Source organism: Trifolium pratense, linkage group LG2 (genome assembly GCF_020283565.1).
Source record: "Trifolium pratense cultivar HEN17-A07 linkage group LG2, ARS_RC_1.1, whole genome shotgun sequence".
Taxonomy (NCBI): Eukaryota; Viridiplantae; Streptophyta; class Magnoliopsida; order Fabales; family Fabaceae; genus Trifolium; species Trifolium pratense.
The window spans coordinates 60,238,914-60,381,151 of record NC_060060.1 but is presented as its reverse complement, the minus strand read 5'-3'; the positions used below and the strand labels follow the sequence as shown (position 1 = coordinate 60,381,151).

Genomic DNA, 142,238 nt, shown 5'->3' with positions numbered 1-142,238 from the left:
CTATCTCATCAATAACTCTACATCTTTATAAATGGGTCCCACAAATTCTATTATCTACTATGTGAGAGAGAGTGTTTATTTGAGAAGTGATACTTATTTGGTACTAAAATGTGTTGTGCTCCAATGGTAGTACATAATAAGTACCATGAATATCTAATAGGTACTACACCATTGGAGATGGTCTAAGTGTTAAAAGTTTTAACCCTAAAAGCAAAAATTTAGTTGAAATGGGAAAATTCACATTGCGTGTCTCACAAGTTCACCAATAGAGAATTTTCCACATTGTGTGCCGCGTTAACTCCCAAAAAAGATTAGTGATTGTTAAACTGCAAGTAAAAATGTCATATTAATAACATGGCAACCCAAAAAAGTGATACTAATTACATTATTTTTTCATATAAAAATTACCTATTTTAATTGCTACAATGAATCGCTATGATTTTCCATTGGTGTTGAATTAGGAACAAGAATATGATTGGGTAGATCATTATTGACTGCGAGGAGGATCGTGTCTATTTTTAACTTTATATGGACGTAAGTTAATTTCAGTACTTTTATTTAGTTAATAAGAAATTGACTCGTATTTTATAAAAAATGTGAGTTCAATTTTTGATGTTAATGTTATAACTTCGTTGATAAATAATTTTAATTAAAAAGGAAATGAAGGTAAAAGTAAAATAAGTTGATTAATTAATATATAAAGTGTTATGTTTTCACAGTCCCCATAAATATATCTCAATTGATAAAAATATTGAATTTTTAATTATTAAACTATTTGTAAAAAAAAAAGTATTTTTCAACAAATTCTTAAACCAAACTAGTTTTTTATTGAATAAACCAGACAATAAATTTAAACCTTTTAACCTTTTCAAATTCAACTATCTAGTCCAATTACATCCTTTGAAAAAAACTGCTAAATGAGGAGTGCTAGCAACACACTCCAATAACAAACACACTCTAACACACTCTCTTCTATTAGTTAAAATTTATATGGGTCCCATAAAAGTTATATGGGTTCACATTTTGTTATGGGACCCATGTGAATTTCAACCAATAAAAGAGAGTGTGTTGGAGTGTGTTTGTTAAATAGTATGTTGCTAGCATTATTCACTGCTAAATTTAAACTTGATATTCCCACCCATACCTCTTCAAAATGGGAGCCACGTCATCAATAACAAATCATTTTAGTAATGTTTTAATATGAATTATTGGTATATCTCATAATGCTTTACCAACAGAAAAGGCACTTGAATATAAATTATATATTAAAAAATAATACAGCTAAAAAATACCCCAGATTACGTGAAAAAACAAGTGACACGCAAGAAAATTGTCAATAATAGCTAATAGCACACCACACTTTATGCAAAATAAAAATAAAACTTCTAAAACTATAAGGAGAAAAAAATGCTAGGGGCTCTGAGTTGGTATCATATATTAATTAAGCAAGTTGAGAAAAAGCTTCTCAAGTTGAACCAATTTTTGCGTCCACGTGATTATTACTATATTAGCTATACTTAGAAACACTTCTCGTCACAAACATAGTGCGACACAACTGGTATTTGATTTTGGGTGTGATTCTCAACCGGTGCATATAATGAAACATTTGTTGAGAGAGATTAACTCCTTAAATGGATTTCAGTCACCTCGAAGGAATTATTCTCTGTAATTGCGCGCAGAGGATATTTTTTGTTTAAAAAAAAAGACTTAATTAGTAAAATAGTCCCTTAAAGACATTTTTGGTTTCACATTGGTCCCTTAAAGAAAAAAAATATCCGAATAGGTCCCTTAAAGAAAAAAAGGTCTGAATAGGTCCCTTAAAGACATCTCTGTTAATCAGTTTGATCCTTTCCATCCATTTTTTCGAGGACCAAACTGATTAACAGAGATGTCTTTAAAGGACCAAACTGATTAATGGAGATGTCTTTAAGGGACCTATTCGAACTTTTTTTTTTCTTTAAGGGACCTATTCAGTCTTTTTTTTCTTTAATGGATCAATGTGAAACCAAAAATATCTTTAAGGGACCATTTTACTAATTAAGAAAAAAAAAACTTCTTGTCTTCTTTGTTTTATTTTTGTTCTTAATTATTTTTTTCTCTTCAAATAAGTTCTATTTTGTTTTCTCTTTTTATTTCGTACAGTACTATTTCAAGATGGCCACTATATGTATTATTAAATACGCGTCCTAAACAGCTATAAATAGAGCATGTCTTCAATGCTCTTCATAGTGCTACAAAATATTATCATTATTTCTTCTATAAAAACAAAACAATTATCATCTCTTCTAAGCAGAGAGTAAAGAACAAATTCAAGATGTCAGATACACTTCGTTTAGCTGTTGCTGTTCTTGGTAATAATTTGTTCATTCATTTCTTATTTTTTTTTGTCTTGACGGTCGGATTTTTAGAAAAAATTCTTAATAATTCAGAGTGTGACTGGTAAATAAGAACGTCGGATCAAAGTTGTTTCAGGCTTTCAACCAGCATTAGAATTTGAATTCTTTCGAACAATTTGTTCATAACTAAAGCTCATTAACCATTTAAGTCCAAATAATTTAGTTGTTCATTCATTAATTAGCTTAAGCTTAATCATTAATCTTAGTTTGGATTAATTAATGTTTCCTTGGCTTACTTTAATTAGCACCTTACAAATGGTTCCTCTGTGTTCTTGCAGGCAATGCTGCCTCAGTTTCACTTTATGCTGCACCAATGTAAGTTACAAAAACATAATTAACTTCATTCTCTATTAACCTTTGGAGAAAATGAAGTGTTGAAAGCTTAATTATGATGATTATTTTTCAGGGTTACATTTAGAAGAGTAATAAGGAAGAAAAGCACAGAGGAATTTTCATGCATTCCTTACATAATTGGATTGTTAAACTGTCTTCTTTTCACATGGTATGGATTACCTGTTGTAAGCAACAAATGGGAAAATTTTCCTCTCGTAACGGTTAATGGCGTTGGAATTGCTCTCGAGTTATCGTATGTTCTCATTTATTTCTGGTATTCTTCCCCCAAAGGAAAGGTAAATGATTAAGCTATCTATGCTTTTCATGTGTTTATAATGTTTGCAAAATGTTGCACCCAAATTCACTTTTCATTACTTCAACTTAATTTCTTGCAGAAAAAAATGAATGAGCAGTTACAGTTTTTAAAAATATTATTTAACGAAAATGGTGACGTTGATGGATTATGAGTATCATGTCACACACGATAATTTTATTGAAGCTCTAAAGTGTAACATTTATCGAAATTATGATGACTTACTATGTTTCACTATAGCACATTGTAATTCTGTCAATTTCACTGTGAATATAAATATTGCACAAATTTTATCATCACGTGTGCAAATCATTTAATTTATTCTTAGTTATAAACAAAGTTCAAATTCATTGAATAACTGACATATTATAGATCAGATACATTATTTACGGTAACAGAAACAACAAAAATGTTGGAAAGAGAGAGACTAATGATATTTATATGATTGATTGCAATTTTTGCAGATGAAGGTAGCTATGATCACGACACCTGTTCTGGTTGTGTTCTGCATAACTGCAGCAGTATCAGCTTTTACCTTACATGATTCTCAACACCGAAAGTTACTTGTTGGTAGCATAGGTTTAGGTGTTTCTGTTGCATTGTACGGTTCTCCATTGGTTGCAATGGTGAGTCATTGTTTTTTTTCTCTCTTCCATTTAGTTAGGACCAAAACAGAGGAACATGTTTTGTGACAGAGTTTATTTTGATTTTTGCAGAAGAAAGTTATTGAAACAAAGAGTGTTGAATTCATGCCACTACCATTGTCTCTTTGTGCTTTCTCAGCTAGTGTTTTCTGGTTAGCTTATGGAATCCTCGTTCGTGATATATTTGTTGCGGTCAGTTTTTTATCTGACCTAAAGACCGACTAATCTGATGCACAATAATTTCACTTGTTAATTAATTAATGTTATTATTGTTTTAATTAATTTGTGGTACTATTGTTACAGGGTCCAAGTGTGATTGGAACTCCATTAAGCATTGTGCAGCTTGTGGTTTACTTTAAATACAGGAAAGAAAGGGTGGTGGAAGAACCAAAAATGGAGGATTTGGAAAAGGGTGGGTTAGAGTTAGAGAAGGTGGTGGTGGTGGAGGTAGATTTGGGGAAAGTGGAAAAGATTGTCACAAATTGTGAACAATGTTAGTGAGGGATTAAGGTTTAAGATTTTAGAGAGATATATTGAGATTCCTTCTTTTATGTATTTTTTTTATCCTTTGTGTATAATGTAACAAAATGTCCCCTAGGCCCTAGTGATGGGGGTGTACTGTAGTAATCAAATTAAATTCTTACTTCTCCTTAATGCTTCCTTTTCTTGATGAATGAAATTATACTGCTATGACTTTTTTTTAAAAATTTGGTATCACAAATTCGAAAATATTAATTTCACAATTTTTTCTTACCGTGAGTATCTATTTAATTTATAGTTTAGAATAGAATTTCACTTTATATGAACTAATCTAATATCAGATGGATTTGAGCTTGAGACATTGGAAAAAGTATACTCTAAAATTTCAAACTTTATGTATAGTGGTAAAAACTTTATGTATACTCTAAAATTTTGAACTTTATGTATAATTTGGTAAAAACACACAGTTTCATATTGTTTTGCATCTTAACTATTGATTATCAGATTAACGAACCAGATTAACTCATTTTACAAAATCATTAAAAATTATCTCAACTACACAATTTTAATTGGACGACCCTTATTACAGTGTCCTGCTGCAACAACAGAAAATCTTTTTTCCCTATACATAATTATACACAGTGTATCTTTGTTCTTTAATATACCGATGAGTATGCAAGAATCATATTATATGAGCCAACACAATTTTATAAAAACTGTTGTGACAACTGACAACTAGTAACAAAAGGTAATAATAACGAAAGACAAACGATGATGAACACAAGAAGTTTGATAACAGAGTTCCCCGTAAATATATCTCCGACCGTAAAATTCGTTACAACTATTTCCATTAGATGAATGAATGAATTGGTGTTTCAGTATTACAATCAGTATTTATAATAATAATAATAATAATAATAATAATAATAATAATTTGCGTCAAAAAAAAAAAAAATAATAATAATAATAATAATAATATTAAGGTCGTAAAAACCCCTGAACCATCCTGTGGGGGCTATCGCCCACACACCCCAGCACCCCCCAATTCCTAATAAAATATATACGCCATACTCAACAAAAACTATATATCTCATTGTAGTAATTTTGACAAATCTACCATAATTTACTATAATACCATGAAAATAGTTTATAATTATAATCCATGAGTTAATCAAGAGGCAGCCAAATTATACAGGAAAAACCCAGCTGCATGAGTATCTATCGAGCAACTGAGCAAGTTAACTGTTAAGTTATGATACACCATGTGTTTAGTTGTCCTTTCTCAATTTGCAAAAGTGACTGCTATTATGAACGAAGAAGGTTGGATTTTCTTAGGTTGATGTTGACATAAACAACAAAATGTTTTATTTATTTACATAGAAAAAAAAAATGTACTTATTCATTGCTATATAGAGTATAGACATATTTTTAAAATAAAAATATTTCTAGTTGATTTCATTGATCATTATCAATAGGACAAGATGATCATAAAAAAAGGATGGGGACGACACATTTTTACACTTAGATAGCTTCTCTTTCCCCCCTACCCATCTTTTTTATCGCCTCGAATTTTCTTTTTTGCCCTTCAACAAAAACTTTAAAATGCATTTTTTGAATTTTTTTTTGGATTGAATAAAAATTTCGGAATGTGTTTTCAGAACTTTTCCTGAATTTAAACTATAAAAACTTCGAAAAACTTCAAAAAATGCATACTGGATTTTTTTTCAAAGGCAAAATCGAATTTTCGGGCGAAGATTAGTTTGGTCCTCAAGGAAGGATTGCAATGTCCTAATAAAATATGTAGTGGCATGATCAAAGCCGATGATCGTAAGTTATGTCTTCCATCACAATGTCAAATGAAACTATCCATAAAATCGTGCGCCATGTGAAACGTAGATCGGATTTTGGGGGAGAAATCAGTGATGGAAAGAGAAGCTATCTTTACACTTATCATGCTTTGTCAAAAAAAATTGTAGGCCCAACCTATAGGCCCACTAACAAAGTCCAGCCCAAACTCACTAGAACCCAATCGTTGACAAGGCTCTCCTTTTTTTCCAACAAAACCGGCAATTTAATCTCCCATACCGCCACGTATCACATACACTCACAACACCAACAAACGCAACTCCATGCAACTCGCCACGTAGCAAACACAAAATTTCAACACTTTCTCTCTTCTCTCTCACAATGTCTCTCTCTGCAACAACCAAACCAACAACACAGTAACAAATTCTGTTTCAGACAATGGTGAAACTAGCTTCAGCAAGAGAATTTCGTACATACGGTTCAGGCCTAACTAAAAACCGTTACGAATATATTAACGCCGGTCTTTATCTGTTTGCAACCGTTGTTCTCTGTTCTGGTTTTGTGTCTCAGCTTTCTTCTGAAGCCCGTTCGGGTCTTGTGGTTATTCTTATTGCTCTTGCGATTATTATTATTGTTAATCTTCATGATATTCTTGCTCATTTTGCTGGGATTGATTTTCGATTATCTTTGATGTCTTTTGATCTTCAACTCTTTTTTGTTGAGTTTGCTGCTCCTGTTGTTCAGATCCTTGGAACCATTCTTCTCTTTCTAGCAATTCTATTCATATTCATTCAGGTACGTGCATGCTTAAAGAGTTATGTTTTTGTATCTTAATATATAAGGTAAGCTGATTAGTGCATTTCTTAATTTGAATGCAAGTTTGATAGATAGAATCATATGATATGACACATTGATTTTGTCAAAATTATATCCTATAGTTGTAGCTTCAATAAAATCACGATGATTTCATCAAGCTCACATTGTTTTTAAGAAGCCAAATTAGTCCACTCAAATTGGATCAAGCTCACATTTGTCTCCAAACACATCTTAGTTTCTCTTTTAGAGAACACTAGTGCTATATCTCGTGAGAGTTTTATCTCGCGAAACTCACGAATGTATAGATCTGTTCCTCTGCGCAAAACAAATCCATGAATCCAACACTTGTTACTCAATATATCTAGCTAGTCACCTACTAGCTACATATATACAATTTGCCACTTTAGCATGCACTAAATGTTTCTACAGCTTGATGTCACTGTTGCAACATCAAATTGATTACGTTTTTTATTTTAAATTTTTTAATAGATTGTTCCTATATTTTTTTTTTTTTTCACCACATTATCCGGCACTCTGGACTCTCTAATCAGTTCAGAGGTCAGTTCTGACATCAAGTGGTTTCAGTCTACTCCCGATTGTAGTTGTGAGAATCGAACTATGGTCCTCCCGATCGTAACGAAAATCATGAAGAAATCAAATATTGAGCTCTTTTTTTCTAGACATATCTGCTACAAAATCACTCAAAAATACAAGTTGTTTTAACTTTATGGACTAAAAATTGAGTGCAGAATAATTTTTTAGGGACTAAAAATTTAATAAAAATTAAGTAAAGACTATACTTAGAAGATCACCATTTTATAGGGACTAAAAATATATTTAATCTTAGACTAAAAAAACAATTTACCTATTTTTATTTTATTGCATTATTAAGATTTTTTTTTACAGCTATTAAGAAGTTGCTGAGTGACTGGACAATGATCATATGTATATGATACAATATAATAGTATAATAAGGCATGCAACTTTGTGTTAAAAAATGATAAAATAAGGGCTACAGCGCATTCGCTATATTATCACGAAAGTTTTTTCCCTTGATTTAGCATTTGCTTCAGAGAAAATAAGATACGCACTAACGGTGAAAAATTATTTTAGTTTTACGGTGTCATCTAATAGCAATTGTGTATCCCGCCAAATCATTCCACTACATTGTACTTAAATTGTATGATATGATGGAGAAATGTTTGATTTTTGTTAGATTCTTAATTTACACTAATAAAAAATATTCGTTAAACTATTTTTATTGGCAAATGTTAGTTGTTAGTTTGTTAAGGGGAGGATAAAATGTTAGCAGTCGGGTTTGAACGTTGAACCAAATCCATACTACTTCTTTGTTGGAACAAACATATGGTTAGTTTTCAAATGTGTAATCTAGTGATAATATGACTTGGGACAATATATTTTGTTTATTTTTGTTGTTGGTGTGTATGTGACAGGAAGAGAAAGGATATGGTATTTGGAAATTGGAAAAACATGCTATGAACATGTTAGTTGCTGGTCCTGTATTGTGGGTGGTAGGATCGATTCATAATTCGTGCCAAATTTATGAGAGAGCGGATGGCCATGTTCAAATTTTGCAGCAGTTTGTGTATATCCCTTTTTTGATGGGGAGTTTATCATTCATGCTTGGTGCAATTCTTAATTATCGTCAACAATCTAAAGTGTTCAACCACGGCCTCCACTTGCTTGTAAGTACTCTTCCATTCCATAAAGTCGGGGCGTAAACAGTTGTTGTGATTGTCAAAAAAAAGTAATGATTGTTGTGATTATTAAGAAATTGTGAGAATTGGGCTGTAAATGATTTTAATTCATGATTGTTGTGATTATTACGAGATTAGTGAGAATTAGGATGTACCATCATGAGGTATTTATTAGACCTCAAACTAGGACCAAATGACTTAAATCTAATGCCAACGAAGGTCTAGCCAATAGGGTGGCCATTCTGAATACTAGGCCCATCCTCCCACTGCTATGAATAAACATTATAAAAAGAGATGGCCGAAGAGGAAACACTCAGTTATCATTCGACTAAAACTCTAGACACCTGACCTTGGGCACAATGCATTGATGAGGTCAAAAAAGTTCCATCGCGAAAAAGATGTAGACAAATGGAGTTGAATAGTTAAAGTTGAGTTTGACTTGCTAAAAAAATGAATGGTTTGAGAGCTTCACTTATTTGTTTTAAGAGTACATCTAAAAGTTTGGTTTGTTAAAAGTTGATAAAGCTCAAGCTAGACTTTTTAAGGTTACTTAAAATGAATGGTTTGAGCTTCACTTATTTTTCTTAATCTAGTGCTTGGATTGTCAAATCAACGATTATTGTTATTTTAAGATTAGTGAAACAATGAATGTGTTGATTATTTATTCAGGGTGAGACTTGGATTTGGCTAGGCATATTTGGAAGCTTATTGTTCTTTATTGGTGGATTGACAAATGTAATAAAAGTGTTCAAGATGCAACAAATGAATGGAATGATGAGGTTGGAGAAACTACGAGGTGGAGCACATGAGAGGTTGGTAAGTGCAAGGGAAGGAAGGGTTCCCCTGATTTTGGATCATCATCAACCCATAATTAACCATCAACCTATAATTAACCGTCAGTTGCCCGAAGAGACTAAAGTTGATATACCCATTGCTACTCCTTATAAGGATGTCCTTATTGGTGCTGGTCGGACTAAATCATGATTAATTCACATGTAATTTGTTTTCATCTTAATCCTAGCTCATTTTCTCTTAATTTTGTTTTACTTTTGTAATAGTGTGTAGTAATTGTGTTTCCAAGTTTCATAACAAGGAGTAGAAGATACATACGGTGTTAGATTTATACAAATATAATTGTCATTATAGTGTTAAATCAAAATGTTAATTTAGACCTAATGCTAATTTGAAGTTGTAAATTTGGGATTTGTTATTTCTAAAATTTAATGTGATATTAATTCAAACATTACATAGAGATGTTCTAACAAGGTTGTGAGAAACTTTTTTTTTCTTTGTCAGGTAGCCTAGTGGTTTGAAATTTCATCTTTAAAAATGGATAAGTGGAGTGTTCGGGGTTCAAACCGCAGCTCCTGCATATAAAATGTTTACGTCCCTACCAACTGAGCTAAGCTCATTGGGACAGGTTGTGAGAACCTTTATTAGTTTCTCTTTTAACAAATAGTGTAAAGCTGGACTATATGATATTTCTACATTTTGAGAATATATCCCTTAATTCATTAATATATAACAATCATTTTCCAACCCATCTCATTTGCCATCGGAGAGCATGGATGAAACCTACCCTCCCATTTTGATATGGAGGAATTTATGGGCGCATAATAGGTAGGTACAGATAATAGGGGTATGAAACACCATAAAATTGTTAGATAATAATATTATTCGGGCTTTAAGTATTGGGCTTTATGTGTTAGTAGTCTAGTAGTCCATTATGAATTATTATAAATTCTCTTGTAATCTGTATTATGTCAAGCAACTAGTCCGTATACTCGTACGATGCACGAGACAAATTATAAATCAATGTAGAAATTTAAAAGTTCAAGATTGGTAAGTAAATACTACTTGATTGCAAAGAGCCAAATAAAAAAGTGAATAATTGTTCATAAAAATATTGATATAAATTAGGAGAATGTTAATATGTGCACGTTAAAAAAATAAATATAAAATAAATTCTTAAGTGTTTAAAAAAAATAAAATTCAACTTAAAAAAAAGAAAAGAAAAAATAGTGATCTTATCCAATTATTTATCTTAACTATCAATGCACACCCCTAAATTGAAGGTAGAATTGAAAAAAAAGCAATTAATGTTGCATTGAAAATTTAAAGTGACAATTTTTTAAAATAAATTTTTTGTTGCAGATGCAACAATTATCATGAGACAGAAAGAGTAATATTTATATTGTATTTAATTAAAAAAAATTAACATGTATTCACAAAAAAAATAAAAAAATTAACATATGACCTTCACATGTTAAAGAATAAAGAGATAAATGTCAAAACATTTTTTTAGAATTTATAAATTTAACTTTTAAATATTAACTTTTGGTGAATTCTTCGATAAATATTTATTTAAATATGTATTAGTACACTTGTTGAGTTGGACAATTGTGATAGGTTCACAAATAGTGTCTATTAATTTCTTTTATATTAAATACTATTTGTGAATCTATTAAAAAAATTTCCACCTCAACAGTATATTGGTAAATGTTTAAATAAGATTTGTATCATTCACCTTAAATTTTTCATATTATGCGAAGTTTTAATATTTAATTTAAATCTTATATGTGTATTTATAACACATGTTAGTATAATTCTATTTTGAAATTTAAAATAATTAATGAAAAGATATAGAAACATGTAGAATAATTATGAAATTAGACTTCTTTGGAATCATGTGACCAGTGGCAAAGGGAGTAAAACCATCCCACGAATAGGATTGCAAGGCCTTGGGATGAGAATGAATATAAATTGAACTTTTGGAAGATTAATAGGTTCAAATTTATGTTAGTAGCATAGACAAACAAAATGTATAAATAAGGTTTGGTTGTAAAAAAAAAAAAAGAATGAAGTTTGGGCGGCATACTTATACACTTAGGCGGGAAGTTTGTTTTTTGTCTTAATATATAATAAAAGGATGTAATTCTAATATTATTTAAACCCTAGCTATCACTTTTTGTTTCTCTCTAAACTTTAACATGGTATCAGAGTCGGGTTAAGAACTTCAATGCTGACATTTGACCCATGACCACGCTAGGCGTGAGGGTGAGTGTTGAATGTGTTAGTTTGATGTCGGAGTTTGTTTGAAGTCCCACATTGCTTAGGTTCCCGGGTGGTTAAGTGTATAAATATGTGAGGGCAACCTCACCCTTTAAGCTAGTTTTTGTGGATGAGATCCAAACATATTTAACATGGTATCGAGACCTTGTTTCGATCCGCCTTGAACTATTTGTCACTTCCGCTTTCGAATTCCCAAAATTTTGGGAATAAATTTTAGTTTCATTGTTTGAGTTCTGCTGCATTTTTTTTTTTTTTTTTGTCTCTCTTGGTGGGAGTATTTGATTTGTAGTGATGTGGTTCAAGGGAAGAGGGAGAGTCAAGGTCTGGTGGTGGGATATTGCTATTAGAATGTAAGGCACATCTTGAATTGTGTGGTTTTGCATGTTTGCCGTAATGTTTTGTTTTTGTTGGTCCACTTTTTGGTATAGCATGTCATGTGGATTCGGTTTGTTCGAGAGTTTTGGTTAAATCCATAGTCCGATGGATTTTTGTTTTTCTGGTATTGGAGATTTTCTTCGATTGGATTTTGTTCTATGTGTTCTTTTTCGTTGGTCAATTGGATTTTTGTTTGGCTTGATTTATTTTGTTATGTCGAATTTTGTTTGAATCTGTTTGGTGAGTTAAGATAGTACTCGCAATCTGTCTGTCTGGTGAGCGAAAGCTCGCAATATGTCTGTCTGTCTGGTGAGCGAAAGCTTCAATCTGTCTGGTGAGCGAAAGCTCGCAATCTGAATCCGATGAGGGAATACTCACAATCTGAAATTTGAATCCGGTGAGGGAATACTCACAATCTGAAGTCCGGTGAGGGAATGCTCACAATTTGAAGTCTAAAATCTGAAGAAGTTGAATCTGAAGCTATTAGTTAGTTTAGTTTATTTTCAGGGTTGATGTTGTGACAAGCTCAAAGCTTAGTAAACTTTAACTTGAGGGGTAGTATTAGAAATAAAATATTTAGTTTGAGTTACTATGATTTTCGTTTTTTTGTTTGTCAAACTCTCGATAATTATCTGTTAATGCATCGTGAGTTTGAGGGGAAGTGTTAATATTATTAGGACTTTAAGTATTGAGCTTTATGTGTTAGTAGTCTAGTAATCCATTAGGAATTATTATAAATTCTCTTATAATCCGTATTATGTCGAGCAATGTAATTCTAATATTATTGAAACCCTAGCTATCACTTTTTGTAATTCTACATTTTGAGAATATATCCCTTAATTCATTGACATAACAATCATTTTCCAACCCATCTCATTTGCCATTGGAGAGCATGGATGAAACCTACCCTCCCATTTTGATATGGAGGAACTTATGGGCGCATAATAGGTAGGTACGGATAATAGGGGTATGAAAACACAATAAAATAACCTCTGACCAAGAGGTGGCCACTTGAATGTCGTCGAATGATTTCTATTTGCATGGGGGGCTCATCGTCCTAAAGTATACTATTTAAAGGTTATGGTCTTCATCTCAGAATCCAGATTCACCCAAGCGCACAACACCTTGCGATTTAAATCACCAATTTAGCTTCATCTTCTAGCAAACTTGCGCATGCGAAGAGGACAATAACAAGTGCCAACATTGCTCAACAACTTCACGTAAAAATACAAGTACAAAGGCAATTGGTTCCATATATACGATATGAGGAAATTGACTTGCCGGATTATTGTGTTATTTTGAACAATTAAGTGATCAAAATGAAGTATTGTTACATATTCAAGAGCTAGTTACTTAATTTTTTTAATGAAGCTTACACTATTCCTTGATAATTTGATTTTGAGGTATTTACCTAACAACTGATGAAAACAAGCCACATAAGTAGATTTACCTCTAACACATCGGTGCCATTTTAATATTCGTATTAGTTCTCATGATCGATCAGATTGTTTGTGATATCGTCACCATTCTTTATTTGACGTTGGACTGTATGGCTCGTATGAGTCTTGATGTTTAATGTGGTTTTTTTGTAGGGGGTTGCTGGTACGTGAATCGGTATGTGTTGACGGTCAGTTCATTCGCCATTTTGGGCTATGACGGCTCACACAACACTTTTTTTGCTATCTGATTTTGCGCCCGAAAATGAGGGTTTGCTGGGTAGTACTTGTTGCGTATGTGTGTGCATTTACTCCAATTTTCATTTAGTTATATTTGGACCATTTGTATACCAGTTTAGGTTGATTATGTGATTTGTATTTTAATTTTAATTTTAATCTATCTAGGGGTTGTAGAGGGTTTCTCTTATGCTCCTCATTTACAATTTATTTTTTCTAAAAAATAAATATACTAATATTTCATCAATCTATTAGTTGATCAATATTTTAAAGTGTAGTACTTTATTAATCGATCAGATGAACTGTCTCTTCGATCTGAATATTGCGATATCACTTTCACCTTCAACGCCATCTATGACCAGACAATAAACTATTTGTCACACCGTCACGAAACAAAAAAATAATGCATAACCATGTTTATACCTTAGTATAATGAAAATATACCCACAACTGGCGTGCACATTAATGAGTTGACCTACCGTGAGGGCTTATGTCCCATAAATTTTCATATAGTTTGCATAAATGTTAGTCGTGTGCAAATTGATTCATCTCTCGCTATAATAGAGACATGCCCTACCTCGTTAATAACTATTAGAAATCCGGAAACAACTACGACAATATTTGCAATTATACGAATTGAGGGTCATCATTCACTATCATAGATCTCTTAGATCTCTGATAAAAAAGATGAATCATGTCATTTACATTTAGAATAAACAAAAAACCTCAACCTTAACATTCAAAGAATGTAAGAAATCATGTCGGACATTTACGTTTAAAGTAAGGAAAAATCTTCAACTTCAATATCTCTGAATATAACGTAAAAGATAGTTGCAAGATATGACTTACACATGTAAATCTTCCATCTTTATAAATTATGAACCCATCCAAGCCTAATTCACTAACCCTAATTCACCCAAACCTAATACCAAACCTAATAACCAATTTTTCCAAACCTTTTTCCAAACCTAATACCAAACCTAATTCTAACCCTATAATACAAAACCTAATTCTAACCCTACTGACAATATACCCCTCTTTTCTAAAAATTCTATTTATCAGAAGACCTGCAAAATTTCACTGTATCAGAAGACCTGCAAATTCCTTTCATTAATACTCAAACCCATGCAATCTTCCATGTGTCTTCTATGGAAGATTTTTCTCTGTATCTTCCATGCAACATTCCATCTGTCCAACATGCACTTCTTAAGGGTATCCATGTTTCTCTATAAATACCACCAATTTACTCATCTACCTATCATCAACAAATCAACAAATTTCTCTTGACACAAAAATGGCTATATGCAGGCCATGTTTCTCTATAAATCCTCCATAAAAAATTCATCTATATTTTCATGTATCTTCTTCACCAGAGAACAAAAATCCCTACATCTCTTCATCTCACGTTTTTTTCTCTAATATATGGTATGGAATTAAAACCTTTCTCCCTCAATCCTTGATGGATTGCAACCACACCCAAGCAATTTCTTTCCCCTCTCAGTTACATTTTTCATATTATTTTCAAAGCTATGAATTTGATTTATGGTGGAAGATGCTAAATATATGTTATAGACATTTTTGTGTTGATGGAAGTAGAGGAGTGGAAGTAGACATTTTTGTTGCATCTAAGTTGATAGGTGAGAATTTTTTGTTGCCATCTCTTCACCTTAATTTTTTTTTTTGTAATTTTTTTTTCTCTAATTTCTGGAACTCTATGTTTGTCTCATGTATTTCCTTAATCTATTTTTTCTTTTTTGGTTAATTACAAAGGAGTTTGGTACTCTCTAAACTGAAAGGTAAATCATGGTTTCAATTATGCTTTAAATCTATTTGTTTTTGTTTCTTATTCCTTTGATTATGCAGTAAAAGATGATCATTATTATTTAATTTTTTTCTTCTTTTTTCCTCATTTGTTCTCTATTTTCTCAGATTTATAATCTCTGCTGCCCACATCTTTATTTATCACAACTCAAAGGAACAAATTTTTCTCATGTTAGTTGGTAGTTGTGTATAAAACACGAGTAAAGAAGAAGTTTTTGAAGATACAGATACTTCCATCATATTCTCCATGTTTGTTTTACTTTTATGTTTTCTTTTTCATTCATCTTACGCAACTATTATGATTTTTTTTATATGGTTTCAATTATTATTATTGTCCTAATTGATTAATGAATGAAGGGCAGAGATGTTTACAACTAAGATAAATGCAGAACAACGGATGTGGAACCAAACATTCTCATCAAGCAATCTAAACCAAACAATAACAATATATATTTTGTATTTTGCTGTCTTTGTCTTTGTAGCTGGAAAAAAATTTGTTCTAAAAAAAAAAGTGTAATGCTATTTTGTAGGGATAATTATTAACAAAAATATTTTATGGAAAGCAATCAAAGTGCATGCAACTACTAGCATCAAATATCTTATGGAGACCAAAATTTTAATTATTTTTTTTCATAAAATATTTGTTGTCTTTCCAGCTAAAAAGTTTTATTATATTTATTCCCATTCAATTTAATAAAGCAACAAGTTGACATTGACACATTGTTCCTTTTGTTCTCGGGAGAAGAATTTTTGAAGATACAGGTACTTCCATCATATTTTCCATGTTTGTTTGTTTACTTTTGTGTTTTGTTTTGTTTTACGGCATTTCACGTAGAAAACTCATCTTATGCAACTATTATATATGATTTATTTATTTTTATATGGTTTCAATTATTATTATTGTCCCAATAAAACAAAACAAAACCTTAATTTGGTTTGTGTTGATTAATGAATGGCAGGGTGTTTACAACAGAGATAAATGCAGAATAAGGGATGTGGAACCAAACATTCTCATCAAGAAGCTTGCAACCTAAACCAAACAATAACAATATATTTTGTATTTTGCTGTCTTTGTAGCTAAGTAAAAAAAAACGTATTTGTAGGGATAATTATTCCTAATTTTACTAAACATTTCTATTTTTACTTTCTCTTATTTAATCCATTTATTTTCCTTCGCTCTCTCTAACTAAGAAAAAAAAAAAGAAAAGAAGTGCATTCAATGCTATTTTGTAGGAAATTATTCCTAATTTTACTCAACACTCCTATTAAACACTAATTTAGTTCTTAACTCTAATTTAATTGGGTATAATTTATTGTCGTATTTGTTGGAGGAATTTGAATTTCTAATAGTATGTCCCCATCCTAAAAAATAGTAAAAATACTCCTCTAACAAACTGATAATTCTCAAAAGAGAAAAATCTATAAGAAATTTTTTACTATGAAATATTGTTTCACCAAATAATATTTAAAATTCATAACCAAACTTATACGTAAATAATATACTCCTACATAGCACTAAAATAAAATAAAATTAGAGAGTAGTCATGTTATAAGTTTATTAATTCATGTTATAAATAAGAGAGTAGATTTTAGTGCTATAATTAGAGTGTATCACTAAACTTAAATGGGTTTATAATTATAGCTAAAGAATTTTAATAATTTTTTTACATATATTATGTTTTATTTTCCTAAATCAAATCTATTCTTTGTACCAAAAAAAAAGAATTTTGTTATTCATCTCTATCATATTTATTGCAATGAATAGTGGAAAATGAACAACTTCAACATGCAGCCAAATAATATTTAAAATCTATTTTTTTATTCCATAGTAAAAGATGATCATCATTTGTACCAAAAATAATTAATTATAAATGATCATTACTGTATTATTTAAGCTTTAATTTTTTTTCATCACATCTTTGCTGTATTTGTGGCTAAAAAACAATTGTTATATTTATTCTCTTTCAACTTAATCAAGTAATGGCCACCTATACACTAAGCCAGAAAAAACATGTAGCCAAAATGTTAAAGCAATCTTGGTGAAAATAGTTCATATTTATTGATATTTACAACTTTTAGGAATTAGATGGATCCGTAAAAAGAGGGGTGGGGGTGGGTGGGTTAGATAAATAATTAGATATATATTTATTGTTGCCTAATTTTACTCAATACTCCTATTTTTACACTTTCTTATTTAATCCATTTATTTTGCTTCCGTCTCTCAACACTCTTTTTATGTAATCCCTATTTTACTTCTGAACTCTTATACTTCTGAACTCTTAAGTATAGAAATTTTGATTAAAACAATTAAATGCATTTTTTATTGCTAATAAAAGTTTGTGCCATTTTTTATAATTGAAGGGAAATGCATTTTTTTATGGGAAGATGACCATTTTCACCTCTGATAGAAATTTTAAAATCACAATTACAAATTATTACTGATAAAAATTTATAATTATTGACGGGGAAATGCATTTTTTATGGGAAGATGACCATTTTCACCTCTGATAGAAATTTTAAAATCACAATTACAAATTATTACTGATAAAAATTTATAATTCACAAGGAGATGGTAATTTTTATCGCTAATAAATAAATTTAAATTACCTATTACAAGTTTTTTTTTAATAATACTATTACATGTAATTACTGATAAAATTTTTTAGCACTGATAAAAGTTTTAATATGATTATTATAAGTTATTACTGATAAAAATTTATAATTGACGGGGAAATGCATTTTTTATTGCTAATAAAAGTTTGTGCCATTTTTTATAATTGACGGGGAAATGCATTTTTTTTATGGGAAGATGACCATTTTCATCTCTCATAGAAATTTTAAAATCACAACTACAAATTTTAATTTCACTATCTTTTGTTAACTTTTTCTTAACTTGCTATCATCTCTACGTCACTTGAACAATTGTGTTTAGTTTTCATCTATGTTTGTAATGATAATTTTGCTTATTCCACTTAATTATGATTAAGTTATATCATTTTCTTAATTTAAATCAATAATCATGATTCGGGAGATGACCATTTTTATTGATGATAAAAAAAATTTAAAATCACAATTACAAATTATTAATGATAAAAAATTATTTTACTGATGAAAATTTATAATTTACGATATCGAAAAAAATTATAAATCACGAGGAGATGACAATTTTTATCCCTGAATTACAAATTTAAAAATCACTTTTACAAGTTATTACTAATAAAAAAAACTCTAATTCACTTGGAGATGACAATTTTTATTGCTCATAAAGATTTTAAAATTACTATTATAAATTATTACTTATAAAAATTTATAATTGACGGGGATATCATTTTTTTTATGCTAATAAATTTTTTAAAATCACTATTACAAAAACATCAAATAATAAGATGGTTGTTTAATTTACCATGATCAACAATATCCATGATTAACAACATCCATAATTGATATTTAAATGGTGTTCCGCCGAACCGTGCAACGCACGGGCCAGCGACTAGTTATTACTAGGGGTAAACCCGTGCGTTGCACGGGTTCGATTAAAATACATAATTAAAATATTTTTATAAATTAAAAATAATAATTGTGATAAGTATAATCACATATTCGATTAAAATATATTGTTAAATACTTTTTACGATACGGTTATATTTAATATTATATATGTGTAAAAACAAGAAAAAGTTGTTCAGAATTAAAATAATTTTTATTGAAATGATGTATCATATTTTATTTTAATTGTGTCATCGTATAAAATCTTAGTTTTCATTATATGAGTTGCAATTTTAGTCACAAATCACTTTGCTTTTTTATTTTTAATGTATCACTTATTTATTTATTTTCAATAAGAGTTGGAGGTCATACATACTTATACTTGGTGAAACTATTGTTCATGAGTAATGTTGAACTAAGAAGTATGGTGGTTTTGACATTTTTTATCACGTGATCTCGTATTCTGAAAATTACCTATCAAATAACAACGTTGTTGCTTACTCCTTTCTATACAATTTAAGATGCCAAATAACTTATCAACTTACCTCCCTCTCGTTCTCTTGAAGTTTCTTATCAATTATTCACTTGGTGAAATTTTATCCAGATTTTATTAGTCTCGATTTTTTTTGTCTATTGTTTGTTTTTTTTTTCTATTGGGTTTTTCTCCGCTCATTTTGCTTTCAATTTTTTTTATTTAATAATTTTTATTCGGATTTTCAATTTAATTTAGTAGTGCTTATTAGAATGCAGTACTCTTTTTTTATAGATGATTTTTTTTTCTTTCATTTCATGGGTTTGATTAAAACACACATTTAAAATACTTTTTATCAATAAAAATAATAATTATGATAAGTATAATCATATATAATTAAATGATTGTTAATATTTTAAATATAGTAACATGGTTATATTTAATATAAATCTATATTAAAAATAAGAAGGTTATTTAAAAAAAAAAGATTTTGTTTAATATTAACCTACATAGTAGATTTGTGTATATTAAGGACAACTAATATAATTTTTAGTGAATATCTGTTAATATTCATAAGTTTGAAGAGGTGAATTATATTTTATTCTAATAGTGTAATAGTATGAGAACTTAATTTTCTTTTTATGCATCGTGGTAGTATAGTCGCAACTTGCTTTGCTTTTTTACTTTTTTTTTTCTTACCGTTGTTTTTTTACTTTTGTATGTTAGAGGTAGTCATGCTTGCCTTGTGCTGATATATTGACTTTGTTGAGCTGAGTTTTATTTATTATTATTCATTATATATATATATATATATATATATATATATATATATATATATATATATATATATATATATATATATTTATATATTGTGTTTACTACAAAAGGAATCACATATTGAGTTTTTGTTAATTAGTTTTGCTCGATGTGTGTGAAAATTGGCAATATAATTGTTTGAGTTTGTTTTCTTCCAGCTTTTATCGAAAAAATAAAAAGGTGCGTAATTTTATAATATTCTTTTGAATCTTTCTTTCCATTTCTCTTATTTACTATATCACATAAATAATTTGAAACAATGATGCAAATACTCCGTATGGACATGTGAAAGTTGTTTTCTCTTGATCTGTCGGGTCTACAGCTATTTGATTGTAGAAAGAGTAGTCGTCTAAGAAGCAATAAAAGGCTTGACCAGCCAGCCTCTCTAACATTTGATCCATATAAGGTAAATGAAAGATCCTTCCTTGTTGCTTGATTCAACCTCCTGTGGTCTATGCATATGCGCCACCCAGTAACTGTAATTTACAAATTTTTTAATAATTTATTATCGTTATAAGAAACTTGATTTTCTCGTACATTTATTTTTCTTATTGTAACTAATTTACAAATGAAGGTGGATTTGTGGTTTTATTTTCACGATTACTTAAAAAGACAAATTTAATTGAATATAATAATTGCTTTATCACAAAGAATAAGTAATATCAAAATTAAAATGATGTTTTTTTTTTTTTGATAATAAATGATGTTTTTTTTGTTACAATTAAAATGATGGTTTTGTTGTTTTAATAATTTTAGTGATATTTTCCTTGAAAAAATAAGCAATATTGTTGTAGGGTAGTAAGTAAAAATATGGTATTATGAATAATAACATATATAGTGGAAATGCACTCAAAGATATATACTTACATAAATTGTCACTTTTCATAGACTTCTTGAGCATCAAAGATGCAACAATGACAAAAATAGATGTCTCTCTTTTATTCTCTTATCCTAATTCACATGAAAAAATTGTCAAATCTACGTTAAGAAATAGAAAAAATTAAGAAAAAAGTTAGAAAAGTATGCTAACAAACATTATATTATATCAATAAAAATAAGGATTTCTAAAATTTTCACACAAAGTAAGAGTAACATAATTAATAAGTTGTTATATATATATAAACTAATAAATTGTGAAAAAGATGAAGAACCTATTGAAGAGCATCTATCCAAAAGTTGGTTGGAGAAAAATGATGATGAAAACTCAAATTTGCACTACAAACATTTAGCATTTGTGCACAAAATCATATATTTATACACACAATGGTTAGGAATGGGAAAAGATGAAGGTTCAAAAGATTGAATGATAAATTTATTTGTCATAGTTAAGGAATAAGAGTTAAGGAATATGAAAGAATGGTAGTTTAAAAGTTGGTATGACAAAGTTATTTTTTTTTTAAATAATAGCATAATAATAATTAATTAATAAACAATATAACTAAAGTATTTTCTTCATAAAATTTATTTATTTTGTCAAGTATGAAAATTTTTTGAGTAGTAATTTTTTTTTATTTGGTTTATTTATTTAAAGTAAATTTTTGCAAAGTGCAAATTATATTTATGCATGCGTAGTTTATATTTTATGTTTGGTAGTGTAAAATATGAAAGAACATATATCTATTCATTTTTTCTTTTATAATTTGATTTTTTTTTTGTCTTTTTTTCATTATTACTATTATTATTTATGTTATATGTTACACTTGCTACTAATTTAAATTACTTGTCACTTGAACTTCACATGTATAATTATCAACATCAATATAGCATTTTTTTGTGTTCTTTGCAAAAAAAATATTGGGAGCCATTATTATTGTAACATATAGATAATTACTTTGGAGGATGAATGGACATACAAAATAAATTATTATGGGACAAATTTTAAATAGATATGAGAGCTCTCTAAAGCATGCCACATCATCACAATGAAGGCCTAGGAGTAATTCAACCTTCCTTTTACTAATAAAAGATTAGTCATGAATGCAAATAAATGGGGTGACGTTAGAACAAATTATCAACAAAAAATGAACTAAATTAACAAAAAAGAAAAACAAGATAAATAACATAGTAAGTTCGGTCAAAAAAACATAGTAAGTTCTAATTTAGCCCAACAACAAAAAATCATCATCTATGTTTCATATATGATTAAGGTTTAAGCCAGGTGAAGGAGGCGTGTCATATACTCCAACGGGGGGTGCCAAAACAATAAAACGGGACGTTTGATAACGGAGAAGTTCCGTTTCCCCCTTTTTCATGTTTTAGAACCCTAATTTCGTGTTCTGTCAAAACTCTAAGCTCTTTTCCTCCCAATTCTCTCTGGTAATTGATTTTTTTGCCCTAATTCTTTTCTACCTTCTGCTTTTATTCTTGTAGATCACAATAGTTATAATCACGTTCTCTCTCCGTAACAATTTGATTATCTGAAACTGCTTAAATCTGTTATGTTAGCTATTTCATTTGATTAGGTAGCTCCATTTATGTGTTTTTTATTTCTGGAATTTCAATTTCATATGCATTATATTGTTACCTCTAAACTGTGTTATTTTTCCCCTTAGCAACTGCACTTATTTAATTTGATTTCAATTTTTAAGAAAAATTAAGCTATTGCATTTGTATAATGTTATTTATAAATGAATTATGCTGGCTAAATTATGAGTGTGTGACTGTGAAGTAGTGAATGCAATCTGTTGGAAATTATTTTTGAGAAAACTGAATTATGCATTGTGCATATAGTTGTATGATGATATGATAGCTGATTTTATAATGGATATTGCAATTCAGCAGGTTTAAGGTTATTGTCTGAAATGGCATCGGTCTCTAGTCAGCAACAGTTCCGGTACACCCAACCACCATCGAAGGTGCTTCACTTGAGAAACTTGCCATGGGAATGTACGGAGGAGGAACTGATTGAACTTGGGAAGCCATTTGGGAATGTTGTGAACACAAAATGCAATGTTGGTTCGAACCGAAATCAAGCTTTTATTGAATTTGTAAGTGTTTTATTTTTATTTTTATTTTTATCTTGATATTGTTTTGTCCTTCATATGAAATAAAATTACTGATTGTTAGCTACAAATTATATGTTGTTACCATAACCTACAGGGAGATTTGAATCAAGCCATTGCAATGATATCTTACTATGCCTCATCGTCGGAGCCTGCACAAGTACGAGGGAAAACTGTATATCTGCAATATTCAAATAGGCAAGAAATAGTGCATAACAAAACTGCTGCAGATGTTGCTGGAAATGTATTGTTAGTAACGATTGAGGGTGAAGATGCACGTCTTGTCAGCATTGATGTCTTGCACTTGGTAAGCAATGACATGTGTGCATCAGTTATGTATGCTAACACGGTCATCACGAGGATGCTGGTCATTTAGTTTTGTGATTAGGCGTTCTTTGTCAGGATATGGAAAACTTGTTGACATGTATATAAATGAATCAGCAGGCCCATGTGAAGGCAATATCTTCGATGGAAGCTTAGTGCTTTGGGAGAAATAGCGCTTATGTGTTTGTCTCTTTTCTCCTTTCCTTATCACTACCTCTTCCCTATTCTCCTTCTGAACTCCTACAACTCTTGTAGTTTAGCATGTGGCCTCGTTTTTGCAACCATGCTTCATTGACTCATCATCTGCATTTTGCTTGTACATATGATAAGATTAGTCACTAGATTCTGTGCTGTTCATTTCATTTGTGTTCTTGGCGTAGCTATTTCCCCCACTTTCTGCGGTTAATGTTAGAGATTTTTAATGAGAAAATCTATGGCAATTGTTTTGATGGTTTTGAATTTTTCATTTGTTTTGCTCATTGCTTACTTGAAATGTTATATTTCTTGTGATACCACCAATGCATGCAACAAAAGCATTTCTCTTTTAGTATTTCAAAATATATATTGTTTTTCTTAAAGCCTTAAACTTGCATGGTGTTATTTATGTCCTATTGTGGTTTTCTTTTTTAATCTTTATCTTCTATGTCCATAAAATGTAGATTGGTAGTTTATGTAAATTATGATTTACCTTGCTTATATTCTGAAGTTTTAATTTACTGTATTCCCACTTTTCTATAATATAGTTTAGAAAGCACAAGCCTTTGTGCATTTCGTGTTAAAAATAAAAGTTTACCTTAGTAGATATCATCTTGAAAGTTTACCATTTGCTTGTGTAGGTCTTTTCAGCCTTTGGATTTGTCCATAAGATTACCACTTTTGAGAAGACAGCGGGATTCCAGGTTAGTAAATATTTTTCTGTTGTCCCTCTTTTAATGCTATGACTATGACCACAAGCTTATTCTATGTACTACTGTTTAGGCACTGGTTCAATTCTCAGATGCAGAGACTGCCACTTCTGCAAAGGATGCTTTGGATGGAAGAAGCATTCCCAGGTAAAAAATTATAATATTTGTTTGACAATGTTTTAGTTCAACTGCTGGGTATCATATGGTGGTAAATGTCATGGTGCATTTGTTCTCAGATGAGTCAATACCCATCTACTTGATTGTTTGTTGTACATTCACACTGTGATTGTTCTTTTTGTATACACTACATGTGTCCCTAAATATAGGACATTCTTGAGAAATTTCGTTGTTCTTTTTATAGAATACCCCTTTAAAATTTCATTTTTCATTAATTATATCTTTATAAAAAAAGGATGAAAAGTGGTTTGGACTTTGGAAGGTTAGATCAATTAGCTAGAGGAGTTAGAACTGTTAGTTAGAGGAGATTTATTAGATAAATAAATAGGGGTATATAAGGTTTGAGGATCATTTCTGATTTGTTAATTAGGAAAAACAGAGCAGTGGCTCTGTTGTAAGGAAACCCTTAGAGGAGATATCTTTCTTCTAATATCAGTCAATAAAATTGTTCATTTATTTTCAAATTTTCTATCCATTTTCCATAGATCTTCCCTAGGTTCATAACAGTACACTTTGTTAATATCATTAGCTACGGAATGCCAACTGGGCAGGATTTGACTAAATGAAAGTGCCAAGTTTGAGCTAGACTGCAACTTTGTAGTTATTAGAACATTAATCAGCCTTATTATTTCTCCAGTTTTGGTATTACAGATTGTTGATCTTTAATCCCACCCTTTATCAGGTATCTGCTCCCTGAAAATGTGGGACCATGTAACCTCAAGATCACATATTCTGGACATTCAGACTTAACAGTGAAGTTTCAAAGCCACAGGAGCAGGTATTTCTGTTTTCCCTGGTATTGTTGGCTTTCTGGAAACCAAGCTTTTTAATTTAATACTTATTGTGGATATTGGTTTGAAATTTCACAGGGACTATACCAATCCTTACCTTCCTGTTGCTCAATCAGCCATTGAGGGAGGTGGACAGGTAATGTTTTCGCTGTTTTGTGTAATTGAAAACATCCAAATCGCTTGTTTTAACCTTTCTTCATGCACATCAGTTATGTCTGCGCCGTCCGCCAATGGTTTCCCTTGCATGTGACTCTGTATATGAGGATTTTTTTTGAAGTATTCATTTATAATATTTCCAGGTCATGGTTGGTTTGGACGGGAAAAAACTGGAGACTGAGAGTAACGTTCTTCTTGCATCTATTGAGAACATGCAGTATGCTGTAACATTGGATGTCTTACATATGGTACTTTTAAGCCCGGCCAACCGTTTTTTACATTATTTCTGACAATAAAGCTTAGAGAATAATATCCTACTACTATTTTTTTTGTTTTTTGTTAGGTTTTCTCTGCTTTTGGGCCTATCCAAAAGATTGCAATGTTTGATAAGAATGGTGGTTTACAAGCTTTGATTCAATATCCAGGTTAGGTTAGATTATTTGAAGAATATAACTGATCATTATTTGGATATATTAGTATTTGTGCATAGTGCAAAACAAGTGGGTGTGGTTGTCTATTGTTTTCCATGTCACCTGAAAGAATTGCATTTGGTGAAAGTTTTCAAACGTGGTTTTTTGTTGTCCGGTTCTAAGGAAAATAAAAAACTTAGGATAGTTGATGAAACTGGCAAATGATACTGTTAGCATTTTATATGCACCTAGATAAACTCCTATGTTTGTGATCTCCCCAGGGATCCTGCCTCTCGTGATCTAATAATCATTCTAAACAAAAGTTGTCCTGCTGAGATTGATATTTATTTTGGATAGAAAATGGTAATATTTAACCAAGATACTTGAAGCTGCAAGTGCATGTTATTGTTCTCTCAATTTCGCTCTAAATAATTTATGGAGCTATGATTGTTCTCTCAGGGAATTTGGGTATTCTGCTTGCTGGGAATCTCCTCGGCAAGGCCTATACTTATCTTCTTTTTTTATTAGAATGAGGTCTAAAAGCCAGGCCTGTACTTATCTTTGATAGGTATAACAGTGATAATTCAAGTGTTATGTATGCATTTTTTAAGTCAGTGTCTCAGCATGGAAACATGGGGAATTTTAACCTTATCAATAGTTAGAGATTTATTAGATGCCTTGTTTTATTTTGTACTGTCATTACAAGTTTGAGAATTGAAACTTATATGCTATCACTTGCAGATACTCAGACAGCTGTTGTGGCCAAGGAAGCCTTGGAAGGACACTGCATATATGATGGAGGATTTTGCAAGCTTCACCTCTCGTATTCACGTCATACAGATCTTAGTATAAAGGTAAACAATCAAACCTATCTATAAACTGAGGAGTGATGTCATTTTAAATAAATGCTTGAAAAGAATAAATGAATTGATGTCTTAACATTTTGTTAACTGGCTGGTTTATTTGTCTTTGTTCATGGCTACACCTGGTTAAATATCTAGTTTTGGACCTTGATTTTCCTTTCTGTGAAAATGTTATTGGTGTGTTCTACACTGAAAATCCTTCAACTTCAAAGCTTGAAAAGTTTTCCCCTATAACCATTGAATCTCTTGACCGTATTTCAAAAATAAATGAAAATGCGATATTATAAAAATCCTGTCTCATAATTTTAGATTTGCTGTTCAGTATTATATTTTCCTTTTTAATTTTTAGAGGTGGCACTGGCAGGATCAACTGGTGTAATCATTTTAACTTGCTGCATATATTATGGCTTCAAAGTTAAGTTTAATTTCAATGATGATTTGTGTAATTACAGGTCAACAATGATAGGAGTAGAGACTATACCATTCCTCTTATACCTGTTGTGAACACTCAGCCCTCAATTTTAGGGCAACCTGTTCCCATGATGGGTCCTCCTGATCAGCAATACAATGTGTCTCAGTATACTCCAATTTCTGACCCAGCTATGATACCTCAATCTCAGGCAGGATGGGGAGCAGCTCCACCAGCAGTTGCTCAATCTATGCCACTGCAGATGCACAATAATATTTACATGCCACCTGGAAATGTGCCACCACAAATGCCACCTGGAAATGTGCCACCACAAATGCCACCTGGAAATGTGCCACCACAAATGCCACCTGGAAATGTACCACCACAAATGCCATCTGGAAACATGCCACCAGGAATGCAATTTTCAAATCCTGGTATGCTACAACCGGCAGCCACAATGCCTGCATATGGATCTGATCGCATTCAATAACATGCTCATCTCCTTTGTCTCAATTAGATCTACATTCGGTAAGAGTCAGCTGGCCTCTGTAGCAGAGATTTAAATTAGGGTTCCCATCTGGTGAAACTGGCGGTTTCCAATGTTGTTTTGAACCTCAAATAGGCAAATTTTCATTTTTCTTTGTTATTTTTATATTTCGAATTTGCTGTGCAATTGTCCAAAAACGTTTAGTTGGCTTAGTTTTGAAACAAAATGTTTTGTTCTGGTCTGTTTGGATTAGGTCTGGATATAATTAATGTGTTTGGGAAATGGTATTTTAGCAAGCATTGGATTGTAAGTACTGTTGTTTTTGACTGTTTTTATAATAAAAATAAAAAAGACGAACAATGTGTAAAAATTGATGAAAAGAATATAGCTTTATTAAACTTTCTTACCCGAGTTTTTTGCCCCACAATCTTATTTGAAAATATTGATGTGTTTCAGAATTAGTCTATATATATTTTGGCAAAAGAAAACAAAAAAAACTATATGCTGTGCAGCAAAATTGTGTTTGCCATTGAAAATGTGATTTTGTTTTCGATCACCAGGGTAATAAAAAAATAATTCATTTAAAAAATATTAATTTTTTATTCATTAGCTTTTTTTGGTGTGATGTGGTTAGCATTTTCATCTACCAAAGTGCTTGTTATTGGAGATTTCAAAACAGGTTGAAAATAATGTTCGATGCAGTTTGGTTCTTTTCTCTTTAAAATATCAAATTTATGGTTCAAAAAAACAAAAACAAAAAAATTTATGCTATCAAGTTTGGTTCTTTTTTCTATAAAATATTAAATTTATGCTATCAAATTTATGTCGTATTATTAGCTTTGATCAATACATGTTGAAATAATAATGTCATAGATGTAGTTACTCTAGCTACTTGATGATTGATGAACAAATTAAATCGACTTCCTAGTGAACTCTACCAACGTGCTTGGAGGAGGTGTAAGAATCCCGTCATTAATTATCCTCTTCCTTTTTATCATGAATTCTTCTAAGCTGTGATCGGAAGTCTAGATGGGGAAGACTATTTTCAAGTAACAGCAAAACTCAGATGAGATAAAATCATAACAATGTAACAAACATGGCTTAATATTCTGCTAACATTTGCATACCATTTTTCACATTATATGAATTCTAAGAAGTCTGAATTTAAAGTTATAATAATGCTACTACATAAAGAAACAAAGCAGTCTGAGATCTGTTTATATAAGTATTCTCAGCTAAATGATGGAATTTTACTACAACTAATCGGAAACAATTTTACAGACCAACTTTCACCAGCACCTATATACAGAAAGAACATGACATGAAGATCACACTGAAGCATGTTGTCCTTCTTCACCTTTTACTGTGCCAGATTCAGACACCTGTCTAAAATATTCTGTTCTTTAACACTACTAAAGAGAGAAACCAGTATATATATATATATATATATATATATATATATATATATATATATATATATATATATATATATATATATATATATATATATATAACACAGACGATTAATAAAGCAGACCAAATGAGCAATTCTACAAATCTAAAACATATGAAACAAGCACTATTTCCACTTGCCAGTCCGTCTCCCAGGTAAGCCTCGAAGCTTCATCCGTGGCAGCCAAGTTCTCAGCCACTTATCAACAACTCCTGCATCCGATCAATTGGTTCAGTAAGGTCCTGTACAGCATGCCCTTCTGAGACGTCTGAAAGTGATTTGAGATTGCACTTAATCAAGGCTTCAATGAAGTAGCAGGTCTCGTCCTTGGTATTCCCCTCTGGTACATCTACCACAAAAGATTCAATTACTAGGGTTCCTGGTCGTCCGTCAATAATTTCTGGGTGGAGGGACATGATAGACGAGTAGTTCTGAAAGACAAGATACAACTTGCATCAAATTATTAGAAGATGATTCTTTGTTTTTAATTTGTGGAAGGAAGAGGCAAACTGTTGTGTGCGAGAAAGAAATAACAAATCTGACATTTACGCATTTAGTGCAAGCCTTAACAAAAAAATTCTAATGTTTTATTTGATTTATATTCTATAATAAGAGGTGAGTATACCCTTTCACATGGCGGCATGAGAATGAAAGGTATATTATAAATTTAAAGTTCCACTTATATCTCCATAATTTGAATTTTGAAAAATATTCCCAAAAATATTAAATGCTGACCGAACATGTTTTCAAATTTACCTAAAAGTAACGTTCCTGAACACTGTTCCTGGGAATAAAATTTTACTCCCTGAAACAAATTCCTCCAAAGTGAAGAGAGACTAGACTATTGACTCGTGAGGAATGTTGAATATGTTATTTGTAGAAGTATTAAACCATTCACGTGGCCTAAACTGTTTGGGAGAAAGCAATTCCAGTTATATCCTAATAAAGGAACAACAGTTTCAAAGTCAGCAAATGATAACAGTAAACTTTTTGGGAGAAAGCAATTCCAGTTATATCCGGAACAACAGTTTCAAAGTCAGCAAATGATAACAGTTGATTAGTGACCTATGGAATTCAAGGAATCTTAAATTTGTCATTGATTTGACAATTAGTTGAATTCCTAGACAATGAAAATTTTATCTATGTCTGGACATAGTCAGAAAACTAATCGTCCTAGAGAACGGAAACGAGAACCAAACTCCAAGGAATTTGTTGAGAACTCCATTACCTTTTAATTAACAGAAAAAAACTGTCACTTCTGAACTTAACAGTTTTTGTTTTCTTTCTAAAACGTTGCACAGGACTCGAAATAGATTCTAAATTTAGAGCATTCTTAGCAATTTATGATAGCAGAGGAAACATTGTCTGTTAGCGTATAAATAGAGGGGAGAACCCAAGTGAAGCAGTGAGCTAGTTAGTTAGTTTTGGGTGGAAGAGACCAGGCCTTCAAATATCTGGGAATTGGGAATTCTTGAACCCCACTACACATTCAATCTATCTCTTTTAACTTGGATTCACTAATTGAGAGAGAAGAGAAACTATTCAATAATTATTTTGTTATTCTTCTATTTCCTTCCTATTCTGACCATGTACCTATCAACTACTATCAGAGCTACAATCATTGAGCTATGGATATTGCATCTTAAAGCAAATCTAGAAGTTATGTATAGAGATACCAACATTGAAGGAGAGGAAACTTACTGGTGGCTGATCTAGCTGAGGCAGCACTTCAATACAGGGGGCATACTTGATTAAGATAAGTTAAGTTAAGGGAGGCTTTGAATTTTTGAGGATGTTCTCTTGCTTGCTATCAGAGTTAGAGTTAGAGTTGGCTTAGAAGGATCTTAACATGGTGAGACTTTTTGAAAACCGATCAAGGCTATCCAGCCATTATGTGACCCAGCGATCTGCCAGTTTGGGTCCAGGATGAAGAAAGGGAACCTTTTGGAACGAAAAAACTAAAGGGAAAATGAAGGACTGGATATTTAGAAACATAACTGGGGGGATGGAGATAATATAAAAACAGAGAGATAGAAATAGACATTAGGATAGATTTGATGGAAGAAGAACCTGATCAATTGATGGGTGGGGAGGACCGAGGCATCTGATCTGACGAAGGATGTTGAAAGCCCTATCTGCCATCATTGCTGCCACCTCGGGCTTCCTTAATTGCAGCCTCCAACAACTTCATTGTATTGGGTGGGAGGGGGTTTCCTACACCAACTAGATACTACCAAAATAGTCTTGATTTGGCTTTGAACTAGCTATTTTGGGATTGAGTTAGACCTAGCACATACTCTAAGAAAGGAATCAGCACATTACCCTTGTGGGTGGCATAATGATGTGGGTGTGGGGCAGATATGGAGCGAACAGACAGCATCCGTAATTAGTTGGATCCCAAGCACTCCAGCCAACCCACCTCCATCCCCCAAAACCACCAGACACACTCTTCCATGGCAAAAGACAGGTCATCAACTGATATTGACGAGGGTCTTCTAATAGAGATGTTTGCAGCATCCAGAATCAGGTCACAAGGTATATGGGAAATAATCGTACTATTGAATATGTGCACATGGCATAAAGAAAAGAAGAAATGGGCCCTAGAGATAAAATCAGAAGAAATATTCAAAAGGTGCACCATTTTTCTGATTTAATGGATCAGGCCCAATTCTTCACCAGAGGAAGGAAAGAACACAAACACTCAGAGCCCGGAGTGAAGATAACACCCCATGGATCACCCAACCTAGATGTTTCTTCCAAGGACATTGGACCTAGGCCTAGTTGCATACCTATCAAACATGCACTAAAACTATGAACAATTCAAACTACATTAAACAATAAGTGCACAAAACGCCCTGACTATTCCATCAAGTTGGTGTCGATTTTTAAAAAAATTATGATAGAAAGCATTAAAAAGTAGAGATCCTATGCATTGGAAATGAGTGCCCACCCGGCTTACAATCATAAAGACGAAAAAGGATAGAATTTGAATGCAAAAATATTTTCACCGCAAATATATTAAAAGTTGTGTATAATATTGGCTAGAGCTTATAGTCTTATTATACTACTCAAATACTGAAATAATATTAGTAACTAATATATGAATGAAATACAATGCACACATCCAAACAATGAACTAATAGACCTCCATAACAGTATCAACATCACAGATATGGATTTGAGATTTTTAAAGCTGCCAACAAAGATTAATTAAGTATATCCTTCTTCTAATTATTAGAATTGGAGGATAGTCTTAAACAAAACTTTAGTTAATTGAGACCATCTAGAAAACTGTTGTAACTCACTAACTGCCAAATTCAGTTAGTGCAGTAAGCCCCAGGCAATTAATTGTCCTATATAAGGGATTCCTCTCTTAATCATTGTAACAGAATTTTAAATCAATGAAAATACAGTTACAATTCAGCTAGATATCTCTCTCTCAATGATCTCAAAACTGAAATTTACAGAAACTTAACAGTTAACACTAATGGTGAAATGTGTATCTTACATCTTACACACATAAAAACATATATATAACCAATTCCTCTTAATCACACGCGAGATTGAGCGCGATATGTGGATAAATTTCAGCATGAGTGGTTTGTTTCTTAAGTAAGAAAAAGTTTTATTGTTTCAACAAAAGAAATAAAGCAGGTAAATTATTGTAAGGAGATATTCATACCCTAAGCCTATGATCACCGCCGATAATCCTTATGCTTAGAATATGCTCATTGTCATCAAGAACCTCCAATCTTTCGGTACTAGTTGTAGCAGGAAGCCCAGACTTAACATCAACTTCTCTTAAGCTTCCAATCTCAAGGTTTCCCCTCACCACACACCTGCTAATGAACGGTTTATATTTCTGTGGCTGATCAAATCTCCTCACCAAAGACCATACCTAGAAACAAAAAAAAAAAAAATCAAACATAAACACATTTAATACATTGCAGAATCATTGAATTAAATTAACATAGTTTCTAAATTCTGCATTACACGTTTCCATAGCCAAACTCTTCACATCATAATATCAATCCAGATTCAAACAACTAGATCATCATTATCATATTCAACTATCAATTTATGGACCTAAAGTTAAATTAAAATCAAATCAAATAATTAAAAAAAAAAAAAAAAAAAACTACCAAATCAAATAAAAAACGGAAAAGGAATAATCAATCATCAAGAATCAAATCAAGAGTAGAGTATGATTACAAGAGGAACAGGAGCTTTGATATGCTTAACAAGAGCAGAAGCACACTGATTCTCCGATGGTTCCTGATTGTGATGTCTTCTTATATATTCCATCTCCGTGCTGCTAAATCCTCCATTTCCGGTGCCGTTCTCCATCGTCAATAAACGTAAACGCCACCGTTTCACCTCTTAATAACTAACAAAACCACCGTCCACCGACGATGGCAACGCAAAAATCGAATCTAGAACTAATAAACAAATATTGATTTCCGACGATCGGAGCTCCGATTTAGTTCCGGCGAGTTTCTCCGATGGAAGGTTCGAGAAGTTTGTTGAGACAAAAAAAGAAAGAAACGGTTATTAAAACGCGTTTGCACCGTCATCCACCACCAACAACAACTCTTCTATCTATCACTTATCTCGAATTATTATTATTTTTAATTTAAATCGTGAAAAGTAAAAGAAGAAAAAACAAAACGCAATAAAAACAAAAAAGAAAATGTGTGTTTTTCATTATTTCCTTGAATACATCACCAATAATATACTGTTACTGAGATTTTTATTACAAATTCGCCATTGGTTTGTCTTTTTCTGATGGTTGTCGTTTTCTGATACTGAAATTACCGAAAACCCTTCATTTCGTTATCCATTGACCATTGGTGATGATAAGATTTTTGCTTGAAAAAGAATATTAGGAACATTCGCTTAAAGTTAAAGGCAAAAAATACTTCTCACTCTTTCAACTTAATTTCAGAAAAATGTTAGATATTACGTATGTGTTTGGTTCTACGATAGAAAGAATTTAGTTTGACAGAATTGAGTTTGACAGAATTGAACTTAGTTAAAAGTGAGTTGAACAAAATTAATTTATGTTTGGATACATCAATATAAAAGTAATTCTCAATATTTCGTGTTGTTTGGATAGTTCGAGTCAAAATTGATTTTGGATGTATAATTACCAAATTAGACTTACACCTCAAGGATTATGATTCACAGTTATCCATCTAAAATCTTCTTTAATGATCTTATCTCCAACATTCATAAATTATCTGCCTACATAAGGAGGATTTTATCAAGAGATTTGGCTGCTACACCTTACAATATTCTAAGCTATCTGTGAACACAAGCTCTGAAGCTCTGAAACATTTTCATACACACTTTACTCAGTTTTAGTGTTATTTGAGTTTTAGAAAAGCTTAGATATTTGTACAACACTTTTGATTTTCAAAGTGTTAATCTTACATTCATTATATTTTTCTTTGTAAGTTTTGGAGAAATCTCTTGTTGTGTGCTTGAGCATTTGTTTGTAATCTTTAGGCTTTATTTGGATGATAAGAGAAAGTCGAAGGAAATAAAGTAAATGGAAAGAATGTTTAAGGAAAGAAAGTAAATGGAAAGTGAGATGATTATATTGTTGTTTGGTAGAAGTGAAAGTGAAAAGAAAGGGAGAGGAAATAAAGATATGTAACTAATCAAATGACATAAATACCCTTTGATATATAAGATACTTAGATATATGTGCTTCAACAAATCACAAATCTATTTTTAAATATAATATATTAATATAATGTATATATTTTAATATATGATAATATATTAGTCATAGCTTGGGCCAATTAACATATGCAAAGTACGTAAAATAAAAAAGAACACATGTCAAAAGCAAAAAATAATCCAAAATGCAACACATGCAATGCAAGCAAGTTTAATAAGGGCAATATTGGAAATCATGACAAAACACATCGATCATTGAACTTTCTTCCCAAATTGGGAGGGAAGGTTTTTTTTGTCGGTCCCATGTGTAGAATCTTATTCCCTTCCACTTTCTTGCTACATCCAAACAACGGAAAATGTGTTGGAATTTGTGCTTTCCTTCATATACCTTTCTTTCCTCCCACTTTCAGCTGAACCAAACAATACCTTAGTGATTTTATAGTGAACTCCCTTGGAAGTACAAGGGGACTGAAGTACTCTCGATTTGTGAGGGGAACCAGTATAAATTTTTGTGTGTTCATATTTTATGTCTTATCTCTTTTATTGTGTTTGTTTATCTGCTGCATAAAGAGTTTTTAGCTTGCAAAATCTAAAAAAGCTTTAGTTTTTCAAAACACAATTCAACCCCCCCTTCTTGTATTTTTCACACCTTCAAAGATTTCCCTATAAATCTTCTCAAACCCACCTTACTCACCCATTCTTTTCCTAGCAGGTTCTGTTGAGGCAAAATCTTAATTTGATGTTTTAAAGATAACAAACATCTTAATTATATTTTAAGTGAATTTTGATATTTTTGTGATCTAACAAGTGCTCTTGAGTGATTAATATAGACAGGAACAAAAGCTCATTCATTATATATCACTACACTTAAATTGATTGAAAACTGCAAGTTTATGATAATGATCAGAGAACATTCTCCAGTCTGCACTTTTTCTCACATGCAAAGCTATACATCAACAATAAGCACTTAATTGATATCATCTGAACAAGATACAAATAAGCATTTTTGCAAAGGACTTTATTAAAGATAATCTCTACAGGATATAAGTCATTTAAAGCAAGGATTAAATGATAGCAAAAGAAAGCTTCCTATTTGGTCATGTTTAAGGAATAAACATGAACATGTCTTTGACAATTTAGTTCTCAAGCTCACATGCTCTATTCAGAGATTATTTGAAGACATTTATGGACCAATGAAAAGGAGACAACAAGTTTGAAGTGGTACTTCTCAAAAAGACTTCATAAAAAATAAATTTACTATGTCATTGATCTACAATGGAAAGATACTTGTATTTTTGCAAATACACATGAATAGTAAAAGGATAAGAAGACCAGCTATCATCATATAATCATCATGAATATCTTGAGGCTCACGAAATCAAAACAAGCAAAGCATACCTGCAGCTGAGAACGTTCCAGAACGATCTAAGAACGTTCCAGAATCAAGCAGATTTCCTGCTCATGTTTGAAAGATTCTCTCCAGCTGTATCCAGCTGTTGTAACTGATCTTTCAAGGCTTCAACAGTGCTTATTATTGGAGAACAAGTTCATACAGCCCATAAGATGTTCAACTCACGCTCTTCATGACATCATCATTCTAAGAACATTCTCAAGAAGCATCTTCTCTCTCAACAAATATTATTTGAATAATATTTTGATGTGGCTTTTAAAGGACTAACGACTAGTCTTTGGCAACACTCCAACTTGCTTGGAGACCACGAAACAAAGGACAAAAAACATCTATAAATAGCACACTTGGGTGCTTTGAAGATTCAAGAGTTTCAACTACAAATTTCAAGATCTACATTTGTCTTTTTCGACCAAGTTATCAAACTCTTCCACTCTCACTCCAGCTCTCTAACATCACATACTTGGATCAGTATATCATTGAGTGAACTGAGTGTATTCTTCTATTAGCTTCTCAACTTGATTTTCTCTTCATTTGAAAGCTTGCGATCCGAACAATTCATTGTAAAAAGATTGGTTAAAGTCAATACGTAACTATTGATTGAGTGACACCTTAGTTTGTAGGACTGAGGTAGATATTAAGCTTGTAGGGCTTAAGGTTATTGATCTTGGTTTAGATCAAGGAGGTTTGTAATTTGAGATTACTAGTATCTCAAGATTATATTAGATACTCACGGAGCGTGAGGGACTGGACGTAACCCATACTATTAGGGGGTGAACCAGTATAATTGTTGTGTGTTGATTCTCTCTTCCCTTATCTTTTATTTTGAGCAAACACTAAGCACACAATTCACTTTGAATTTGTTTTACTGCTAACCAGATCCTTCTGAGATCATTCTAACGTTTTCTGTTGAGTTATATTTTTAAAAGGTAAATTTTAATAGGTTCACAATTCAATCCCCCCTTTCTTATGAAAAACTTTGCTACTTCAAGTTTCAATGGAGAGATTCAAAAAACACACAGTCGTGGCCACCATTTATGGTGGAGTCGTCCCACAAGAAGAATCGTTCAGCATAACCAAACACAAGACAACAGACGTGGTCCCAAAATCATCAAAAAGATCAATCCTGGGCTTTGGAGACCATGAGCTAGTAGACGACCCACCCACCGAAGAACTTCCCCTCTTAATACTAGCTACCATACTAACTGGAACGTTTCCCGAATTTTGACTGATGAGGGAAGCTCGTGTAACATTATGAACGAAAAACTATTCATTAAGTTGAAACTAAAGCCAGAACAGATGACGTCGTATGCAGGAGGACCATTAGCAACGTTCAACAAATCTCCAAATTTCCAAGACAGAAGGACGAACACTTCAAGAAGGATGATTAAAGCCAAATTCTTGGTAGTACCATTCCCATCTGTCTGCAACTTCATCCTAGGCAGGACGACATTAGCATCTTTAGGTGCGGTTCCGTCAACGATACACCTAAGAATGAAGTATCATGGACAAGACGATGTAATCGTCACCATTCACACATATATAAGAGGCACGCGAAGATGCCTTAGAGTCGTCATGAAGGCACTACACGAAACACAAATATTTGAGATAGAGTAAAAGTCCAGATTAATTAAGGATGTTGACTTTGACGCACGTTCTGAGGATTACATTTGTGATGAAGAAAAGACGACAGCGAAGCCCTTAGCGCTTGAAACCAGAATAAAGTTCCATAGACCTACTCTAAACAGAGAATTTATTAACGTGCAGCTAAATGACAACCTAGACCAGATAGTCACCAAATTAGTCTATGTTTCCATACTTTTTCAATATGTTTCATTTATTATCAAATAAGTCTCTGTTTTTATCCACTTTCTATCAAAATAGTCCTTGACATTTTCAAATTAGTTTATATCTATTTTTTTTTATACCAAATAGTCACTTTTAAATTGACCCCATTGACTACAAAACCACTTAAATTGTGCGATGTCATTCTCCACGTGTCACTTAATTAACACTTCACATTAGCGTATTTAATGGTGTTAGAAAACAGATGTCAACAAAGGGACCAAAAGAGAATTTTTTTTCTTGGGTTACCATGATATTGGTACGAAGATTTCACCGCCATTAGCGATGACTAATCTCCGTCGGGGAACCTGTCGGGCACACGAGGTGGGTTCTCTCTTCTCAACCGAATTTTCTCCATACGCGTGAGCCGGAAATCAAACCCTAACCACATAATTAAGGGGACCAAGTTCCTTACCACTTGAACCAATTCATTATTGGTAAAGAGAATCATTTTATATCTTTGCAAAATGTCATCATGTCTTTTACTATTTTTAAATTACTTTACCATTTCATATATAAGGTATACAAATTAACATTTTAAAATAAAAATTTAATATTTTCAAACAATACTTTTTAATTGTCAAACTTTCCATCAAAATATCATTATTGTTTATATTACAAACAAAATATTTAACTAATGTCTAACACAATCATCGTTAATTTATGCAAAATTATTATGATTTTTAGCTGTTTTCACAATGATGACACCACAAATTGATAATTCAATATATTTTACCATCTAGCTATAAATGATTTTTTTTTGGTACATAGTTATAAATGAATTTACTCATGTACAATACATGTTATGTTAATACATTGTGAAATCAAAAATTATTTTGACTGATTTCAACTCTCTTCACTACTATTCTCTTCTTCTTTCTTCTTTTGATCACCTTTTGCTCATGTACGTTCCATGCATGTTTTGTTTTCTTTTCTTATCTCAAATCTGAATGCTAAAATTAAATTTTACTATTCTCTCTTAATGATTATGCTTTGAGTTCAATGTCCCTTTTCTTTTGATAATTTTATAGAATTTTTATTGTTTCATGTTTTTTTTAATCCACACTAAAATCATCTACCATATTCCTTAATTCTCATCTTGTAGCATTTTTATTGTTTCATGCTTTTTTAACTTAAAAAGTTCATTGTTTTCTTAAATAAATATGACAGATTAATTCTTTCATTTCCTTGTCCATAAGCAGGAGATACAAAATCAACAATGGTGAATAATTTTGTTCCAAATGGTCTTTTATTATCTGGTGACGAAACATTTGTTCCTAAGGTGTTTAACATAAACAGATGGTTACAAGTTGAAGATAGAACTACAGAGTTGCTTGGATGTATTCAGCCCAATCACAAATCAGAAATACTTCGAAATAATGTTGTATCTTACATTAAGGGTTTTATCACAAATCATGTTCCTTGTCAGGTGCCAAAACTCTACTCCAATAATTTACTTGTTAGTTGTTTATTACTCCATATAATCCTTATTTTTTTAAAAAAAAAAACTTATTTTTTAGAGTCAAATGTATCTAGTCTATATTATAAACTAAATATATTAATCATTCAATAAATTTTAAAATTAATTTATTTTGTAAGAAGATCAAAGGGAATACGTTGTACATTTATAAATTATGATACTAACTATTTATTCATGACTTCATGACATTCTTTTCATTGATGTATTATGTATTATTTTCAGCATATAATATTTTATCTTAGTTTGTTCATACAACAAAGATTTTAGTCAAATAATGTACCCAAAAAAATTTTAGTAAATTTTATTTTTTAATATCGGTCATAATTGAATGAAATAGCATTTATGTAATAAGATCATCTAAATATGGTTAACTTTTTTATTTTTTTGAGTAAATATGGCTAACTTTTGAATAGTTTGGGAAAATATTTTTAATTACACACTTTACCTTCTTTTTTCTTTTGACTCTACATAGTACATACTTTACCTTTCAAAAATGTGATACAATGCAAAAGGTTTTTTAGGACTTTACCTCCCTATTCTTCCAAAAATAAAATGTAAAAGTTTTTGATAAAGTTTCATCATATATATAGCAACCTTTTAAAAATATTGATTTTCTCTAAATATAAGATTTTTATAACCTTGTGTTTCTCGCGAAGTAAGTAAAGTATGATCAAGAATTATTCTTCCCACGAATTAAATTCGTGTATCCTCAAAAAAATTGTTTTAGAATGAGTTAATTAACCACTTAAGTACGATCACTTAATCTAAAAAAATTTAATAATTAAATTTAATAGACAAAATCTTAATTTTATAAATAACCTTACAATTGATGGTAAAAAAAAGTAACATTACTATAAAATAATTGGTGCATTTGATTCGTAAAACAACAAGAACTGTACATAACAGCACATGACAAAAATAAAAAAGTAACATTTTTTTGGTAAATAGACAAAATGACAAAGTCATTATAAACTAACACACACACACAAGTGAAAGAGCCAGGGTTCGAACCTCGGTCATGACGTCGGCCTAACAATTTTGACATTTTTACCAATTGGGCTAGGACTTGTAGATAAAATAGCAATATTTTATGCCTATCTAAACAATTTTTTTTATCATTTAACTCAAACTCTTAAAAATAAACATTATCATATTATTCTCATAAATCCTTACAAAAAAAAAAATATTCTCATAAATTTGTGATTAACATTTGAAAATAAATATTATAATCATTTAAAAATAAATTAATTAATAGAAGTCCTCATGATCTGATATCATGTTATTTTTTGTCTGGTATTTTTGGTCAAAAAAGTTGTTGAGATTAACCTGAAACTACTGTGTTGGGTGGCCTTCGAGTTGAGTTGTTGTTCATCTTTAAAATTAATAGCAAAATTTTTGAACTATAATGATTTGTTTTCACTGTTTGGTTTGCCATTAAAAAAATGAAGGAAAGAAAGTGAGAGGAGAGAAAGATAGGAGAATATTCTGGTTTCCACTGTTTGGTTTGCCATTAAAAAGGAAGGAAAGAAATTAAGAAAGTATTTGGTTGGGGCCCACACAAAAAGTGTTCCTTCCAAATATAGACGAAAAAGTGGAATCACATTTGCCATTTTGTGCAAAAGACACAAATGCTCAGAAAGTTACTTTCTTAACACTAGTTAAGAAAATCCAATATAAAAAAATGTTGTTTTCAATATAAAATTTACTTTCTTGTATCTTTAACTTCACATGTTCAATATCAATAATCTTAATTATTGCCACAGGTATTCCAATTTGGATCAGTACCCTTGAAGACTTACTTACCTGATGGTGATATTGATCTTACTGTTTTTGGCATCAATCAAACTTTGCCTGAAACTTTAATTTATGAGATTCAACAAAAATTACAAAATGAAATCAACAATGAGTTTGCTGAATTTAGGGTTAAAGAGGTTCAATTTATCAAAGCAGAGGTATGTTTATGAATTTAGGGTTAATGAGTTTGTGATTTCAATATTGTTAATGATTTCTAATATTAATGCAAAACCCTATGCTTGTTATTGTTCAATGTTAGGTGAAGATCATAAAATGCTTGATTGAAGATTTTGTAATTGACATATCTTTCAATAAATTGAGTGGTTTATCTTCACTTTGTTTTTTTGAGGAGGTAATGTATTATTATTATTATGGAAAGTTGTGATATTCAAGCATATTTTTTCTTTTACAAGATGTCTAAATTTTTTGTTTCAGGTTGATAACTTGATTGGAAAGAATCATATATTCAAGAAAAGTATTATATTGGTAAAAGCCTGGTGTTACCATGAGAGCCGCATCCTCGGTTCTAACAGTGGACTATTTTCGACCTATGCACTGAAAGTTTTAGTCTTGTACATCTTTAATCTTTACGGAAATGGATTTGTTGGACCACTTGAGGTGACAAATTTAATTGTTTTGGTGTATATATTAATATTAACCTGGCTTATGACGAATACAAAGATAAAATTTTATGTTATTTTGATCCTATTGTTGGTGTATCTTAGGTACTTTTTCGATTTTTGGAGTTCTATAGTAAATTTGACTGGAAAAACTATTGCATTAGCTTGAGTGGACCGGTGCCCCTAAGCTCACTTCCTAATAATATGACAGGTGTGTGAAATATTTTGTTGTATTGATCATATGTCTTGAATAACATGATATCTTCATTATGCTGATAACCATTATTTGAAAATGATGACAGCCGAGTCTCCAAGAAAAGATTGCCAAAGCCAAGACATACTGCTCACAAAGTGGTTCCTTAATGCTTGTATGTTCTATTATGGCAATAGGCCGCGCAGCCAGGAAAATCAAGAGAAACAATTTGTTTCCAAACACATCAATATTATAGATCCTTTGCGGTTAGACAACAACCTGGGGCGTAGCATCAGCAAAGGTATTTCACTTTAAAACCTTGGCTGAAACAATTATTTTCATGAAAGATGTTTCTGTTGAAGATGTTTCTGGAAACAACGTTAATTTTTTTCCCTGAATATACAGAAGTTGTATTATGTTTTGTCTATGCTGTATGTTCTTAAGAGCCATCATTTTTTTCCAATTTTTGAGTGGCGTCTTCTGTGAAAAATTAATAAATGTTTGTTCTTCCATAAATGGAATTTTGATAAAAAAAAACTCCCTATTCACGTAACTTTAGATTATATATGCAGAACAGTATCTATGTGGATCTAAACAATTATAAACTTTAGATGCCATTTTTGACATGTAGTTAGATATGATTTCAAGAATAATAATCTATATGTCTAGAGAGATTAATTCTATGGCCTCTCTCTTGTGCTCTATCTATGGTATATTTGAAGTAGTTTAATTGCACTCTTCAACTTTTATTACTATTTTTTCCTGTTTTTAAGTTTGGTATTTGCTCAAGAAGATAGCTTATTTTTCCTATTACTTGTGTTTCTTTTTCTATCTAAATATTTGATTGTTTGGTTAAAGTATCTCCGAGTTATTTATCTGGTTGCCTGGTTATAATCTTCTCTACAGGTAGCTTCTATAGGATAAGGAGTGCATTTAGTCTTGGTGCTGAGAGGATGGTGAGATTGCTGAACTGCACGGAAGAGTATCTAATCGCTGAATTTGATTTCTTTTTCAAAAACACATGGAATAGACATGGTAATGGCTATTGGATTCATGTAAGCATTTATAATCGTTATATAAGAAAAGTTCGAAAGTTAACATGGCAAGAATCTGAGGATGAGCAGGCTCAAGCTTCTAACAAGTCTCGGGCTATTTACCAAAAGCCTGATAATCAATTAAAAGAATCAAATCAAAGCTCTGATGCTTGTGTTGTTTCTCAAACTCAAAACTCAAGTCCGGAATCTGCTCCTATATATAGTGAGGCTCAAAACCAGCATTGCAATGTTTTTGTATCAGACACAGAAAGTGAACTGGTCCATTTTTCTTCTTCAATGTCTGATAGTAAGATGGGATCCACTTCAAGATCTGAAGTTCTAGACAATCTAAGTTTTGGGCCGACTTCTTGTGATTTGAGAAGTGAAAATGCAGTTAAATCAAAAAATGCTTCAAATATGGAACTGCAAAAGGAAGAGCCTGATTGCTCAACTATTACAAAAAGTAGCAGCAGGAGTCTCCATACACTGAAACCACCGCAAGGGCAAAATTTGACAATAAATGTGGGAAAAGACAGCGTTGATCCACCTGCTGTAGTAATCAAACATGGCAGTGTAATGAACTCAGCAGAAAGCTGTAAATACACACCAGCTTTGGAATCAACCTCAGAGACCAATCTTTCGTCCTTGCCTCCGGAGACTACTAAACCTGAAAATGTCCATGGTCAGTCAACTGTGAGCTCGGACACCTTCAGGAATGAGAGCGCCACTTCTGAATCCGTTGCTTTAAATGTTCATGCACTTCAATCACCATGTGCATCCGGTTCCTCTGTGTTACAATTTCCATTCAAATTCAACAATATCAGTCATGTTGATATTTTGTATGGTGATTTTGAAAGCTATTGGGCGAACCTTAAATATGGGCAGCATTGTGTGAATGGACACTCAGAGGAGCCTGTGTATTTTCCCCCCACTGTTGAACTGCCAATGGATTTTCAAGCACAATATTATTGGAACACGAGACCTTCAAGTTCTGTCAACGGTGTGCCTCTCGTAGTTCCTGGCATGCCACCAACGTTAGCTTCTGACTCGCAAATTGAGGGCATAAACCAAGGTGTTTCTTTTTGGCTTCCTGGATCTAGTGGAGGTACCGGAACTTTCATGCCAAACCCACTTACTTACCATGAGGTTAATACTTATTTCACCCTTTCAACTGAAAATGATTTATTTACTGTCATTCTTGTTGGTTCAATTAAGCATAAATATGCTTTTAATGTTTAAATTTTATGCAGAGAAATTACGTCGAAGAGTTTTACAACGAACATCAGAATGCAAATAACATATCTGAGAGACAAGAGGATTCGAATTTCAATTCGAGGGGAAGGTCTTCTATATCCGATTACAGGCAGCCAAGAAATTTGAATTCTAATTCGAGGGAAAGGTTTTCCAGCCGTGGCCAGAATCATTACAGGCGAAATGAGATATCTGGTATCTAACTGTTTCACTTTAACTTATTATGATGATATCATAACAAAAAATAAAACTAATGATTTTAATATGTGGCTTTACCTGTGCTTGGTGGTTCTCTTAGAAGGTAAGAAAGAAGCACCGCATCAAGGTGAAGGCGAAGTGTCAAGTAGTGCTGTTAATGAATTTGAAAATTTGGAAAAGGATTCGAAAGATAATTCTCCATAATCCAATTTATCGGGTAATGCTTTGTTTTATTTCATTTTCTTTATTTTATTTCCCCCCCTAATATAGTTCTTTATTTTATTTTCTTGCACTTCATTGATGTTAGCTGTTTCCTTTCACAGCCTGTACTACATAGAAAATGGTTGGATATATACTCAATTCAAACTTTTAAGGCAGAATGTGTAGTGTATATGTTCTAGACTTCCAGCAGTTAATGGTTTGATTCATGGATATGTGGAATGTGCCAGATTTGTAGTTTATCATGACTTAATGATATTGATATTGATGATTTTGTCTTACCTTCTTATCAAGCTTTTTGTGTGATCATTTATAATGTTTTGTTGCATTGATTGAACAGTGTTCTGCAATATTGACACCCTATTGATCTACATATTTGCTGATTTATTATTCTTTATGAATTGTAAATACGAGCCAGAAATATTTTCCTTATTTGTCCATGCTTCCCCTACTAATCTTATATACAAAATGGGTAAATTTCATTTCACAATAAAAATATTATTTTCATATTTTAAAATATTGACGGCACAAGTTCCAAGATAGATACCATTGCTATATTTGGTTTCCTTAACTACTATATGCGTTGCTAGAATAGCGGCCAAAAAACAAGAGGTAGCAAAGAGTATTGGCATAATTTTGCTAAAAGTTATATATACAAGTCTCATGTCCAATGGATACATTGCTTGCAGGCACTATTGGGAGTGAAAACTGAGATAAAAGGTATTAGTGAGGAAGAGGCAACAATATTAACATAGGGGTAAATGAGTAATATTCTAAATATAAAAGTCCATTTCATTGCCTATATATATCCTAAATTGGGAGGAATGAAAAATTGAAAGAATGGATGGAACGAGTTCCATTCCACTCTATCACATTTCATCGATCCAAACATGTCAAAAGGATTGGGGTCCATCGAATAAGGATGGTTTACAGTTACCTCTTAAATAGGCTCATGACAATGCTTATTTAATAAAACATGTAAAGCCACCTCTAATTAGGCCAGATGCCCTTGTAGCACCACAAACATTGCCACATTTCTTCCAAATGTCTAATCATGTATTAAAACAACCACCATCTACATAGATTGTCGCTATTCTTGATTGGTAATCCTAATGAAAATTATAACGGGCCTTGTAATCCTAATTGTAGTATAGCAAAAGCTGTTAAACAATATGAATTGGCAACTAGAGTGAACCGTGTAGTGCAAGTTGAAACAAAAACATATCTAACCATAACCAATGTCTATCATAGTCATCATCGATCTTAGACCATCTGACTATAAATAAATTCACTCGTGTGCAATCTCTGTTATGTTAATCCATTGTGAACTCAAAAATTATTTTGACTAATTTCAACTCTCTTCACTACTAATCGGGTACTCCGTTTTAGACAGAGTACCGGTATCGGGTACATACCGGGTACCGGTACGCGTATGGTACTCCCATGGTACGTACCGTCAAATTACCGAGATTTTTTTTCTTTTCATGCGGGTACACACGTGGTACATATTTCGTCAAAATTTATTCTCTTTTTTTTTTTTGCAACACTTCTCAATCCCATTCTTTTTTTTTTATTTGTTTATTTTTTAATAAATATTCACTTTAGTTTAGAATTAGAATCGATTCACTCTCCTTGCCTTTTTATTTATTTTTAAAAGCAGAGCCGCATACTCTTACTACTCCTCCTAATTTCCTAAACGTGTAAATCACAATATAACTACTTTTAAAATTTGCTGATTTTTATGTTTAATTATTTGTTTTAAGAATATAATTTTATTATTTTAATTATAGGCTTAATTGGTTAAATAGTCCCTTAAAGACATTTTAGGTTTCAAAATGGTCCATTAAAGAAAAAAAAGTCCGAATTAGTCTGTTATTGATGTAACAGTTAGCCACATAGGTCCTTCCGTTAGTGTTTAGACAAAAAACGTTAACTTAAAAAAAAAATTAAAAAATGAAGATATCTTCATCTTTCTCTCTCTCTTTCTCTCACCAGAACAAACAACTTACCAAAATCTCACCCAGAACAAACAATTTGACCAAAAAAAACCAAACAAAAACCTAATCCCATTGTGTTGTTGTTGTTGTTTTGGCTTGAATCTGATTTAACCCAGGAAAAAAAGAGTTTTACCCAGAGTTTGATTTGGTTGTACCGTGGTGTTGTTGTCCTAAGATCCAGCGGTTTGAACGACGGCCTCATCACCGGAGACGGAACTGAGATTATTTTCGACGGTGCGTTTAGATCCGTTGAATCCTATGATTCTGGAGGCGGTTGCGAAAATGAGTTCATGAACGGTGATTGTGGGAGTGGTTTTAATGAAAGTAGTGGTGTCGGAGATTGAGCTATACTGATTGCAAATACTAATTGAACAAATAATTTATGTCTCGTAAGTTTTGAGAAATGAATAGCACAAAGTTTCTAGATTCTAAGAACTCAAAGATAATTGAAAACCATGCTAAATAATACTCCCTCCGGTCCTTTTTTATAAGGAACACTTTGAGAAAAAAAATTGGTTCTTTTTATAAGAAACTTTGACCAATTTTCAAATGGTTTAAATGTTCAATTTCACTTATGCCCTTATTTATTACGAGTGAGAATTTAAAAATAAGTAAGTTAATTGAATTAAAAGTAATTAAATAAGGGTATACATAGAATAAATTTAAATTTATAAGAGTATTAAATGAAAATAACTATGTTAAATATGTTTTTCTTGGTATGTGTAATTTTTTCAAAGTGTTTCTTATAAAAAGGACCGGAGGGAGTAGTACTTAGTTAAAATAATTGCAACGATCCAAAATAAATGATATTCTAAAACAAACCTCAATTTTTTTTTTCCTTTTTCTTTTTCTGGGTTTATTTCAATATTTTTTTGGGTTTGTTTTATATCTCTCCTTGGGATCTATTTTTGTTCTGAATTTTGCAATTTTGAGATTTTTTTTTCCTGGGTTTGTTTCAATGTTGATGAAGATGAACAAGGAGGGGAGGGAAGAAGATGAAGAAATGGAAGAAAGAATTATTTGTTGATGGTGTATTGCTAGATGTGGTAGACATACAAAATCCAATGATTATTTTTTTGACAAAAGAATCAAATGGTTAAGATTAAAAAAATGTATTGAGGTATCTACAATGTTGGTCCACCTAATACATTTAGAGTTAAAAAATTAACGGAGGGGACCTATATGACAAAAGGTGAATCTTTAAGGGACCAATTTGGACCTTTTTTTCTTTAAGGGACCATTGTGAAACATAAAATATCTTTAAGGGACCATTTAACTAATTAAGCCTTAATTATATAACTATATTAAAAAAAAATTATACGAGCGTACCCGTATCTTAGTTTTTTTAAAAATGTCGTATCACGTACCGTTACCAGTACCGGATACCGGTACCGTACCCGTACCTATCCAACATATATAGTTACTAATCAACTTTTTTACAATGTTATTCTCATCTATGAAACACGGACACCGAACACCGACACTGACACGTGTCTGACACAGACACGCCTAATCTAAGGAATGTCGGTGCTTCCTAGATTCTCATTAATTCTTTCTCCTCTTGATCCACCCTATCCACTATTAATCTCTATTAAGTGTTAATTATTATGGTTTTTACTCTTTTCATGATAATTACAAAACAAACACAAGCATAATTCAATATCCCACACCACCTAATGTGTAAATAAAACATTAAAACTATTCACAAACACAAATGTCTGTCATAGTTATTCTCGATTTTTGTGAATTATTATGGCTTTTTGACTGTTTTTAAATTACTTTACCATTTTATATATTTGTAAAAAAAAAAGATAAAAAAATTATATTTTAGTGTTTCCAACAATTTTTTCTCATTCGTCATATTTTACATTTTTTAATTATATTAAAAAAGAAAGATTCACAAATACTCATGTCTATCATAGTCATTCTCAATCTTTCTGATGTATCATTATGGCTTTTTGCTGTTTGCACGAAGATGACGCTGCAAAACTCATGATTTAATCCTCTCACCGTCTCAAATTATAAGAGAAAAAACAAAAATTATACTTATTAAGAAAAATTAAAACATGATAATTTGAACCATGTTTTTGTGGATTTTTCTTGAAATACGTTGCATGTAAAGATGTAAAAACAAATTTTATTGGTTGTTGTTTATTGAGAAAATGAGAGAGAAAGAAAATTAAATGCAATTTGCATTTAATTTGATGAAATTAAGGAAAAAAACATTCTTGAAAATGTTTTTTTCCTTATAATTTGGGACAAAAAAAATAGAGTTTTTTCTCTTATAATTTGAGACGGCGGATGTATCAGACATGTAAATAAAATATTTAAACTATTCTCAAGCACCAATGTTTATCGTGGTTATCCCCAATCTCTAAGATATATTATTGTGGCTTTTTGTTATATATTTTCACGATGATTCTTCAAAATTCAAAATTGAATCTCTTAGATCATTAGGCGTGTAAATAAAATATTTTGACCATTCACAAGAACCAGTGTCTATCTATTATCGTCATCTGATCTATGTGAAGAATAATTATGTGGATGTTTTTAAATTACTTTGTCATTTTATATATATGGTAAAAAAAACTTAACATTAAATATAATACTTTAATATACTTCAATAATACATAAAAAAAATTAACATTAAAAATAATACTTTAATATACTTTAATAATAGTGCATAAAACAATTACTATTGAAAACTAAACTTTAATAATGCATAAAAATAAAATAACATTAAAAATAATACTTTAATAAACAAAATAAAACATTTAGATTATTCACAAATACACTAGTCTATCATAGTCATTTTTTATCTCTTGCAAAATATTATTATGTTATGTCTTTTTGACTATTTTTAAATTACTTTACCATTTTATATGTAAGGTAAGGTATACAAATCAACATTTAAAATAAAAATTTAATATTTTCCAACAATACTTTTTCAAATTTTCCATTTAAATATTATATTTCTTTATATTACAAATAAAATATTTAACCAATGTCTATCATAGTTAGCATTGGTCTCTGCGAAATATTATGATTTTTGGCTGTTTTTAGGATGATGACGCCACAAACTGCCAATTTAATAAATTAGACCATCTGGCTATAAATGAATTCACGCCTGTATGTTAATCAATTGTGAACTCAAATTATTCTGACTGATTTCAACTCCCTCCACTGCTAATCAACTTCTTTGCAATGTTATTCTCTCTTTCTTTCTTCTCTTGATCCATCTTTTACTCATGTACATTCCACACCTGCTTTTTCTTTTCTTATCTCAAACTTGAATACCAAAATTAAATTTTGCTATTCTTTCTTAAACCCTAGGCTCCAGGTTCAGTGTCCCTTTTCTTTTGACAATTTTATAGAATTTTCATTGTTTCATGTTTTTTCAATGCACTTGCTCTATTTTTTGATTCTCATATTGTAGCATTTTTATTGTTGCATGTTTGTTTAACTTATTAAGGGAACTCCTTGATTTTGAGATAGATATGGAAAATTAAGTCTCTCATTTCCTTGTCCATGCGCAGGAGATACAAAACCAACAATGGTCAATAATTTTATTCCAAACGGTCTTTTATCATCAAGTGAAGAAACCATTGCTCCTAAGACGCTTAACATAAACAGATGGTCGCAATTTGAAGAGAGGACTGTGGTGCTGCTTAGATGTATCCAGCCTAATCACAAATCAGAAATACTTCGAAATAATGTTGTATCTTACATTAAGGGCCTCATCACAAACCATGTCCCTTGTCAGGTGCCAAAACTCTACTTCAACTATTTGTTAGTTTTTATTACTCCATTCTCTTTTTTTGTTATTTTTTTATTTACAGTATATATTGGATTACTCCATTCTTATTATAAAAAAAGTGTGTTTTTTAAGTTCGAATGTATCTAATTTATATTATAGATTAAATACATCAATAATTTAATAAACTTAAAAAATAATTTTTTTTCTTATAATAAAACTAGACTACGTGGAATACATTGGTACCGTTAATTATGATACCAGCTATTTACTCATGAGTCCATAACATAATATATCGTGGATTTAAATCTTGTTCTTTTTTTTTTTGGTGATAGATTTAAATCTTGTTCTTTTCATTGATGTTTATATTTTGAGCATATAATATTTTATCTTAGTTTTTCTTACAACAAAGATTTTAGTCAAACAATGTAACCCAAAAAAAAGATTTTAGTCAAACAAATTTTTTAATACTAGTCGTAATTGAATGAAGTCACCTTTATGTAAGATCATCTAAATAAGGTAACCTTTGAATGGTTTGGAAAAATATATCTAATTACACAATTTACCTTTTTTTATTTATTACTTTACATACTTTACCTATCAAATGTGGTCATATGCAAAAGTTTTTATAAAGTTTCAACATATAATATATTTTTACATTTTGTAAAAAATAAAAATAAAAATTTTACATACAATATTTGTACCAGTACCTAGGGAAGAATCCAGAAACTAACCAAACGGGGGGCTGACCATTTTTTTTAATAAATATTATATAAAATTTAATTGTAATTTATATAAATAGGGATCAAATAATACCGATATAAAACTATTTTACATTGATTTATTTATCAGAATTAATTTACACTATGATTATACATATAAATTATAATCTATTATTAATAATTATGTATAAAATAACAATTTTAAATATATAGTATATACAACATTAGGGATGGGAGGGAGGGGCCAAAGCCCACCCTTGCCACCCATTGAATCCGTCCTTGCCAGTACCACCAGTTGATACTCATATGATACAGACTGATTTGTACGCAATTTATTTGATTAATTTAGAATGATAATTAAATATAATAAAAATATATCGGCCGTTGAAAAATATTTTAAAATCTTTTAATTTTTTATTATACGTCAATTATCTTTCTCATCTTTTATAAAAATGGCGAAAAAAGAAGAAGTGGACTACAGAAGTAAAAATCTTCAAAACATAACGAAAATAATTCATTTAAAAAATAATTCTTTGAATTTAATTTATATACACCGTCAGTGTAAAGTTATTTTACACATGAGTCCAATAATATACCGACACATCATGTATGATAATTAAAAATACATGATACGTCACATTTATTAAATGATGTGGCAACACATTATTGAATGTATAAAAAATCTTTAAGAGGTGTTGATCAAAAAAAAAAAAATTCTTTAAGAGGCACAACAATTAAACTTAATTCTTTCAATATTTTATATTAACATGCATACCTTGAAATTTCTAAAAATATCGTATTTAGTAATTAGTACTTGGTTCAGGTTATTCTTTTTTTTTTTAGGTTTTTTTAGGTATGGTTCAGGTTATTCAGAATAATCTTTGTTGCAACAGGTTATTTTTTTAGGTATGGTTCAGGTTATATCTTATCTTAATTATTGCAACAGGTATTCCAATTTGGATCAGTACCTTTGAAGACTTACTTACCTGATGGTGATATTGATCTTACTGTTTTTGGCATCAATCAAACTTTGCCTGAAATTTTCATTTCTAAGATTCAACAAAAATTACAAAATGAAATCAACAATGAGTTTGCTGAATTTAGGGTTAAAGAGGTTCAATTTATCCAAGCAGAGGTATGTGTTTTCAATTTCATACATTGATTTCAATATTGTTAATGATTTCTAATTTCTAATATTAGTGCAAAACCCTATGATTTTTGTTGTTCAATGTCAGGTGAAGATCATAAAATGCTTGATTGAAAATTTTGTAATTGACATATCTTTCAATCGATTGAGTGGTTTAAGTTCACTTTGTTTTTTTGAGGAGGTAATATATTATTATGTAAACTTGTGATTGTTAAACATGGTTACTCTTTTGCAAGATCTCTAATAAATAATTTGGTGTTTCAGGTTGATAATTTGATAGGAAAGAATCATATATTCAAGCAAAGTATTATTTTGGTAAAAGCCTGGTGTTACTATGAGAGCCGCATCCTCGGTTCTAACAGTGGACTATTTTCGACCTATGCGCTGAAAGTTTTAGTCTTGTACATCTTTAATCTTTATGGAAATGGATTTGCTGGACCACTTGAGGTGACAAATTTGATTGTTTTGGTGTATATATTAATATTAACATGGTTTATGACGAATACGAAGATAAAATTTTATGTTATTTTGATCTTATTGTTGTCGTATCTTAGGTACTTTTTCGATTTTTGGAGTTCTATAGTAAATTTGACTGGAAAAACTATTGCATTAGCTTGAGTGGACCAGTGCCTCTAAGCTCACTTCCTGCTGATATGACAGGTGTGTGATAAAATTTGTTGTATTGATCATATCTCTTGAATAACATGATATATCTTCATTATGCTGATAGCGTTTATTTTTTTTCCGTTGAAATCAAAATCATGATGATAGCCGAGTCTCCAAGAAAAGATTGCCAAAGTCAAGACTTACTGCTCACACAGTGGTTTCTTAATGCTTGTATGTTCTATTATGGCAATATGCCGCGCAACCAGGGAAATCAATTTATTTCCAAACATATCAACATTATAGATCCTTTGCGTGTAGACAACAACCTGGGGCGTAGCATCAGTAAAGGTATTTCATTTTAAAACCTTGGCTGAAACAATTATTTTCATAAACAAACTCTCTACGTACACATAACTTTAGATTATATATGCTGAATAGTATCTCTGTGGATCTAAACAATTGCAAACTTTAGATGCCATTTTAGACATGTAGTAAGATATGATTTCAAGAATAATAATCTATACGAAGTAGTTTTATTGCACTGTTCAAAATTTAGACATGTAGTTAGATATGATTTCAAGAATAATAATCTATACGAAGTAGTTTTATTGCACTCTTCAAACTTTAGACATGTAGTTAGGTATGATTTCAAGAATAATAATCTATACAAGCTAGCTGATAGATTAGTTCTGTGGCCTTTCTCTTGTGCTCTACCTATGGTATATTTGAAGTAGTTTAATTGCACTCTTCAACTTTTATTACTATTTAGTCCTGTTTTTAATTTTGGTATTTGCTCAAGAAGATAGCTTATTTTTCCTATTACTTGTGTTTCTTTTTCTATCTAAATATCTGATTGTTTGGTTAAAGTATCTCCGAGTAATTTATCTGGTTGCCTGGTTATAATCTTCTCTACAGCTAGCTTCTATAGGATAAGGAGTGCATTTAGGCTTGGTGCTGAGAGGATGGTGAGATTGCTGAACTGCACGGATGAGTATCTAATCGCTGAATTTGATTTCTTTTTCAAAAACACATGGGATAGACATGGTAATGGTTATTGGATTCATGTAAGCATTTATAATCTTTATATAAGAAAAGTTGGAAAGTTACCATGTCAAGAATCTGAGGATGAGCCTGATTGCCAAGAGCCTGATAATCAATTAAAAGAATCAAACCAAAGCTCTGATGCACGTGTTGTTTCTCAAACTCAAACCTCAAGTCCGGAATCTGCTCCTATATATAGTGAGGCTCAAGATCAGCATTGCAATGTTTTTGTATCAGAAACAGAAAGTGAACTGGTCCATTTTTCTTCTTCAATGTCTGATAGTAAGATGGGATCCAGTTCAAGATCTGAAGTTCTAGACAATCTAAGTTTTGGGCCGACTTCTTGTGATTTGAGAAGTGAAGATGCATTTAAATCAACAAATCCTTCAAATATGGGACTGCATAAGGAAGAGCCTGATTGCGCAACTATTACAGAAAGTAGCAGGACTCTCCATGCACTGATGGATCATTCTGTTGATAAGGAAGAACACGGTGGTGTTGGGAATATGACTGAAAGTAGCAGGAGTTATCTGGAAGCAGTAAAAGGTGCAAAGTCAAACAGCAATGAGGCAATGGGGCAGCAAGAGGAAGAGCATCATTTTGTGAGTACTGCCGAAAATTGCAAGAACCTCAATTACTTGGATGCACTATTGGGAATGAAAAAAAGCCATGCATCTTTTTCACCACCACCGTCGCAACAAAAAAAGTCATACTCTCTAGATAAAGTCCAATTTCCGGAACTGAAACCACCGTCTCCAACTGTCAAAAGGTCAATAAATGTGGGAAAAGACAGTGTTGATTCACCTTCTGTAGTAATCAAACATGGTAATGTAATGAACCCAGCAGAAAGCTGTAAATACAAACCAGTTTCGGACTCAACCTCAGAGACCAACCTTTCGTCCTTGCCTTCGGAGACTACTCAACCTGAAAATGCCCATGATCAGTCAACTGTGAGCACGGACATTGTCGGGGATGAGAGCACCACTTCTGAATCTGTTGCTTTAAATGCTCATGCACCGTTTCAGGTGCAACAAGCTCAATTTCCGGAACTGAAACCACTGTTTCCAACCGTCAAAAGGTCAATAAATGAGGGAAAAGACAGTGTTGATCCACCTGCTGTAATGAACCCAGCAGAAAGCTGTATATACACACCAGCTTCGGACTCAACCTCAGAGATCAACCTTTCATCCTTGCCTCCGGAGACTACTCAACCTGAAAATGTCCATGGTCAGTCAACTGTGAGCACGGACAATGTCAGGCATGAGAGCACCACTTCTGAATCTGTTGCTTTAAATGTTCATGCACTTCAATCACCATGTGCATCCGGTTCCTCTGTGTTACAATTTCCATTCAAATTCGACGATATCAGTCATGATGAAGCTTCAAATTATTTATTGAACCAATGTTTTGATATTCTGTATGGTGATTTTGAAAGCTATTGGGTGAACCTTAAATATGGACATCATTGTGTGAATGGACACTCAGAGGAGCCTGTGTATTTTCCCCCCACTGTTGAACTGCCAATGGATTTTCAAGCACCATATTATTGGAACACGAGACCTTCAAGTTCTGTCAACCGTGTGCCTGTCGTAGTTCCTGGCATGCCACCAACATTTGCTCCTGACTCGCATATTGAGGGCATAAACCAAGGTGTTTCTTTTTGGCTTCCTGGATCTAGTGGCACTGGAACTTTCATGCCAAACCCACTTACTTACCATCAGGTTAATACTTATTTCACCCTTTCAACTGAAAATGTTTTATTTACTGTTGTTTTTGCTGGTTCAATTAAGCGTAGATATGCTTTTAATGTTTAAATTTTATGCAGAGACATTACGTCGAAGAATTTGACAATGAACATCAAAATGCAAATAACATATCTGAGAGACAAGAGGATTCGAATTTCAATTCGAGGAGAAGGTCTTCCAGGCGTGGCCAGAATGATTACAGGCGAAATGAGATATCTGGTATCGAACTGTTTCACTTTAACTTATTATGATGATATCATTAAAATATATATATAACCAGTGATTATAATAAGTGGCTTTACCTGTGCTTGGTTCTCTTAGAAGGCAAGGACGAAGCGCCGCTACAAGGTGAAGACGAAGGGTCAAGTAGTGCTGTTAAGAAAGAAGCACCAGATGAAGGTGATAGCGAAGGGTCAAGTACTGCCGTTAATGAACTTGATAATTTGGATAAGGATTCCAAAGATGATTCTCCACATCGGCCCTGATCGTAATCCAATTTTATCCGGTAATGCTTTGTTTTATTTCATTTTCTTTCTATTTTTCCCCTACTATAGTGCTCATTTTCCTTTCACAGCCTGTACTACATAGAAAACGGTTGAATATTATACTCAACTAAAACTTATAAAGCAGAATAAAAGTAATATACCATGTGTGTAGTGTATAGTTTTCAGCAGTTAATGGTTTGGTTCATGAAAATGTAGTATGTGACAGATTTATCGTTTATCATGAGTTAATGACATTGATATTGATGATTTTATCTTACCATCTTATCAGGCATTTTGTATCATCATTTATGATGTTTTGTTGCATTGAATTGAACAGTGTTCTACAATATTGACACCCTATTGATCTGCATATTTGCTGATTTATTATTCTTTATGAATTTTAAATACAAGCCAGAAATATTTTCCTTATTTGTCCATGCTTCCCCTACTAATGTTTGATCCATTTTTTGCAGGTGTTTGATCCGTTTTTTGCATCGCGTGAAGAGGGACTCGTGTTTTATCTTCAATTCACCTCCCCGAGGTTCTCTAGGTGGTTTTTGGGAACAATTTGTAATACCTTTGCAGACTCTTATTTATCAGTTTTATTATCAAATACTCTAATGTCATGAATGTTATCATCATGTAAAACTTCTGCTTCCATAGCCTTTAAACTTTGCTTCATTGATATTAAAATACTGCTTCATATGAGAAGTTATTCTATATTATAACCTTTTTTTACAAGATGGAAGCATATATATACAAGGTTATTTTATATTTTACAAACCAACTTATACTCGAAGGAAATTAATTAACAAGTATCCTACCCACTTCTCCAAAACCATTGTGGGAAGTACCTATGCATACTGCTAAAACTCTTACTTTGATGATGATCTATATATTCTATATCAAATTTGATGATCTATATAATACTTAGAGACCTTCTTGAGTAAGAACATGTCTTCCTCCATTTTGCTAGCCTTGACAAGAAGATTAGTACTTCTGAAGGGTCGCGCAAAGAGTACAAAGCATTTGTTTCTCTTGGAGTCGAAGACACTATAATAGGATAACCTTGCCCTCTTTTTTGCATAACCTGCAGAGATTTGCAGAAAACCATAACTATTAACTTGGTATCGTATATATGTGTTTCTGTTATATGGATCCTTCATAGTATATTGAGTGATGGTAACATACATGACGCGGGAGAAGGAAAGAACTAAGGTAATCGTATATACCTTAAAAGCGTCTTCATCAGTTTTATCGTCACCAATATACACAGGAAGGAGATTGCTGGAACTGCTTAACCCTAATGTGTCTAGAAAATATTCTACAGCATTTCCTTTGTTCCATTCGATCGATGGCCTTATTTCCAAAACCTATGCAATAAAAATTATTCAGCGCGAACGACGAATCATATAGGATTGATTATTAATTTCGTAAACAGGTAGAATTAAAAATGAATGCATATGATCTGGTATACCTTTTTACCCTCAGTCAAGCAGAACAGTGGATTTTTTCCAATCACAGACTTCACTTTCTCTTCCAAAATGTTATAATCCTGGATTTAAAACTTTTAGAATAAACATTTCTTACTCAAATAAATGATTAAAAAAATATTGGAAATTAAATGTTACCTTTTCATGAACCTGCCTAAAATGAACTGAGATGCAGAATCCATTGTCTTCTATTTTTGCACCTTCTATGTCCTTTATTACATTCTCTAATCTTCTTAGTATCTGTTTGCACAAATAGTTAAACACTTAATTTTCATTGTATTGAGGTGTACTAATGTTGAACACCATAGTTTGCATAACATTTAGTATTGTGGTAATATGCATTGGATGCTATCTATTTATGCAAAATTAAATATTTATCTTACAATAATATGTTCATAAAATTTTAGAGAATTATTTGGTACTCGTGAAAAAATAATTAAATATAAAAAATTATGCATGTTGAGTATTATACTATATCCGACAAAACTTTAGGGTATGAGAATGTTCACAAAGAAAGTATGTAATAATACGTATGACTATGCGTGTAAATGTTGACGACGGAAACAATGAGTTTTGTTTACACGTAATAGTTAAGAAGTCAAAAGTAGATTTTTTTTTAAAATAAATTTTAAAATTACTAATTTTTTAATATTTGTAAGAAAAGATTTCAATTTCCTAATACCCTGAAATACTATCAAGATTCTTAAAAAGTTAAAATAATGTGAGCAGTAGGGATTGAAATTTGAATCCTGTGATCGTTAACATTCATCAACTCTCCCAAAAATTTATAATGAGCAGCACCTGTGATTTTAATACATATTTCAACTTTATTGAACCAATTAAGTTCAAGAAATGAAAAACATAAATATATTAACATCTTGATCCCATGTAACTTGCTGACCTCTTGAATTGCAGGCAAAAACTTCTTGGCAGGTTGAAAGGGAACTTCATTGCCCTAAAATTTAACATTAATAATTCAAGTAAGCTTAAATAATGTCAATTGACATAGTAATTTTATAAGTATCTTTATTAGTGATTAATATATTACAACAATTTTTTTTATTAATTAAAATAATATAAAAACCATTTTACAACCGTTTCTAAGAAAATTCTAACTCAATACCTCTAGTTTATAAAATTTAACTTTTACCACTGAGCTAATAATTCAAATATATATATATATATATATATATATATATATATATATATATATATATATATATATATATATATATATATATATATATATATGGGGTTTTCTAACTTAGACCCTAGTTAGGTCTAAGTTAGCAAGGTGCACCTTTTGAGTTGGACAAAAATACCCATTTTTTTTTTTTTTGAAACAATAGAGCAACTGGGGCATGTATGTAATTTGCATCATAAAAATACCCTTTTTTTTTTTTGAAACAATAGAACAACTATTACATTTTTTAAATTTCTTCCAAATTTCGATCTCATTTTACGTGCGAATCGAACGCCGATTTCAAAAACTAATACCGGAAACCTTTGTAAAATTGAAAAACGATCAAAATCCATATAAGGAACGTCGAGTTTCGTTGAGTATTGAGGGAGATCGAACCGGGTCAAAAACCGGGTCGCACGACCCGTTTCTGCATAAAACGGGTGGGAGGGACGATGAACAGTGCGCGTCGCCCACGCCCACTCTCACCGGCGGAGCGTGGGGGCGCGTGCGGCCTCAGGGAGGCTCTATTTTTTTTTTATGTTTTCATAATAAAATAGTAGATAATATTCTGGAAATTTTGGTATATTGTATGAAATTTTTGGAGACCCGAAACTATTTTTAGTTAATTAAATGAGTAAAAAGGTAATTAAAAATATTATAATTCCATAAAGAATTTCCAAAATTTTATGTAAAGTACTATGAATTATTTAGAACCCTCTTATGTACCTCACTCTCCCTAGTTCAAGTCATGAAATTATTTTCACAAATTCCGCTGATTATTTAAAACCATTTAACAAATAATAATAATAATTTCATAGATTTGTACTCTGAAACCAATTGTTTTTTTATTTGTTTCTAATAAAATATTAGATAATATTCTGGAACTTTTGGTATATTTTATGAAATTTTTTGAGACCTGAAACTATTTTTCGTTAATTAAATGAGATAAAACGGTAATTAAAAACTATTGTTTGCTTCTGAAACCATTTAGCTGGAAGAATGGTTTCAGAGAGTTATACTGTGAAACCATTCTAGCAGTAAAATGGTTTCAGAAGCAAACAATTAAAAATCAACTCCCCTGAAACCATTCTATCAGTGAAATGGTTTCAAAGTACAACGCTCTGAAACCATTGTACCAGCTAAATGGTTTCAGAATGGTTTCAGAAGCAAACAATTAAGAAATTACTCACTGAAACCATTCTACCAGTAAAATGGTTTCAGAGAGTTATACTGTGAAACCATTCTACCAGCTAAATGGTTTCACAGTATTATATAAAGATAATTAAAGGTAGTGAAAAATTGAGTTTTTTTTTTTGTGTCCAAATCAAACGAACCAAGTCTCTATTTGTAGACAAAAAAAAATTATGAATTTTGGTATAAAAATAAAAAAATAAAAAATTAATTTAAAACGAAATAATTGAGTTTAAAGTATTAAATGGAAAAAAAAACACGCCAACCACCCAGCAGTTGACACGTGTCCTGCTTTTTTAAAATGAAATTTTCTCTCTCCAGGCGCAGATCTAGTGTGGTGCACGAGCTTGCTTATCATGGAGATGGATGATCTGGACTGTCTGATTGATCCGACAGCCATGATGAGATCATCTCTTGGCCGTCTGATGGAAATCAACGGTCTGTAACGGTGGTCCTGCGGTAGGCGCGCGACACTGGATCAGCGCCAATATGTTTTTTTTTGTTTTTTAAAAAAAAAAAGAAAGGGTATTTTTGTCCAACTCAAAAGGTGCACCTTGCTAATTTAGACCCAATTGGGTCTAAATTAGCAGCCCCCTATATATATATATATATATATATATATATATATATATATAAAATAAAAAATAATCCAAATATAATTAATTTCAACAAAATGAGACGGCCCAAAAATAATTTAATTTAATTACTCACATTTGTGTCAAGAGTAGTGTTGTCACATTGGTTGCCATCAGAAGATTTAATCGGCCCTGATGGTGCCATTATGTCCATACCATGACTCCCAGCATAATATAAATTATTTAATTTCACAAAATCTTTTACCTAAACAAAAAAGCTATAATAAGATATTGTATTTTATTTAGAAAACAAATAAAAAATTGAGGAAACTTTTTAACAACTCACCTTCTCTCTGCTTCTTCCACTAATTATTGCTGTTGGAAAATAAGTAGCAACTTCACATACTGCCGCACGCATCTGCCATTTATATTACTATTAAATTAAACACCACATGCACTTAATTAAAAGTTAGATGTAGACACTAATTTTTTAATAGGAAGAGTATTAAAAATAAAAAATAAACACACGCATTTGTACAGATGCATGAGTGTTGTGTATTCAAAATCAAGAGTATATACTATATACTAGTTCAAATTCAATAGTTAATAAATATATGAATGGTGAGTTAATTATGGAAAATTAATTTTAGTACTTAATTTTACCTCATTGGACATGAAAGCACGATCAGGATCATTTACAATGGGTGATAAGGTACCATCATAATCTAAAAATACAACTATCTTCTTCCCAATGGCAGCTTTCATCAATCTATCAAATGAGTTCAATGCAGAGGGGTGCTTTACCTAGTCATGCATGCCAACAAAGATCACATATCATAAGCATATATGATTAATAAATAATTATACGCATCTTCAATATAGGCATGCACGTCATAATCAACTTCTAGTGGGATTTAAATATAAGTATGATAACAAAGAAAGTGAGCTCAAGCAGTTAATGAAATATTCGGAAGAATTAGTGTTAGTTTGATTTCTGATGGGAATAATTTTTTATTAGATTTTACTTCTCTCGCGACCGAATTCTGAATTATCAGAGTTCCCATCCCTTGGAAATTGGAGTCATTTAATTTATTTATTTATTTATTTATTTATTTTTGTTACAATTTATTTATATTTTCTACTACCTTTGTTACATGCATGTACGCGTGTGGCGCGTCTTAAAACACAACTTATGTTGTTGGTGGTTAATTTATAGATGAAGTGACAATACATCATCTGAAACATATACTTGCAACTACGAAATTTCTAGTTTGAACTCTGATAAAAATGTACATTTTAATAATATTGACATTATCATATAACAAATATATGACCATATAAGAAAATAATTACTATTTTGAAAGTACAAATAATATGACCATATAACAAATATATTTTGGTTTATTACATGGTTTTTGCTTACCAGCCAAGAATCATAGCTGGAGGGAATGAAATTTAGTGTCCTTGGAATTAAAGAGTGTTCCTGAGCATTGCTGAGCAAATCCTCCTTTCCCTTCAAATTGGGCTGTGTTACCCGCTTAGAGTTATGTGTTGTTTGAAACCCCATACTCTCTCTTAGCTTATTCAGCTTCTTCTTTATAATCTATAGGAAAAAAAACATTTTCCATGAAAATAAATCAACTTAAATGTAACGTTTGTGTCAATATTCAATAGAGTTATAGAAATAACAGCTTGAAAAATATATGAAAAACATGTACTAGTACTTCTTGATTTACCTTGAAAGTGACAAGTAGAAAAATCATATGTTTCATGTTTAGTGATTCCTATCACCTGCTCATGCAAAAATGTGATCAACTATTAATCAAATGGAAGAAATAAATAACATAAATTTTTTTAATTATAATTAATAGCCTATTATTTAATACACAAACCATGCCTAAAAAAACAATAATTATTTTTATTTTATTTTATATAATAACATGATAAATGACAAAATATTCACCAGTTATGGGCTTAAAGCAAAAATAACAATTAAGCAGCCCAATAAGGAAAAAAACATGTGACCCACAACTAGCTGTGGGCCATGAGTCCGTGACTACACATAACAAGTTGTCAAATTGTTCTCACATGTTGACTTTAGAATCCGGACACTATAAACACACTTCGAATTCTAAAATTCGAGGGGATTTTTATAAAGATTTAGAGGATGTGAGAAACTTGGTGTATTTAGTTTGAGAGAAAAAAAAAAGAAGAAAAAAAAACACGAAAATCAATTAATAAACTTACATTAATCTATGATGACAAAATATGTCATTATCAATTTTCCAAGTTGAATTAATCAGTTTTCACGGTATATATGCAATTGAAGCAATAGGCATGATTTGTCCTACGTATTTTTTTTTTAATGGAGCCTTTTTAATGCCTGCCGGGCGAAATGAGTATTATTAGCTGGAACTGCCGAGGCCTGGGAAACCTGAGTGCAGTTCCAAAATTTAAGTTCCTGCTTCGGTATTATAAGCCGGATATTATCTTCTTATGTGAGACATTAGTCCACCAAAATAAAATTGAAGAGTTACGTTATTTGCTTGGTTTTGAAAATTGTTTTACTGTTGATAGAGAAGGTCGTGGAGGAGGCCTAGCTTTGCTATGGAGGTCCTCTTTGCATTGTAATATTACCAATTTTTCATCAAATCACATCGACATTGAGATTACTGATACACACAGAGGTAGCTGGAGACTCACTGGTTTCTATGGTTATCCAGGCGGAAGTCGGCGGCGAGATTCTTGGAACTTTCTTAGAAGATTATCTCAAAATTCACAACTCCCATGGTGCATCATTGGAGATTTCAATGATATCTTATCGGTTGATGAAAAAAAGGGACGAAATGAGAGGCCAAATTGGTTAATTAATGGTTTCAGGCAAGCCGTGTTGGATGCAGGACTTTCAGATGTTCATATGGAAGGGTACCCTTTTACTTGGTTCAAGAGCCTAGGAACTCCACGCGCTGTAGAGGAAAGGCTGGACCGAGCCTTAGCTAATGAAGATTGGTTTCATATGTTTCCTAATGCTAAGTTAGAGAATTTGGTTGCGCCTGCTTCTGACCACTATCCGATTCTGCTGGATCGTGATCCTATTGTACGACTTGGTAGACCCCATCATAAGTTCAAATTTGAAAATGCTTGGCGTCTTGAATCTGAGCTTGATGAAGTTGTACATCGGTGCTGGAATAATTATTCGGATAAGCTGATTATGCCAAGACTTGAAGCGTGCGCGGAAGAATTGTCCCTTTGGAGTAGAAACCATTGTCATAACCTTAAAAAAGAAATAGAGGAATGTCGGAAGAAATTGTTACAAGTTCGTGAACAAGGAGGAGAGAATAATGCTAATTATGTGGGTGCCTTACAAAAACGCATGACACATTTACTTGTTCAAGATGATATGTTTTGGAGACAACGTGCTAAAACACACTGGTACAAGGATGGTGATCTTAATACTCGGTTTTTTCACGCTTCAGCCACTTCTCGGAAGAAGGTAAATCGTATATCTTTTTTAGAAGATGCAAATGGGTTGAGAATTACTGATAATCCTGGCATGTGTCTGGTGGCGAAGGACTATTTTAACGAATTATTTCATAAACAAAATAGTGTTCGAGACCCGGTGATTAGCGTTATTTCTACTACTATCCTTGAATCTGACAATGAGCAACTCACAGCCCCTTTTACCAAAGAGGAGTTTAAAGAAGCTCTGTTTTCTATGCAATCTGATAAATGTCCCGGTCCCGACGGCTTTAATCCAGGATTCTACCAACATTTTTGGAATTTATGCAGTAATGATATTTTCCATGAATGCTGTTCTTGGCTCAATACGGGACAACTACCTGCTATGCTTAACATGACAAATATTGCCCTCATCCCGAAAGGTGAAGTTCAGAAGTGCATGAAAGATTGGAGACCGATCGCCCTTTGCAATGTCCTTTATAAAATGGTGTCCAAAGTCCTTGCTAACCGGCTGAAAGGTGTTCTTGACAAGTGCATCTCAAATAACCAGTCCGCTTTTGTTCCCGGGAGGTCCATCTTAGATAATGCAATGGTGGCTATTGAGTTAGTGCATTTTATGAAGTCTAAAACCAGAGGCAAAATGGGTAATGTTGCGCTTAAGCTTGATATAAGTAAAGCTTATGACCGCATTGATTGGGACTATCTCAAGGAGGTGATGATCAAGATGGGATTTTGTCAACAATGGGTCCGATGGGTTATGATGTGTGTTGAGACAGTAGATTATTCTGTTATTGTTAATGAAGATACAGTTGGTCCTATTATCCCGGGACGTGGGTTACGGCAGGGAGACCCTTTATCACCGTACCTCTTTATTATATGTGCTGAAGGGCTCTCAGCTCTTATTAAACAAGCAGAAGATAGAGGAGAGATTCATGGCAACAAAATTTGCAGAAATGCACCCATAATTTCTCACTTGTTATTTGCAGATGATTGTTTCTTGTTCTTCAGGGCGGTGGAGCATGAAGCACAAATCATGAAAATATTCTGGAAACTTATGAAGCAGCATCAGGACAAACCATTAGCCTCCCGAAGTCAGAGATTTTTTATAGCAGGAATGTTTCACAACCAGTCAATCACGCTATTGCAAACATCTTGGGTGTACAAACTGTTTTAGGCACCGGTAAATACCTTGGGTTACCTTCAATGGTTGGAAGAAGCAAGAAAGCCACGTTCAATTTCATTAAAGATCGAATATGGCGAAAAATTAATTCATGGAGTAGCAAGTGTCTTTCCAAAGCAGGGCGAGAAGTGTTAATAAAATCGGTACTACAAGCTATTCCATCTTATGTCATGAGCATATTTTTAATCCCTGACTCACTTATTGATGCGATTGAAAAAATGATGAATTCCTTTTGGTGGGGTCACAGTGGATCTAACCACAAAGGTATTCATTGGATGTCATGGGAGAAACTCTCGGTACATAAAAATAGTGGAGGTATGGGGTTTAAAGACCTCACTGCTTTCAACTTAGCAATGCTTGGAAAACAAGGGTGGAAAATCCAATCACAGCCGGATAGTCTCGTCTCCCGTTTATTCAAGGCAAGGTATTTTCCTAATAGCAATTTTCTGTCATCATCTATTGGTCATAATCCAAGTTTTGTGTGGAGGAGTATATCAAAAGCAAAATTTCTTGTCCGTGCCGGGTCTCGCTGGTGTATTGGATCAGGGGCAAATATACATGTACTTGACGAACCTTGGCTCACTGATGGAGCATGTATTTCAACATCTGACATTAATCTATCTTTCCTTAAAGATGTAATGTTGGAGCATCTCATTGATGACACAACAAAAGAATGGAATCATGATGTTATTAGCTCTTTATTTGATCAACAGACTGTCGAGAAAATTGTTAAAACGCCGCTGGTGCAGCAGGTCAATACAGACAGATTGGTATGGAAGGCTGAAAAGAAGGGGAATTATTCGGTTAAAAGCGCGTATCGCTTATGTGTCGATGAGCTAATCGATAATTCTCATCTTAAAAGGCCCGGTTATTGGTCAGGTATATGGCGACTCAAAGTCCCTCCGAAGGTTAAAAATCTAGTGTGGCGAATATGCCGTGGTTGCTTTCCAACTCGGGCCCGGCTGCGAGATAAAGGAGTACATTGTCCACCGAATTGTGTTGTGTGCGACAATAATTATGAGGATACAGAACATATCTTGTTTACTTGCCCTTTATCTACCGAAGTTTGGCGGGCCGCTGGGCTATGGGATAAAGTCGAAAGCGCTGTGAACGAATCAAATCATGTCGTTGATGCAATTTTTCTGCTATTACAACAGTTAAATGAGCAAGATGCTGCTCACATGGCTGGTATATTGTGGAGTTTGTGGAAACATAGGAACATGAGGTTATGGCAAAATACAGTAGAAACATGTGCTCAAATTCTGGACCGTGCCTTTCATTTAATTGAGGACTGGAAGCATGCTAATAATAACAACAAGCACATGCAGCAAACAATTGCCACCGTGACTGCATCAACAACAACAACAACAAACGACGAGCTTGCCACAAACAATAACAACAGGGTTGATCGTGTAGGGACTGTTTGGAAAAAACCGACAATTGGTAGATACAAGTGCAACATTGACGCGTCGTTTTCGACTCAACAAAATCGCGTGGGCTTGGGAATGTGCATTCGTGATGATGAAGGTCGGTTTGTGTTAGCCAAAACTATGTGGATTTCACCAATATGTAGCGTGGACTTAGGTGAGGCATTGGGACTCTTTCATGCCATCAATTGGGTTCATGACCTTCAACTTCAAAGAGTGGATTTTGCACTTGATTCAAAAACAGTGGTTGACTATTTCCATAAGGGAGGGCCCAATATTACTGAGTTTGGGGATGTGTTGAATGAATGTATTCGTCGTTTTAAGTCATATTTCGAAAACTCTCGTGTTGAGTTTAATAGGAGACAAGCGAATGAGGTAGCTCATGCTTTAGCCAGGGTAGCCCCATCTATAGCTCGCTCCCATGTTTTCATTGATGTACCGACATGTATAAGTCATTTAATTATGAATGAAATGCTATAAGCATCCTTTTCTCAAAAAAAAAAAAAATGATTTGTCATCATTTTGGTGGACAATTACATTAGTGGATCACATGATGAAGCAATTATACTATTTTTCCTACGTATTTTTTTTTTTTTAAAAAAATAACCTGAGGACTAGAAAAATATCCGTAAATAAGTGAAAGATTTTGGATTCAAATTCTGACTCTACATATAAAGTGTTATATTTCAACTAATTGAGTTATGCTCACAAAAACTTCTTACATATTTTTTACTTAAAAAAAAAAGAAAAAAAAGAATAGATACAATTTAAGTAATTAAGAGTGCGTTTGATTTGCTAAAAATTAGGGGATTGGACATGACAACTTTTGTTGTACTCTGTTTGATTTGAAATTGGTTATGAGACTAGATGAATTAGGTAGTAAGGGACAGACAAAAATAAGATTTTTTGTCCCTCACTAAACCACTGGACAATTTTTCGTCTACAGTACAACTATAAAAAATACGAAAACACTCATTTTATTTGCGAATATAAAAATATTATCGTCCTATATCTTTCCGGTACAGTTTTGTCATATCCTGTATTATCTTATTTTATCTTGTACTATTCTGTCCGATCTTTGCTGTTTTACGAATCAAACGCACATAAAATAACAAGATAGAAGTCGGCTGTACTAGGAAATAGGAAGTCATTTTCAAACCATATAAAACAAATTGAAGAACATTATAAAATATACAAAAATGTTGTTTGGACACTCTCAATCAATTCGGAGAAACCAGGAGCTAACAAATGTTTTCAGTGGGCCAATTATTTGAAGAATAAAGTAGTTAAATAACATGAAGGTGTCATTTTCCATATGGAAAATTTTTCCTTTTGTTTGGTTTAAACACAAAAGTACATAAAGAAACAATACAAAAATAAAAGAGATTGTATTAGTTATTAATTATTAAAGCATTAGAGAGATTTGACAAAGTTGTCCATTTCCACATAGAAAGACTTCATTCCTAAAGTTGGGTAGGATATTAGTCGATTCTGACTCAGATGAGAGTGAAATAAGCTAAAAAATTAATTTAATTATGAGTTTAAGTCTACATCAATAACCTCAAAGTATATTTTTTCTTGTAGTAATTTTTTTTTTTTAATTTATCATATAGTATATCATTGATTCACATCATTTTCTTTCTTTTCATTTTTTCTATCTTCTCATATCACAATGAAAAGTGAGGCATTAATATTTTATTTCATGAATGAATTAACAACGTAGCTTTTTAATTTGGGTCCCAACTTAACTACTCCAACCTCTTTCTAACTGATTCAGTTTTTCTTTTTTTCTTTGCTTGACTAATTCAAGTCTATGAGAAATAAGTTAAATTAATATTACCAATATTCTCTCAAACACATAAAGTTAAATAAACTCTACTAATAATTTTTCAAACAGTCACACATGACACAACAGTTAGTTGATACGCTACCTAATTGCTATGCTAGTGGATTTCATAATAAGATTAGTACAGTCACAATAATTGATGATAATTTTTTTGTATTCAGGTGAACTCTAGGAAAAGGACATGCAATATCATCAAATGCAAGGGATCTGTAGCGGGGTTAGTAGTAGTAGCTAGCTTTAGTGGCGAAGTTAGAAATTTTATAAAGTACGAGGAAACTCTCAGTTTTAAATAAAATTTTTAGTTCTATCATAAATCAACTCTAAAAATATCAGTTTTGTCCTAAATTAATTCCTAAAATAATAAAAAAAATTACTAGAGTCTGGACAAGTGTCCGAGCTGACCTGGCGGTGGATCCGCCACTGGTTGAGGCAATGGTTAAAAAGAGTTGGAGATTCATGATTCAAGTCCTTGAAAAGTGTAAAAAACTAATATAACAATTAACATAATAAAAATTTATCATTAAAAAAATCTGCAAGTTATGTGCTACAAATTGATTTTCCTTTCCACCAAAAGATTCCAAAATGATGAATCTCATTATGAATATTAAATTACAGTAGTAGTATTTATTTATTTATTTTTGTATCAGCCATAACTTTGTACCCACGGATTCTAGAATGAATGAAGAACAAAACATGGTGTGGTTCTGTTTTCTCACAAAAAACAAATAGGCTGAACTCTGTTTTTGCCTTCAGAAAGTGACAGATAGAGGTTGGTGAACATGTTACAGTTAATTAACACCAACCACAAAAACTCGTGAAGAGTCTTAATTGAAAACGAAAATAGAAAAATCAGAAACAGATCAATGAAGAAGAATATAAAAACAAGATTACACGTGTAATCTAGTATTATGCATTGTACTTTTTTATCGGTTAAAAAAAGAAAAAAGGAAGTTGAAGATACGCCAAGTTAAAAAGGACACAATTGACTTTTGAAGCCGAAAGTATGAATAATGGATACAAGAAAAATTCTACTGTATCAATTAAAGTAAAATATTGTATCTAAGTTAGCTTGTATAGTTAATTCTGTTCTTAGTTGGAAAGATAAAGAGATTTGACGTGTCGGTAAACGAAACCATTGATGCAAAAAGCTTGGACTAGACATCCTAGTACGACAAAAGATCAGGATTGTCTGCTGTAACTGCTTCACGCAATAAATAATTTTGACCGTTCAAAAGTGTATAGACAGTCTTGATAGTATGATTGAACACAATTTTAATTTTATTCCTTCATTTTTTATCAAACCGTCAAGAATAGATGTCAGGAATAGATGAAATAACAAACCAATTAAATTTTTTTAATAGATGAAATGACAAATATCATCAAAATTCATATTCATATGCATTGTAAGATTTCATATTCACACTATAGTATAGTAATACTAAAGTGTACTAATTATACAATAGTAATAAATATACTTAATAACTTGATAAGATCAACTTATATTCAGAAATAATTTTAGAATATTTACCTAACAATTGATGAAAATAAGTCTCAATGTTGCTCATGATTTGGCAATTTTACAACATTATTGGAAGGAAAATGATGGTTGTGGCATTGGACAGAGGGTTTATATATACCGATGAGGAAGAGAGAGCGGCAACAATCAATTTTTTTGAAAAACCGTGAAGTTGATACGGAAGAACCTTTCACGAATGTGGAGTCTAGGACCAAGAAAAAGAATTTGCAGAAGGGTTTCCAGGTTCGTAATACTCGCTTTAGGGGTATGATGTCAGATTGAGCTTTCTTTATTCTTTTGTTTTTCTCTTTGTTTTTTGCTTTTTATTTTCTCTTTTTTCACTTTTATTTCATTTTTCATGCTGGAGAAGGTTTTGGTTCATATCCCCTTCTCTTTTTGTTCTTGTTTTATTTTATATCTATTTAGGGTGTTGCAGATGGTGAGGCTCTGTTCCCCATTTACTTAAAAAAATAAAAATAAATCACATAAATAAATTTTTCTATGACACTCACAACTAACTTATAACCAACTTTCATTTCATATGTATATGATTTAATACTTTTAAATTATTAAGGGCTATATTATAAAATATATATAAAAAAACATAATATTATATTTACAAGACTTGTACTTTTCTAATTTTAGACGTGTTATTAATTATTATGTGTTGTAAAAACCATATGGGGGAGGTGTCGTTCAAAGAAGCAAAGATCATAGTCACCATTCACGTGAAGAGATGCTGCTGAACAAAAGATGCAAGATTCCCCCTAGCTATGGAGTAGTATAATATTATAAATTTTACATAGAAATTATGTATTTTAGTACTAAATTTTGTAAACATATAAAATGAGATCATTTCTTTTATTAAAAGAGCATATATCTCCTATACTAGTATTCAATTTCTGTGTGCTTTGCAATCAGCAGTTATCAAAGTATATGGAATGTCTATTTCCTAATGTACTTTTTCTGCCCATTTATGTATAAAGTACAAAATCTAGCGATTAGATTTTATAAGGTTCTGAACAAAATCTAGCAACACGGATGCATGCAAGTACTAATAGTAATAAAGAGAAAACAAATGAACTATTTCTCATTCATAATTTCATTATCGATCTATTTTTGTTGTAATTCAAATTATTTAATCTGTTAATCAACTACAATTCTTCATTCTTTTTGGGTGTTTGAAAACGGCACATGCTCAAGACTTTCTCCTCACTATTCTCATTGATGGGTTAAGCCAACATATGTCCCTGATTGAGTATTGTACCATCCTTAGGTACCGTCTCATGATTTCATTATTTTCTAAGGATGAAGTTTGTCCGGTTTGTCGTAAAGTGTGCCTCAACACATTTAGGGACCATGCAGCACATTGTAGGGAGCTCTCAGGCTTCAAATACAGGCATGACTTGGTCAGAGATGTGCTTTTTGATATTTTTAGGCGTGCATGAATCTCTGTGAAGAAAGAGGCACATGTGAACTTTTTGACCGACCCACAAGAAGGGAGATTGACACTTCGCTCAACAGATGTTCTGGTGTTTGGATAGGTAGGTGGGAAACATGCTTGTGTGGATTTGACTGGAGTATCCCCACTTGTAGGACTAGGGGTTGAAAATTTTACTGTAGGGCAGGCAACAACACGTTTTTATACCGTTTGCATTTGACACTTTTGGCTTTCTAGCACCAGAGGCTATAAACCTTTTAAACAGAGTTCAAAAAGTCATGCATAGTAATGTTGTGTCGCCTAGGTCGATGAATGTAGTTTTTCAAAGATTGGGTTTTGCTATCCAAAAAGGTTTAGCGGCACAGCTTGTTGTCCGTCTACCTTTTATTCATATATAATTATTATAATTATAATATATAATTTTATTTTACAAAAAAAAAATTAAACATAATAAAAATTAAAGATTAAATCTCAAATTTTTAAAATTTAGTTTTTTAGAACCTTGCTAACTGAAATTGTGCGGTTGTGAGAGTATGTGCACACAGTGCATGCAAAGTTAACGGGACAGTGAGATAGTGTGGTTGAACTAAAAAAGAAGTTGATGAAACATTTCAAAAAATAATAAAATTGGTCGGCGGAATCTCACAATTTCAAATGAATATCCTACTATGTGTATATTTGGTATCATGATAAATATGCTAGAATCACAGTGACCCACATAATTTTTGTAAAGTTACGATGATATCAATAGGTTAAAGACTCTAAAATAGGATATTTCAAAATTTAATTTCTAAAATAAAATAATTTTTGTTTTTTTAAAGGTGTTTACTAAGTAGAATTTCCTTAGACAAAAACAACCTCCGTTTTGTATGCTATGAAGATCGGTTATCTTATCTTTATCTGTGCCGTTCCAGGTGGAAAAGTAGAATAAGAAAGGGAGACAAAAAAAAAGTAAAGAAAAGTACGATGATAATTTGATCTCACAAGATGAAAAGTGCATGATATCACCGACTTTAACCGTTTTATGTCTTTTCAATCAATCAATCTATCTTACAGTACACCTCAACGAATGTGTCTAACTACTCACTTCTGAAATTTTGTTACATAAAATGAAAATCTATTCCAAGTAAAATTTGAGTTATTAATATATTTTTAGTAATTAAAATTGTGCATTGACGTATGTGCAATAGTCAAACATAGTCTTATAATTAGGGACGGAGGGAGTAATTAGAAGTACTAAAATATATTTTTAGTAATTAAAATTGTGCATTGATGTACGTGCAGTAGTCAAACAAAATCTTATAATTAGGGACAAAGGTAGTAATTTTTAATAATAGATAATTTAAGATATTAATAATTAAAATTGTGTATCGACAAACTGAAATATGGTCAACAAAGTCACTTATTTTGGGACAGAGAGTATATTTTAATTATTTTTTGGAAATTGATTAATCAAGATCTTCTATTTAATTTGACTTTGATTATTTCAAATTGGTCCGAATCAATTATAATAGCCCACGGGCCCAGGTAAATCACACGTGTACGGTCCATGACACACATGAAATGAAACGGAAGTTAATACACGCTCTAAAACGAATATAGAGAAACAGCGAAACTAAACCAAAAAAACGAATTCCCCACCGCTTTCTCGTCACAACTTCTTTTCCAATAAATGAAACAAAAAACCATGATTATTATTTTTAATAAATCTAAGAAAATTTTGTGTAAAAAAAGAAACTAAGAAAATTTTAAAAAAAAAATTTGAAAATACAATTCAAATATTTTTTAATGAGTTTAACGGAGATATATTAACTGTGTAAAATAATTTTATACAAATCAATCATATCATATAAAACTGAAAAAAAGTAGCATAATGTGGCAAAATATATACTACCACCGTCCCTAATTATAAGATATTGTTTGATCACTGTAGTACGCCAATGCACAATTTTGATCACTAATATATTTAATTTTATATTAATAAAAATTATAAAAATTTAAAAATATTCATCAAAACAAATTGAACAAGATTTTATATACTAATATTTACATTTATATATTATTAAAAAATACGGTCAAAACAAGATAAATAAATAGTACATTTTTTTTCAAACAGTGTCTTATAATTAAAGACGGAGATAATAGTTGATATTAGTTAATTTTACATGTGCATTTTTTTTCTCCTTTTAAATTAACAAATACACAATTTTTTATAAAAAATATTATCTCTTTTTAACTTTTTAAATAATACAAGAACGGAATATAAGTCTCATTCTAAATTATTAGATACTTCTTTTCTTCTTTTTATTTTTTACAAAAAAAACTAAATATTTCTAACATGTCTCTAATTATGAAAAACAGAATATATATAGAAATTTATATTTTTGAAATAGAGATCTATATTTAAGGACAGATAAAGTACTAATTAAAAACTAACCACACAAAAGGGTGAAGTTATGAAACACAAGAGACGTGACTGAAAGGGAATCAAAATCAACCAAGAACAAAAAAAAAAAAAAGAACACCGACGAGGAAGAATTAAGGAAAAAGAAAATTTGAAGAATATGATCTCAAACCGACAAATATTGATGTTAATAATTTTTTAACTAATATAGACACAAGAAAAATATTATCAATGTTATCTTAAATGTTAAGGATACCAAACATCAATGACATGCAAGGAAATTAAACAGCCAAATTCATAGAAATTGGACATGTGGAATAGAATAATGACATTGTTGTATAATATTTTTTTTTGTTTACAATGAGCTGAAAACCGAATCCAAAATCTATAACGTACTATCAAAATCCCTCATCACTGGACCAAACCTAGTGACTTACAAAGATATTGTAATCTAACAAAAATGACATTGTAATCTAACAAAAATGAAAGGACGGTACACATATAAAAACAAACGCATAAAACAAAAAAGCATAATATAGAAGAGAGAAAGGGAGAGCTTACAAAGATATATTGGAGTGGTGCAGTTGGTTGTGGCTGCTTTTCCCAATATGAGAAGCAAAATTAGAGAGAAAATGTGAGCAAGTAGAGATATGGAAGAGAGGAGAAAAGGAGAAGGGGGAGAAGGAAGAGAAGAAGAGGGGTGTTATTTATAGAAGGAAGGGAAGGGGTTTAGGGAATTATATGGGGTTTGGGTGATTGCCAAGTGCCAATTATAGTGGGACCATGCAAGGGAGTTAAATTCCATTAACCCCTATAAAAAAGCAATTGAATATTAAATATACATTATACTAATTTTTAGTTGATTTAATGATAATTGACGCTGAATTTAGTAAGAAAATAACGGTTCGATCTTCTGCAACTATGATCAGGATAGGGCTGGAATCACTTGATGACATAACTAATAACCCCCAAATTACATTAAACTGATAGTGAAAGTCAAAAAATATACTTTTTTTTTTGTGGTATAAATTGTCATTTTTATCCCGCAACTAGATGTTTGACCCGTGCTATCAACATTAGAAATTTTAATATTATGTTTGTAATATAATTCTAAAAAAAAAATTAGTTAATTGCAACACAAAAATTATATAAAAAACAGTTGAATATTTCATACATTTAAGTAAATGACAATACAGTTAAGTATTTAACATTTTAAAATACTTCTTTGTTTGTATATAATTTTTAAAGTTGCATAGGTATTTTGATCTTTTCTACAATTAATTTAATACTAATTGGAAATGAAAATGCAGTATTTATGGAGGGAATACATGATCTCATATAAAATCATTATTTCATTCATTAATGCCATGCTTCATAATATCATAAACACAAAAATCACCAATGGAGAGACAGATCATTAATGTTAACAAACACAAAAGTTGCAGCATCAAAGAGCCAACTCGCATTCCAGAGTGAAATATTATTGTTGATTCCAATTCTCCATTTGCACCCTGCTCTAAGAATAAATTTAGAGTTGCAAATACTCTTCCACACAAATTTTGGAGCCTAAATTGTTTTTTAACCCTCTAATTTTCATAATAGCACTTTTGGTCTCTAACTTTAGCTCATTTTGCAAAAGATTGACCCCCACATATTTTGATTGAGTCAACACTCATGCGCTGATGTGGACAGTAACTCACATGTCATGTTAGCATGTATTGCCACATATGCAATTATTAAAATATTTTTTTCCATTTTTTTAAGAAAAATTTCAAAAAATTAAATAAAAATATTATGAAAGTTGAGAGTCCAAAATACAATGTAGCCAATTTGGGATTATGTCCAAGTCTAGAGCTAAGAAAATCACAATTTGAAAAATATTTGGCATATGTATTAGAAATGATCAAGGTGTTTATGTTCTAGCTAAAACTTAGTGGTTTTCTCCAAAGAGTGAAGTGCATATTGGCGAAACACTTGGACTTCTTATATTGTTTAATTAGGTTTAACTGGGTTCATCTGCTTATAACTTAGGTCTAACAAAATTCGAGTTGGATTCGAAAAGAGTGGTTGATAATTTTCATTCCTCAAAATGTAACTTTACAGAGTTTGGTGTGATCATTAAACATTGTAAATCTATTTTCCCAACTATTATAGAAATTCAAGTGTAAAGTTTGTGTGGAGATAAACAAATGAGGCTGTCATAAACTTGTTAAGGCGATCACATTATCAACTAATTTTTAGATTTTGGTTGATATACTTGTATGGAACACATTTTAACAAATGAAATGCTAAGCATATTTTTGTCATTAATGTTATAGATCCGAATATACGAATATTTCAGACACTTCAATATAGTTAAATATGTAGACTTATACAATTTTATACTGACATGGATGTTGTGAATTTAATAGCAAATTTATTCTCTTTACATTTAACAATTTAAATTTATATTGAGCCATTATACTCTATAATTAATATATATCATTTATATAGTAAAAAATAATTGTGGCATGGTTATGATTTGTTTTTTCTTTGGTTTCACTAATACCATTTCTTTGGTTTATTTAAAAAGAACCAGATGCATGAACCTGATCTTATGTGAGTCAGAAAAGAGAGTAAGAGAGGTCGTTTGAATGATGAAGAAAGCAGATTCAGTGAATGGAGTCAACACTTTCATTTAATTTACTAACACTGAACATTTACCCAAACAGCCCTACCGGGCTAGGTCATGCATAGATGATGTTAAATAATGAGATACTTACTGTAGCAAACGGAAATAATAATTAAAATATTTGATAAAATTAACGGTTTAATTAGTTAATAGATGTAAAATGATATGAAAGGAAATTTTTAATTTAAATTAAATTTATATCAAATTAATATTTGCCATGCTTAGTGTTTAGTAATTTAATTTTTTTAATTTAATACATACCTTTTATATATTATTATTATTTTATTTGGTTAAATTCAATTTTATTCTTTGAACTTTTATTTTGAATTTATTTCCATTTCAGTTTTTATACCTTATAAAAAAGTTAAACATAATAGTTTTTATGCCCAAATACATAAATGATAAATGAATAAGAACTCTAATTTGTTTTTTTTAAAGAAGCCTAAAAGATATTAAATTAAAATAGGCACAAAAACCTTGAATAACCAAACTTCACAAAATAACAACCAGATTCGTAAAAAAAAAAAAAAAAAAAAAAACCAGATCCATGTTTTTTCCAAAAAAAATTATTATGCAAATTTTTTTTTAAAAAAAATTGTGATTCATGTTTTAGAGTATGCATTTTCTTAAGTTTGCACTTCATCTTTCTTCTTTGCTTTGGCGTCCTTCATCGAATCATATATAAAGAGTGCACATAAAAAATAATAAAGAATAAAAATGAATTTTAGATAAAATAATAAGGGTAAATTTAGAGTAAAAAAAATGATAAGTCATAGGCTAAAAACTATTTAAAATAACTCGAAAAAATTAACTATAAGCCAATAATAAAGAGACTATTACTAAGCAGATCTTTTAGCTTATAAGCAATAAGTCATAAGTCATAAATTATAAACAGACCCTAAATAAGTAATTTCACAATGTAGGTTTTTTTTTTCAAGTACATATTAGAGAGTTTAAATTTCAGTCCTTTCAAAATATATATAATATTTTTATCAACTGAGCAAGTTACTCTAGCAAAAAATCATCTCGTTATATATGTTGTTTTACAAGAAACTCAAGAAAAGTTAAATTTTACATTGAAAAAAACATTGTTTTTATATTTTTGTTACTAAAAGCACGTATTAATAAGACCTTTTATCTTTTTCATACAAAAAAAACTAGTTACTAAAGTAGAATAATTTGGCTTTTCCTGCAAATCAAAGGAACTTCTCTCTTCAAAGTGATTGAATTTAATTTAACCCATGAGAATTTTTCCATGAACCTTCCTCAACCATTTTTATTAATTTTCATACTACACCCGGGATTCTCTGTCTTGTGCAGATGGTTTCTGCAAAATTGTTTTTGAACAAGAGACATCTTAAAATATTATTTCAATGGAACAGTCCTTTTGACTAAAATGCCAATGTAATTTGTTTTTTAGCTTAAGTTCTGTCCAAGTACATTTTGGGGAATATATATGATATGAAGAATATATATGTAATCCTATGTTTATTAAAATAATAAATACGAAATGTACAAGAAATAACTTCCACATTCATTTGAGTAAAAAAACAAAAACAAAAACAAAAACTTCTACGTACATTCACATAATAATATTATGATAATATTAAAATTTCCAATCGAGGTTGAAATAAAAGATCTCTCATGAGTAGTTAAGAATGAAATATGTGTGTAATATTTTTCTTTTTTTTACAAGTTGTGTGTAATGTTTCTATACCTCATTACTGGACAATTCATTCATGATAGTGATATATATAAATGTTAATCAAATACTTACTTGAAATTAAAAATATATAACTAGAAGTAAACTTACCGTAAAAGAATACTATACAGTTTCATCAGTTTATTCAACATTGAATCCAATTAATTATTAGTGTTGTAAAAGAAATAGAGAATCTTTGTACCAAAAAATAATAATCAGAGTATCTAATTAATACTATGTATTATTGGTCTTACCATTGTGTACTTTTGTAAGACTATGTGTTTAGGGAGATTATTTTCCTCCATAATTTTCTAAAATCACTCTCAATTACTACAAGATGGTGAAAAACACAATTTTGCCTCAATTTATCTTTTTTGATGCAAGATAAAAGGAAATTTTTCCGTCTGAATTGATAAATTTAATAGGGTATGGTTTTTAAGAAAGGACAAAACTTATATGTATTTTCTTATGATTTTTTCAAATTCATATCTTTCTCAAAGTTTGCAACAAAAAAAAATGTTTTTATTTTGGATTAAATATATTAAAAACACGTAAAGAAATGTGCCTTAATTTTGTCACTTGGAGAGTAAAAGTAGGTGTTTCTCGCTCCTTTTTTGACTTATATGTGCGGGCTGGGCCGCTCTAGGCCCTATGTATTCCTTTTCCAACAGCCCACAAAAATAAAAGGGGTGCTTTTTTTCCTCTCTCCGTGATTGAGTCCACCCATTTAAATTATAAATGAAACTTCTACTCTTATCTTTCAACCACCATCAAGAGAATAACGTAACTTTATTTGTTAAAAGATCTTCAAGACCCTCTTAAACATGAAATATTGTTTCATTTAGAACTTTTCAAATAGACTGCACTGGTGCTAACCAAAAACGCTGAGCTTATCACGAAAGTCTTATTCACGAGATTTTACAAAAGAGGGAGGAGCAAGGAAATAGACAAAATTTGAAATTTGTGTTCGTCATTAAATAATGTGACAAATTTTTCTACGGTACAAACTATCTAATTTATTATTTTCTACTCAACAAACATTTACGGTCTCTCTCCGACTCTCACCTATATCCTCTCCCGCCCCTCTTCTCTATCTTATCTCTCACTATCCTATTTCCTCCTCCCCCCCCCCCTCTCTCCAGTCTATTATTACTATTATTATTAATATTTACTCATAAAAGGGTTGTAATAAATTTCAGCTCAGTGCCTTGTTCATTGTCCACTAAACATTATACAAATAAAATATTGTTTGATACATTAAAAATGTGTCATGTACTATTATGTAAAGGAATTATCCTTTTGCGAATAAAAAAAACTCTTAGAATCACTAATTTCGAAAATGTTTTGTAAAGGGCTTGCATAACAAAAATAAACTAAAATACGGATAATTAGCCCAAAAATTACAATAATTTGGTTCCCAAAACAATGAGACAAAAAGCATCTCAAATCAAACATGTGAAGAGTAAGAACATCTTCTAAGACCGGTTAAAGGTATATAGAGATAGATCATAGATCTTCTAAGAATAACAAAAGCTATCAGAGAAGAATTTGTTTCAAAGACAACATGAGGGAGATGACATTTCCGTTGACATGACATTGCCATGATAAAGCTGCCAGTTCTTGATACTGATTTGATCTTCAAACAAATTCTTAACAAATAGTAAAAAAGGAATAATATGAAAAAACACAAGTAGATCACAAAGGAACATTTTCATTTTTCATTATAAACGAGGATTTTTTTTTTCTTTTATGAAAATTTAAGTGCAGCTTTAGATAGATAGATAGATAATAGACATTTTTGCATCACGTATAAAACTGCAATTAGCAAATGAATCAGATGAAAGCAAAACTCATAAATATAATTGAGCTTGTCCATAAACTAGAAAAGCAAAACACCAGGCGGCGGCGCGGATGGAATAAAATCCCAAAACAACAATATAATCATCTTGCTTGAAGATTGATGAATGATAACTGTGTTCTCCATGAGTATGGACATCCATATAAAGTCTAGGAATAACATGTCTGAAAATTATACAATAAAAACCAAAAGACGCTAAGGATCATCTGGGTCAGACTTACAAAAGAGGAGTAAAAAGGGTGTATTTTATCAAATTTTAATTTCCAAATTCTATTGCATAAACAGTCACACCATGTTGTGCATTGTCATCTACGATCCCACTTTTTTGTTTACCAACCTCGTTTGAACATTTCTGCTCTACGAGGTTTTGAAGCATCCTCTCTCCTATATTCAAAATGTGTTCTTCAGTAGAACTGAACTGTAGGTTATGCGTCTTCTTCGGGCTTCTAAACATTACCTGCTGCCTCATTAGCTTCGGTTGCTATCTGAAGGAGGTCTAAAGGAGTAGCTGCTGGATCCAACTCTCGACAACCTATTGGAGCATTGTGAGCCTCTAGGCCACTGAGCAAGTGATTAGGAACCTGATGAGAGAATCGAAACATCTCTTCTTTAGGAATCCTCCTAACCTCATTATGGTCGTTGTGCCTTTGGAATACTGTCCTAAAGCCAGTAGACTTAACAAGGGGAGTAACTAATATACCTTGCTCTTCACTGAAATCATCAAGCACTTCCACCATGTCATACTTGTGTATCACATCATCCGGAGTATGTTCATTCCAATCAGGAGACCAGTTTCTATAAAGTGCCCAAACTTCCCCCTTACCAGGAAAGATGCGGACAACTCCTCTGGTGCCTTTTGTCCATCTAACCTTGTGTGAAAATGAATTTAATGATTCGGTTACTTCATGCTTGCCAGTCCTGAAATCCCCACAAGTTTTATAAAAACCAGAACCTACCCAATCTATTGGGCCCAATTCACTGTTGCTTCGAGAGTTAAGCCAACTGATCCGCATTCTAAATGGCTTTAGGGAGATCACCTTGTGGATTCTAGCATAATATCTAGGCATTCCATCGTCATCATCATAAGCAGCCCAGACCTGGTCCTCTGCAAAGGAACCTTCAGCTCTATCCAAGTCAAAATTGTGAAAATCAGGATCCGGAACATTGATAGTAACATAGGCTTGGCTCTTCTTATCCGCGTCATCAGATGTGACAGGTAAAGAATCAACATCCAAATGCTTATTGCCATTAACATTGGACTCTCCATACTTCTCTGAACCAGTTGTTTTGACATTAAATGTGCTTTTTTGTCTCTTACCCTCTTTGTTCTTGTTAGTAATCTTAGCTTCAGCCTTTAACCTCAATTCTTCAAGTTCCTTGCGAATTTCATTTCGTGCCTTATCCACCAACATGTTTCGTAATTCAAACATTGACAACTCTCGCATGCTGTAATGCTGCTTGCCAGCAAGACCTGAAAAACCGTAAGTCCTTTCTTTCTCCAAGTTAGTCTTTCCTGGGTCAGAGAAACTGCCCAAACCTGCTGCTCCATGTCCCATAGCCATATGATTTTGCATATATCCTGGAAAACCATTCATGCGACCATCATCTGTCTTCCTTTTCTTCATAGAGCCATCAGCCCTCTTAGACATTTGAATCCTCTCCCATTCAGCAATTGATGGTGCTCCTTCCCTCTTTACTTTCTCACTTGCTTTCTGCACAACACTTGCAGCTTGAGCGGCAACAGATGAGGATCCATCTGTGCTACCAAAACCAGCCATTCTGGAGTGGGAACCCCACTGAATGTTTGAATTATTACTTCCAGCATGGCGTCGAGAATTCTGGTGCTGTTGATGGGAGGGCAAATTTGATGGCTTAAAAACATTGGGAGGAGGACCCCTCTCTACAGCCACAAAAGCTTCATTACAGTTGGGACATAAAAGGGTGTGATTCAAATAAACTCTGAGATATTCATAATGTGTCCGGCACTTATTACAGAGAGTCCAAAAGGTTTCAGCCTTTTTTTGTAGAGGAGGGACAGAAGCCGTAGGAGCCCGAGATTTATTATTCCCAGTCCTCACGTTTGAAGTCGCATTCTTCTTAAAATGATAATAACCATTTGAAGTGGGTACATTGGATGGATGCCCAGCACGGTTGGGAGTAGTATGTTGGAAGTTTTTCAAACTCCTCTTCTGGTTATATTCTAGTCTTTTGGTCTTATCTGATAACAAACTCCAAGCCTCTGAAACCAGCTTAAATGCACCCTCTGCACCTAAAGACTTGTTTTTGTCAGGGTGAAGGGTGAGAGCCAGCTTCCTGTATTGCTTTCTAACAGCCTCTTCATCAGCAAAGGGGCTTACTCCAAGTATACCATACCAATCCATTTCTCCACTTACTTTGTTCTCGGCAGATATATAAATATCAATAGTAGTCAAAAACTGGGAAATATCCTCCAAATCAGGATACAAATTTTGAGCCTTGAGAGCAAACTTCTTTGAACCGATATATTCCCTTTCAGAAAATTTCCTCTCCGCTATTTCTTTGGCCCGAACTGCCTCATCTTTGTTGCACTCCATCATTTCCAACTTTTGATATGTTCGCCTCCACACTTAGCTAAAAGACGAAATGATTTAACCACGAATACTGGATTCTGTAGCAAGCCGCCTTTGCTTGAGGAAACCCCTAGTACCTGAACCAACAGATAAACAAGCTGAGATGTACCGCTAACATTATCGAGATATAGGTGTGTTGAGCAACAATTATAAGCAAATCATCCTTTCAAAGTATGCATCGTGTATCAATAGTCAAAGCTATTACAGAAAAAGACTACGATTTCTGAAATTAAGAGAGCAACTTGTAAGAATATTCAGTTTTTAATAATTAAACTTGAGATCTCTTGCATCGAGTATCATAGAAAATTTCTACGGGCACATGTATGAAAGAACATATGTTTTGTGTATCAATGAGAGACATATTATTAATTTAAGTGTCATTATTGTCAAATTACAAGATATGGACATGATCTCCCGCCAGGCCTGATTCCGACGTGATTTCATCAAAAAATATATACAGTAATAACAATGCTAGCCTATCCTATCAATGCATAGAACTAACGTAACCTCGATCTATATAGTTACAATCCACGTAATCAAAAGTCCAAAACAAATTTCAAATATCTTCATACCAAGTTTATTACCATTTACCAACACTGGAACTAGCAGCACCTTTTCTAGTCTCATAATCACAATGACTATAAATAAATTTCATTCAGTAATCAACTATTCATTTGCAAACTCCACCCAACACAAACTTACACAACCCAGTTAAAAAAATAGCTTATTTCATAATCACAGTAGCTCACATGAACTAACCACAAATCAAAAGTACCAAATTTATGTTATCAAAATTCAAAACTAATAACAACAAATTGAAAAAATTGAAATTACTACACAAACCCAAATGATCCAAATTATATGCAAATTTCACACAACACAAAAAAAAACGAAATTATTACAAGAATCTTACAGTGAAAAAAAAAAAGTTAACGGAGTGCGAAATGTTCGGAAATGAACCTGAGATTTTCTGACACAAATTTCGAAGCTAACAGAATCCCGCCACGGATCTACAGTAGCTAAGCAATTCGAAACAAACAACAAAGGTTGAAATTCCCAAATAAAGTGCAATTGAGCTTCTAAATCTTCAAAATGGAAACCCTAAAACCTGCGCGAATTTGAAATCAAAGAAAAAATTGAATAACAAAAACACTAGCTAGATGTAATAAAGTGGAAATGATGAGTAAATGAAAATACCTAATTGAAGAAAAAAGCTGTAACGTTTTTGGAATTTGAATCTGAGAAGACGGTCACGATAAACAGTGACTCATCTGTCAAAGCCCTCACAAAATGTGAAGAATCTATTTTGCCCCAATTTTACTACAACTTGCTTTGCTGTTAATGATTTTCTTTTTCTTGTCTAAGTTTTTTTTTTTTTCCTCTTAACCCAAACACTGCCTTTTTATAATGGATTGGGACCCAAATAACCTAACTAGGGTTAATTTTAACCATGGTTTTTAGTTTTTTTTGTTTTCATATTACGAGAAAAAATTCACTTTTTAGTTTCATTTAATAAGATGTTCCTGGTTATATTAATAGGTTAAATATATCAATTATTCGATGTAGTTAAAAAATGATTTTTTTTTCTTTCTTTTCTTATAATGGAAATCGAAGAGATTAGTGTATAACATGTGTGGTTTAGTTATTTTAATAGTATTTTTCTACGATTGGAATTAGATAAAATCGATGAAGAACGAATTGTTTGATTTAGTTAAGGATTTTCTTTTTCTTATTTGATAATAAAGTAAGCATTTTCATGAATTAAGAAATTTATTTAAAACTTTTGAGAAAAAAAAAAATATTTGTGAACATTCTAGACTTTTGTACTACAAAAATAAATACATAAACTACAATAAAAAAAAATTAATACGTAAATAATAATAAATACATAAACTATAAAAATATATATAATGTTAGAGTGAATATTGATAAAATATAATAATTATTTAATTTGAGTCTTAAAGTGATTGATTTTGAATGATATAAAATTCATATTTGAACCAATCTTATATTTTAAATATAAAATCAATTCAATATCTAGTCGTGTTTGTTTAGTTTGGTTTAAATTCAAACATAAAATACAAATTGTTGAATCTAGAGATTTAATTAGTTCTTGCGATGGAAGCAAACTTTGTGAGACATTCTTTCCTTTGGATATTGGGAGGCCGTTGTCTACGGTGAAATTGTCCGAATGGACTGTTAGTAGTGATAGGTGACCATGAAAAGAGTTGTTAGGCTTGTTGAGTTAATGCATGTTATTCCTCGGTTAAGGGACCCACATAGTGAGTTTCTTCTACTTTGATCTAGCATGGGTATTGTCAAACTTTATTTCGGTCTCAGGACGTCCCAACCAATTCACATGGAGGAGGCAACTGTTTTGTTTGATAAAGAGTTGCAAGTGGGGATCGAAGACATTGTGGTTGAGGGAGGCCTTTTCTTTGGGGATCTTCAATGGAGTGCGACTTTTATCTATTAAGGTTGTGGGGGTTAGGTATGGACTTTGATTTTGACAATACTTTAGACGGTCTTCGTGATACAATTCTGACTTTTGACTTAGCAATTGAGCTTGTCATCTCAAGTGGAGAAGACCAGTGTTCATATGGGAGGAAGATATTAATGGTAGGTTATTGGATGTCATTGATGTCGTCATGGTTACTAATGAAGAAGAGTCTTCTTGGATCTATCTGTCGGATAGTGAAGGTACATTTTCGGTCAAAGCAACTTATTCTTACCTCTTATCAAAATTTTCCCCTTCATACCTATCAACAACACAAATTAATCGTTGGCAAAAGTTTGGGATTGTTTGGCACCTTCAAAAGTTATAGTGTTTTCTTTGCAAATACTTCGTGCAAGAATTTCAACTAGGGTAAATTTTCCCCTTCATACCTATCACCTCTTTGTGCTTTGTCATTTTGCTTGTAATATTTCCTGGTTTGTGAGGTGTTGTCGAATTATGTACAATCTCATTTCGAAGGCTTCCTATCTTCGATCATAAGAGGCAAGAAGCGCACAAGGGTGCTTTACTAGTGTGGCATGCGACGATATGGGTGCTTTGGCGGTCTAGGAATGATAAAATCTTCTACGACAAAGACTCCGTGGTTGAAGAGGATAAAATATACTTCTTCGATTGGTTAAAAAGTCTAAATCCCCCTTTTTGTTATTAGAATAAAATATAAGTAAAAAAAAAACGATATTAATAGGATCTCCAAGTTCATTGATTCGTTTATTTAGTTCTTATACCCCGATGATATGCTATGAAAACTTTAAGTTAATTTTTTGGTTCAATTTATTGACCATAAGATTTTTTTTCAAATGCTTTTTGATCAAATTTATTCAAACAACCTTAAAACTTCAACATGCATTTTCTTCTTCTTTGATTAAATAAGCTAGATGCTTTGTCATTGAATACTCAGTTGTGCGACTATATTCGACCTTTTTGTTGGACTTACTTACCATAAATCTGAAAAGAGCTTGCTGCGCCATACTCATGCATCACAGCTTATTTTTGTGTAGTTTGCTGGCCTTGGAAGATTCTGGTATCTGTATTTTCATGTTGCCATGGTTGGTTTCCACCAAATCTGTAAGACGGAGAAGCCGCAGGTCCATAGGAAGACCGCGGTGGAGATGAGAGTTCTATGATTCTTAATTTTGAACCTACTACAATCGCAACTCATCACTTTTTCCACTGAAATAACTTATTTATTTTAAAAGAAGTAAATCTTTCTTTAAGTTGAGAGATTTTCAGTCCAAAATATGCTCAGGTGTAACCAATTTGTGCACGAAAATCTTGTTACACGGTTTCTAACTAGGAGATATACAATGCTTCTTTTAATACCAAAAAGGAATTTCCAACTTGAATTCAAATGGATCAATTATAAATAATACTTCAGTATTTCTTTCACTTTTTCTTTGTATCTTCCGTCTTCTTTCTCTTTCCGTACATTCGTTCCATTATTAGTAAAAGTTTTGCCAAATTCAATTGCGTAAATAATAAGAAGAAAAGATGATTGTGGTCCTATCAGTTTGGAATTCATAACACAAAAAGATGTACGTTGCATTTATTAGACAAAAACAAAAATACCAAACTCGAGCCCCTACAAGCCGCAAACTTATTTAGAGCAAACACTATAATCAGTTATAGAAAGAGCATGAATCCATCAATGATCACAATACAAGAGTGACTTACATTCCAAAACGGATGAATAAACAAATCATCAGTTGTTTGACATGCACAAGTCAGCCATCGCGCATGTGCAGACTTCAGTGTGTTCCCTTCCCTCAATAAATCAAACACATGTTTGTGTGCTTTTCAATGTCTACTTCTGCTGACTGCTAGCTGGACCGGCTTTATCAGGATTAGCTGGGTGTCTTTTTTCATGATTGAATCGTACCACAATGCAAGTAATGTTATCTGCACTGCCGCGATTAAAAGCGGCTTCTGTTAACTTACGAGCAGCTACCTCGGCTGCATCTTCCGCACGTGCAAGAGAAACAGCATCCTGGTCAAATATGGCAGATTGAAGTAAATAAATACCCAAGTACCAAAGAGAAAAATAAACACAGAACAGCAATTTAAAAATAATAACAATCCCAATCTAGCAGAAAAGAAAACAAAACCACAATTTATTTGGTATAAAAATAAACCATGCCAGTTTGCCACCACAATAAATTGAGGTTATCAGTCCATGAATGTTGAATACTTATCTTCATCTTCATTTACGGTGTTGAATATTGATAACTTCCAACCCATGTCCCATATCAGTAAAATTGAACACGTTTAGACGACAGAATCCTAATTTCAAACTAACTAGGCAATGGCAGTGCCATCGTGCCAGTGATTCACCTCCTGCTACTTTCAAGGGATCACAGCACGTAAGTTAGAAGTAGCCGAAATAACTAGTAAAATGTTCCTTATCAGATTCCTCATACCCAAGTGTACCCATCTTTTTCTTTCCACTCCCATCTTATTCGCTAAAAAATCGTGAGTTGACTCATAAAATTGTACGAGCCCACGTGCTAATAAACAGACTACAATACTGCTTCTATCAGCATAAAATTCCCCAAAAACAATTTTACCGGTAAAAGGGGACTGCACTTTTATTTTACAGCTGTAAAATAATTTTACGGCTATAAAATAATGGGTCCCCACTGGCGCATTGAACATTATCATACAGACTCTTTCATAGGCAAATCTTGATGTCTATTCTTTACAAAGTTTCGATGTGGGACTTCAGAAAGTGGAAACAAAGTAGCGCTGCTTTTCTATGTATAGGCAGGGTGCTTCTTTGCTATAAACTAACGCCTTTGCTATCTTTTTGTGGGACTATTGGTTAACTATTACTATAATTACTATACTAGTTAAATATTATATCCTAGGCTATTATTAAAATAAGTAGTAATAATAATAATTCTTTCCAAATATTTAGTGTAGTTAATTTAATGAGTAACAAATTTCAAATTCTGAATGCATTTATAGTATTATATAATAATAATTTTAATATTATTTTATATGAGGTAAACTTGCACGAGTACGAGTTTACGAGTCGATTCCCCCTAGATAATGAGTTGGCGTAAAAATTTGAATCTAACAACCTTGGTTATTGTTGTTGAATACCACTTTTGACAACAAATTAGATAGTTAATGCAATTTCAAATATGTGTTTAACGCAATTCAGTTGATAGTTAATGAATATAACAAAGTGTCACATCTCACCAACCATCCACTGAACACAATTAACTTCGACTTTGAACGTCATTAACCATGACTGGATGGGTTGCAACACCTTATTATATTTATTAACGATCTACATATTTGAAATGTGTTGACCATTTAATTTGATGTCAAAATTTGTTGTCAAAATAACACAACTCATACTATATGGGGGATTTGATAACATGGCATAGGATTAGGTTCAAAATACACATCTTCATGCTCATTATCTTTTCTTATTTAATTTACCAATTGTATTTAGTTACTGGTGACAATCAACTCCTGCCTGATTGGAAATCATATATAGCATATGCAAAAGCAACAAGCAATGCAGGGCTAAGAATGAAGACCGGTCTTACCTCATTCTGTACTACATCCCAGACTCCATCACTTGCAAGAACAAGCACCTCAGTATTTTCATCTATCACCTGGTCCTGAAAATAAACGAGGAAATAAAGCAGAATGTCAACATAATATAATCCTTCACTTCAACATGCAGTTGTTCATAACACATAGGCTATCCACATCATGGAAAAATAAGTTGAGGTCTCCTGCATCATAAAAGGAAAAGAGATAATCTAATTGTTTTCTGGCTACAGTGGGGAGGGAACACAACAGAAGTAGCTGCAAATAAAGCATCTAATCTCTCTCTCTCTCTCTCTCACACACACACACACACACACACTCACACACTCTCTCTCTCTCTCTCTCTCTCTCACACACACACACACACACACTTGTCAAGTTGTCACTTCTTCAAGTTGCAAAATTCCCATGCCCTCAACCCACACTATATTTACATATGTACTTTTTTTTTTTTTTTCATTTCCCGTTTTTACTTCTAATTAGTAATTACTACAAAAATACTACACTGTTTTCACTTTATTTCCTATTTTGAAAGAATTTGTTGTAATAATCAGTGAAAACATCATTTTCACTATTATCCATGACAAGTCATTAAAATAATAAAAGAGCAAAAACTATTTTCCGTGACAAGTCATTAAAAAAAAAAAGAGCAAAAACAGAGTGAAACTTTAGTCTTTTCACTGTTTTTTTAATCTTTGAGAAAAGGAAACAGAACAAAAAACAGAAACATTTTATCAAATCAAACAGGCCATAACAGTTTCTGCTAGAGATATTTCCGAGACATTATCAACATTCACTGTTAGGATTTGACATCCACGCTGAGAAAATGATCATTGGCTTGAACCATCCAATCAAATTATAAATTACGTAACTGAGGTACAAAAGTTAATAAAGGATCACCTGGATTTCAGGTTCTGCTACTACAAATGGCTTCAGCATACGGTTGCCAAATGCACGAGACATTGCTAGCACCCCTCCAACCCTCCAAGTACCTGACCAGCCAAAAAACATAAGTGAATATCTCTTCCCTGAGCTACTTAATCAATTTCTTAATCAAACTACATCCCTTGGATGGACCAAAAAAAAAACGCAAGACAAATTATATGGAGTTTATTATTCCAATCTTGTATAAGTTGAGAACACAGCTGTATACATCAATCAAATGTCAATATGTTGTACATCCACTCTCCCTGTTACTTTGTAGTATGTATCACAAAACATTGAACACGTAATAAACATATAAGCTAGAAACACATTTACAAATTACAATTTAGTTTACACTTTTTTGGTTCAAAATTCACACATGGTTAAAATGTATCAATCAGCCAGAAGACAATACTCCGTGCTTGTTATTATGTCAACCAAAACCTGCACAAACTTCCGATGTCAGCATCAAACAACTTAAACCTCAACTTTGGCCAATGATGAATTGATGGGAATCCCATCAGATTCCGAACCTACCCCACTGTATCTTGCACAAAATGCACCAAAAGCATATTATCAATAATAGAACCATCTAAAAGTAGCAAGTTTGCTACTTAAAAATCATATGTTACCTGCCCACATGACAACACCCCCAGCATTCTCAATTCTCTTCCGCTCATCACTTCTATTAGGTTTATGATCCTCAGAGAGAGCAATTGCTGTCAAACATGAAATCTCGAGTTTAAGTCCATAATACAATAGTTCTCAAAATTCATTAAAATGAAAGTAGGAAAATTAAGCATACAAGAACCCAATGAGCAGGCGAGGAAACCCTTGCTTTGTTAGAAATACTTTAATTTCCATGTGGCCTCTTATATTTATATTTTATACTATTAGCATATTTGATGGAATAAGTTTTCTCCTGTAATCATATCACTATATGAATTGGTTTTTAAGAAAAGAAGAAATATGATACTAGAACTTCAACACTACCAAAATTATTAGTTGGTTACACAAGAAATGTAATGCGAAGAATTCATAATAAAGTAGGTAATCAAAATATTACCTTTTCCAGCTGTTGATATTACAGTTCTAGAATCTCCGACATTGGCAACATAAAGATGGTTATCAACCAAAACAGCGGTTGAAGCAGTAGAACCGTCATCCCGGAAATTATCTTTTTCAGAGTCCAGAAATGCAGCATCAGTCTGCTGATATGTTTCACCTACAAGGTTACTAAAGTTACTATACTTGCACATCAAGACGGTGAAAAATGAAAATCACTCCATGCAGAAACCAACCCCAGACCCCTTGATGAAATAGAAGCAACACAATAAATACATACTGAAATGTTTCCAATGATATTAGATTTGACAAGAATGTATAAACAAATGGTAAAACTAAAAAGTGACATGTCTTGAATATTAAAAGAAATGACAAGTAAAATTGGAACATGAGAGGCTGCAAACACACTTATAGCCAATTTGGTGTCCGTCAAAAACTTTGGATGCTTCATGAGATTCTCAAATAAATGATCCTTCAAATACTCAGCAGCACGAGAACCGCCATGACCTGTATGGAATATTAAAAACTCATTTAGACATTCATTCTCAAGGCAAGAGAACATTCAAAGAAGCGGCTCGCAATGAAGTTGGAAATTTTTACCATCAAATATTCCAAATAAGCACACTGAACGACCATCAATGATTGATGTCTTAATATCATAGAAATCCTCCATGGTGACTCTCTTCCCCCTAAAGCTTGAAAAGCCGCAGCTAAGTTTTTCATCTTCACTGGCAAATAAAAATTCAGCGAGATAGAATCATCAGATCCAATCCAAGCAATGGTATTTAAATAATGAGATGGAGCATTTTGGGTAATTAATCTATCTAAAATTAGGAATGAAAATGATAATAACCTTTTCCATCCACCAGTAATAAAACCAGAAGGAGTAGAATCATCATCTTTTTGTTGTGAAACCATATCGACAGAGGGACCAGCCCTTGTTGACATAGAACCTGTATCAACCATCATCCCTATGTATCTATTAAAAACACTACGATTATTATGAAAATAATAAGCAAGAAATTGTGGATTTGGATGATGAAATCTTCTTGTTAAACAGTTTCTCCCAACAACAACGTGATTCAATTGCAATCTCTTTGCAGCTCGAACAAAAATAGAACTGATACACCTGCCGCATACCATCTACCCTAGAATCACAACAAAACAATTAATTACTATTCATCACAATCACAATAAACAAACAAGAATGATTGAAATCGAGAAAGAAGAAAAAAAAGATTGGTTACTCTACTCACATTCGATTCAAAAGACGTAACGATGCATTCGAAAGAAGAGAGATTAAGGCGGTGTTAATTATAATTATGATAATTATGATTATGATGATTACTGTAATTGGGAAATTGAAAGGAGGGGAGGAAAAAAGAAACAAGTGTGAAGGTGATGTTAAAGCCACGTATTGAGGTGCATCTTTCTAAACTGATTTTGATTTTGTAGAATCAAAAAACAAACGGTTTGAATCTAAAATGGATGATAGATGAGATGAGGGTTCTAGCAGCACAGGCTTACCGGAGGCCGGACACTTGTGACAACAACAGACTTTTCTTATTTTATTATTGTTTTACTAGTATTTTTTTTACTACAACAAAAAAATATTAATTCATTTTTTTTAGAACGTCAGATTTAAGTATAAATTCAATATTGCAAAGAAATGAAAATGATGATATTAATGAACAAATTTATAGCATTTAAGTTAATAATTTAAAATCTATGAAACACGTACACCTTAATGATTATGCTTATCGTGGTGTGCGATACTCGTATAACACGTGTCAGATGAGTAGAGATTATCTTCATTTCCTAAAAAAATGGTGTTGTCCATTATTATAGTTTTAAAATAAATCAGTGATATAAATACACGTCTTTCGAGAATCATTAACATTATTTGAATATTTATACATCAAAACTTTAGTAATTGCAATTTTCATTTCTTTTGTATTAGTAGTGTTGACATGTTCGTGTTTGTGTCGTGTCAGGTGTCTGTGTCGCAGCTCATGTTTCATAGCATAACCTGTTTGGTAAGTTCAATAAACTAGTTTATAGCTTATTGGACTAGCTTATACGCTTGTTTGATAAAAATATGAAATCTTTGGTAATAAGCTTCTCTAACTAGCTTAGCGTTTTTTGATATGCTATTTCAAGTAGCGTATGAGCTTATAGCTTATAGTTTTTTTTACATTTTTCTCATTTTTACCCTTATTATTTTTATTTTTTATTTTTTAAAAAAATATAATAACTACCCACTAACCATATACTTTTATGTCATTCTGTACTCACAACAGTTAAATTTGTCAAACACTTTAATTTTATTCTACTAACTTTTCAGCTATAAGCTATCAGCCATCAGCTACTAGTTAGTTTATAACTTTTTTTTTTACCAAACAAAGCCTTTGGGTGTGTTTGGTAAGTCCAATAAGTTAGCTTATTAGACTAACTTATAAGTTTGTTTGATAAAAATTGATCTGTTATGGTAACAAACTTATTTAATTAACTTATAGTTTTTTACATTTTATCCTATTTTTACCCTATTATTTTCATTTATATTTTATTTTTTTAAAAAAAATGATAACTAACCACTTTTATATCATTTTGTACTTGCAAGAGCTAAATTTGTCAAACAGTTTAATTTCATTCTACCAATTTTTCAGCTACAAGCTATCAACCATCAACTATCAGCTATGAGCTAGCTTTTTAGCTATCAGCTAGTTTATAGCTTATTTTTACCAAACAGAGTCTTATTCATGCCTACAAATAATGTGATAAAATCAAAGTGGTCGGAATGCCTATGCTTCTGGTGAATTAATAGTTGATCGAAGTTGACCTATCAATTTGAATCAGATGAACACCGCAACAAAACGAGAAAACAAACGAATATCGTACAAGGGAGGGAAATCAAACGAACACTGCACAAAGATATGAAAAACCAAACAACGTCGCATTAAGACGATGAAATAACACAACAAAAATTAATCTATGTGAAAACCATTCATTTGGATTAAAACATCTGTTCGGTAAAATTAAGCTATAAGCTAGCTTATAGCTGATAAGTTAGCTTATAGCTGAAAAACTAGCTAATTGAAATTAAAGTGTTTGGTAAAATTAGCTTTTTAAATGATTGATAATTATAAAAAGATATAGAAGGACATTTATATGTAGTGAATAGTTTTTTTAGTGGGTAGTTTTTTATTTTATAAAAAATAATAAAATTAAATTAAAGTTTAAAAATGGAAAAAACTGTAAAAAGCTATAAGCTCAAATGCTACTTGAAATAGCATCTCAAAAAAAGCTATAAGCTCCTGAGAAAAACTTTTTACCAAACACTTTTATTTTTTTCAAACAAGCTTATAAGCTAGTCCAATGAGCTATAAGCTAGCTTATTGAACTTACCAAACACACCCAAAAAAAGTTGCACATGAACGATTCCGATTAAAAAAAACCATTTCTTTTTTATGAAAGTTTTTATGAAAGAAAAACTTAGAGAGAGCTTAATGATTTATGATTTAAGTGCCTAAAACATGTACAATACTTATCATTTATATCAACTGCAACATTTTTATTCATCGTTCTCACTAATGACACCCCCCGTTCTCAAAATATAAAATAGAAAAGAAAACACCATCTAAATTAGACAATATTTCCAACTCCAAATCATGACAATATTTACTACAAGTTTAGTTTAATAAAAACAATATTTCCAACTCCAAATCATGACACCATCTAAAAACAAACATCTTTTAATTAACATTTTTTTTAATTAAAAAAATAAGATTTACCAAACAATTTTAGTTTTAAAACTATTATGTCTAGCTTTTTGGATAAAATAGTTTCTACATTTAAAAAAAGCTGGATCAAACGATATCTAAGTATAAGTTAATGAACTTTTATTTAATTTTTATGGGGAGCTTAAAAATATATAATATAATATAGGCTTAATTACTTAATTGGTCCCTTAAAGACATTTATAGTTTCAAATTGGTCCCTTAAAGAAAAAAAGGGCCAAATTGGTCCCTTAAAGACCTTGCCGTTAAACATTTTGGTCCTTTCCGTCCAGAAACTGTTAATTTTTACAGGTGGCGAACTGGATGCTTACGTGGCTGCTCACATGGGTGCTTACATGGCTGCTTACTAGGTAAATCATTTAATTAAAAAAAAAAACTTAAAGTTAAAATTTAAAATAAAAAAAAATGGCAAATTAAAAAACAAAATAGATAAAAAAGAAAACTCAGAAAGAAAAAAGACACTACACAAAGAAGAAAAAAGAAAACTCAGAAGCTTGCGAACGACGAACGGCGAACGACGGCGAAGCGAAGACGAATCGAAGGAGACAACGAATCGAAGGTGAATCGAAGACGAATCGAAGGAGACACTACACATCCAGATTACAAATCGATCCTTTTTATGTTTAACTTTGTGTTTCTGTGTTTACAAATCGAATCGATTTAGGGTTTTGTATTTGTTTCTTTTCTGTTTTAGATTTCGAATTGTTTTAGATTGTTATTGGAATTTTGTTGTCTTCTTCTTGTTGCTAGTTTATTTATGGTTTTAGTGTTTGTTTATGATTTAGGGTTCTGTGTTTGTTGTCTCATGTTTTGGAATTGTGTTGTCTTATGTTTTGGAATTTTGTTGTCTTCTTGTTGTTGTGGTCCGTCCGTTTATTTTGGGTGTTATTTTATTAGGTGTGGTGTGTATTATTCATGGGTGATAGATTGGAGGTGGTGGTACATCATGGGGGGTGGTTTGAAGAGTTTGATCACAATGGGTATGTTGGAGCAGATGTAAGTTGGTTTGTTGATGAAGATTATTTTTCGTATTTTGAGTTTGTTGGAGAGATTAAGAAGAAATTGAAATACCCAAGTATAGACACAATGTGGTTTTATGACCCACAAGATGTAAATGAGTTGGTTTTGTTGGAGGATGATATGGATGCAAATAGAATGAAAAATATAGCACGAATGGATGGAAGAGTCCACCTGTATCTTATGCATCCAATGGCTGAGCCTGAATTCATTGAAGCGATTGAATATGGGCCTATTGAGGGGGTAAATGAAAATGGGCCTGCAGAGGGAGTAAATGAAAATGGGTCTGCTGAGGGAGTAAAAGAAAATGGGCCCGTTGAGGGAGTAAATGAATATGGTCCAACTGATGACTTAAATGATAATGGGCCAAGTGAGGGAGTCAATGAAACTGGCCCAACTGGCCCTACTGAGGGAGATAAGGTTGGCCCAACTGCTGAAAAAGGGAAAGGTGTGAGAATTGATGATGATGTTATTGATGATTTATTAAATGAAGTTGAGTATGATGAAGACAGTGAAGATAGTGCCCTGGGAATACACTTTGATGATTCAGAAGAAGATTATTTGCTTGAAGATAACTTTGAGACTGTTGCGGATGAGACTGTTGTGGATGAGACTGTTGTGGATGAAAATGTTATTGATGAACCTGTGACCAAGGGAAAGGGAAAGAAAGGTAAGAAAGTGAGGCAAGAGTGTAATGTTAGCAAACCAACAAGCAAGAAGGGAAGACCAAAAAAGAAGAATAATAACTCTAATATATATACTGTTGTTCAAGGTGCACAACAAACTGCACAAGGTGATGAGTTATTTGAAGAAGATGTGGGGAATATTGACAAGAGTAAATATAAAACCTTTGTTGGAGGATTGAGTGATATTGAGGATTATAATAGTGAGGAGCTAGATAGTGGAAGTGACAGTGACATTGAGAATGAAGTTGAGGATAGTGATGATGAAGATGAGCATGACACAGAATGGCCTAGTAATTACAAATTGTCAACCTTTAAGATGCCATCATCAATGAGAGATTATAAGTGGGAGTCTGGAATGTACTTTGCTTGTAAACAAGAGTTTCAAGAAGCAATAAGATGTTATGCAATCCAGTCTCAAAGAGCTATTAAATATAAGAAGAATGACAAGAAGAGGATAAGGCTGATTTGTAAAAGTGGTTGTGTATGGAATGCTTACTGTTCACATATGCCAGGGCAAGAAACTTGGCAATTGATGTTTGTTAAAGATGAGCATAAGTGTAATAGGGAACCTAAGGTCAAAATGCTTAGTGCCAAATGGTTGGGAAAAAGATTACATAAGAAGGTTAAAGAGAATCCCAATTTGAAATTGATTGATATTATGGAGAAAACACAACAAAAATGGAATTTAAAGATATCTAAGAACAAAGCATCTAAAGCCAGGGGTATTGCTTTTGATTTAGTAGATGGGTCATTTAGAGAACAATACACTAGGTTTTATGACTACTCCCATGAATTACTAAGATCAAACCGTGGTTCAACAGTTATAGTCACTACTACACCATTTCAAGGTGATGAGGCTGACTTGGAACATCCTGAAAGGCCTTTGTGTCCACATTTCCAAAGGGCTTACATTTGTTTCAAGGGATGTAAGGAAAGTTTTTTAATTTGTAGGCCAATAATTGGTTCATTATGCATAAACAAACTGCTAAATTACTTCATAAATTACACAAACTCCATTCATTACATAATGACATAAACTACCTCAAATACATAGATGGGTTGGAAATGAATCTACCACTAAACAAGATAATGGTCACTAAGACCAAGATAATTCCAAAACATAAACACCCAAAACCAGTTGAAATCTTTAGCCATTTTTGAGTTATGACCAATTCATTTTTGAGCACATAAACTTCATTCTTCAACTTTCCATTTTTCTTCTTTTGCTTTGCAATCTTCAAATCACGTTCATCAACAATATCATCATCAAACCACTTAAAGAAGTTGCAACCTGCATCACCATCATGTCTCCAATTTCTACATCCCCAAAACTTTTTCCCAAAATTACGACTTGAAATGTCTTTAACAGTTCGTAATATAGCAACTTCATCACATTTGCAGTGTTGTGGTTGTCTCCTAATGACTGAACTTATAGATCCAGTGTTCCCAATTGAACTTCTTCCACTTGTTTCAACCTTCCTGCGCTGTGCAAACGAGCTATCACTGGTGCTTGTCATTTTTTTGTGGGTAACAAGACAAGTTTCGATGAGAGAAGAAGAAGAAGAAGAGGATTGGAATGTAGAAGAAGAAGAAGAGAATGGATGAAGATGAAGATGAAGATGAAAGAACCCTAATTTTTTTTGATTAAAATCAACAAACAAAGTTAAATACACAATCACCCAATTTTTTTGCCTAGTCATAGCAGCCACGTAAGCATCCAGTTCGCCACCTGTAAAAATTAACAGTTTCTGGACGGAAAGGACCAAAATGTTTAACGGCAAGGTCTTTAAGGGACCAATTTGGCCCTTTTTTTCTTTAAGGGACCAATTTGAAACCATAAATGTCTTTAAGGGACCAATTAAGTAATTAAGCCTATAATATAAATAGAATTTTCCTTCCAATATATATATATAATAGTAGTATTATTAAAGTTTTTGTTTTCTTTACCTGTGGGGGCTTGAGCCCCTAAAGCATTGGCTTTCCTTTCGCCCTTGGGTTGGATGCATAAATTCTAAGAGAATTTGTATGCATTTGCTTCATTGAGAGCATAGTATTTTTCTTTTTATTTTTACTTTGGTATGAATTGAGTAATCCCTACATGTGTAATTGAGTATCCCTTATGCTTATATTCATGCTTGAGTTAAATATCAAAGTTATTGCGTTGAGTTTGATGTCAGTGATATGAGTATAATAAAATATATGTTTTTATTGTACCAAAATAAAAATATATATATGTTTTTATTTAGCATATATAATGTGTTTTTCATATGTTGATACTAACATTTTATTAATGTGATTTTAGGGTGATGTGATGTTGCATGTTTTGTACTGATTTTAGTGATAGAGCCGGGTTAAGTACTGCAATGTGAGCATCTGACTCAGGACCACGCTAGGCGTGAGGGTGGGTGTTGAATGTGAAATTGTGTTGTTGGAGATTGTTTGAAGTCTCATATTGCTTAAGTTCCCGGGATGTGAAGTGTATAAATATGTGCTTTGAGCTAGCTTTTGGGATGAGATCCAATCATATTTAACAATAACTTGACACCAAATAGTTACTCCGGATACATCATCATCAAAACAACCCTTAATAAATTCTGGGCAAACATCATAAAACTGAAAATCATCATAAATTCTGGGATGGAAATGAGTCGAGTTGAGTCGAACTTGCATCAACTCGACTCGTTAAGAATTGGTTCAGTTCAAAACTCGGCTCGAGTTCACTCAAATGCATATAATGCATATGCTGTTTTGTTAAAATTCTGCCATGAATTTGTAGTTTTCAGATGTTGTTCCACCCTTCACTTAAAATATAGTCTACCATACCATCTTATTTCAGTAACTTATAGGCACTCGAGACAGTAATGTCACCACGACTGTCGACTATTCCCTGGCCAGAGACACCGATCACTACACATGTCAATTGTCAGATGAAGGAGGAGCAACTGCTTTGATGTTGTCTCTAAGCTGAGCAGGTAACCAAGCAATTGTGTTCTCTGCTTCTGTTAAATTAACTTCTTCTAAAAGCTTTGGATCCATCCATGCCTTCTTGATAAAATCACACATTGAGCTTCCCACAACATCCCAAGCATCTGGGTCTGGACGTCTGGTGCTTTCCACGGGCTCATACTAAAAACAGCTTGTTTCACCTCAATATTAGTAACATCAGCTCCTAATTTCAAAATAACATTTCAGTCTAGCCGAGGAAAACTCAGATTGGTTTGTGTCAATGGGTAAAGATCCTCTCTAGCCTTAAACAAATCCATGTAAAAGCTCCTCATCATGTTTCTTATATGTTCTTCGCCTTCTATCCAAACACCCTCCCTATCTCGAATCATAAGAATCTTGTTATTCCTATCACCATCATGTAACCACTTAGCACGCGATCTTTGAAACTAGAGTCTCTCGTCTTGCTTAAGGATAGTTGAAAGCTCATGATTCAACTTCTTTTCTAGTGACATCAGACTTCTGTCCCAACTGCACCTTAGGTTGAATACCACTCAAACGATTAAATAATTCGCGCTTCTTGCGAATTACCCATTGAAAGAAATTATAATTCCAGTTTTGGAGAGTGGTTATCAGACTCGATAAATTAGAATGAATATCGGCATTATCATCCCAGTTGTTCTTAACTAATTCATCATAAGATTTTCTCAATTTATATGGATCAGTTCTAATTTCCATAATAACAATGATACCTAGTTTTGTCATAGTAACATAGTGCTTACAAAACCGATAAAAAGCTCTACTCGCCCCGCTCCTTGACAGTTCCAAACTAAAATTTTATGATTTGCATTGTTCAAGGGGAAAAGAACCAGCAAAGAAAAACTTTAATTTTCTAATCTAGATGTTGATTCAACACCCTCCATATCAGAATCTCCTCCTCCAGCAGCATCCACAAAGATTATATCAGTCATGTTTGGAGATGCATATATAGGGCGCTTTGTTTGTTGCCCTTTTATGCATTTTAAGGCGGTGAACGTTTAAGTGTTTTTGCATTGTTTAGACAATTTCTGAAGATTGGTGTGTTCATGCTGTTAGAAATAATTCAACTTTATTTATTTTTTTTTTGAAGAAGCCAAAATGAAATATATTAACACAAACAGCCTCCTTAGCACAAGATGTACCAAGGTAGACTAAAAAAGTTTACAAAATAGTCATAGAGATACAATCACAATCAGATCAAACAAGACCCAAACACAACCATGGACTAGACCACCAGCTATGGTAGTTCAAAGCTAACGTAATACTCGTCGACTTCAACCACCTAAATGAGAATAGCTTGATCTTGTCCAACAAAAGATGAGGTGTGCCTATTGAGCCTTTGAATAAGCGATGATTTCTCTCTGTCCATATCACCCAAACACACACTAGCCAAAGAAGCTGAAGAAAAGACCGTCGTGCTCGAGATACACCTGCCGAAGCTATAAACTGGACAAAATGAGCATGTAAAGTAGTAAAATCCAGCGAAGAAATGCCAACCCACTCACAAACTAAGTCCCAAAGAGAGGCAGCAATGCTACAAGATGAAAATAAGTGATGGACCGTCTCAGTCACTCCACAACCAAACACACAAGAATCAGCGGTAGAAGCCAGAACTCCACGAATGACTAGGTTGGCTCTCGTGGGTAACCTATCCCGCAATAAGCGCCACGCAAAGATGGAAACCTTCAACGGAACCTGAGGGTGCCAAATAAGATTTTCCGCATCATGTAAGGCAACATAAACCTGATGAGTCAGAATCTGATAACCTCCCGCAACAGTATACCCTGCGTCAGGATCTGGGCTCCATTGCCACCTGTCCAAAGTCTGATCCTGCAAAGAAATGTCAAGAAGTAAAAATTGACACTCCCTCAACAACTCCTCCTCCCACGCCCTCAACCGCCTCCGCCACACCCACGCCTCTCCATCGGCCCCCCACCCTAAAGCAAACATCTCTGCGACCGTGCGCGATTTGGTCTCAGCCAACGAAAAAAGGCGTCCAAACCGCTCCCTCATCGGAATCCCATCCATCCAAGGGTCGGTCCAAAAAAGAGTATCTGAACCATCCCCTACCCTCCTCAAAACATGCTCCCCAAACCACCTCCCACCTAACTCACCCTCACCCTCTCTCATACGCATAATCTCCCTCCACCACACCGAGCCTCGCTGACCTCCCTCACAAAGTCTACCATCCTCAACCCCATACCGAGCTGCCAAGACTCTAAACCACAAGCCCTCTCTATCCACTAACATCCTCCAACACCACTTACCCAGCAACGCTAGGTTAAACTCACGCAACTGTCTAACCCCCAAACCTCCATACTCCTTACGCGAACAAATGTCTTTCCAACTCACCCAAGAGATTTTCCTAGAATCCTCACTCCCCCCCCAAAAAAATTTAATAAAAAGAGATTCAATAGAGGAAATGATACCTGAGGGGACCTTGAAGAAAGAAAGAGCATAGACAGGTAAAGAAGTCAAGATAGACTTTAACAAAACCAAACGACCACCAAACGACAAGAATCGACTTTTCCACCCAGACAATCTATTCTTTATGCGAGTCAACACTGGTTCCCAAAACACCAAGCGCCGCGGATCACCCCCAATATTTTATTTATAACATTGACAGTTTAATTAATTGATGCTTTTTGTGATAGATGCAATTTGGGTTCTTTACACAAGATTGTTATTTTAAGTTTGGATCAATGTAGTGAAAATATATCATTTGACTTCTTAATATTTGAAGTATGTAAAGCTTTGTTCTCACTAGAGCTTCTATTATGTTTCAGTACACCAAAATAATTGCATATTGCTTGAGAACAAAGTCAAGAGTAATTTATAAACACCGATCACAATTCTAAACGTCTTTTACGAATGACAAAATCTTGAAGTGTTTTGCACAAGACCCCAAAGAGAACAATACTACATAAATAATGTGGATTGATATCATAACACCAAAATGGTGTGGCTTTTAACATAAAAAGTTAATAAAATACAAAATCTAAAGTTATTACTTTTAACTTTAGGTTTAAAGCAACTTACTGTATACACATAAAAAAGTTGAGCCTAAGACTTTGTTTGCAAGTTAACTTTTGAGAGTTTTGGAGCCGAAGGTTTTTGAGAACTTATATATAGTTAACATTTTAAAATAATTGAAAAAAAAAGTGATAAATGATCATATAATATTTCAATTAAATGCAAAACCCAATTAAGAAGTGATCTCCATAATGGCTGAAACGATGTCCCCTTTGTTATTCTTGAGAGCTTGGAAAGCTTCGATCCTAGACACTCCTGCTTGTGTCATGACCAAATCAATGTCGTAGGGCTCCACGCCAGTTTCACAGACCTCCATAATGGCTAAAACAATGTCCCCTTTGCTATTCATGAGAGCTTTGACAGCTTCGATCTTAGACACTCCTGCTTGTGTCATGACTAAATCAATGTTGCGGGGCTCCACGCCAGTTTCATCTTCCTCCTCCTCTTCCTCCTCCCCTTCCTCTTCCTCATCCTCATCCTCATCCTCATCCTCATCCTCATCCTCCTCCTCCTCTTCCTCCTCCTCAGGCTGTGCTACACCAGCTATTGCACCTTGATCTTGTTTTTCCATTACAGATTCCATATCTGGCATCCTGAACTGCTGAGCAGCTTGAGTTTGCAACTGGGATCTCACTGAAAAGTAGTAGTTGAATATAGTTAAAATATTACAATGACCATCTACAGAAAGATCCCCAAACATTATACTAGTAATAATAAGAGTGAACTCAGTGGGAGGAAAAAGTGTAATCAAAGACAACAGAAGTGGTCATCCTTCTTTCTAATTAATGTACTGTCGATTTAGTGAATAATAAGATCGCCTTTCAATTTCAGGTTTGAGCAAGGCATTCAATGACTAACAGGATACTTTCAATTGCAGGTTTGGCAAGACATTCACATTCACATTCACCTTTAGCACCTAGACACTAACTTGAAAAATTAATAGGAAATTGAAGGGGTCCAATACAACAGTCATATGGTTAAAACTTAAGTAGTCAATGTTTGGGACTACCGGCTGCGACTACTAGCATAGGATATAGTAGATTGAAAACTTGTTGTTTTTCCATGTATTTTGTGTTTAAGTAGTTAATTTAGAGATACATTAATGCAAAGCAGTCAAATGTTTTATTGACTTTTGCCAACATAAACATTACTACTCATTTGAGGGCATTAAAAACATAAACCACCATAGAATCTTGGTGTTGCATAGGTTACCTTTAATTCATGTTTTTTTTTTGTTTTGCCCTGCTAATTACTACTATATGCAGAGACAAGCAATGCATCTGACTAAGACACATCTGACTAAGACACAGACACATCAACACCGATAATAATTATATATATACTACTATGTCCCAAAATATAAGGGAAAATTGGTCAAAGAAAGTTGATGTATTTGGTTAAAAATTTGGACTAGATACATCAACTTTAGTTGACCAATTTTCCCTTATATTTTGAGACGGAGGGGGTATATATATATCGACATAATTCAATGGAATTGTAATCGTGAGTGTTGCCGTCAGACACTGGCGCGTATCCAATTCCTAGACATGCTTAATCTGATGAGTGTTACATATATTTGTGAACATAATGCTTTACTTTAACACAAAACAACAATAATCCAATAACTAATAACTAACTATCCATGATAGGTGCTAACTGATTTTAGGTTAAACTCAGAAAAAAGAAAAGGTAGTTAAATAAAGTACCTAGACAGTCTTCGTAGTTGTCATTATCAGTATCATCATGGTTCACGTTCTCAACAGCTGGAGCATAGCCCTTTCTTGTTTTAACAACCTTAACGAACCTGGCAGAGTCGTCGTTTACGTAGCACCATGAAGACAAAGGAGTTTCGTCTTCATCATCGTCAGAATTACTGTCAGAAACATCATAAAAGTTATAGTCAGAATCATCATCCTTCTCGTTGCTCGGTACTAGTTCCGTTGTAGCTGGTTTTTTCGTTTCGAAAAAGTCCAGTGGATCCCACCATGGCACCTTCCTCCTTGGTTTGCTCTTAATCGATTCCATATTTCCAAGCTCTTTCTTGTTATTTTGGGTCATTGGAATCCTAGTTTTTACTTTGTGGAATGAACTAACATTGAATAAATAGTGGATCGTTTGTTTTGCTTGACTGAGAAAACAAGATTTGATGAATCAAACAATTTTTTATTTTTTTTATATAATTCAAAAAATATAAAATATTAATTACAATTCAAAAAATATAAATTGAACGATATTTTATAACAAATTTTTTAATATTTTAATTTAAATAAATTTTTATATAATGAATGATGTAAAATTTGGAATATTAACAAATTAGTAAAATGAAATTGGTAATAGAGAAATTAGTAAATTTTAAAGTAATCAATTTTATTTATTATTATAAAAGTAGATTTACTATATTTAACTTTTTTAATAAATAAATAAATATACATTCCTTGTACCAAAATATATATTCCAGATTTATTTAATTATTTTACCAATATCTAGCACATCATCTCGTAACAAAACGGCCGCTGCCGCGCCAGCGCGTCATATTAGCATTCGTTAGTCAAAACTTAAGGGTCTGTTTGGTGCACAGGATAAGAGACAAGATAGGATAACTGTATCATATCCTGTCTTAATCCAGTGTTGGTGACACAGCAGGATATGATAAGTTAATCCTGAAGCTTATCCTATCCTGTCTCTCTAGTTAAAATTTTTATCCTGAATTTGAGCTGGGTTACCAACATGATAGGATAAGAGAAAAAAAATTATTGATTTATTCTATAAAATATATTTTAAAATAAAAAATGAAAATTAATAAAATATAAATAATAAAATAATTTGATCGTAAATTAATAATAAAATAATTAATTTTTAAATATAAAAAAATGTGATTTTCTCACAAGGGCAATTTTGTAATTTACATAATCTAAAAAATCGAAATTCTACTAAAATTACAATATTTTAAAGTAAAATAATTATTAAAAAATTCTACTTAATTTAAATTTTATAACAAATTAAATATAATTATTTTGCGATGGTAATTTTATTATTTACGTATGAGATATATCATATATTTATTTAGCTTATCTAACATATATATATCATTGAGTTTTTTTTTTAAAGTAATATATCATTGAGTTATTTATTTGATCATGATTCATATAAAAAATTAAGCTTGATTATTTTCTCATGATTTTTATTTAAAATTATATAAAGGTATTTGATTACTTAATTATATTTTTTATTTATAAAATTCAAAGTATTACAAAATAATATTAAAAAAATAAAAATTCTTTTACAAGGGTAATTTTGTCATTTAAATATGTTATACATGTTATCATATTATTACGAGGAAGTATGTATTAAAAACATTATATAATAATTATCATGTTTGCTATCATGTGTGCACCAAACACAGGATAGAATAACTTAGGATAACTGTTATCCTGCTGATATCATATCATATCCTGTTTTATATCCTATCATGTCACTATCTTATCCTGCGCACCAAACTGGCCCTAATAGTAGTGACTATTTTTTAAAATAAATTTTTTTAAGGGTACCATCATTCAAAGAAATTAGGCATATTTGGTCTATTAAGTTTATTTTAGGTTTAAAAAATAAAAAGTTTATTTTTGGTCTCTATGGCTTCTTAAAAAAAAAAGTTTATTTTAGGTTTAAATTTGATCTCTCATGTTTAAAAAGTTTAGAATTGGTCCTTATGTTACTAATGTCAACATTAGTTGATCATTTTCGTTAATTTTTGCGTTAATTTTATTTAACTTTCCGTTAAATTTTAAGTTAATATCGTTTAAAACATCCACACGGGACCCTCTTAAGTTGTCCACGTGTGAAAATTTGTTTGTCATGACTCATGTGAACGATTTAAGCAAAATTTTGATTAAAATGACTAACTTGAAATTTTTTAAACTTAAAGGACCAAATTAAAACATAAAATAAATATAAAGTACCACTACCACATATGCAATTAAGCAAAAAATTATTTTGGAAACTAAAACAAAACTTTGAATATTTATAAGCACCAATAACTATTTAACCCAAAAATAAAATACCAAAACCACTAAACATTACTTTTCATTTGAAATGCAGAAAAACAAGCTGAAAAGCAATACCAAATGGACATGGACCCCAACAAGTGACAAATTCTTAACGAGGGGACAAGTTTTTGGGCAGAACATATTAAGGGGGGTGTATTGGATTAGGATTTCATAGGATTTTAAAAGACTTTTTTATGATAAAAAAATCTTGTGGTATTCAATCAAGACTTTTAGAAAAGTTAAATAAATCTTGTGGTATTCAATTAAGACAATTAAGATTTTTTTTTCAGGGCAACAAAATCTGTTGGTATTCAATTGAGATTTCTTACCACTTTTAAAATGTTTATTGGTATTCAAAAGTCTATGGATTTTGATGGATTCTTATTTGCAATGGATTTTGATGGACTTTTTAGTTGAAAATACACACAAAACACTCCTCCAACAATCTCACCCAAACCCATGAGACTTTTTATAATATTTCAAGACTTTTTTTTTCCTATCTACAGAATAGAACATTATCAATATTCTGATTTTCTTTTCACCATCAACTCCCGTTCAATCTCTTTCAAATTTCTTCATGGTGATTTCTTTTGAATGACAATGGACATGCATACAAGTGTACTCAATATTGTTTATATATATTATTGCCCATCGATTTTAATTTTTTCAATTCATTGTTGTTTTCTTTCTTATACATTATGAATCTATGATCGATTTTAATTTTTTCAATTTATTATTGTTTTTTTTCTTTCTTTCTTTCTTTCTTTCTTTCTTATATATTATGAATCTATGATCCATTCAAAATTTTTTTTTCCCTGTATCTCCAAATCAAAGGAAGGGATGTACTTGTTTTTTTCACGTTAATTATCATTCAACTGGTTTTTTTCACGTTAATTTTTTTTTTTCATTCATTTCTTTTTCTTTTTCACCAAGAATGGAAAGTTTTTTTCAATATTAAAAATTCATAAAGTCAATTGAAATCTTAAAAATCTGTATTATAAAATCCATTAAAGTCTTTTAAAATCCAAATTGGAAAATCCTGATTGTAAAAAAGTCTTTTAAAAAGTCTTAAAAGTCTATACAATCCTATAAAATCTTTTAAAATCTTCAAGATTTTTTTTGTTAAAATTGTCCGTCAAAATCCTAATCCAATACACCCCCCTAAGTACAATAATCAATACTAGAAAGACATTGTCGTGTATGATTTATCTCAAAATCTCTCTATAAAGTTAAAATTGTGTGTAACAGGTCTTCAATTTACACTTGTAAGTACAAAATTGTACTAGTAGTATAGGAATGCCATGTTTTTATACTTCTGAACTAAGATGAATACTAATGATGAAGGAGCATGCTTATTTGAGTAAATACAACAACAATCAAGCTTTTTGCCATAAGATGAGATTGGGCAAATGGTACAATCAATACTAGAAAGGCATGTCGTGGACTGAACTACATTCTCTATCTAGCCAAGTAAATTGCAGATGAATTTGAAGCATTGATAAGAAATGACACATTTTCTCTTGTGTCTGTCACGGCAAGACAAAATATTGTTGGATGCAAATGGTTGTTTTGCATAAAGAGAAACATTGATGGCTTCATTGGTCAATATAAGGCAAGTACGTCTTGTTACACAAAGGGTTGACATAGACTTCAAAGAGACAGTTGTCCCAGTTGTTCGGCACAAACGATCAAGATTAACCTTACATTTGCTATCTCAAAACTACATATGTCACTACTCCAGTTTTTTATATAAACAAAAAGGTACATTCGGTTTAAATATTTACCAAATACATGTACTTTTTGCTTATATTAAAAACCAGAGAAGGGAGTTCCACTTATCAATTTACATTAGGTAAGTGCCACTAATTATTTTTGTTTACACGGCGTGACATACCGTCCAATGCTAAAAACTGTCTTTCTCATTAAAGGGGGTCACCGATAGCATATTACGCGTAGTTTCCCAAAGGTCGTGTGCTAATTTGGCGTTTCGTGAAAGTGCTGAAGAATTTATAGTTCTACCTTTCCCCCCAAAGAAGTAAGCTCCTGATGTTCCCTGCAAAAAATGTGAGCTTATTAACATTTTGAACTCAATGGCTCCGGGTTAATTCATAAGACCAATGATTGAGGATAACTATTTGCTTAGATCAACTATTCAAAACAATGGTGATAGTGAGATTGAAGTTATAAGCCAAAGTGCCTAGGTTCTGCTGAAGATGTGAAAATTGAAGACTCCAGATGTTAGGGAAGGTTTAAGGGGATTGGTACCCCTAATGTTTTGTATTTTTTATGCAGTCTAGAAGATAAATGGAGAAAACAAAAGGATGGTAGAGGGTATATTGGAAATTCATTTATAAGAAACGGGGTAATCAATATAAGATGACTTTTTTATGCCTCCAATTAGTTCTGATAATCATTACTTAGGTGGAAATGAGGAGAAGTCAGCTTAGATGGTTTGGTCATGTACAATACAAAGAAAATATAAATTTCGCCGCAAGATAAATTAGGGAAAGACTATAACCAGACTGAAAATGAATGTAACCTGAACAAAAGGTTTAATTAGGAACTCACCAAAAAAATAAGGTTAAGTAGAATTTAGAAATCATTTCCTGTTCAAATTATATATTTTTCTACCTGGAAAAGGTGTATAATTGTTTTTTAATATTTTACACTTTTACAGTTTTAGTCATATAGCAGAACATATTTTAGTAGTTCAGGAGTAACAAGGAAGAAAGCATATATATTTTTTGAACATATATATTAGTTTCCTATTTTATGATAAATTTAATTTCATGATTGTTTCTCAGAGCTACTTTCAATCATTTTACCTGAATGTGTTGATTTGTGTGTGCAATCTTAATATGTTATGTAAATAATTGACCAACATGCTGTTTCCTAGGGTTAGTTTAAGATGAATGACCAACACAGAAGGACAAGGCATTAGATATTGCATCAGGTGAAACCTTTAGACATCAGTACAGCTTATTAGTCATTTTGGTCATTGAATATGTTTTCAGGCAGTCAATTTGGTCCTCAATGAATTATCGACGCAGAAGGAGACCTTTGGTCATTTTGAAACATCAATGCATGCAATAAGAATGTAAAATGTTATTAACAAAGACCACTAAAAGAGTACTCACAGGTGGAGCAAGAGCAGCATCGATAATTGCCTCTTTCCCGCTCTCAGGAGATTGCAATAGGCGTAGGCGTTTCAGTACAAAGAATGCCAACCAAGATAGGCTTGCTGGAAAATCTCGCATAATGTTTGTTTCTACAACTCCAGGATCTGCAACACTGATGCATAACAACACAGAAAAAGAATATTATAGTGGAGTGAACCCATGGTTATTAACCAGAAATAGAATAAAGGTTTATCTACAAAACATGTTGCATCTCTCTCTTTTCATTGCGACTTTTATTTTCCCGCCTGATTTTTATTCATTTTTATTCCCCTTATAACACTATCTCAAACCCAAATTCACTCTTATTGGTGCTATTTATGCAACCACTTGGTCAAACCCAACCACAAGTGCACAAGTGACTGAAGTGAGTTTTCATAAGACTCTAGCTGCTCCCGCGTAAACATTTTTCTATTATGAGATTTATATGGGTTTGGCATGCGATTGGTAGCCAAGAAATTTTGTACATATTGGCATATACATTTGCCAAAAAACAAGTGCCCATGAGGTTGTGCAGAAAAGAGATTTGGGAAACAAAATGTTGTAGGAAATTCATGCAAGCAATCAGACAAACATATTCGAGCAACAAAGATGACAGTAATACATTAATTGGTTAACCTATACAGAAACAAATATTCAATCTTTATACAAACACATGGCACTTGGAAACAAGATAGCAAAAGGAAATAAAAGTTGATTAAGTAAACATACTTGACAAATATCTGATGAGATTTACCCATTTGGCAAAGCTGTCGGTGGAGCTCAAATGAGAAGAGAAGTAAGCATACTTCAACAAAATTACACGCTAGTTAGGAATTAGGACTAAAGAAACAATGTAATCTGTATATGTTCATCCAGAATATGCAGCTTACTTTTTGAATACTCATATATCTGAGCATATGGATATCGTTTTGAACTTAAAAATCTCTTCCCAGATACAGTTACCTCATCAACCTGCATATCAGTAACTGAAGAAAAGAGCTTGAGAAGGTTCTATAGGAGCGCTATTGTAGTGAAATCTGATAAGCATTTATGGATGACAGTAAAACTGAAAGAGTAGGATCACCGAACAATAATATAAATAAAAAAATGAGAACTAAAATTATTATCCTACCAGCTCGGTGAGTAAAGGATGCTACATTCACAATTTTGGAAGATACAGGACTGCTTTCAAGAAGTGGTAACAGAAGCTTGGTCAAAACAAACGCACTGATATAATTTGTGCCGATCATCCTGGGATAAAGAGTGGAAAATGTTGGTGGATTTAAAAGTGACTGCTAATTTTGAAACTAAACATTAGACAAACATGGAGCAAATATAAAACAGATAAACAATACTTTATCAAAGGCTCCCATAAAAAATGCATCCAAAGTGCATACAAACACTTGTATCTGTGATGTTTATCAATTTTCTGTTCCACAAAACATGCAAATCAACACTGTCTCAATATTTTTGACATTTAACAAAGTAGAATGTTAAGGAGCCCCCTAAGGGCATTGGTTAAGAAACCAAAAGAAAACTTTGTATAAAAAGTGGTGTAATTATTACATTGACAAAAGTAATGACTTATATTTTCAAGATAAAATTTCCTTTTATGGATTTCTTAACCGAAGGAGAATGCTAATTAGTGCCCTAAGGGCATTGGTTAGCAAGATCCTTTAACAAATACCTATTACCATATCCCCAAAGCTTAAGTAAATTATTAACAGTAGGAAAGTAATATTATTTGCAATTGCAAGTGTGTGACCTATGCACCTTATGCTGTGTTATGCATGGCAAGCATGCACATGGAAGTTCCAATGATAAAGATAGAATTTTGTTAACACTAGCAGGGGAGATTAGAAAAGAGTAATTACTGATCGAAGCCCTCAGCTGTGGCTCTAGGAGATGTAGCAAGTATTCCAGCATTGTTTATTAGTATTTGTATCGAGCAGTGCAAATCGGAATCCAAAAGCCACTTCCGCAGAGATTTTTTGAATTTTATAATCGACTCAATCGATGAAAGGTCAGCCTGAAAAGCTTTGAGTCGAGCATCCCCATGCCAACCTTTGATCTTTGTTATGGTCTATCAAACAATGTGAAGAACACTGGTTAGATATTTACGAGGCATGGACTCATCACTACCATAATGCTAATAATTAATGTAGAAAAATACCTCTGACAACAATTGCTCCGATCTTCCAACTGCATAATCCACAATTGGAATCTTAGGTATATATTGGCTCAAACAGACAAACTAGAAGAAAAAGACGACAAATGCTAGCTAGCAACACATATTTTCATATAGTGTTTTGAACACTAGTTATTAGTGGAACCAGAGTGGATTTCACTTAGTATTAAACGGTGTATAGAAAATATTGTATTGTTAATATATCAAAGAAGCCCGTTTAGTTTCTGTGTTTCCTATTTTTCATTTCAACTAATAAACATAATACCATATATATCCAATATTTCTCCTACCATTTTCTTATGCAATTTTTGAAAACAAATTCAACATTTTAAAAAATAAAATAAAATGAAAATGTCAAAACAGGCTTTGACTAATGTGCACAAGATAATCTTGCATCATGCAAGTTTATTTTTTACCATTGGTACTGTTGAGATTGCCTTGGAAAATGAATGCAGAAAATCAGAACAGTTTTTGGTCTTTCTCCCTGGTGCCTGCGCCATGCGCAGAGGGAGGCTGCGCCATGCGCAATTGGTTGTTGAAAAGGTTGGGAATCACTCTGGTGTCTGCGCCATGCGCAGGTATGGCTGCGCCATGCGCAGATGGATCTTGGAGTTGGTAGATCTTTGCTGTAGGCTGCGCCATGCGCAGCAATCCTTGCGCCATTCGCAGCTGCGCAGCCATATATATACTCTGTTTCGTTTTCTGCAGTTTTAAGTGGAATTTTTAGGTCTTTTCAACATCAATCAAGCTAGGGTTCAAAAGGGGTTCTTTTGGGTACACTCTAGGGATTGGGAACTTATCTATTCCATCTTGTAATCATTATCATTGAATCTCTTGGTCACGGGAAGAGATTCGGGAAAAGGGTAGAATTTAGGAGAACTCTAAATTCTTGCAACTCTTGTATTGGATCTTTGTAATCAAGAAGAACAAGTTTGATAGTGGAACGGAGAGCTGCTCTCTCCCCCAGACTAGGTCATTTTGGACCGAACTGGGTAAACAATTATTCGTGTTTTTATGGCTTTTATTTCACTGTGTTTATTGCTTATTCCATAAGTTAGTTTTGGTTGCTTAATCGTTTTGCTCCACACACTTGAGTATATTATTGGTGTGGTTTCTGGTTCGAATTCACAACAGGTACAATAAGTCCCATCTTATCTCATTTGATCCAATGATGGAAACTAACTTGTGCATGACGCAAGACTTATGACATTTGTGCGCAATAGAACTAGCTGTCAAAACATTGTTACCGTTTTCATTGTTCTAAAAATACATTCTCCTCCCTACCCTAACCACAATTATTCATAACACGTTTTTCATCTCCATAACTATTTAAAGTGAACACAAATTCTTTTTAAAAAAAAAAGTAAAAATGTTTTTAGAAAGTAAACATGTACAATACTATGCGTATGACAGAATCACGGTGATCCACCACGTGATTTTACATAAACTACAGAGTGTAGCTTTTGGAAAATTACGGTGATTCTGACATAGCAATCATGACACCAAACATAAGATATTTTATTTTGTTATTTGTAGCATGATCAACAAAAAATGGGAAAAACAATAAAAAGAATAAGAAATTACCAATGACAACAACATAACCTTCCTTGGAAAGCTTGCATGCAGTTGCTAATCCAAGACCAGATGTAGCCTGCAAAATAAATTAATAAATAAATAAACCACAAATTGATATTATTCTCATCATAATCAAAACAGCCATAGAGAGATTGAGTGAGACTTCTTACACCGGTGATGACACAAACAGGTCTATTAGGAAAAGTGGAAGGTGAAGACCTTGGATACGGTACAATTTTCTGAGAAAATAGCGAATCCTTTAACAATTGAAAGTGTGAATATGCAACAGAAAATGTCCATAGCAACGCCATTCTCCAGAATTCAATCGAACAAATGAAAAATATTGCTCTCCATAAATCCTTTATCAAATCAATCACTCGCCATAGCAACGCCATTTCTAGAGAGAGAGAGAGAAAGAGAGAGGGGGAGGGAGAATTCGTTTTTAATGTTCAGCTTCAGTTCATGATGGCAGTTACAGGGAGAAAGAAGGAAATTTCGGAAAATGTGACACTTCGCTTCTATACGGTGGAATATCAATGGATTGGGCCTGATTATGGGCTAAGGCCCAACTTTCATGTTTTACTATTAGCACCTCCTATTTTAATAGATGTAATAATTGAGGGAAAGTGGGACCCGCGCCAGAGTGGACTTTCTTCTCTTTCTCTCTGGCTATGACCATGTCTCAGCAGCAGTATTCAACCGAAACGCAACGAAACGCAAACTCTCTCTCTTTCTCCGTCGCTATATTTTCTGTAAATAACCTCTTTCCTCCACCGGTTTCCACGAACCTTCTCTTCCACTTCAATTCACGTCTCCACAGTTTTCATCACTAATCATATCTATGCTGTTTCTTTTCATACTTCACTTATTACCTATGGTACTTTTCTCCTTCTCTTTCTTTTTTCATCTTTCTTTGTTGTTGTTGTTGTTGATTGTTTATATTAATTAATCTAATCTTTGTTTTAATACTGTTTTTTACATCCAATAAATAAACCAGGCATAATAATTTCATTCATGAATATCAATGATAGTATATTGTTAGTTTTCCGTAATTATTGCTAAATTACACATTAATCATCCGTATTATTACGGTGTGTACTTGTTTTTTGTGCGCTGACTAGTTTTCGGATAATAACTGTGCTTTTGGATTTCCTATTTATGGTTGAATTTATTTAGTTTTACCCTATTTTATTGATTATTATTAATTATTATTAATGTTAATACTTGGGTTGACTAATTCTTAGTCTTGTTGTAGGTTATGATAAATTCAATTGAAGTTGAAGGAGAAGCTTGCTGATTTATTAACAAGACACGGATTCATTGTGTTGTGGTCTTGCTTTTGAACTGTATCACAATTATGACTTTTCAGCAAGATAAATTTGTTAGGTTAGTTTAGTGCTACCTACCTTTATTTACTACTATCTATAATACTTACTATATTTAATTTCATTATTTAGAAATAATTTAGTTGTCGATGGAGGCAAGTATTTTAGTGCTTTCCATTGACTATTTCAACGTCGCTTTATAAGTTTGAGCAAATCACTAGATTAGTCTCTGACTTTGTAGGACACTTTCAAATAGGCCCCTGAGACTATGAGTGTTCCAAAAAGGTCTCTGATTCTATTAAACTCACAAATTGATCGATATATTTAACAACTTACATGAATTTCGTCCCTAAGTTTATCCACTTACCATCAATTTAGTCCCTAACACATTCTTTGAAGGATTAATATGAGTAAAATTTAACAAAGTCGTGGGACCTTTTTGAAATATTCATAAAATCATGGACCTATTTGAGAGCATCGTACAAAGTCAGGGTCTGATTTTGTGGTTTACCCTTAGAAGTTTTATTGCCTAATCAGCATTTTGGCGTCTGAATGTATTTCATCGAATGGTTTATCATGGACTGAGATTATGTTTGTTATTTATACCATGTTCAGATTTCAGGACTGGAGTTCAGAGGTTAATTCTCCTGGAATTCATGTAACGCAGTCAGGGAGAATTAGAACTACACTAAAAACAGTTTCCAGGAAGTTTCAAAGGGGGTTTGAATCTAGTTCTGAGAGGATAAAGGGATTTGCAAAACCATTCAAATCTTTTTCCCATCACAGTTTACTTACTAGATGTTTTAGTTCTACAAAGAAAATCCTCGATCCGCAGGGTCCTTTTCTTCAAAAGTGGAACAAAATATTTGTGTTATCGTGTCTTATTGCTGTATCAATTGATCCTCTGTTCTTCTATATCCCTGTGATTGACGATGACAAGAAATGTCTTTCAAGGGACAGAAAAATGGAAACTACGGCAACAGTTTTAAGGTCTTTCTCCGACATTTTTTATATTATCCATATAATTTTCCAATTTCGTACGGGATTCATTGCTCCTTCATCTCGAGTATTTGGAAGAGGTGTTTTGGTTGAAGATTCTTGGGCAATAGCAAAGAGATATATGTCTTCATACTTCTTAATTGACATTCTTGCCGTTCTTCCCCTCCCGCAGGTGCATTAATTTTTTTTAGTTACTGCATTGAATTCCATTATCATAACATGTAAGCAAACCCATCATGTAATGTAAATATGTAATTAGTGAATAAGCTCAGCCCTCCATGTTTAATTTCCCTAGTGTTTTAGGTGCATAATTGAGAAGTTTGCATGATTGGGTTCATTTTGTAAGCTTATGTTTACTCAAAACTTGCTCTTACATTGATAGGTGGTGATTCTATTTATCATTCCGAAGCTGAGAGGCTCAGAATCACTGAACACGAAAAACTTGCTGAAATTTAGTGTCTTCTTCCAATATGTGCCACGGTTTATACGAATAGTTCCACTATACAAAGAAGTTACAAGGACCTCTGGCATTCTCACTGAAACAGCATGGGCTGGAGCTGCATTCAATCTCTTTCTTTACATGCTTGCAAGTCATGTATGTTTATGCCATTTTTGGGTTTCCTTCCTTTTTTATAAAAATAAATAAATAAAATGGTTATAAATTTTAAGTGTCTCTGATGTATTGTGGTTTTATTTTATCTACTACACTAAATTTCATTTCTCCTGAACACTAGATTAAACAAGCAAATTTTGTTAGCCACAGATATTTGCCCTTGTGCACTGGTGATTATGTGGACACCTCTGGGTTATGATCCTAACTGTGCAATTTACATGACCGAGATGTGCATTACCTTTCTTAAATTCTACAAAGCTATAAGATGTGGATTGGGAGGGGGAAGGGTTCTCATGTTTTAGTTATGTGCAAAATTGATATTTCAGACCTTTCCTTTCCACCTGATAATGATATGATCTTGTGATGAATTAATTTTCATTTCTTTTCTTAGTCATGTCTAATAAGCTGAATAAATTTTCTCACACCCACTTTCTATCTCCTAATTAGAATGTTGCTGAAGGTCACCATTACTTTTTTTTTTCTTTTTCAAATTCTCGGATCCACATCTTTTTATGTTGGTTCCCGAAGTAGCATATTTAAATCGTACATAATTGTTGTCTTTTTAATAAAAGTGCTCTTATATTAATGAAAATTAAAAATAAAAATGACATGATCTAACTTTTAAAAAACAAAATTAATGAAAATTCAAAATTATATCAGCTGCACATCTTTCTAATTGCTGATTTACTTGTTCGTAGGTTCTTGGTGCCTTTTGGTACTTGTTTTCTATAGAAAGAGAAACCACGTGCTGGCAAAAAGCATGTCGGAAAAATACTACCTGTCTAAAAGCAAATTTGTATTGTGATGATCATCATGGGTCAGGCGCAATTACAACATACCTGAATGCTTCATGCCCAATACAGAGTCCAAATACAACACTCTTTAATTTTGGAATTTTCCTTGATGCACTTCAATCTGGAGTTGTGGGGTCAACAGACTTCCCGCAGAAATTTTTTTATTGCTTTTGGTGGGGTCTAAAGAATTTGAGGTTTGCTTCATCAACTTTTTTTTAGTATATGCTATTTTTTTTTAGATTATGAAGTAATCATATGCTGCAATGTGTTTATGATGTTTGTGGCCACTTTACTAATTAAAATTACCATGATTTGGTGAAAAATGGCTTAAGTTTTGGACATAGTTAATGCCTCACTGAAGTGGGGAAATTGGGGGTCTGCTTGTCAAGTGTCAATTTCGGAGTTGTATACGTTCATGTTAAGAGGGGCATTTGTTTCTATCAGGAATGATGTTCTCGGGAATACTATAATCCAATTGTTTTCCCCAAGTACAATTTGCAAATATTTTTGCTAAGTACATAATTTTTTCAAATTTTATTTACTTCAAAAATTGAAAAAAAGAAATAGTGATGTGGTGGAAACTAGAAACAAGACATTATAGATCTCAACAATAATAAATCTAAGGTTGGCATTGATACAATAAAAATGGTCCTAAGGTTGCAGACAATCTATTGGTGACAGAGAAACATTGGGCACCTCTGGACTGGAGTTGGAGGATATGACACAACAAGCTCAAATGTTGTAGCTATCAATCATTCTAAATATAATATATATATAAAAACAATTATTCAGTCTCAACTGTTGTGTTTGAAAATAACTTCTATTCCTCTTGGAAAGTCACCTTAATTGCGGTGTTCCTCAAGCTGCCTTAATCGCATCAACTTTTGACTGCCTTCATAACTTCGTTGCCTCCTTACATCCACCTTATGATGGATGTGAGTTGGCTGGGAGGTGTTTAGTCCAACGTCACATACAGATATAGCTTGAGCAGTGTATACCAGCCTTGCATAGATAGATCTAATGTTTAACCACTTGCATAAGTCCAAATTCTAAGATGGTATTAAATCTTTGCATAGATAGCTCTAATGTTTAGCCACTTGCATTGTCACACTCCATTCCCATAGCATGGGCATAAGCGCGTGTTTGAAAATTGGTTTAATTGCAGTATGCCCCTAGCCGCCTTAATTACAACTTCTAACATTGTTGTTTTGTTGAGTGTGAGGGTGTGTGCTTATTTTGACATCACCTACAGATATGGCTTAAGTAGTGCATGTGAGGGTATGTGTTTAATCCAAGTTGGTTATAGATATGGCTTAAGTAGTGTTATGAGGCTTGAGCAGTTTTCACCTTACAAGCTAGTTTTGTGGGGTTGAATTAGGCCTCCAACCCAAATTCTAAGAATTCTCATGGAAATATATGATTTCACTCTTTAACATAGAAAGAAAAGTAAGGATAACATGAGTAAATTTTTTTGCATGTTGTGAAACAAACCACCCATAGTATTTTTAAATGTTGATTTTGAGTATATTTACCAAGTTACTATCTAACATTCTTTGAATATACCTCCGCCCTCTTTTGGGGGATCCTTTTTATTGCAGTTCTCTTGGTCAGAATCTGGCAACAAGTACCTTTGTTTGGGAAATCTGCTTTGCAATTTTCATTTCCATTGCTGGTTTGGTATTATTTGCATTCCTCATTGGAAATATGCAGGTTGGTACTAAATATCTCTATGTATAATGTCTTTTAATCAGACACCCATACTGGCTAGTACTATTTATTGATTTTGGCATAAATTGGTTACCAATACCATTATTATATTTTCCCCCTGAGATCTGTCCCTTTTTGTTAATGATTACTGGTTTTATGTCTTTCTTCTGGTGACAATTTTGTTCAATGCTATTTGATTGGATTTTCCCTTTGGTTGACTTTCTCACGATTAAGAACATATTTTTGGAACTAGAGCACTTACTACAGTTACGGTGGGAATGTTCAGTACTGATTTTTTATGTACTTATTGGGGAGAGTCCTGCCCAAGGGTTAGTGAGACCTAAAACAAACTTTGAGAGAAGTTGGGCCTTTCTGACATCATGCGTGGTCTTTTTGCTCCATACTCCCTCCTATCTCTATTCTAAGCAAAAAACCACTTTTTAGGTAAAATGAACCTAAAAAGTGGTTTTTTGCTTATAATAGTGACCGGGGGGAGTAAATATCAGTATGTGCTTTTAGGTTTGACCTTTTTGTTAGTATATGTGGCCGATTTTGTTTTTTAAAAAAAACTAATCGGACAAATTGTTTTGCTAGTGTGCCTAAAGTTAGGGCTTTAATTGCCCCATCCTTGGGTTGGTCCTCTTATTGGGGAGTGGATAAACAGCTCTTGTGGAACTGTTTTCTGGGGCTGTCCTAGGGAAGTAGTGTTTGTTGTAGTAATAATAGAGTTTTTTTTCGTGGCTTCTAAGGAAAATGCATGCATTATGTTTTTAAAAGTGATGTTGATTACCATGCCTTGGCAAGTGTGCTTGGAATACGGTGAACCACGTAAATCCATGTTTATTAAGTTATTGTAATTCTCTGTATGTGGGTGTGATGCATACATGCAAACATATGTTTCTAATGCTCTTCCTATATTTTTTTCCCTATCATCTTTTAAATACAATCTTCTTTTTCATTTGTTTTGACATTTTTGCTTGAAAAATAGTTTGACACATGAACCATTCTATTATGAGATTATTTTTTTCAGCGATTTAATCCGTTATACTTTATTTTTCTTTCAAAACAGACATATTTGCAATCAACAACTACGAGGTTGGAAGAGATGAGAGTGAAAAGGAGAGACGCAGAACAGTGGATGTCTCATCGACTGCTCCCTGATAGCTTGAGAGAAAGAATCAGACGACATGAGCAGTACAAATGGCAAGAAACCAGAGGAGTTGATGAAGACAATTTGATCCGCAATCTTCCCAAGGATTTAAGAAGAGACATTAAGCGTCATCTCTGCTTGGCTTTGCTGATGAGGGTGAGATTCTCCATCATTCCTTTTTCTTTGTTAAATTATGCCTATACAGGAGTTCTTTTACTTGTTCAATGATCTTTGTTTCTTTTTTAGGTTTTTTCATTCTGGAAAGTTCTTTATCTATCTGTGATTTATAGTGGTTGTGAATATTTTTTCTGAATATCTCTGTCCGTATAATGCCTAACAGGTCCCTCAAAATGAACAAATAAATGAAAAAGAAGCTTGTATTTAAATACAATTTTCTTTAAAAATACAATCTTCTTTTTCATTTATTTATTCTTCCTATCATCTTTTTCATTTATTTTGTTTGGTGGTGGAGCTATATATATATGCACGAAACTAACAAATATTGGTTTGTATGCACAAAATTATTAAATTCTGGATTTCTGCTTCTAGAACATGCAGAATAAATAAATATACAGGTGCCGTAGCAAATTTTTATATGCAGTTCTTTTTGTTGCTCTCCAATGTCATTTGTTTGAACACATTCTGTATATGCATTTGAACTCTCTTGAATTAGTGCTAATCATGCTTTTCACCGGTAGTCATAAAGTTTTTCTCTTCTATTGTAATTGAATTGCTATGAGAGGTGATAAACATAGTAATGTTGAATTTATTCTAAAATTAGCTTGTGCGTGTATGGCATGCTTCCTGGTGAAGAATCATCGGCATTCAAAATATCATTGGTTTAAGAAAATCCTTGAAAAATAAACCAATCACCGTTGCTATTGGAAGCTTTGAAGCTATAGTTGATTTTCCATATAATATTAATAACATTTTTTTTTAATCTTTATTGTTACTTTCAGGTGCCAATATTTGAGAAAATGGATGAGCAGCTTTTGGATGCAGTATGTGACTGTCTCAAACCAGTACTTTACACGAAAGAAAGCTGCATCGTCCGCGAAGGCGATCCTGTTGATGAGATGCTCTTCATAATGCGTGGCAAACTATTGACTGTGACAACTAACGGTGGAAGAACAGGTTTCTTTAACTCTGAATACCTCAAGGCTGGTGACTTCTGTGGAGAAGAGCTTCTCACATGGGCATTAGATCCCCGTTCTTCATCCAACCTTCCCATCTCAACCAGGACCGTCCAAACTCTTTCAGAAGTTGAAGCCTTTGCTCTAAAAGCTGAAGATTTGAAGTTTGTTGCATCTCAATTCCGGCGCCTTCACAGTAAGCAGCTTCGCCACACTTTCAGGTTTTACTCGCAACAATGGCGTACATGGGCTGCATGTTTCATACAAGCAGCATGGAGGCGCTATTGTAAAAAGAAGCTTGAAGAGTCTCTAAGGGAAGAGGAGAATAGGTTGCAAGATGCATTGGCCAAGGAAGGTGGTAGCTCACCTAGCCTAGGCGCTACAATATATGCTTCAAGATTTGCTGCTAATGTGCTTCGAGCTATACGTAGAAATGGCACAAGGAAGACTAGGGTGCCCGAGAGACTACCTCCCATGATGCTCCAGAAGCCTGCTGAACCAGATTTTACTGCTGAAGAGCAATAGTGTAATCAATGGACATGGATGACTTTTGCTGTAAGAAAAGAAAAGATGTGACATAACTGAGAAAAATTAAAATGAAATTATGATAGGAAAGCCAGCCAAGTATCATTTATTTTATTTCTTCTATTTTTTGAGTTAGTATAAAATATAGAATGTGTATACAAATATTGATTATGAAGCTGTATATATACGATTGTTGCTAAAATGCTTTTCATTCATGAATGGAACCAGTGCGAAATAAATATTTTTTTTACGGTGTTTTTGCGCTTTGTGATGGTTGATGGTGATGATATTTCTTGAGCAAAAACGGATTAACTGTGTTTGGATTTTGAAGAAACAACACGGGATGGAAGATGAGTGCATGTTTGATACAGTGTTTTTGACAAACCAACCATGGTATCAAACACAGCCACAAATTATAGCTTTAAAAAATCACAGTTGTTTTACATGGAACTTGAGAAGAATGTTGACCCGGCAGCCGTATATCTAAAGCAAATGTCATAGAATAACGGTGCCGTACAAGTGAAGGAATTGGAGAAACCTTAATCTTCATTTTTAGATAATTTTTCTTTTGACAAAATCTTCATTTTTACATTTGAATTCCAATAAAATGAATCATATAATTACAGTCATTTTCAAATGAAAGCTATGTGTTGAAATAACATAAGGTTGTTGATGAAACATATTACATACTAGTCATTTTCATTTAGAATTGTCGATGAAAGCTATGTTGAAATTACATAGGGTTATTGAAGTTGTTTCAAAACTAAAAAAAATATAGTTTAAGACTACCATGATTACCTACATATCCACCGTAATACCAAGCATACACTTAATTAACCGATCCGGATCCTCGGCAGCAACAACAATACCTGCTGCTTAATCTGGACCATTTGATTGATCCTACGGCTTAAAATATAAGACACAAATAACATTTGTTTGGTTTCTACTTCTTCCCTATCTTCTATTAGAGAAACCACAAACACACCATTTTCTTTATCCTTTTCTTACCTTTAATCAGACATCATTATTTTACACTCAAGATGAATTTTGTTAAACACTCACGGTGAATTTTAAACCCATTTGCTATAACAATGATTTATTTGTACCAAGCTTTTCTTTATCTTCCTCCTCATTTTGCAGAACAAAACTAATTGAAGGAATAACATAATCAACAAATTGAGACAAAATAAAAAGCTACATAATAGGTATGAAATTCTCTCAAGTTTTACTCTCATAGAACAGAGAATGAGACAAAATGAAAAGTGAATGGGGTTGTTTCCATTGAACAAATCTCAACTCTTCTTTTTTTTTTTCAATTGAACAAACTATGTGTTCCATTATACCTAATACAAGATACAACTAATTTGCAGCAATTTTTCAAATACTCCCTACAAGAAAAATGTTTATCATCCATCTACTCTGAATCATTATAATTTGATTTTCCCTCACATGCCCTCAACTCTATAGCAAATGTGTTGTTACTTGATATTGAAGCTTAATAACGGAGAAAAGTGTTGTACTGTTGTTGTATATGATATAAATCTCGAGTTTGATCTTTTTGTTGATTGTGTTTCAAAAGAAAATTTCCAGTTAATTGATTATGTTGTGTTATAGAACATAGTCGATTGCAGAACCAGGAGGAGATAAAAATAAAGAAAAACATATTGAATATTGATGTTCTTTTAGCAACTTCAAGCAGTTTGTGCCATTTCATCCTAGATTTTAATAAGAAATTACCATACACAGGACAGTTGAGTTTGTAAACCATAACTTGATATTTCTTTCACATCTTGATATTTTTACTCAACAAATTGATTTTCAATTATATCTCATTCATGGTTTATCAACTCAGCCACATAATACATTACAAATTCACAATAGCCATGTAAGCATTTCAATGGGAAATTATATTATATTTTATTGACAAATACAAAATTATATTGGTTAAAATCCACAATCTGCATCCCAAATTATTTCAATACATTAATAGTAACTGGCAATGCATGCTTTCAAGCTTAAACGTAACCACAGAGGCTAATAATATGATAAATTAGTGCCATCCAAAATCGCCCAGAGTTTAACGAAGCTAAATGGGTTCACAAACGGAATTGGATGACATAAATAATCACACCAGGTTCCTATTTCTCCCACAAATAATCACACCAGGTTCCTATATCTCCCACATTGATCTATTTCCTCGAATGACTAGCGGTACAATAGGCAAACAAGCATTGCTACTGACGAGAATAATCGCGGAGCAACCTCACCTCACTCTTCAGAAAAGCAGGAAGTGCAAAAGCAGCCGAATGTATCTGTATAAGAAAAGTTCATAATTCGTAAGATCTTTCGTGCATGTAGAGATACTCCATCTTCTGAAATTCACGCTTAAAGGACTAATATTTTGTTGCGGAATTTGAACCAATAAATAAATTTAAATAAGTGAATATAATATATGGACCATATACTTTACCTCTGAGTTATAGAACCTAAGTTTCCTTCCACGCTTATCAGCACCTTCTAACTTTTCAATAGGATTGATGGGGTTCACAAAATCAACGTGCGGCCCCTCTGTTGAGCATAGAAGAAATCCTATCACACCACTACATGCCAAGAAAAGGGATAGGATAAGCAACATGAAATTACCAAAATTATCAAAATAAACTGAAATGACAATCATGTTTTGCAATTGTCAGAGAACCGATTAGTTGTTATAGCTACACAGTTCCAAAATACCCAAACTTTGAATTGAAGTGTACACTAATGGCATTTTCAACGTGACAGGACCCAAAAAGGCTAGGATTAACTTGCCTGAATTTTAACTTCTTTATATACAAATTTGTAACATTTTCAACAAGTGGAAAAGGAAAGGTTCATGATTCCTAATAATTTTTCCACTAACACACCAGTCATAATCATATACTTTATGGGACCGACGATTATAGTAGGTCCATCAGTGGGAACCACTTTATTATAAGGTGTAATTGTCCAACTGTAAGAAAAATTACCCTTACTCTTGAGCATGTGAAAATGGATGACTTGGAAAATATATAAAATTTAAAAGTTAAATCAGGAACTTCAAAGTAGAACCAACCAAATATTAGTTAACCGGAAAATTGAGGTGAAAATTTATTTTGTTCAGTGAATTGGTTTTAATTAAAAATGAGTTGAATATAAAGTGGTTTGTTTGGATGAATTCACGTAAAAATGATTTTTATGAATTGATGTTGTTTAGATATTTTAGATCAAAATTGTCTTCGAGTGTGTAATTTACAAAAAAAAAAAAAAAAAAAAAAACAGTTTTCCCGTGTATATAAAACATTGTAGAAGTTAGAATTGACTCTACTTCAACGTGAAAACTACAAATAGTAACTTCAACTTAGAATTGATCCTCAATATAAAAACCATGTTTCACCATTGTAAACTATACCTTGGATATGTTGGAACACTTGTCCATGCATAATGAACAGAACCTTTAAATGTTTGCAGACAAATGGAGATCATGTCTTGAATAAGGTGTGTATGAAGCCACATACTTTCTGCCATATTACAAAGAACTCCGCCAGGTCTTAATGCCTTAGATATAGTCTCAAAAAATGGTTTCTCTACAAGTTCCTGGGCAGGACCTAAATTACAAAAGTGATCTTGTGAGCTGTTGATAAAAATAACCAACAAAGGAAGAATCTTATTATGTTTAACACCACATGAAAATAGCAAGCTGCGAATCAATCTCAGTTTAGCATATAATTCAATGCAAATATTTTAGGAACAAAAGTTCAGAGAAAATCATAAGAAAATGAAGCTTTTTTATAAAATTAAAATTATATTTCCATGAATGTACACATAGATAGTTAATCATTATACCAGACAACAAAACAATATAAAAGAAATTAAGCTTTTCAATAAAATTCAAATAAAAAAATTGTATATGATGCAAAATGTCAATCATACCAGCCAATGAAACAATCTAAAGTCATCACTGAAATTTTCTCATAAATGAAGGCTAAATACAAGTACAAAACAGCCCCAATATGTAACAGTGTTGTTAGAATATTAGAAGATATCTTATAATACCTTTATATTGTATTACAGTATCTTAGTTTATATCATAGGATTAGTTCATAATTTTAGAGTATCTTAGATTATCTCTTAGGATTGGAAATGTTACTTAGATATTATTATGATTTGTTTTCTGATTTGTATATTTATTTAGAATTAGGAGTCTTGTTTCCCTATAAGTAAGGATTAGTATTTAGTCTTTTGCATCCAATTACTATCAATGATATTCAAGCTTTTATCATGTCTGTCCTCTTTTTATATGAAACCCACAAAACAAGTGTGGCAGACTGAGATACAAGACTTCAGTTCAGGTCAACGATCTTGTTAAACAATTTCCAAACTGGTGAGAAAATTTTATAGCTCCTCCTCAAAACACTACTTTTCTCATTTCGAAATAACATATGCTCTGTACAGTGCTAATTCGAATAATATGCATTCTTTACTGAATATATTGGAAAAACCAATTAGAATTGAAATGACTCACCCACAGGATCTGAGGAATCGACAATTACTGCGTCATACCTCCCCTCGGGAGCACGTCTAAGAAATTCAATAGCTGCAAAAAAATGGGTGGGAAAAATATCAAGTGAAAAATCTTACATAACCTAAACAGTTTGCAATCATTAAATATAAAGCCACAGTTGGAAACATAACAAACTTTAAATGATACTATCGTCATAGACATACCATCACCAACATGCAAGTGTACACGAGGATCATCAAACCCAACAGCTAACTCTGGGAAAAATTTCCTAGAAACCTACAAATAACCATTGCAATAAGTTCATTTCATTATTGAAATGAGATATATTAAAATAAGCCATAACTTACATCAATAACCATCTTATCTATCTCACAAATATCAATATGCTCCACAGAGCTGTGGCGGGATATTTCCCTCAGAACCCCACCATCTCCACCACCAACAACTAAAACCTGAATTAACAACATAAAAAACATTTAGTTGATAATGAAAACAGTGACAGGAAAAGGAATTATAAAATGAATTGAATTTAATTCAATCCTTTCAAATTTTAGTCAGTCTCAAATGCAATGGAGCCACAACAAACACATTGTCAAGATGATACAAATATTAAAGAATAGAACAGGAAGATGCAACTGTGAAATATCAAAGGAAGTACATAGTTCTGAAATAACATGTTCCCTGGTGATATGGAGAACTATATTTTAAAATTGAAACCAACAGTACTTCAAAATTATGTTCAACATACGGAGACACAATATAAGTTGAGACCCAATACAGTGAATGTGATGATCAGATCAAAAGACTTTACCGTTTTGGGGGACGGAATGGAACAGAGGGGAAGATGAGCTATCATCTCCTGGTAAGCACATTCATCCTTCTCAGTCAACTGAACAATCCCATCAAGTACAAGAACTTTCCCATAAGTTAATGACTGTAAAAAGAAGATAAGTGTTAATCATTTCTCACTTATAGGTAGAATCAAAGAGAACGGTATAGGAAGATGCCAAACCTCAAAAACCAAGACCTCTTGGTACTCTGACTTTTCCTTGTACAATATTTTTTCTACCTTGATTGAATGAGCTTCTCCTGATGATAGACACGCATCAAAACCATCAGCAGTCGTCATATACAAACACACAAAAATCACATACTCGGCAATAAAATGTGAGAGCAGGATTAACAAATGGATGTTTCTCTAAAAGGATTAACAAAGAATTCTATAATGCGTTATATCAATCATTTAGTTTATCCTTCTCAGCCAAAAGTTATTTTCAATGACACAAGAATTTTTACAATACACAAAAAAAACCATTAAAAAAATTAAGAATACAATCGTCCTTTAATTGCAATTTGTAAGGTTTGCAATTTCAGTTATCAAACATCAGAAGGAAGAAAAACACTGACTCCGATCTCACAAGGCAATAATACACGAAGCATAATTAACTGCATGTGCATGAATAACAGTTACCTGGCCACATTGGGTTGTTGAAATAAACAACTTCCCCAGATTTCCCTGTAAAAAGAAGATGCCACACAAAGAAACAATAAATTGTTGTGAGTAGAATGGAAGTGGGGGCAAATCTAGAGGAATACGAATTTAAATAGCTGATAATGACCGGAGCGAGTTTGAGATGCTGAGAACCACCCAGAAACAACGGTAGAGTGACAATTTGCCTCCAACTCAGGGGCTGAAGCCATGGCTTTCAAACAGCATGAAGGAATATCCTTCTCTAAACCATTACTCTTATTCTCCTTCCCATCCATAGTCTTCTGGCATTCCAAACCTCTTTCTACGGCGTCTCCCATAAATGACCCTTTTCTTCACTGGCTCCAGTCTCTGTATAATAAATACACCAGTTGTCACACAACGAATTAAACAATGATATATATAAGACAACAAAGAACAAAAAAAATAAAATACATCTCACTTAAACTTAGAAAACAAAAACAATATCAATACTCACAAAACCAAATAGCAGAGCAGAGAGTAAAGGGAAGAAAACAACAACACCCAAACAAAATCAGTTTCAGAAACCAAGCAAAGGTATCTCTGTTTACAAAATCATAAACCTAGTGTAGCAAAGCTTAAAAGAATTGCATTTCTTCTCTTTTTTTTTTTTTATTATTTAGTTTTATAAATTAAAGTTTTTTGTTTTGTCCACTGACAAAGAGTACGGAACGCATAGTTTTGTAAAAAATCAAGTAATTGAGCTCAAGTGTTTCGACAGAACCACCTGAGTTTGATTCCTGGGAGGAACTATTTTTGGCCGGGTTTTACTTACCTTGAGGCCGAACTCCAGATTACCAGGGTAAAGAAGTTAGAAGAAAACAAGGCAACAATAAAGGGGGGCAAAGGATTACAATTGTATACTTAATTAATTAATATCTAATAAATTAATTATTATTAATTAATAATATAAAAGCTGAAGTGAGTCTGCAGCATGCATGATATAAGTTTCTATTAAGTCATTAACAATAAGAAATTATGGCAATTGCAGCATGGATCATTCATTCATTCATTCTGTCTAGTTAGCTATGAATGAATAAAATCATCATCATCAGCTAAAATAATAAGTTGATTAAAGAAACAAAACAGGTTAATTTTGTTAATTTTTTGTAATTTTGTAACAATAATAATAAGATAAGTGAATAAACAAATAACAAGGTTGGGGTAGAAGAATATGATATTAACGAAATCAGAAAAGGTTGAACATGTGATGTGAGTAATAATAAAGTAGTAATAATATAGTGAATTCAGCATCGAAAACCACAATTTGATACGCGTGTTTTAGCACGCTAGGGTTTAGGATATGGAAAAGAAAGAAGAAGAAGAAGAAGAAGAAGAAGAAGAAGAGAAGAGTAGTGAGAAGGATTGCCTGTCCGGTATGAATATCGTCGGTGAGAGTGTTGAAGACTGTACTCTCTCTCTCTCTCACAGTCGGAGAAGGACTCGCCGGAAGATAGATAAACGACAGATAACTCTCTCTCTCTCTCACTCTCTCTATCTATAATCTATCAATCGAACTTCTTTATCTTTCTCTCTCTCTCTCTCTCTCTGTGTCTCTGTCCCTTTGCTTTGCTTGTTTGAGAGAAAAAATGGAGTCTCTATATGCATCAATTTATAACATTTTTATTCCACACTATCTCTCTCTATCTCTCCACATGACTGAAAATAATATTAAATTAAGTTTTTTTTTTTTTAACTACATATTTCGTCTCTTATGTTTATTTTAGGTTTTAATTTGGTCTTTTATATTTAAAAAATATCAATTTAGTCTTTATGTTTCCACCATTTGCATAAGTCAGTCATTTTCGTCAGTTTTGTCACATGTGGCAGACGGTTTGCCTATGTGGTTAGACACGTGGACATTTGGACACGTGTACCGTTCAAACGGTGTTAATGAAAAAACTGACGAAAATGACTAACTAATACAAATAGTGGAAACGTAGAGACTAAATTGATACTTTTTAAACGTAAGGGACCAAATTGAAATATAAAATAAACGTAAGGGACGAAATATATAATTAAATTTATTTTTTTTATAAGCAAACAAATTAAATTAAGGGTTTGATGTAGTTGATCAAAAAAAATTAATAAACTATAACTGCTAATATCCATCAGGTCGGTCCTAAATTCGAGTCTCATTAGCAACTTTTGTAAACAAAAAAAAAATTGTCATTAATATCAAATTTTATTTTTATTTATTTTAAAGGGTTTAATAGAGAAACTTATAAATACCAGAAAAATGACTAATTTGAATTGATTTACTTTTAGCTTACGCAGATAAATACTTCCTTCATCCCTATTTATAAGAGCTAACTTGACAAGACACAGGTTTTAAGAAAATTAGTTTTAGCATTAAATTAGTTGAAAAATTATATTGATTTTTCATATTTACCCTTAATACTGACTTTCCTATAATTAATAGAGTCCGCTTACAAAAAAGAATTAAATGTTATTCAAAAAAATAAGTAAAGTAAATAAGGGTAATTTTGGAAAGAAATAATCAATGTTATTGATAATTGAAAAATGGTCTTATAAAAAGGAACAATTTTTTTGTCAAGCTAGCTCTTAGGAACGGAGGCAGTAAGTTTTTAGGTTAATTCGTAAATTTTTAAAAATTGTATTTTTATAAACCATTTTTCATAAAGGCTTAACTACACATTTGGTCCCTTACATTTATTTTAGGTTTTAATTTGGTCCCTTACGTTTAAAAAGTATCAATTTGGTCCCTTACGTTTATTTTAGGTTTCAAGTTAGTCCTTTCTGTTAGTTTTGTCACTAACACCGTTTGAACAGTACACCTGTCAGCGTGTCAAAGTGTCACGTGTCAGTCCACGTATGCAAATTGACTGCCACATGTGACAAAATTGACGGAAAGGACTAACTTGAAACCTAAAATAAACGTAAGAGACCAAATTGAAACCTAAAATAAACGCAAGGGACCAAATGTATAGTTAAGTCTTTCATAAACTATGGGCTCGTTTGGATTAGCTTATTTTTTAGCTTATGCAATATAAATTAGATTTTATGCTATTTTATAAGTTTACACTAGTAAAAATTGTATTTTTATAAGTTATTTTATCTTAAACTACATTGACAAACTTGTAATAATACATAAAAATTGCATAAGCTAAAAAATAAGCTAATTCAAACAGGTCCTATATTGACAAACTTATAATAGGACATAAAAAAAACTATTTATTTGCATAAATAAATTAATTTGTATAATCTTAAAAAATTAACTAATTCAAATTGGGCCAAAATATTGCATGACTAATCTGACAATTTTTATCATGATTTTTTAAACAAGTTTCATAGTAAAGTCGCCCTCCCCAAAAATTTAGAGTCCTCGTTTTTTAAATAGAGTTTGTTTGGTATTAGTGAAATCAGTCTCTCAAATAAGTACTCTCTCCGTCCTAAAATATAAATAAAAATGAGTCAAACAAATTTAATATATTTAGTTAAAGATTTGGATCAAATACATTCACTTTTGTTGATGACTTTTTGCTTATATTAGGTATCAAGTCCTACAATGAAGGGTCGTTCACCATGGATGGATGTTGTTGAGAGTTGGAATCGAATATATATTCTATCTTGGGATACTTTTGGAATATGACTACCCTAACGTGAGAAAGTCGCTTTAGAGAGTAAGATGGACATTATGGTTCATTTATTGACAAATCAAATATGAATTGCAACGAAATAGATCCTCTAATGACTTTTGGTTAAGTCGTATATTTCATTTTGATAAACCACAAAGATAGAGAAGAAGTAAAAAAAAGTGTTCTGACAAATAGAGAGAGAGGAGGGGAGAGAGAGAACAAAAAAATGGTTGAGATTAGTACATGGCATAAAAAGCATTAGAAAATAAATTTGAGAGATCTAAATATACAATGTAATTATATCATAACAAATTATGTGTTTCTTTAAATAACAACTCTTATGTTTTTTTACTTTAATTATACTTTAATAATTGCTCTCGATGAGAGCCGACTAATTTTATCTTAATCTATGTTAATATTTCATCATCAATTATCTATCACATATGTGAAATGAGGTGAATTCGATTACTCGAATAATGTATTCTTTTAACTAGGTATTTTATTTTTCATACAACATCAATTACATTTCTTAATACATGTAAAAATGTCAAGTAACATATACTTGTGGTACGGAGGGAATATCATTGGTATATTAAATTTTAAATATTTTAGTAAAAAAAAAGTAATTACTAGCATTACTTTTTTGAGATTAAAAAAAAAAAAAACTTTGCTTTTTTGAGAAAGCAAAAAGAAAAGATGACTTCTAACGTTAGTGCTTTAAAAGGTATTGACCTTACGGATCGCCACATGTTAAAGTTGCGGTGGTAGTCTTCATCGTAATAATCAATCAATAATCCTAGTGCTTTATTGCTCTCGATTCGGTCGTGATTGATGTTTGATTTAATAGACAAAAATTATGATTTGAACTTCCACAACTATGATCGGAGGAAGCTGAAATAACTTAATATTAGAATCAACCTTCAAATTAGATTAAACGGTCTAGTGACTCGAATACTGATGGCGGAAAAAAAATTAATACTTGTACCATAAGGGAATGATATACGTGCTATGTGAAGTTGCTTTTCTTTTAAGCTTTTTCTTTTTATGGGTATCTTCTCCAAATAAAAGTTGTCGACAACTTCATTTGTTTTTTTTATTAAATTTAAGAGTTAAATATATTTTTAGTCTTTTTAAATATATTAAATTTTATTTTTTTATTTATTTAAAAAAAATCAAATTTTGGTTCTCTAAATTTTCGTTCTTTTAATTTTGGTTCTTGCTTTTTTAAAAGTTCGCGTATCATGTTCTAAATTATTTTATTTTTTATAAAACATATTAAAACATTAAAATATCATTAGTTTGATTATTTAACTATTGTTTTTAGTTTAACAATTTAATGTTTATTTTGAAGTTATAGATAAACTTCTATTGCCACGTAGATGTGCTCTAACGGAAACAACAATCATGGTACAGTTGCATAATATTTGAAACTTAATGATGAAATTCTTGTTGGAGATGCTCTAACACAAATAAATCTAGTTGATTTTTATAGAACTTATGTAAGATATAGAACAAGTTTTGGGTAATCGAACTACAAATGTCTAACATGTCGAGAATTATAGGCCTTTCGAGAACAAGTTTTAAATATACTTGTATCCTTTTGGACATTTTACAACTTACAATTTTTTGTTATATGTTCTTGTAGATCGGAGGGACATTTATTTGGGTCTTGCTCTATTGCACGAAAGTTGTGGCACAAAGTTTTTGGGTGGTTCGATTTTCCATTTGGTTGTTAACAACGACCTGTTTAGGTTGTTGGTAATGTTTTGTTTCGTAAACAGTGGAGGGAAGTGTCTTAATGGCCTATTTGAAGCTAGGAAGTACCGACATTCCTCAGATTAGGCATGTTTGTGTCCGACACGTGTCGGTATCCGTGTCCGACACCGACACTTATGATTATACTAAATTATGTCATTTTCTCAAATTTTTATTGGTGTCGACGTGTCAGTGTCCGTGTCGTGTCCGGTATTCGTGTCTGTGTATGTGTCCGTGCTTGGAAGGAATTAAAATAGTGTCTTGTAAATGGCTTGTAGGGAAAAACAAAGGTGGAACTAGTATTTATTATGAATGGAATGTTCACCTAATAGATTTGCTTTATTTTATTTTATTTTATGTTTGGATGAAGTACTCTTTATACTTAATCCCAAAGTGTAGATATAGTACCATTTTTACTTCTTTCTCCAATCAATATATTCATTTTTGCTGTTAAAAAAATGTTATTTTAGATGCACAGATTAATGATCGAACTCTCCACATGCTTAAAGGACTACTATATTTTTTTTAATCATGACGCAATTATTTTGGTATGTATTGGCTTTACTTTGTTTTCCATTATAAAATTAGTAATTTTTTTTAGTTTAGTGACTAGAAATTCAACCTTAAATGTGAATAAATGGAATGTCTGAAGTTTGAACTCCAAATTCTGCATAATACCAACTGACCTAAGCTCACGTGAACAAAATTAGTAAGTTATATTCTTGTATTCAAAAAATTATAATCTCGATATAAATTCATGTACCTTAAATTTTAAATTATTAAATAGTAAATTAATTTAGATACACGTTTTTTTTTTTACAATAAAGCTGATGAGAATCTTCTTAATTTGATTGAATTTATATCGAATTTTTTACAATACATCTGTTCTGGTAAAAAACAAGGGGGGTTTGTATTATTGATCAAATGGTGTGAATACACTCAGTTCAATCCCAACAACCCTGGGAGTTTAATAAGTCAGAATTCCTCCTTTTACAAATGAGAGTATGGAGCTATTTATAGAGCTTCCAGTCTTCTTCTCCAAGCAAGGGTTCCTAAAAATCCGGTCCTTAGCATCTTCTTCGGTGGTGTGGCGTGAAAATAGGGATGAGAATCTTGGTCTCCAAGCTATGGCAGTTGCGAGAAGTTTAATTCTTCCTTCTTAAGTTAGCGGTTGATGCAAGGAAGGAGAAGATATTTTCAGTAACGCAGAATCCAATCCTTTTTTGGCGTTGTCTTAGAATTGATGGTCGCGCCCTAGCTTCTAATCGCCTGTTTTGTGTTTTACCTGCTTTGGGCTTATCATCCTTTTTACTCTAATTGGGCTTATTGGATATTTTCTTAAGCCCATTGCCCAGTCCACAGCCCCCCAAGCACGAAGTCCAAAGGGGTGAAGTGCTTGAGTATGATTCGAATTTTCCCTCTAAAATTTGTAGCGCGGGAACGGTTTCATCACGTTTTTCCCCACTTTCTGATGCACGATCTCGCTCTCCTATGCCGTATCTATCAACCATTTCTTCATTTACTGATGACACGATCAGATATTTCCTCTATAAAATGGATCACTCGACGATAGGATCCGCTCATCACCTTTTCACCTGCTTACCTAACAGTTTTCTTTCTTACAGTATGTCTCCCAAAAATCCTCCCTTTGAATGTGGTCAATCCCCTGCTTCCCCCGTCATCAAGCGGCTCCGCCGTATGTTGACCCTGAGTACGGAGGACTTAATGGACGATTTTGGTGAATTCTCGGAATTTGTCAAAGAGCTTAATGACTATTGCTGGAGGCTGTCCAAGGAAGAGAAGCGTTTTCTAGACAGTGTGCTGCGTCTAGAGAAGGAGTTAAAGGATAGTGCATCCTTCGTGATTGCTGTGGAGAATGTCAAAGAATGCCACGCCGAAGTTGTCGAAGCTGTCGACAGTCAGATAGAGATCACGAAAGAAACCATGGGTGTGCAGGAGGAGATCTTAGGGATATGCTTCAACGAGGAGCGGAGAGTGGACGATCGTTTGGCGCTGCTGAACAAGGAGATGAAGCCGCTTGTGAAGAGAAAAAGGGCTCTTCAAGGCGAAATCAGGGACGATGTCACTAAGCTGATTTCTAGGCGTCACTCCCTGGTGGACCTATTGGACAAGCAGAACGAACTGAGGGAGGATTTGAAGCCTATTGAAGAAAACATGGTGAAGGCGAAAAGGGTGAAACGAGCGTTGGAGGAGATGCATCGTATCGCCGTCGCCGATGCCAGTGAATTGGGGGGTTCCACCATGCCATGAAGTTCCTGCTCGCCAACTTTTTCCTTTACGCTTTTTTCTTTGCATGTTTGTAATTTTCTTTTGCATTTAGGACATTCCTTGTTTGTTCTTCATACTTTTTGCTTTCGTTGTATTTCCCTTAAGTAATTTGAATTTCAATCTTTCCTTTTCCGTTATACGCTGTTTTCTATTTCTGCTAGTATCGCCCTCCTCTAAAATCTCCATTAACTTAAATGGGTCAAACATTGACTTTTTGGAAAGATAAAAATAACGGTTCTCAAGACAGTCAAACCAAAGTAGTTGCGACCGTCCAAGCATTAATTACGACCGTTAATAACGATGTTAGGGTTGGGCAAGATTGGTGTTGAAGTACAAAAGTAAGTATGTTTTTATCGTCTCCACAGGGACTGATGCGATATCGATGCCGTTCAACAATTAATATAATTTCAAGTGAATGGTTTTGAAGATGATTGTTTGTGAAAGTTCGAGAAAATATGAAAGTAGTAAAGATGATTAATTTGACAGAGAGATTAAATTGCTGGGATTAGATTTCAATCACTCATTCATACATATTCCCCTAATCAGCTACACAGGTTCTAGTCATCTATCAATATTATCACGTATCGCTCGTCGAACGTTTCCGTGTCCAGATAACATCGAGATATCTATTGCATCTATTAACATCCGATGTCTCGGGTCATCAATCAATACAATAGCATTAAGATTCGATACTCTAAGTGAATATTAAACCTAAATCTATGTCTAGAATTTAGAGTTCAATAGATATTATCCTAGTTCTTAGATTCAAAAGGTATATGTCTATAACAATTCAAATCAGAGATTAAAACAATGAAAACAAAGATAACATCAATATTGAGAGACAACTAAAACCATATATAAAACCATGATCAATAGAAACACATACTAATAGAGTAATTTACACCTAATCCCAACAAAAGTGTCTTTAACTACTCATTATCATGATAGTTTACACAAATGAGAAGAAAATAGATGAAATAACAACACCGGTTGATTTCTCGAACAGTTGGTGTGCATCCAACTCGTTTCCTCCGTCGTTCTATGCTCACTCTCTGTCTTTCCCCTCTGTTTTTAACTCTCTGTTCTCTCGTGTGTATGAGAGTGTAAGAATGAATGAATGACCACTGATTGCTTTTTATAGGCTTTTTCTAATATATCACTTAAGTATGCAATTCCTTTAGTATTAAGAAAGCAAAACGGTGGTGTCTGCAACTTAACTCTCTGCTCCTCTTTTCCAATTGGACCGCATTGTTTCCTTTTTCTTTTTAAGCCTACTTGTAATTGTATCCTTGCACTTCTTTTTTGATCTATTAACACATAAATAAACATTAATCATAATATAATAATATGTATCTTATATAATTAATATATAATAGCTAAAACCTACAAAAGTAAGGGAAAATATGTGAAAATAGTTAAAATACTAATTTGCTAGTAAATACTAATATTTACAAATAGTTGAGGGTTTTACATCAAATGACTTATAAAATAAGTCAATAAGTGCTTAAAATGTATAGGTAAAATCACTGAAATTTAGCACTTATCAACTCTCCCCAACTTAGGACTTTGTTTGTCCTCAAACAAAAGGTAATATCAAAATATAGACAAGCTCAAAATTTGCAATCTCAAGAGTGGGTTTGTAATCAATCAAAGTTTGAAAATCTTCTTCTTCTAGCATGAGTAAAGCAATGCCAACTAAAGACTAATCCTTAAAATATTCAAAGAAACAAAGCATGATCATGAAGTGATTGCTACGCCTAAGCAAAATTCTCAACATTCTTATCAAACAATTAAGATTCAAGTGTTATCACAAATTTCTCACAAATATATCACTCAAGGGCAAGTGTTTCACTCAATCCAAGCAATGTGCATGCAACAATTCAATTCAAACATTCATCCAAGCAATATAACAAAACATGCTATCAGTCGTGGATCACTAAGGACTTCATAAAGCTTGTAACGGGGCTGGGCTACAAAAAGTCATTGTTTTTCTATGGATTCAAAAAGCCTCAAGGATAAGAGAGCACAAAACCAGCATAATTTCATCTCATGATTCATTCACTCCCTTTCACTTTCCCCTTTTTCTTTTCTGGTGATTCTTTTGTTCTGACACTTCTTCAGAAAACTTATTTTCTTTTCTCATTTTTTTTTTTTTGAATTTCAATTGTGTCATACAACTATTTTTCAATTTTTTTTTTTTTTTTTTTTTTTATATTTTCAATCACCAATTCACTACTTTTTCAAACCAATTTATTTATTTTACTTTCAACCTACTTCTCCCCAACTTGAATCTTGACATAACCCTTAATGAAATACAATTGCTCTCCTATCCTAAGACAAGGGTAGAGTAGTTGTTTTTCTATTCTTTTGGTTTCAGGGTTTATAAAACAAACAATTTTCAAAATTTAAGGCTCAAATGGGGACACAAAAGATCACTATCTCACAAGGTAGGTTAAATTTGGCCAAGTAGTTATCACTCAAAAAGAAACAAGGCCTTGATCATATCCACAACATCAAACATATTAATGACAACAAGATTAAGTTAAAATCAAATGAGCATACACAATTGCCGGCTCTCAAATATTTATGTAAACAATGGAAAGTTCACACATTCTCACCCGGCTAGATTGGATAACACAAGCTTCAATCATGTTCAACAAAAATAATGAGAATCATCTTAGGACAAACAACACAATTCAAGAACATGTTAAGTTCCTAAGCATATTTCAAACATTAATCAAAAGTTGACATAAAGCTCTACAAATCAAAATTATCATGTTTGCTCATTGGTTTACCACAAACCTGTCTTTCGGATCTTCAAAAAAAAACATGTGAGCTTGTTTTCAAAAAGTATTCACAATATTCACAATAGTAACTACTTACTAATATAATATAAATTACCAAATGTCATTTAATTCAACAAAAAAATAAAAAATAAAAAAATAAAAAAAACCAAGTACCACATGTTCAGAGTACATATTCAAAATTTCACAAACATCATGAATCTAACATATTCAAAATTAGTCAACTGAAATTAAAGACTGAATTAATAATAATAAAAACTGTAAAAGTTCACTGGGATTGGCGTGCTTTAAGCTCCATGCTCTCCTCCATCTTGCTCATTATTATCTCCAACTTCAACATCATTTTGATGAGCTGCCCCCTCCAGTACATGTGGACTGACCCCAGGCCATTTAACAAATGCAGCAAAGATCTCAAGTGTAGGCCGAGCAAAAGGAATTGGTGTGCCTTGCTGCATATGCATAATCATGAATGCACTATGAAATGACATTATTCAGCTTCAATGGAACAATAACTCACTGACCTCAAAAGTAACTAGAAGCATTCATGATAGTGTCCATCACAATTAAAATGAGCTAGCAACCTCAAATCTATCAGTAGCAATTTTTCTAAGTAATCAACATTTAGACTCACAAGATTCTAACCACAAATTCAACATGTCAATACCAAGCCACAGTTCTAACTACTTATAAGTTCAAATTCATGTGACAAGAGAGAGTACTGCCCCTTAGTTCCAACAAAGCACAAAAGTAATATGAGTTTCAATAAATGATTAGAACTAAGAATCTTATAGAAACATCATTAAGAGGACTCATATGCAATCCAAAGTTGAACATATTAACAAGGTAAGCTTTTAAGAATAGCAGGGCAGCAACAAAAACATAATCAACATTCAATCTAAGAGAAAACAGTCCTTGACATAAGTCCATAATTTAAAAGGTATCATCTACTTCTCACTAGTCATGCTTCAATTTAAGTAAAACAATTCTAGCATTCAGCAAGGACAATTCAAAGCAAAGGGTATGCAGTAAAACTGTGCAAAGATAGCATATCAGCCTTATGTTAGGAGAAAAAGGTCCACAGAGTTTACCATGTTGAGCTTGAGAGTTTCCAAACACAGGAGTCAATTGTGGTTAAATGAAAACTAAAAAAATAAAATAAAAAATTAAGACATGCACAAGCTAGATATTTGATCTTTCAAAACAAGTTTCACTAACCACAGTAGCATAACCTGAATTTATATGATATTGAACACAAAATAGTCATGATGGTTCAACTTTGGCTCATTTAAAACCTTTCAAAACATGCCTAAATATACTAAATTTATAAATTGCAAAAATTAAATAGTAATGATAGAAAATTGGGTTGCCTCCCAACAAGCGCTTCTTTAACGTCACTAGCTTGACGCCTTTTTGGTTAGGGTGGCCAAAATGAGACGGAAAGCACATCATCCGTCTTTTTCCTTCGGTTATGGAGGAACTCCATGAATTTTAGATATAAATGTTGCGGAGTCCATATCCTCCCTAATTCTTTTTTATTAAACAAGGCACAAATTTCATCTATGACTCGATCAACCTTCGCCTTGTTTTCCATCTCCTTCTTTTGTTCACATGATTCTTCCTTGCTAAATAATCCTTCATTTTCCTCCGCAACCATCATCACTTGTTCCTTATCAACAGTGTTAGCTTCCACCGTACATGGCAATTCTTGAGGAAGTTCAACTTCATGCGGTGTATCTATTTCTTTCACTATTTTCTTTACACCACATCCTTCGAACATTCTTTCCTCCTCATTGTTTTCAACACCTTCCACACTCTCTTCACTTTCCTCATTTAGAATATTATCTTTCTCGTCAGGAGTGGTTTGTGTGTTGGTTTGAAATGTTCCTCCTTGGTTATTGTTATTGGCTAACTGTTTAGCCAACTGAACAAGCTGATTTTCCAAATTTTTGGCCCGTGCAAGACTGTTTTTCAGATATTGTTGGTGTTGGTCTTGCCACTGTTGGTTTTGTTGCTGCTGCATTTCCATGAATTTAATCATGGTCTCCTCCAATCTAGCCTCTGAAGTTTGCCCATAATTATAAGGAGGAAACTGTTGATATGATTCATACTCACCCGGAGTATAGAAGTTGTAATAACCACGATCAGTCATGGTTTAACTTTTAATGGGAAATCTGAAAAAGGATTTAACAAACAAGAAAAACAATTTTTTTTTGTCTAGCAAAGAAGGATTAGTACAAGAAAAACTATACAATATAAACAAATATACACAAATACTTAAAAGAATATAAATTGTTGCAATGCTCCAATATCTAAACGTCAATCCCCGGCAACGGCGCCATTTTGTTGAAGTACAAAAGTAAGTATGTTTTTATCGTCTCCACAGGGACTGATGCGATATCGATGCCGTTCAACAATTAATATAATTTCAAGTGAATGGTTTTGAAGATGATTGTTTGTGAAAGTTCGAGAAAATATGAAAGTAGTAAAGATGATTAATTTGACAGAGAGATTAAATTGCTGGGATTAGATTTCAATCACTCATTCATACATATTCCCCTAATCAGCTACACAGGTTCTAGTCATCTATCAATATTATCACGTATCGCTCGTCGAACGTTTCCGTGTCCAGATAACATCGAGATATCTATTGCATCTATTAACATCCGATGTCTCGGGTCATCAATCAATACAATAGCATTAAGATTCGATACTCTAAGTGAATATTAAACCTAAATCTATGTCTAGAATTTAGAGTTCAATAGATATTATCCTAGTTCTTAGATTCAAAAGGTATATGTCTATAACAATTCAAATCAGAGATTAAAACAATGAAAACAAAGATAACATCAATATTGAGAGACAACTAAAACCATATATAAAACCATGATCAATAGAAACACATACTAATAGAGTAATTTACACCTAATCCCAACAAAAGTGTCTTTAACTACTCATTATCATGATAGTTTACACAAATGAGAAGAAAATAGATGAAATAACAACACCGGTTGATTTCTCGAACAGTTGGTGTGCATCCAACTCGTTTCCTCCGTCGTTCTATGCTCACTCTCTGTCTTTCCCCTCTGTTTTTAACTCTCTGTTCTCTCGTGTGTATGAGAGTGTAAGAATGAATGAATGACCACTGATTGCTTTTTATAGGCTTTTTCTAATATATCACTTAAGTATGCAATTCCTTTAGTATTAAGAAAGCAAAACGGTGGTGTCTGCAACTTAACTCTCTGCTCCTCTTTTCCAATTGGACCGCATTGTTTCCTTTTTCTTTTTAAGCCTACTTGTAATTGTATCCTTGCACTTCTTTTTTGATCTATTAACACATAAATAAACATTAATCATAATATAATAATATGTATCTTATATAATTAATATATAATAGCTAAAACCTACAAAAGTAAGGGAAAATATGTGAAAATAGTTAAAATACTAATTTGCTAGTAAATACTAATATTTACAAATAGTTGAGGGTTTTACATCAAATGACTTATAAAATAAGTCAATAAGTGCTTAAAATGTATAGGTAAAATCACTGAAATTTAGCACTTATCAATTGGCTATAAATATCAACTGTTATTCTCATCAACTTATTTTGAATCTTTATCATGGAAAATAACAATGCGAAAAAACCTGTTGCCAGAAGTACTCCGCCTCAGCGGAGGAAGAAAAGAGTTGAGGTTTCAACCTCTAACTCCACTCGCTCCCGAAGGTCTAAGGATGTCAAAAAGGTGGAGGTTATCGTTCTTTCCTCGGATACCTCCGATTCTGGTAGTGGTGATGAGGACTACGTTTCGTTTCTGGAGACCTATGTTCCTCCTGAGCTTCGTGCTTCCTCATCCAGTGAAGAAGGGGGGTCCCGGGTCACCGTGGAATCCAAGATGACTTTCCCTGAGCCTGTGCAAAAGGATTCGGAGTCTGATTGATAGGATTTTAGGATTTCTCCATGTAACCTTGGTTTCTCC

The 142,238-nt window shown here is 32.5% G+C and overlaps 14 protein-coding genes and 1 long non-coding RNA gene across 21 annotated transcripts; 7 read left to right on the top strand and 8 right to left on the bottom strand.

The window, feature by feature from the left end:
- The first annotated feature begins 2,217 nt into the window (after positions 1 to 2,217).
- On the top strand, positions 2,218 to 4,340 carry LOC123909302 (bidirectional sugar transporter SWEET3-like). Its single transcript, XM_045960122.1, has 6 exons — positions 2,218 to 2,351; positions 2,675 to 2,711; positions 2,803 to 3,025; positions 3,507 to 3,668; positions 3,759 to 3,878; positions 3,990 to 4,340. The coding sequence occupies exons 1-6, from the start codon at positions 2,315 to 2,317 to the stop codon at positions 4,182 to 4,184; spliced, it is 774 nt and encodes a 257-aa protein (XP_045816078.1). The 5' UTR covers positions 2,218 to 2,314; the 3' UTR covers positions 4,185 to 4,340.
- A 2,070-nt stretch (positions 4,341 to 6,410) lies between these two features.
- On the top strand, positions 6,411 to 9,593 carry LOC123909300. The gene is made up of 3 exons (XM_045960121.1): positions 6,411 to 6,767; positions 8,243 to 8,494; positions 9,176 to 9,593. Exons 1-3 carry the CDS (start codon positions 6,411 to 6,413, stop codon positions 9,488 to 9,490), a joined length of 924 nt encoding a protein of 307 aa, XP_045816077.1. The 3' UTR covers positions 9,491 to 9,593.
- Positions 9,594 to 14,718: 5,125 nt separating this feature from the next.
- Positions 14,719 to 15,757, top strand: LOC123909301. Its single transcript, XR_006809861.1, has 3 exons — positions 14,719 to 15,263; positions 15,397 to 15,422; positions 15,556 to 15,757. It is a non-coding gene; the product is annotated as an uncharacterized LOC123909301 (long non-coding RNA).
- A 6,553-nt stretch (positions 15,758 to 22,310) lies between these two features.
- LOC123909299 (polypyrimidine tract-binding protein homolog 2-like) lies at positions 22,311 to 28,069 on the top strand. Of its 2 annotated transcripts, none has more exons than XM_045960118.1 (11): positions 22,311 to 22,537; positions 23,003 to 23,208; positions 23,321 to 23,530; positions 24,384 to 24,446; positions 24,526 to 24,599; positions 25,312 to 25,407; positions 25,499 to 25,556; positions 25,720 to 25,824; positions 25,920 to 26,001; positions 26,728 to 26,840; positions 27,302 to 28,069. In XM_045960118.1, the coding sequence occupies exons 2-11, from the start codon at positions 23,023 to 23,025 to the stop codon at positions 27,746 to 27,748; spliced, it is 1,434 nt and encodes a 477-aa protein (XP_045816074.1). In that variant the 5' UTR covers positions 22,311 to 22,537; positions 23,003 to 23,022; the 3' UTR covers positions 27,749 to 28,069. The 2 variants fall into 2 exon arrangements, with proteins under 2 accessions (XP_045816074.1, XP_045816075.1); XM_045960119.1 differs by having other exon boundaries at positions 22,316 to 22,537; positions 23,000 to 23,208.
- Positions 28,070 to 29,232: 1,163 nt separating this feature from the next.
- LOC123909298 (abscisic acid receptor PYL8-like) lies at positions 29,233 to 33,861 on the bottom strand. The gene is made up of 3 exons (XM_045960117.1): positions 33,411 to 33,861; positions 32,881 to 33,096; positions 29,233 to 29,629 (listed from the first exon to the last, which is right to left on the bottom strand). The coding sequence occupies exons 1-3, from the start codon at positions 33,543 to 33,545 to the stop codon at positions 29,390 to 29,392; spliced, it is 591 nt and encodes a 196-aa protein (XP_045816073.1). The 5' UTR covers positions 33,546 to 33,861; the 3' UTR covers positions 29,233 to 29,389.
- A 7,372-nt stretch (positions 33,862 to 41,233) lies between these two features.
- Positions 41,234 to 45,277, top strand: LOC123909295. 2 transcript variants are annotated; one of them, XM_045960116.1, is made up of 10 exons: positions 41,234 to 41,299; positions 41,380 to 41,568; positions 41,670 to 41,762; positions 41,846 to 42,028; positions 42,136 to 42,241; positions 42,333 to 42,524; positions 43,130 to 44,403; positions 44,508 to 44,703; positions 44,807 to 44,923; positions 45,030 to 45,277. In XM_045960116.1, the coding sequence occupies exons 5-9, from the start codon at positions 42,235 to 42,237 to the stop codon at positions 44,908 to 44,910; spliced, it is 1,773 nt and encodes a 590-aa protein (XP_045816072.1). In that variant the 5' UTR covers positions 41,234 to 41,299; positions 41,380 to 41,568; positions 41,670 to 41,762; positions 41,846 to 42,028; positions 42,136 to 42,234; the 3' UTR covers positions 44,911 to 44,923; positions 45,030 to 45,277. The 2 variants fall into 2 exon arrangements, with proteins under 2 accessions (XP_045816072.1, XP_045816071.1); XM_045960115.1 differs by having other exon boundaries at positions 41,244 to 41,568.
- Positions 45,278 to 52,280: 7,003 nt separating this feature from the next.
- Positions 52,281 to 57,163, top strand: LOC123909287. Its single transcript, XM_045960104.1, has 9 exons — positions 52,281 to 52,533; positions 52,634 to 52,726; positions 52,810 to 52,992; positions 53,100 to 53,205; positions 53,317 to 53,499; positions 54,067 to 55,913; positions 56,018 to 56,156; positions 56,259 to 56,442; positions 56,896 to 57,163. Exons 4-8 carry the CDS (start codon positions 53,199 to 53,201, stop codon positions 56,420 to 56,422), a joined length of 2,340 nt encoding a protein of 779 aa, XP_045816060.1. The 5' UTR covers positions 52,281 to 52,533; positions 52,634 to 52,726; positions 52,810 to 52,992; positions 53,100 to 53,198; the 3' UTR covers positions 56,423 to 56,442; positions 56,896 to 57,163.
- On the bottom strand, positions 57,144 to 74,825 carry LOC123909293 (probable trehalose-phosphate phosphatase C). Its single transcript, XM_045960113.1, has 11 exons — positions 74,699 to 74,825; positions 62,601 to 62,655; positions 62,288 to 62,467; positions 61,528 to 61,668; positions 61,211 to 61,282; positions 61,001 to 61,129; positions 58,817 to 58,870; positions 58,054 to 58,155; positions 57,900 to 57,977; positions 57,655 to 57,795; positions 57,144 to 57,512 (listed from the first exon to the last, which is right to left on the bottom strand). Exons 2-11 carry the CDS (start codon positions 62,634 to 62,636, stop codon positions 57,342 to 57,344), a joined length of 1,104 nt encoding a protein of 367 aa, XP_045816069.1. The 5' UTR covers positions 62,637 to 62,655; positions 74,699 to 74,825; the 3' UTR covers positions 57,144 to 57,341.
- A 5,560-nt stretch (positions 74,826 to 80,385) lies between these two features.
- On the bottom strand, positions 80,386 to 84,357 carry LOC123909290. Its single transcript, XM_045960107.1, has 3 exons — positions 84,175 to 84,357; positions 83,938 to 84,085; positions 80,386 to 83,054 (listed from the first exon to the last, which is right to left on the bottom strand). Exon 3 carries the CDS (start codon positions 82,942 to 82,944, stop codon positions 80,815 to 80,817), a length of 2,130 nt encoding a protein of 709 aa, XP_045816063.1. The 5' UTR covers positions 82,945 to 83,054; positions 83,938 to 84,085; positions 84,175 to 84,357; the 3' UTR covers positions 80,386 to 80,814.
- Positions 84,358 to 87,006: 2,649 nt separating this feature from the next.
- LOC123909292 (probable protein phosphatase 2C member 13, mitochondrial) lies at positions 87,007 to 92,722 on the bottom strand. 2 transcript variants are annotated; one of them, XM_045960111.1, is made up of 9 exons: positions 92,299 to 92,722; positions 91,896 to 92,190; positions 91,643 to 91,770; positions 91,451 to 91,549; positions 91,044 to 91,202; positions 90,610 to 90,696; positions 89,954 to 90,045; positions 89,047 to 89,121; positions 87,007 to 87,476 (listed from the first exon to the last, which is right to left on the bottom strand). In XM_045960111.1, the coding sequence occupies exons 2-9, from the start codon at positions 92,183 to 92,185 to the stop codon at positions 87,294 to 87,296; spliced, it is 1,113 nt and encodes a 370-aa protein (XP_045816067.1). In that variant the 5' UTR covers positions 92,186 to 92,190; positions 92,299 to 92,722; the 3' UTR covers positions 87,007 to 87,293. The 2 variants fall into 2 exon arrangements, with proteins under 2 accessions (XP_045816067.1, XP_045816068.1); XM_045960112.1 differs by having other exon boundaries at positions 91,896 to 92,185; positions 92,299 to 92,700.
- Positions 92,723 to 102,467: 9,745 nt separating this feature from the next.
- LOC123909294 (nascent polypeptide-associated complex subunit alpha-like protein 5) lies at positions 102,468 to 104,633 on the bottom strand. The gene is made up of 2 exons (XM_045960114.1): positions 104,264 to 104,633; positions 102,468 to 103,190 (listed from the first exon to the last, which is right to left on the bottom strand). The coding sequence occupies exons 1-2, from the start codon at positions 104,613 to 104,615 to the stop codon at positions 102,730 to 102,732; spliced, it is 813 nt and encodes a 270-aa protein (XP_045816070.1). The 5' UTR covers positions 104,616 to 104,633; the 3' UTR covers positions 102,468 to 102,729.
- A 3,534-nt stretch (positions 104,634 to 108,167) lies between these two features.
- Positions 108,168 to 114,029, bottom strand: LOC123909291 (dehydrogenase/reductase SDR family member on chromosome X homolog). 2 transcript variants are annotated; one of them, XM_045960109.1, is made up of 9 exons: positions 113,692 to 114,020; positions 113,531 to 113,597; positions 111,932 to 111,960; positions 111,633 to 111,841; positions 110,891 to 111,009; positions 110,649 to 110,744; positions 110,488 to 110,563; positions 109,738 to 109,891; positions 108,168 to 108,653 (listed from the first exon to the last, which is right to left on the bottom strand). In XM_045960109.1, exons 1-9 carry the CDS (start codon positions 113,914 to 113,916, stop codon positions 108,504 to 108,506), a joined length of 1,125 nt encoding a protein of 374 aa, XP_045816065.1. In that variant the 5' UTR covers positions 113,917 to 114,020; the 3' UTR covers positions 108,168 to 108,503. The 2 variants fall into 2 exon arrangements, with proteins under 2 accessions (XP_045816065.1, XP_045816066.1); XM_045960110.1 differs by lacking the exon at positions 108,168 to 108,653 and adding an exon at positions 108,792 to 109,186 and having other exon boundaries at positions 109,648 to 109,891; positions 113,692 to 114,029.
- Positions 114,030 to 114,154: 125 nt separating this feature from the next.
- Positions 114,155 to 122,017, top strand: LOC123909289 (cyclic nucleotide-gated ion channel 1-like). 2 transcript variants are annotated; one of them, XM_045960105.1, is made up of 8 exons: positions 114,155 to 114,398; positions 114,777 to 114,907; positions 115,462 to 116,017; positions 116,228 to 116,440; positions 117,157 to 117,446; positions 118,851 to 118,962; positions 120,029 to 120,265; positions 121,069 to 122,017. In XM_045960105.1, the coding sequence occupies exons 2-8, from the start codon at positions 114,879 to 114,881 to the stop codon at positions 121,765 to 121,767; spliced, it is 2,136 nt and encodes a 711-aa protein (XP_045816061.1). In that variant the 5' UTR covers positions 114,155 to 114,398; positions 114,777 to 114,878; the 3' UTR covers positions 121,768 to 122,017. The 2 variants fall into 2 exon arrangements, with proteins under 2 accessions (XP_045816061.1, XP_045816062.1); XM_045960106.1 differs by having other exon boundaries at positions 114,186 to 114,398; positions 114,766 to 114,907.
- A 1,636-nt stretch (positions 122,018 to 123,653) lies between these two features.
- Positions 123,654 to 129,411, bottom strand: LOC123909286 (spermine synthase-like). Of its 2 annotated transcripts, XM_045960102.1 has the most exons (11): positions 129,187 to 129,411; positions 127,927 to 128,147; positions 127,779 to 127,823; positions 127,320 to 127,396; positions 127,119 to 127,241; positions 126,655 to 126,759; positions 126,511 to 126,583; positions 126,308 to 126,379; positions 125,195 to 125,390; positions 124,238 to 124,367; positions 123,654 to 124,079 (listed from the first exon to the last, which is right to left on the bottom strand). In XM_045960102.1, exons 2-11 carry the CDS (start codon positions 128,114 to 128,116, stop codon positions 124,002 to 124,004), a joined length of 1,089 nt encoding a protein of 362 aa, XP_045816058.1. In that variant the 5' UTR covers positions 128,117 to 128,147; positions 129,187 to 129,411; the 3' UTR covers positions 123,654 to 124,001. The 2 variants fall into 2 exon arrangements, with proteins under 2 accessions (XP_045816058.1, XP_045816059.1); XM_045960103.1 differs by lacking the exon at positions 129,187 to 129,411 and having other exon boundaries at positions 127,956 to 128,095.
- Positions 129,412 to 136,294: 6,883 nt separating this feature from the next.
- Positions 136,295 to 141,823, bottom strand: LOC123909285. Its single transcript, XM_045960101.1, has one exon. It carries the CDS (start codon positions 140,411 to 140,413, stop codon positions 139,679 to 139,681), a length of 735 nt encoding a protein of 244 aa, XP_045816057.1. The 5' UTR covers positions 140,414 to 141,823; the 3' UTR covers positions 136,295 to 139,678.
- Between the last annotated feature and the right edge of the window lie 415 nt (positions 141,824 to 142,238).

What these genes read in the sequence shown, in the direction of transcription:
- LOC123909302 (XM_045960122.1), top strand. Translation starts at nt 2,315, where the DNA reads ATGTCAGATACACTTCGTTTAGCTGTTGCTGTTCTTG. An exon ending in TCACTTTATGCTGCACCAAT is followed by an intron (nt 2,712 to 2,802) that starts GTAAGTTACAAA and finishes ATTATTTTTCAG; the next exon opens with GGTTACATTTAGAAGAGTAA. An exon ending in TTCGTGATATATTTGTTGCG is followed by an intron (nt 3,879 to 3,989) that starts GTCAGTTTTTTA and finishes CTATTGTTACAG; the next exon opens with GGTCCAAGTGTGATTGGAAC.
- LOC123909300 (XM_045960121.1), top strand. Translation starts at nt 6,411, where the DNA reads ATGGTGAAACTAGCTTCAGCAAGAGAATTTCGTACATACGGTTCAGGC. An exon ending in TTCTATTCATATTCATTCAG is followed by an intron (nt 6,768 to 8,242) that starts GTACGTGCATGC and finishes TGTATGTGACAG; the next exon opens with GAAGAGAAAGGATATGGTAT. An exon ending in ACCACGGCCTCCACTTGCTT is followed by an intron (nt 8,495 to 9,175) that starts GTAAGTACTCTT and finishes TTATTTATTCAG; the next exon opens with GGTGAGACTTGGATTTGGCT.
- LOC123909299 (XM_045960118.1), top strand. Translation starts at nt 23,023, where the DNA reads ATGGCATCGGTCTCTAGTCAGCAACAGTTCCGGTACACCCAACCACCA. An exon ending in AGAAGACAGCGGGATTCCAG is followed by an intron (nt 24,447 to 24,525) that starts GTTAGTAAATAT and finishes ACTACTGTTTAG; the next exon opens with GCACTGGTTCAATTCTCAGA. An exon ending in AGCTTTGATTCAATATCCAG is followed by an intron (nt 26,002 to 26,727) that starts GTTAGGTTAGAT and finishes TATCACTTGCAG; the next exon opens with ATACTCAGACAGCTGTTGTG.
- LOC123909298 (XM_045960117.1), bottom strand. Translation starts at nt 33,545, where the DNA reads ATGGAGAACGGCACCGGAAATGGAGGATTTAGCAGCACGGAGATGGAA. An exon ending in TCAAAGCTCCTGTTCCTCTT is followed by an intron (nt 33,097 to 33,410) that starts GTAATCATACTC and finishes TTTTGTTTCTAG; the next exon opens with GTATGGTCTTTGGTGAGGAG. An exon ending in GCGGTGATCATAGGCTTAGG is followed by an intron (nt 29,630 to 32,880) that starts GTATGAATATCT and finishes CTTGTCTTTCAG; the next exon opens with AACTACTCGTCTATCATGTC.
- LOC123909295 (XM_045960116.1), top strand. An exon ending in GGGGCGTAGCATCAGCAAAG is followed by an intron (nt 42,525 to 43,129) that starts GTATTTCACTTT and finishes TCTTCTCTACAG; the next exon opens with GTAGCTTCTATAGGATAAGG. An exon ending in CAGGCGAAATGAGATATCTG is followed by an intron (nt 44,704 to 44,806) that starts GTATCTAACTGT and finishes TGGTTCTCTTAG; the next exon opens with AAGGTAAGAAAGAAGCACCG.
- LOC123909287 (XM_045960104.1), top strand. An exon ending in ACCCACTTACTTACCATCAG is followed by an intron (nt 55,914 to 56,017) that starts GTTAATACTTAT and finishes AATTTTATGCAG; the next exon opens with AGACATTACGTCGAAGAATT. An exon ending in CAGGCGAAATGAGATATCTG is followed by an intron (nt 56,157 to 56,258) that starts GTATCGAACTGT and finishes TGGTTCTCTTAG; the next exon opens with AAGGCAAGGACGAAGCGCCG.
- LOC123909293 (XM_045960113.1), bottom strand. Translation starts at nt 62,636, where the DNA reads ATGAAACATATGATTTTTCTACTTGTCACTTTCAAG. An exon ending in CCAGCTATGATTCTTGGCTG is followed by an intron (nt 61,669 to 62,287) that starts GTAAGCAAAAAC and finishes ATGCATGACTAG; the next exon opens with GTAAAGCACCCCTCTGCATT. An exon ending in TTTTGCCTGCAATTCAAGAG is followed by an intron (nt 58,156 to 58,816) that starts GTCAGCAAGTTA and finishes TTGTGCAAACAG; the next exon opens with ATACTAAGAAGATTAGAGAA.
- LOC123909290 (XM_045960107.1), bottom strand. Translation starts at nt 82,944, where the DNA reads ATGATGGAGTGCAACAAAGATGAGGCAGTTCGGGCCAAAGAAATAGCG.
- LOC123909292 (XM_045960111.1), bottom strand. Translation starts at nt 92,185, where the DNA reads ATGGTATGCGGCAGGTGTATCAGTTCTATTTTTGTTCGAGCTGCAAAG. An exon ending in GGGTGTTGTCATGTGGGCAG is followed by an intron (nt 90,046 to 90,609) that starts GTAACATATGAT and finishes TTGGCTGGTCAG; the next exon opens with GTACTTGGAGGGTTGGAGGG. An exon ending in GGGATGTAGTACAGAATGAG is followed by an intron (nt 87,477 to 89,046) that starts GTAAGACCGGTC and finishes ATATTTGACCAG; the next exon opens with GATGCTGTTTCTCTTGCACG.
- LOC123909294 (XM_045960114.1), bottom strand. Translation starts at nt 104,615, where the DNA reads ATGACCCAAAATAACAAGAAAGAGCTTGGAAATATGGAATCGATTAAG. An exon ending in CAACTACGAAGACTGTCTAG is followed by an intron (nt 103,191 to 104,263) that starts GTACTTTATTTA and finishes ACTACTTTTCAG; the next exon opens with TGAGATCCCAGTTGCAAACT.
- LOC123909291 (XM_045960109.1), bottom strand. Translation starts at nt 113,916, where the DNA reads ATGGCGTTGCTATGGCGAGTGATTGATTTGATAAAGGATTTATGGAGA. An exon ending in CGGAGCAATTGTTGTCAGAG is followed by an intron (nt 111,842 to 111,931) that starts GTATTTTTCTAC and finishes ATTGTTTGATAG; the next exon opens with ACCATAACAAAGATCAAAGG. An exon ending in ATGCTGCTCTTGCTCCACCT is followed by an intron (nt 108,654 to 109,737) that starts GTGAGTACTCTT and finishes CATTTTTTGCAG; the next exon opens with GGAACATCAGGAGCTTACTT.
- LOC123909289 (XM_045960105.1), top strand. Translation starts at nt 114,879, where the DNA reads ATGACTTTTCAGCAAGATAAATTTGTTAG. An exon ending in CCGTTCTTCCCCTCCCGCAG is followed by an intron (nt 116,018 to 116,227) that starts GTGCATTAATTT and finishes TTACATTGATAG; the next exon opens with GTGGTGATTCTATTTATCAT. An exon ending in GCTTGGCTTTGCTGATGAGG is followed by an intron (nt 120,266 to 121,068) that starts GTGAGATTCTCC and finishes TGTTACTTTCAG; the next exon opens with GTGCCAATATTTGAGAAAAT.
- LOC123909286 (XM_045960102.1), bottom strand. Translation starts at nt 128,116, where the DNA reads ATGGGAGACGCCGTAGAAAGAGGTTTGGAATGCCAGAAGACTATGGAT. An exon ending in AGCATCTCAAACTCGCTCCG is followed by an intron (nt 127,824 to 127,926) that starts GTCATTATCAGC and finishes TTCTTTTTACAG; the next exon opens with GGAAATCTGGGGAAGTTGTT. An exon ending in TTAGGTTCTATAACTCAGAG is followed by an intron (nt 124,080 to 124,237) that starts GTAAAGTATATG and finishes TTTCTTATACAG; the next exon opens with ATACATTCGGCTGCTTTTGC.
- LOC123909285 (XM_045960101.1), bottom strand. Translation starts at nt 140,413, where the DNA reads ATGACTGATCGTGGTTATTACAACTTCTATACTCCGGGTGAGTATGAA.